The sequence below is a fragment of the Scyliorhinus canicula genome, chromosome 14 (assembly GCF_902713615.1).
Source record: "Scyliorhinus canicula chromosome 14, sScyCan1.1, whole genome shotgun sequence".
Taxonomy (NCBI): domain Eukaryota; kingdom Metazoa; phylum Chordata; class Chondrichthyes; order Carcharhiniformes; family Scyliorhinidae; genus Scyliorhinus; species Scyliorhinus canicula.
Window position 1 is genome coordinate 73,774,980 of NC_052159.1, and position 144,179 is coordinate 73,919,158.

The 144,179-nt window shown below is 46.8% G+C and overlaps 2 protein-coding genes across 5 annotated transcripts; both read left to right on the top strand.

Moving 5' to 3' along the window:
- Positions 1–7,861: 7,861 nt before the first annotated feature.
- Positions 7,862–85,504, top strand: LOC119977859 (DNA-binding protein RFX8-like). 3 transcript variants are annotated; one of them, XM_038819120.1, is made up of 15 exons: positions 7,862–7,953; positions 9,363–9,486; positions 23,957–24,018; positions 26,335–26,421; positions 34,400–34,460; positions 42,782–42,868; positions 42,968–43,045; positions 49,628–49,738; positions 58,120–58,270; positions 59,395–59,453; positions 63,172–63,328; positions 70,834–70,928; positions 72,095–72,212; positions 74,253–74,533; positions 84,894–85,504. In XM_038819120.1, exons 1-15 carry the CDS (start codon positions 7,904–7,906, stop codon positions 85,050–85,052), a joined length of 1,680 nt encoding a protein of 559 aa, XP_038675048.1. In that variant the 5' UTR covers positions 7,862–7,903; the 3' UTR covers positions 85,053–85,504. The 3 variants fall into 3 exon arrangements, with proteins under 3 accessions (XP_038675048.1, XP_038675050.1, XP_038675049.1); XM_038819122.1 differs by lacking the exon at positions 9,363–9,486 and having other exon boundaries at positions 7,899–7,953; XM_038819121.1 differs by lacking the exons at positions 7,862–7,953; positions 9,363–9,486 and adding an exon at positions 16,634–16,654.
- Positions 85,505–98,791: 13,287 nt separating this feature from the next.
- Positions 98,792–143,743, top strand: creg2 (cellular repressor of E1A-stimulated genes 2). Of its 2 annotated transcripts, none has more exons than XM_038818683.1 (4): positions 98,792–99,470; positions 130,748–130,917; positions 136,290–136,403; positions 142,860–143,743. In XM_038818683.1, exons 1-4 carry the CDS (start codon positions 99,018–99,020, stop codon positions 143,011–143,013), a joined length of 891 nt encoding a protein of 296 aa, XP_038674611.1. In that variant the 5' UTR covers positions 98,792–99,017; the 3' UTR covers positions 143,014–143,743. The 2 variants fall into 2 exon arrangements, with proteins under 2 accessions (XP_038674611.1, XP_038674612.1); XM_038818684.1 differs by having other exon boundaries at positions 98,795–99,470; positions 142,863–143,743.
- The last annotated feature ends 436 nt before the right edge of the window (positions 143,744–144,179 follow it).

Sequence of the window (144,179 nt, forward strand, 5' to 3'; positions counted from 1 at the left end):
GCTGACCTGCCTGTCATCTTCAGTGTGACGAGTGATGCCGTTTCTGTTGCTCACCCTGATGTTGGAGAACTGTATTCTCATTTCAGGTGTCGCCTTCAATCGGCTTCTGTTTTTGTTTTGTGGCTGTGTTTTGGGAGAAAACACTTTCAAAAAAATATGTTGAGGCAAAAGGAAGGAGTTCACAAACTTCTCTCACTGCCACATTAGGATGCTCGCACATTAAGCTGCTCCAAAAGTTCATCAAGATAGTACAGTGAAGTGTTGCTTCAGTGTGGAGTCAGACGTCATGTCAATCAAGCTCTCGCAATCGTGATCTGATAAGTCAGCTGGCCTGGCTCTCAGCGCAAATAGGTTGTGAACCCACATATTGTGCTCATCTGACAGAGGTAAGTATTCCAACAAAGACGAGTGCAAACCTAGCAGGTGCTATGAAATGTCACTGAAAATGTTCTTGTCAGGGATGGAATTAACTGCAGCGAGAAAGTAATTCAACGTGGGCAAGCAGTCGAAGATCTTGGGCAGGATTCTCCGTTGGCTGTCGCCAGAATTGGGTAACGTGAGAATAGGTTACAATGTTGAAATCGTGGCAGGCACCATTTGACGCCAAATCGCAAATCTCCGTTGCCTCGACAGCGGTGTCAATGCGTTCCAGAACGCAAGTACAGTAAACAGCATTTACATATCATTAGCAGGCCTGGCCTGGTATTCTTTGGAGCCTCCACGATTCTCCACCTCTGATGGGCCATGTTCCCAACGGCACGGTTCGCTTGTGCTTTAATAAATAATGAGTCTGGCGTCGTGGCTGATGAGTGATAGAGAGGAGTTAAGACACAGAGAAGCGTGACTGTGGGCTGCCGGTCTTGGCACTGGGCGGGCTGGCTGGGGTTAGGGGGGGCCCGAATGGCTGCGGTGACCCTCCACAGGACTGGGGAGATATCCAGGCATGGACCGCCATTGTCACGGTCTTCAAGGAAGCCAACTTGCTGCACGCACCACTGACCACCCAAAGCTGTGACAAAGCTTTGACAAAGAGTCATCGGACTCAAAACGTTAGCTCTTTTATCTCCCCACAGATGCTGCCAGACTTGCTGAGGTTTTCCAGCATTTTCCCTTTCGTTTCAGATTCCAGCATCCGCAGTAATTTGCTTTTATTTATATTCCACTCCCCTTGCAATAAATGACAACACTCCATTTTCCTTCCTAATCACTTGTAACTTTTAATGATTCCTTTACAAGAGAATCCAGATCCCTCTCTACCTCCAGAGTTCTACAATCTATGTCCATTTATTTATTTATATAGTTAGAGTACCCAATTATTTTTTTTGCCAATTAAGGGGCAATTTAGTGCGGCCAATCCACCTACCCTGTACATATTTGGGTTGTTGGGGTGAGACCCATGCAAACACGGGGAGAATGTGAAAACTCCACATGGGCAGTGACCCTGGGCTGGGATCGAACCCGGGTCCTCAGTGCAGTGAGGCAATCGTGCTAACCACTCCGCCTCCGTGTTGCCCTCTCTGTCCATTTTAAATAATACTTTGCTTTTCTATTCTTCCTACCTAAATGAACAAGTGCACATTTCCCGTCATAATACTCCATCTGGCCACTCACTTAACCTATCTATCCCTTTGCAGACTCCTTAGTTGGAATTTTTCCAAAATTAGGCTAAGTGACAATTCTCGACATGATAATTGGTGTAAATCTCGCCAGTCGGGTAGATAATTGATGGGAATGTGATGAATTGCGTAGTGGATGAGGCTAGTAGGGTATTTGATATGTGAATTGAGGAGGAACTCTCTCTCCTTAGCAACTTGTATGAGATTATGAAATTTGCTCCTGCTCTGAATCCACATTCTTGGACTAACACTCCTGATTCTGCTGCTACTTGTTCCAACTAGCTGCTGAACATCTACCTGCGATCGCTCCTGCAGCCTGCAGATATAGATGTCTCTCCTGTTTTCCATTTCTTTCACCAAGCCTTCTCATGCAGTGTCTGAAAACCTAATTGCGTGTTTTCTCCTAATGTTCAGCTTTGCTCAAAGTAATACAGTATAAGATTGTTTTCAAATTACTTTAGTCCACTTTTTTCAATTACAATGCCCCTCCTTTTGAAGTGGTGCAGACTAGCTTTAAGTAGTGCAGGGCACTTGCAATATTGAACCTCCTGCTGATCTATGCACCTAATGAACAACACAGATAGCATGACTTCAAAACATTCATTTAAAGAAGCAGTCGAATGAATACTGCAAACTGCAATCAGGAGCGCCTGTGGATTAATCACATACTGTGACCCCCAGGTTTGTTTTTTTGGGTAACTTTTTCCCCTGATTTATTTTTGTTGTCTAGAGTTGCAACACTATTAGCTGAAGACATCCTGAGCATGGACAGTGTGCACAATTTTCCAAACACACCAGTTGCACTTTAGATAAACAAATGTTAGAATGCTTCTCTTAGTCTCTGATGAAACCCACTTGGTTGTTCAAAGGTCAGTGAAGAATAACTGGAGGACAAATTTCAAAGATTAATCAAGTAAAACTTATCCTGAATGTTTTTAACAGGTTTGCTGTGTGATGGGGGGGAGAGAGACATAAATATTTAATCACCTGCTGCAGCTTTTGTGTTATACAAATTTTAGAGGTGTAGTAACTTGAGAAAGAAACACAGCAGCCTTGATTTTACTCCAATTGCCAGATTAGCGACAAAGTGAGACTTCCCAAATGACTGCAGCTAGCCTTCAGAATTTTCCTACAGGATCCTAATTATGCTTGCAGGTAAGGTTAGGAGCTTAATGCGGTTGAAGGTGGAGTTCTGCAGAAAATTGGAAGCAAGGAGAAACTTGGGGGAAACCTGGCATGTCTCATGGATTTCCACCGCTATGCCATTAATATGGTTTGTAAAAGTGTACTGACCATAAAATCAACTGCTATTTTTCATATCTGAATGAGATATTGTGTTTTTCTCGGCATAAGAAACTGCTTGGTGGAAGAGGCTAGCCTGGCACTTTCAGATACACAACTGTTGTCACATTCCGATCTAGACCTTCGACAACCTCCTTGTCAACTTTATCATTACATATCACCTACTCGGTCGGAAGTAGCAGTTTCGAAGATATTTGCTGAACAAATAGCAGGAATATCTGGAAGTAAAAAAAGGAGAGAATGCTGTTTCATCATAGAGATTGGAGAAATGATCATCTGTATCACGATATACAAACACTTCTAAAATTTCTGATTCTCTTTTTTTAATCGGACCAATCCTTTAAAAGTCTTGCATCATTTGTTAGAACAACAGAAACAACACGTCTTTCTCCAGAGTTAGTTTGTTGCATAATGCGGACAATAAAGAAAAGGCTGGAATTTTACATCAATCTTGATGTGGCGCTGAGAAGTGGGACGGCTGGCTAAATGGGACTGGAAAACATTGGGATATGTGTCTAACATCTTTCCATCGATATGCTATTTTGCTATTTGAAGAACCCCAAGAGTGCAACATGGTGTGTGTAGAAAACCTGAATATTATTGCACTTGTGTGACAGCCATCCAAAATGTTTGTAATGTTCTTTCAGATATTTTACCTATAAATAAATTTTTGCAACAAAAAACAGAATAAATTTGCCAGCAGTGAGAGGAGTGGCAGATCGGCTGCTAGCCTGCAGACCAATTAAGTCACTTAAATTACTAATTCAGGGCCATTTCATGCCTCCACAGACATTTTGCCTGCTTTTGGGAGTGGGGGGGGGGGGGGGGGCATTATGCGGAGAGACACAGAGTGTGTTGAGCTTCTTGAGTATTTTTGGAGCTGCACTCATCCAGGCAAGTAGAGAGTATTCCATTACACTCCTGACCTGTGTCTTGTAGATGGTGGACAGGCTTTGGTGAGTCAGGAGGTACGTTCCCGCCATAGGATTCCTAGCCTATGACCTGTTCTGGTAGCCACAGTATTAATATGGCTAGTCCAGTTCAGTTTCTGATCAATGGAAACCCGCAGGGTGTTGTTTGTGGGGGAATTCAGCAATGGTAATTGTCATTGCCTGCCACTTGTGAGCAACTTACTGCTTGTCAGCCGAGGTCTGGATATTGTTCAGGTCTTGCTGCATTTGGACATAGACTGCTTCATTATCTGAGGAGTCGCAAATGGTGCTGAACATTGTGCAGCCATCCGCAAACATCCCCATTTCTGACCTTATGATGGAAGTGAGGTCATTGATGAAGCAGCCGAAGATGATTGGGCTGAGGACACTCACTGAGGAACTCCTGCAGAGATGTCCTGGAGCTGAGATGATTGTCCTCCAAGCACCACAACCATCTTCCTTTGTACCAGATATGACTCCAACCAGTGGAGAGTTTTCCCCTGATTCCCATTAACTCCAGTTTTGCTAGGGCTCCTTGATGCCATACTCACTCAAATGCTGCCTTGATATTAAGGGCAGTCACTCTCACCTCACGTCTGGCGTTCCGTTCTTTTGCCACGTTTGAACCAAGGCTGTAATGAGGTCAGGAGCTGAGTGACCCTGGCAGAACTCAAACTGAGCGTCAGGGAGCAGGTTATTGATGAGTAAGTGTTGCTTGATAGCACTGTTGATTACACTTTCCATCATTTCACTGATCAGTAGACTGATTGGTTGGGTTGAATTTGTTCTGTTGCTTGTGTACAGGACACACTGAGGCTATTTTCCACATTGCCGAGTAGATGCCAGCATTGTAGCTGTACTGGAACAGCTTGGCTAGGGGTGCACAAGTTCTGGAGCGCAAGTCTTCAGTAGTATTGCTGGGATATTGTCAGGGCCCATAGTCTTTACAGTATCCAGTGCCTTCAGCCATTTCTTTATTTTTTAATTTATTTTTTATTTTTAAAGTTTTTTATTTAACACAAATTTGTAACAGTTACAGAGAGAAAAATGGCCCTGTGCAAAGAGCCTTAACATAGTGAAACCGAACAGTGGGAAAGAATAAACATGTTAATAAGGCACTTCCCCCTGCCCAGCTCTGTTTGCCCATACCACACGTATACAACTAATCTAACGTGGCCCTAACCCTCTTCCCCCCCCCCCCCCCCCCCCCCCGGGCCTCACCTGCCCCCCCAAGGCCTGACCTGCCAGGTCAGCCCTGCGCTTGGCCTTAGCCCGCCCCACCCCAGCTCCGGCTCTCCCTGGTGCCCCCTGACCTACGCTAGCCACACTGACCCCTGCCCTTGGCACCTACCTGTCTCCCGTCCCAGTGCTCAGGCCCTCCCCCCACACGCCAGGGACCCATTAACTTAATTGTATCCCACCGTGCCCTTTCAAGTCCCATAACCAGTCCCTAGCCCATCCCCCTATCAGAGGCCCCGATCTCCCGCCAAACGGTACCAAGCGCAGGCCCCCCCCCCCCCCCCACCCCCCCGTTGCAATCCCCCCCAAAACACCCTAAACAGTGCGCTCTCCAGCCCCCACTCTCTGTCCAGGCTGAAAACAATCTTGGATAAAACATTACAGTACAGGATAGTTTAACAAACCGCCACCACACAAAAGCTCTGAGAGCCCAAAGTCCTTTAGTTCCAGTCCAGCTTCTTCTTTTCATAAAAGTCCTAATCAGAGCAATTTTGGGTTAACAGACCGCCGCCCATGTACAGCACTGAAAGAACCAAGTGCCCATTAGTTCAAGTCCAGCTTCTTATCTTTAATAAAGGTCCAAACCTGTTCTGGTGTCTCAAAATAGTAGTGGAGTTCCTCAAACGTAACCCAGAGCTTTGCAGGATACAGCATTCCAAACCTCACCTTTTTGTAGAGGGCTGCCTTTACCTTGATGAATCCTGCACGCCTCTTGGCCAGCTCCGTTCCCAAGTCCTGGTAAATGCGCACCTCGCAGTTCTCCCATCTGCTGCTCCTCTCCGCCTTGGCCCATCGCAGCACACGTTCCCTGTCAGCAAGCCGGTGAAAGCGGACCACCAAGGCCCTCGGTCGGTTGCCCATCCTGGGCTTCCTTGCGGGGGCTCTATGTGCCCCATCCAACTCCAGGGGTTGAGGGAAGGCCTCCGGTCCCATCAGCGCCTCAAGCATACCCGTCACGTATGCGCCCACATCCGACCCCTCGCAGCCCTCGGTGAGGCCAATGATCCTTAAATTCTGCCTCCTGGCTCTGTTCCCCAGCTCTTCAATCTGCTCCTGCATCCTCCTCTGACGGGCGTTCAGCTCCTCCACCTCGTGCTCCAGCTCCGTTACCGTGCCCGCCTGGCTGGAGAGCTTCACCTCGACCTCCCTGAGTGCCTTCCCTTGGACCGCCTGTGTCTTGACCATTCGGTCCATCACTGTTCTCATCGGGTCCAGCGTGTCCCTCCTCAGCTCGGCGAAGCAGTTCTTGAAGAACTCCATCTGCTCCTCCCTTGGCCAGTGAGCCTCTGCTCCCCGGTCCCCGCCGTCCGCCATGCTTGGCCGCCCGGTCTGGGGTCCCCGCTGCTCCCGCTTCGATCCTGCCGCTCCACTCGACCACTTCTAGTCCAGCTGCCCATACCCCGGAAAGGAAGCCTCTTCCCTATCGTCTCCTCCACCGATTCAGGCTGCCAGGTCCCAAAAAAGTCCGTTAACAAAGGTCCGTTTGCCCATCGCGGGCGGGAGCAATCCGACCTGCGACCTGCCTCCTCGAGGGCGCCACCGGAAGTCATCCAGCCATTTCTTTATATTGCGTGGAGTGAATTGCATTGGCTGAAGACTGACATCTGTGATGTTGGGGACCTCTGGAGGAGACTGAGATGGATCATCCATTCGGCACTTCTGGCTCAAGATTGTTGCAAATGCTTCAGTCTAGTCTTTTGCATGGCTGTGCTGGACTCCTCTACCATTGAGAATGGGAAGAGTTGTGGAGCACCCTCCTCCATTGAGTTATTAATTGTCTGCCACCATTCACAGATTGATATGGCAGGAAGGCAGAGCTTAGATCTGCTGAGTTCATTGTGGAATCATTTAGCTCTGCCTATTGTTGGTGATGCTGTTTGGCACAAGTAGTCTTGTGTTGTCGCTTCACCAGGTTGACACCTCATTTTTAGGTATACCTGGCGTTGTTCCTGGCAAGCCCTCCTGTACTCTTCATCGAACCATCCCTTTATGTGTGCTCCATGGCATGGCCACCCCTGAGGTAATGTTGCTGCCTATGCCAGATGTTCTCATCCCCAATCCCCAGTGTGGGATACTGGAGCATGGCGTCCACATGCAGAGCAGTGAATGACAGACCCCACATTTACTGATACTCCTGTTAATCTGCACTTGTGTCAAACCCTAAATTTGCAGGCAGACGCCAGGTCGACGGCAAATGCTGACAGTTGACCATCAGAAACCCTGCAAACCTTGGGTCAATTGGCCTTTTTCTTATAATACGTGGCCTATTAACGTGGAGTTTAGAAACCAACGGGGGGCGCAGTGAGTATGCCTCATTTGGCCATTAAAAACATGATTGTATTGTCCGAATAAACTACAGCTCTGGAAAAACGTCTCTTCCAACAAATTAGCTAAAATGTTGAAAGGAGTGGGCTGATAAAAACAGAAGAGAAACCAGAAACCTTGGGAGGTGTTCGAACATTTCTCGAACCTGTCGAATGAAACAACACTTTGGCCACACACCTGAATAATTGAACTAAGAGTTTCATCACTTTTCATGTGGCACATTATAATCGTGTATTTCAAGACAAATGTCACGCTTTTCTTCGATCATAGAGATCAGGAAGATTACTTTTTGGATGCAGCAGTATTAAAGGGAAGACGCCCCAAATGTAACAGTTAGAGTAGTTTATACCTGAAATGGTTTCTAGTTCCATTCCGTCCGCTTTGTTATTAATTGTTTTTGAAGTGCAGCGCGTTCCATTCAAGTATTCCAATCACAAGCATTAGCTCGGAGGGACAAAGGACCTTTGACAGCTCCTGTGGAGGAGCAGCATGGAGCAATGGAGCCAGGCCAAGGGCTGCAACCCTGAGCTTGTCAAGTGGTGAGATGTCAAATAACTGGAACAGGACACACATATTCGGAAATGACTAAATTACGCCACATTAACTCAGCAGTTTTGTCTGTTTCAGGGATTCCGGTTCTAAATATACAAAATGAACAAAGAAATACGTTTTGACCTGTCGAGATTTATTACAAATTATAGCAAGCCATGTAATTTATTTGTGTCTTCCTTCAACAGTGTAAATAATTTAAAAACGGCTTAACTATTTCGGTATGAATGAGCAGTTGTAGAGGAAGCTGGTGTCAATACCAGAATCTCCCCACCGATTCAAATTCCACCGCTTATAAAGTCAAAAATATTAAAGAACGCCGAACAAATAAGTTAACAAACTACAGGCACACTGTGGCAGAATATCTTGCTCAAGAGAGAGAGTGAGAAAAGCTGTTACAACCCAACGAAAACAGTGGCATTCCAACAATGCAAACCTGTCACATATTGATGCATTTAAAATTAAACCGAAACGTTACATGTTTTATTCGGCGTACTCTGTCTCATTTTAGTTTGGGGCCGACAATTTATCGCTCAAAAGCCTGCTTTGAAAGGTAACTGCACAGAAAGACGATTTCTGTCCAAATTTAAGGTGTTGAGAACTATTGTTTCACAACCTGCAGAGTACAGCAGCTGCTGTCATCCCTTGATACATCTTTTACCGAGCTGATTCCCTTTCCCAATTTACCAGGAGACACATTTCGAAGAAGCTCTATCGGCTTCCGAGTGGGTATTGGTAGACTAAAACAGTAAATAAAACTTTCATGGTAATTATTTGCTTGGGGCCACTAAGTAATGTCGTCTACTTAATGAATATTTCGGAGGAGGCGATGGCAACTTTTATCAATGCAGAATTCAGAAAAAATAGTTAAGACAGGAAGGTGCCAGGCTCTGACTACTATTTAATTATTCCAATATCACCTTAAAATAGGCGGAAGCACCGCTTGTTAAAGCGCCTATCTAAGACGAACAGAGATATAATCCAGACCCTTTTCAGTTCGTCCCCATTTAAAATAAGGTGCAAATTCTATTAAACCCATTGATTCTTTATGATGATTTTAGATTTTTGACTTCTGCCCCCCTCTTCTCCCCCACCTCCCCCTCTTCCACCCCTCCCCCCTCCCCGTCCCTTAACCCATTCCTCTCCCCCTCCCCTCCCCCTCCTCCCCCCTCTCCTCCCTCCCCCATCTCCTTCCCTCCACCCCCCTCTCCACCTCCTCCCTCTCCCCTACCCTCTCATCCCCCCTCTTTCAGTCAAGATGTTATCACTGTGCAAAGGGTCATACAACATTGTGGTGCTGTTATTAACTCGTCTAAACCCTATTTAATTATTTCATTTTTACTGCAATTAAAATACCAGAATATCAAACTTTATATATGTTGTATCCCTTCTTTTTCAGGCTACTTGAACATTTTTATGTTTGTGAAGGCTGGAGCATTCCCCGTGGTCTCATTTACCAGTTTTACCTAGAATATTGTAACCATAATAGATTAAATCCGATAAATGCAGCTACCTTTGGAAAGGTACGATACACACTGTTTGCTCAGGGATGATAACTAATAATTGTATAATAATCTATCTGTAGTGCAAGAAAGCTGGCCTTCAGTATCCTGAAAGTAGATGTTGAGAAACTAGACTATTCTTTTTTTTTTTAAATAATTTTTATTGAAAGAGTTTTTCCATACAAACATTTACCCCTACTAATTTTTAAATTATTTACAACACAATCCCTCTAGGCAAAAGTCCCTCCCTCGCCCGCCCTCTCGCGCGCACCAGTCCTCCCCCCCCCCCCCCCCCCCAGGCAACCTTAACAAACAAGGCAGCCTACAGTTTCAGACATGAGCAGCGAGCAGACTTGCCCGCGTTACAGTCGTGCATGTCCCCCCACGACCCTTACTGCCCCCCCCTCCCCTCCCCTCCCCCCCTCCCCCCCTCCCCCCCCCTCCCCCCTCCCCCCCCTCCCCTCCCCTCCCTCCCCCCCCTCCCCCCCCCCGGGTTGCTGCTGCCACAACCCCGAACGTCTATCTCTGATCTAAAAAGTCAAGGAAAGGTTGCCACCGCCTGGAGAATCCCTGTACCGACCCTCTCAGGGCAAATTTGATCCTTTCTAGCTGAATATAGCTAGCCATATCGTTAATCCAAGTTTCAACGCTTGGAGGCCTCGCGTCCTTCCATTGAATTAATATCCTTCGTCGAGCCACTAGGGACGCAAAGGCCAGTATTCCGGCCTCCCTAGCCTCCTGTACCCCCGGTTCTACCCCGACCCCAAAGATCGCAAGCCCCCATCCTGGTTTGACCCTGGACCCCACCACCTTCGACACCGTCCTTGCCACCCCCTTCCAGAACCCTTCCAGCACCGGACATGCCCAGAACATATGCACATGGTTCGCTGGACTTCCCAGACATCTGACACACCTGTCCTCACCCCCAAAGAACCGGCTCATCCTTGTCCCCGTTATGTGAGCTCTATGCAGCACCTTAAATTGAATGAGGCTCAGCCTCGCACACGAGGAGGAAGAATTGATCTTCTCCAGTGCATCCGCCCACGTCCCGTCTTCTATCTGCTCTCCCAGCTCCCCTTCCCACTTGGCTTTCAGCTCCTCCCCTGATGCTTTTTCCGCCTCCTGCATTATCTTGTAGATGTCTGATATCTTCCCCCCTCCGACCCAGACCCCCGAGAGCACCCTATCACTCGCCCCCTTACTGGGGAGCAGGGGAAACCCCTCCACCTGCCGCCTAGCAAATGCCTTCACTTGTAAATATCTGAACATGTTTCCCGGGGGGAGCTCAAACTTCTCCTCCAGCCCTCCCAGGCTCGCAAACTTCCCCTCTATAAACAGGTCCTTCAGCTGCCGTATGCCCACCCTGTACCAGCTCTGAAATCCCCCGTCGATGTTCCCCGGGATGAATCTATGGTTCCCTCTTATTGGCGCCGCCAACAGACCTCCCATTTCCCCCTATGTCGCCTCCACTGCCCCCATATCTTGAGGTGGGCCGCCACCACCGGGCTCGTGGTGTACCTCGTGGGGGGGAGCGGCCATGGTGCCGTTACTAGGGCCCCCAGGCTTGTGTTGCCACAGGACGCCCTCTCCATTCGTTTCCAAGCTGCCCCCTCCCCTTCCATCATCCACTTGCGCACCATTGACACATTTGCCGCCCAGTAGTACCCCGAAAGATTGGGTAGTGCCAGCCCTCCACTGTCCCTACTCCGCTCCAAAAAGACCCTCCTCACCCTTGGGGTGCCATGCGCCCACACGTAGCTCATGATGCTACTCGTCACCTTTTTGAAGAAGGCCCTAGGGAGGAAGATGGGCAAGCACTGAAATAAAAACAAGAACCTTGGGAGGACCGTCATTTTGATTGACTGCACCCTCCCCGCCAGCGACAACGGTACAATGTCCCACCTCTTAAATTCCTCCTCCATCTGTTCCACCAGCCTGGAAAAGTTCAACTTGTGGAGGGTCCCCCCAGTTCCTTGCCACCTGCACCCCTAAGTACCTAAAGCTCTTTCCTGCTCGCTTGAAGGGGAGTCTCCCAATACCCTCTCCCTGTTCCCCCGGGTGTATCACAAAAACCCTCGCTTTTGCCCAAATTTAGTTTGTACCCCGAAAAGTCCCCAAACTCTGCTAATAGTTCCATTATCTCCGGCATTCCCCCTTCTGGGTCTGCCACGTACAGCAGTAGATCATCCGCATACAGCGATACTCGATGTTCCTCCCCTCCCCTAGTCAGTCCTCTCCACCCCCCTGAGCCCCTCAGTGCCATCGCCAACGGTTCAATCGCCAGTGCGAAAAGTAGGGGGGATAGGGGACATCCCTGCCTGGTCCCTCGGTGGAGCCCGAAATACTCCGACCTCCTCCCGTTTGTCACTACACTCGCCGTCGGGGCCGAGTAGAGCAACTTCACCCACTTAATAAACCCTTCCCCAAACCCAAACCGTTCCAACGTCTCCCACAGGTACTCCCACTCCACCCTATCGAATGCCTTCTCCGCGTCCAGCGCTACCACTATCTCAGCCTCCCCCTCCACTGCCGGCATCATAATTACATTCAGCAATCTCCGCACGTTCGTGTTGAGCTGCCGCCCCTTCACGAACCCCGTCTGGTCCTCATGGATTACCCCTGGCACACAATCCTCTTCTAGCTGCCAGGATCTTTGCCAGCAACTTGGCATCCACGTTCAGAAGCGAGATAGGCCTGTAGGACCCGCACTGCACGGGGTCTTTATCCCGCTTCAATATCAGGGAGATCAGAGCCTGCGACATTGTCGGGGGCAGAACCCCCCCCCTCTCGCGCCTCATTAAAGGCTCGTACCAGTACCGGTCCCACCAAGTCCACATTTTTCTTATAGAATTCCACCGGGAACCCATCTGGCCCCGGCGCCTTCCCCGCTTGCATCTGACCTATTCCCTTGACTAGCTCCTCTAGCCCTATTGGCGCCCCCAGCCCTTCTACCAGCCCCTCCTGGACCCTTGGGAACCTCAATTTGTTTAGGAAGTCCTCCATTCCCCCCCTCCTCGTCGGCGGCTCAGGGGCCTCACGGTAGCATGGTGGTTAGCATCAATGCTTCACAGCTCCAGGGTCCCAGGTTCGATTCCCGGCTGGGTCACTGTCTGTGTAGAGTCTGCACGTCCTCCCCGTGTGTGCGTGGGTTTCCTCCGGGTGCTCCGGTTTCCTCCCACAGTCCAAAGATGTGCGGGTTAGGTGGATTGGCCATGCTAAATTGCCCGTAGTGTAAGGTTAATGGGGGGATTGCTAAATTGCCCGGAGTGTCCTAAAAAAAGTAAGGTTAAGCGGGAGTTGTTGGGTTACGGGTATAGGATGGATACGTGAGTTTGAGTGGGGTGATCATTGCTCGGCACAACATTGAGGGCCGAAGGGCCTGTTCTGTGCTGTACTGTTCTAAATTCTACTGTTCTAAATTCTAAACTCCTTGTAAAAATCCCTGAAGACCCCGTTCACTTCTTGCCCCTTCTGCACTACCTTCCCGCCCCTCTCCTTCACTCCCCCAATCTCCCTAGCCGCATCTCGTTTGCGAAGCTGGTGTGCCAGCATCCTGCTCGCCTTTTCCCCATACTCATAGACCGCGCCCTGTGCCCTTCTCCACTGCGTCTCTGCCTTCCTGGTGGTCAGCAGGTCGAACTTGACCTGCAGGCTGCGCCGTTCTCCCAGCAGCCCCTCCTCTGGTGCCTCCGCATATCTCCTATCCACTTCCAATAGCTCCCCCACCAGCCTCTCCCTCTCCTGCCTCTCCTTTCTTTCTCTGTGCGCCCTTATGGAGATCAGCTCTCCCCTGATCACTGCCTTCAGGGCCTCCCAGGCCATCCCCACCTGCACCTCACCCGTGTCATTCAAGTCCAGATAGCTCTCAATGCTCTTCCGGACCCTTTTACACACCTCGTCGTCCGCTAACAGCCCCACATCCAGCTGCCACAGCGGGGGCTGGTCCCGCGCCTCCCCCATTTCCACATCCACCCAATGTGGTGCATGATCAGAGATCGCAATGGCCGAGTACTCAGCTTCCCGTACCCTCGGGATCAGCCCCCTGCTCAACACGAAGAAATCGATTCTGGAGTACACTCTATGGACGTGGGAGAAAAAGGAATACTCCCTCGCCCTCGGCCTACCAAACCTCCATGGGTCTACTCCTCCCATCTGCTCCATGTACCCCCTCAGCACTTCTGCCGCTGCCGGCCTCCTATTGGTCCTTGAGCTCGATCTGTCTAGCCCGGGGTCCAGCACTGTGTTAAAGTCCCCCCCCATGATCAAGCCCCCTGCCTCCAGTCCCGGAATGAGGCCCAATAGGCGCCTCATAAAACCCGCGTCATCCCAGTTCGGGGCATATACGTTGACCATCACCACTTTCTCCCCCTGCAGCTTACCCTTCACCATCACATACCTACCCTCCTTATCCGCCACCACCTCCTCCGCCACGAACGACACCCTCTTTCCCATCAGAATCGCCACCCCCCGGTTCTTTGCGTCCAATCCAGAGTGGAACACCTGTCCCACCCACCCCCTTCTCAGGCGAACCTGGTCCACTACCTTCAAATGGGTCTCCTGTAACATTGCTACATCAGCCTTCAGTCCCTTCAGGTGTGAGAATACCCTTGATCTCTTGACCGGCCCATTCAACCCCCTCACGTTCCAAGTGATCAGCCGGGTCGCGGGACGACCCGCCCCCCTCCCCTGCCGATTAGCCATGTCCTGTTCCCTGCTCGCCCCGGGTCGACCCTCCCCTTCTGACCCGCTCCCCATGGCGATGTCCCCCTCCCCCCCGCCTCTCCAGTCCTCCACTTCCCTTTCTGGTCTTTTCAGCAGCAACCCCGTGTCCCCCCCCAACCCCCCTCCCCCCCCCCCCCCCCCCCCCCCCCCCCCCAGGCTAGGACCCCTCCTAGCCGCGATGTACCCTCCATCGTACTCCCGTAAGTCAGCTGGTTCACGCTGACCCGGCTGCTCCTGCCACACTCCGACTCCCCCCAGCTCGGGGGGGGGGGGCCTCCCCCCCCTTGCCACTCCTCCCTGGCCCCGCTCCAGCGCGGGAAAGGTCGCCATTGCTAGCCACGCCCCGCACTCCTCCCCTCCCCCCTCCTCTGCCCCGCGCGCGGGAAAACAGAGGAAAGCGAGAAACTAGACTATTCTTAAACTCTAGGTATGAACTTTTCAAGGAGTTAATGTCTACTACCAACAAAGGTCTCAAAATGGGGTGTTCTTAATTGGCTAACCAGAAAAATTAATCAATTTATATTACCACTGTTGCTTCACAGCACCAGGGTCCCAGGTTTGATTCCCAGCTTGGGTCACTGTCTGTGCGGAGCCTGCACATTCTCCCCGTGTCTGTGGGATGTTCCTCCGGGTGCTCAGGTTTCCCCCCACAAGCCCCGAAAGACATGCTGTTAGGTGAATTGTACATTCTGAATTCTTCCTCTGTGTACCCGAACAGGCACCAGAGTGTGGCGATTAGGGGATTTTCACAGTAACTTCATTACAGTGTTAATGTATGCCTACTTGTGACAATAAAGATTATTATTATATTATTATAGAAATAAACCTAATTTACAAGCCCTCAATTAGGTTACCTTCAAATAAAAACTTGGGACAAAAGCCAGACCGTAAGTCAATTATGAAATAATATTTATTGATTATGAACCACAACTTAAAGTTGAGTATATGGGCACTTAATAGATATATATAAAGTAAATAGGTATCTAATAATCAAGTATCAAATTAGTAATGGACAGAGTTACTTCACAAAGTTAGTAGCAAATGTTATACAGACAATTCAGTGTCCACTATACATTAGAGCTAATGGATGCTGAGAATCAGCTATAGCAATGAGCAGAACTTGAGATTATGAATTTTGTTACAACCAGCCCCCGATGAGGTACCCCAAATATTGTTGATCTGGGAAAGACCACCTAATTTGTCATCATCCGGCTGGGATCCCCACCAAACTATTACATTTTTCAGATCAGTAGGGTGTAAAATGTTTATGCTGCTGCAAAATTTAGTTCACCCAGCAAAATCAGGAGACAAGTCCTGCATTCAATTAATGAAAATCTTAGAGGGGCTTTTCTCGCCTAGAATGTTATTGATTTCCAAAAAGTTTTGGTTTCACCTCCATAGTCAGGAAGAAAGTGAAAGCATTTTACAGTTGTAGCAACTTTAAGAAGATTGTCAAAATATTATGAATTTGGCACAGCACTTGATGATACTCTTTGTGATATACTGGTTTGTGGACTCTGCAGTGAAGCTATTCAGAGGAAGCTGCTTACTGTAAATGATTTAACTCTAAATTGAGTGGCCACACACAAGGTGGCTCCTGCTTGAAGGCATTGTTTTTGGCTCCTTCAACCTGAACTTTGAAGAAGTTTGGTGGAAAGGTTGTGCGGACAGTGGAGGGGACCAGACCCCCCCCTGATGGACGTGTCTGCGGGTTACCAAACTTGAAAGAAGACAATGAGAGGCCTGGCTAAGGAGTTGGAGAAGACGTATGGCGAAGAATCAGGCGGTGGGGGACGGGTCATCGTCAATTGGAAAGATCCCAATGCAGCAGTTGATGAGTTTCATTAAGGACGAATTTCAGCAGCAGTGTAAATAACTACAGAGTGACTGGTCAAAGGCAATTGAGGGGGCAGTAGCACCTCTTCGTGGGATTTTGGAATGGGTGGAGAAAAGCCTGGAGGTACAAGAGAAACGGTGCAGGAGGTGGAGAAGACGGTGTCTGACCAGAGTGACCAGATTGTGACACTGGAAGTGGAGATGGCGATCCTGGGAGACATGTGTAAGAAGCTGCGAGCAAAGGTGGAGGATCAGGAAAACAGGTCCCAGGCGGCAAAATCTGTGGATCGTGGGCTTACCGGAAGGAGTGGAGGGCACGAGTGCAACAGGTTATGTCACGAGGATGCTGGCCAGGGTGGTGGATGAGAAGTTGCTGGACAAGGCCACCGCGGGCTTTAAGCAGATTACCATTTTCATTGTATGAGCAACACCCTTAAAAAAACCTCTCATCATGTTTAACATTAACCCAGAGCTTGGTCACCACCATACCTTTTGCCTGTTGCTCGTTGTGCTAAGTGTGCTTTACACTTAATTTGCTCTGTTTAATTACCTTGCTCTAGAGTCGCCAGGCATCTTTATGATACCACCACGAGGCTCAAGTTCAAGTGCTGATCAATAACTCAATACACCGGTTAGTAAGGTTCAAATCAAAACACATTTATTATATACACAGTCAATCGCTACTCATGCATAAAATACTACTCACTAGACTATTTCTAACACTAAAAGGCCAATACCTAGCTTTGGAAACTGGCTCACCAGGTCAGGGGAACAAATGGCCTTTCGTTCGCTTCCGAGTCTGCAGGCTTCCAGCTGGTATGGACTAAGGGTTAGGAGCGCCTATCTTGTAGCGTGCGTTGACTGGACACTTACGTGGTTGGTGCAGCTGCTATGCAAGTCTCTCCGAGTTGAGAGTCACGGTCGAGTTCGTTGAGAGCTGCCAAGAAGATTGAACTGAGCTTGGGGACTCTATTTTATAGTCCCCAGTGGCAGACCCCATACCTGGTTCCAATTGATTGGACCATGTTCCAATCAATTGATTTGATTTCCCGAATACTGGGGCTGTTCCCTGATCGCTGGGTGGTTCCTATATGTCCGTTGGCCTTCCTTTGTCTTGGCTCCCGCTGGCGCTGAGGAGTCTGGCTTGGCCTCGATTATCTTAAATGTTTCCAATTGTACCCGGGGATCGCTCATCAATATGTAGATGGTTGTTAGTTTCAGTGCTGTCTGGGTTTCTGCAAGTTCTAATATACAGGAGATTTTGCACCTGCTTGTTTTCCTGCGTTTGGCCATTTCTCCCTGCTTTCTTAGTGGATCTCCATTTTAAAGTCGGGAAGTGGCCAACCCAGGTGGCTACATGTCTTTGCGGCAACAAAGAAATATAATACTACAATACTACAGCACATAGACTACTGGTTTCAAGAAAACACTTCACCACCACCTTCCCAAGGGCAAGAATGAGCAATAAATACTGGCCTAGCCGGCAATGCCCACATCCCATGAATGAATAACAAAAGAGATGAGTTTAATGTATTAGACATTGGAACTCACAGATAAATAGCACTTAAAAATTTACTGAACAACGAGATGGAAAAAAACACACACACAAAGAAACACAATAAAGAAATATAATGGGCGAGATATACTGGTCACGTTACACCCATAAAGGACTGGTACTGCCAACCTGGCACACCAGGTTGATGAGCAGTTCCACCTGGGTGTCAGCCTGGCACTGCCAAGGTGCCCATGTGACACTGCCAGCTGACAGGGGAACTGCCAGGGTGCCAGGCTGATACTGCCAAAATGCCAAGCTAGCATTTTGTGCACGGTGGGAATTGGGCTAAGGTGCCCTGAGTTGGTGTGGGATATTGCAGTGAGGCCAGAGGATCCCCTTAGAGTGAATTGGGGCTTGGTGGGGGGGTTCAGGGATCGCATAGTGAGCTCGAGAGATCAGGACGCCATTTCTAAGTGGTATCCTGATCTCTCCATGCACTGAAGAGTTCCGGTGAGTGGATCTCCTCAGTGCAGGGAACAGGGCTAAATGTGGCCTCGGTTGTGCATTTCCCAGTGAGGCCCCCGATCTACCCGGATGCACATTAGATAGAGGGATGTTTCTCAGTGCTCCGAGCTCCAGGAAATACCTGGCTAATCGCGCATGTTACAGGACTGTGTCCCCATTCGGGTAGATCACACCTAATATTAAAAATAAACTTAGAAAGGAGGCACAAGCATCTAATTAAACCTGTTAATTACTGTTTGTTTCTCAATATCATCAGTTATAGAAATTGACCAAATTATTTAATTGCTATTTATTTGACAGCATATAGGGAATAATGAAATCAAATTCACACATAGTGCATTAATGTTCTTTGAATCGCTAGAATTAATTTAGGGTGAGATCTAGCGGCCGCGTAGCATTCGACCGAAAGCGCAAAGCGGCCAGTAGATGCCGGGTGAAGCCTCGCGCGGGCTTCCCGGCAACTAGTACACCTCGCAAAATCCACCTAGATCTTGTGAGGTGTCAAGTTCAGGATCCTGTTCACAATGGGCGTGACCAAGCCATGCTCACTTAAGTAGGTCTTAAACCTACCAAGGCCTACTCACCCGGGATCTACTGGCCTCCAGGTATCTAACGCCCTTCCCAGGGAGTCCCCAGCCGGGCGCCATTCGGTACTGGCCCACACAAACATGGACCAGGCAGAGCAGCACCGGGGGGTCTCCCAAGCAACTGAAAGCTCCAGAGTGGTCAGAGATAGGACAAGGTGCTGCTGGAATGTTGGCACCTGGCACTGCCAAAATACCATTGGCAAGTTGGCAGGAGCACTTCCAGGGTGCCAGGATGGCAGTGCAAGGGTACCCAGGTGCCAGCGTAGTACTGCCAAGAGTCAGGATCCGAGGGCAGCTGAGACCATGAAACGGGGGTATGAAGGATGGGGGGGGGGTGGGTGCAGGGCAGGTAAGAAAGGGCCTCTGGAAGGTTGGGGAGTGACGGCTGGGGGTTCTGGAAGGGGAGGGCCTGTAAGGGGTGTAGGGGGAGCCTGAGGAGGGGGTTCCCAGGGACCACATTGCACGGTGCCCTCACTTTGGGGGGGGGGTGTGTGTAATGCCCATATGTGTGGGGGGATGACATTGCCACTGAGTGGGGGATGTGGGGGGACCCACAAGCTCACTGGGAGATTGGGGCATCCTTTCAAAATGGTGGCCCGATCTCTAAGGAGCTGGTCTGGCCAGCAGGTTCAGTTCCCCAGTGATGAAAATAATTCTTAAGTGTGGGCTTAACTCCCCAGCGCCCAAAAAGTGACTAAGTGTTGTAGTGATATATCTGTGAATAGTATTGTACGCAGCTATCAATGCGACCTCCAACTAGCTGGCGGCGTCAGACCTTGGTCACGTGACGTGGGAGACTCATCACCGGTAGTAAGGCATACACCAGGACAGTCACACATCGGCTAATTCCAGAGCAACCTGGTCTATGTAGTATTCTGTATATTAACCTTCCAATTCTTCATCAATAAATTATTATAACAAAGTCACTAGCAGTTCTGTGAGCATAATTGCAATGGCAAGACAACAGAACACAACATGGGACCAGGTGTTGTGAATATTTAAAGGCAACAGTAATAAAGACAAAGTAAAACCTTCCGAAGAATGAAAAAAGCTAAGACCCAACACAATAAATGATGGTGAGGCTCGAGATGGGAGGTTTAAAGGCACCCCACAAGCTTCGGGTAAAGTAGATGAAAATTGGGGCGTTTTTCAAGCAGCATTTTAAGCTCTATGTTTCAGCCCTTGGCCTGCAGGCACAGACTGATGAGAGGTGCATTGCATTGCTGTTCACAGTGGCTGGTCCACAAGCAATCAAAATCTACAATACCTTCGCTTTTGAGAATGAAGAGGAAAGTAAGAGACATGATCAAGTGATAGAATACTTCGATCAGCATTGCTCTCCGAACAAAAATGAGATATTTGAAAGATATATTTTTCGTATGCGTACCCAGAAACCAGGCGAATCTTTTGATAGTTTTGTCACTGATTTGAGTCTGAAGGCCCAGCCCTGTAATTTCAGTAATCTAAAATCTTCGATGTTCCATGACCAAATAGTATTTGACAAGCTGTGGGGAGAAGACCTCAAATTGGAAAGTGGAACTAAGATTTGCCATGCGAGTAAGTTGGCTGCACAGCAAATCAATACACCCAGCTTGAAACATTTTGGTGCCAACACGGAAGAAGATGCCAGCTCCATCAGCATTGTGACGCAGTTCAATAAGAAACGCGGTCTCAGTGTGGGTGGCCATTTTAAGCGACCGGGTCGGCAATCTTATGCCAGAAATGTGGCAACAAACATGACCCACGGCAATGTTCAGCATATAGAAAAGATTGCAAAAAATCACTTTGCAAACCAATGTTTTTCGTGTCCTTCAGTGAACAAAATCAGAGCAATTAACGCAGTGGAGGAGATGCCCCGAGAAGAGCAGTTCTTCATTGATCTCATTTTAGACGAAGACCAGAGTAGTCTGACCGAAAAAAGTGAAGAAATCCTTCTGAATAGTCGTGAATGGCTTTATTGTCCAGACAGCGAGTGGCGAGACAGTTACTGCAACTCTCAACAAGATATGAGAAGCAAACAAAGGTCCAGGCGAAAGACGACAAATCCAATGAGGCACTGGAAGAGTCAATGGGAATTCCAGATTTCTGGTTAACAGTCAATTATGAAACAGGAGCATGTTGAACTTATATTAAAGCATCTTCAAAAAGTGACCATCAAATGTTCGGAGCATACACAGCCAATGAGCTTCACTCTGGAGTTTAAATTTGAGCCAAATGAGTATCTTATAAATGAAGTAATTACGAAAGCATACCAGCCGGACCTGCGGCCTGACGAGCGTGAATTCTCAGTCTGTGACGAACCAGAAATCATGGTATGCACAGGGTGCCAGAAAGGAAAAAATGTCACATTGAAAGCCATTAAAATGAGGCCGAAGCATAACAGCCGGAGTACTCGCAAAACGGTTACAAAAACTGTACCAAATGACTCAATCTTTAATTTCTTCATTCCTCCAGAAGCTCCGCAGCATGGAATGTTAAATAAATTTTCTGCAGCTAGACTCACTGCTGACTTTGAAATTGGTCACCTCCTGCATGAACACATAATTCCAGGTACAATGTCATATTTTACAGAAGTGTTTGCTGATGATACTGACTCCGAGGACTAGGGGCTTTTCACAGTAACTTCATTGAAGCCTACTCGTGACAATTAGCGATTTTCATTTTCAGGATGAGTACCTTGATGATATTTACAAAGACTGTGAAGACAATGAAGAAAGCAAAGGTTTGGAGGATGAGCCGGAGCAGGACAAATATGGAACACTATTAAGGTTGTTTCGTGGGAGAGATGGAAAACTCAGTGCGAGAGCTTGTGCAGCGCAATGCCGGTGGTTTGGTGAGAATGACAAGGTGATTACAAAGGACGCCCAGCCTACACCGGACACCGAGAAGTGAGAACACTCTGAGATGGCGCACGTGGAGATGGAAAGTAAGATTGCAGTAGCAGATATCTCCGAGAGAAACAATGTAGATCTAAACAAACTAAAAACAGAAGACATAGTACCCATTCTGGAGAAACTAGCTCCAGAAGCACATGGGAATCATTACAGCCCTATGAAAAGGTTCTGGTAGTAGTGCAACATGGTGGTGCAGTGGTTAGCTCTGCTGCCTCATGATGCCGAGGTCCCAGGTTCGATCCCAGCTCTGGGTCACTGTCCATGTGGAGTTTGCACATTCTCCCCGTGTTTGCATGGGTTTCGCCCCCACAACTCAAAGATGTGCAGGGTAGGTGGATTGGCCATGCTAAATTGTCCCTTAATTGGAAAAAAATGTATTGGGTATTCTAAATTTATAAAAATAAAGAAAAGGTTCCAGTAGTGGACGCCCCAATACTCAAGACCACTCCACCGAAGGATGTGTTAGAGGAGCAAATGACAGCATCAGTATGCAGTTCCACTGTTAGATGATACATATATACCGACACAAGATGAGGATGAGTCACTACCTGGTCTCCCTGGAAAAGGTGATTTGAGTAATCTCGAGTGACGAGGAGCCATCACTTGGGGCTCAAGCCTAAGATGTAGGGACAGCAGCCAACGCTGGTGATGCCAATTTGACCCAGATACCAGAGTGTGAGGCTCTGAAGCTGGTCATTGAAAGTGCTGACTTAACCACCACCGCACAGTCCCTCGGAAGCAAGCCAACACAAGATACCTCTGCAGATGACCCACAAACTACTGCTTCCATGGTGCAGGCCAGCGGCAAGATGGGTGCTACCTGAGCCAAAAAAAAGGACAGAAGTGGTCACAAAATCGCTCTCATGAAAGACGAGAGGAGTGGTCATAGAATCAGTCATAAAATTGCACTCAAAACAAAAAAGAGGAAGAGAAGGGGAGTGGGGGATACCGTGAGTCCCACCGAGGACACCAAGCAAGAAGACATCAGCAATGTGGCCGACAGGTTGGAGACCACACAACAATGCAACAGCAAAGAACATCACGAGAGCCCACAACAACACAGCAGCAAAAAATATCGTGTAAAGAATCGGAAGACGCTGAATATGCTGGAATGGCCGACAAGGCTACTGGGCTTCAAGGTGCATCGCCTCAATAGGCTAAGGCACAAAAGACTGGCACAGAAACCAATCTTCCAGAAAGTTGACAAGACCTCAGACGATCAGCAGGGTGATCCATCAGAGATGCACAATGAGCTGTGCACAAAGGACACATTTAGCAAACATATCATGTAAATTAAAGCTCAGGTAAACTTGTACATACACATGCCACATGTGTTAAAAGATAATACAAATAATGTTTCTGTATATGACCAAGAATGTTTCTGTGTATAAATGTTAACATCTCCAAAGGAAGGGGGATGTGGTGATATGTCTGTGAATAGTATAGTAAAGCGATGTGAATAATACAGCAATGCGACCTCCAACCAACTGGTGGTGTCAGACCTTAGTCACATGATGTGGGAGACTCATCAGTTGGTAGTAAGGCATACACCAGGGCATTAGCACATCGGGTAGTTCCAGAGCAACCTAGTCTGTATAGTATTCTGTCCGTTAATCTTCCACGTGTTCATTAATAAATCATTCTAGTTAAGTCACCAGCAGTTCTGTGAGCATCATTGCAACGGCAAGACAACAGAACACAACAAATGTGATTAGATAGCAGCAAAACCCGCCACAAATGACACTTAGAAATGTTTCTGTTAGATTGCGTCCTTAATTATTAGATGTGATCACCATTCCAATTCATATTCACAAAGACAATATCAGATAATATTATTACAGTCGCGCAGTGATGCAAACTTTTATTTCCACTGGTATAGCTACATAAACATTCATAGCTTATTAAAAAAACTAAATGGGATATTGTACTTTTTATGGGTCTTAAAATTCATGGTTACATTTCATAAGCTACTTACTCTTTTTTGTTTAAACAGTTTAAAAATTTTTTTAGAGTACCCAATTAATTTTTTCTAATTCAGGGGCTATTTAGTGTGGTTAATCCACCTACCCTGCACATCTTTGGGTTGTGGGGGTGAAACCCACGCAAACACGGGGAGAATGTGCAAACTCCACATGGACAGTGACCCAGAGCTGGGATCAAACCTCGGACCACGGCGCCGTGAGGCAGTAATGCTAACCACTGTGCCACTGTGCTGCTCTGTTTCAGCTGTTTTAATGTGGCTGTTGGATGTTATAACTGACTTTTGAACGGCAGTATTAATTACTTTATGTTTTCAATGCATATTCCATTCGAGAAAGTCGTTTTATTTAAATCTAATGTGAACTGTTTATTTTCTACTGATTAGATTAAACATCAAAAAATTAGGAGGAGTGGTTTTGTTATAATTGTTAATTTTCTACTTTCTTTTAAAGCTTGTTCGTTCAGTGTTTAGTGATCTGAGAACGAGGCGACTGGGTACGAGAGGGTGTGGAAGGTAATATCTTCACTTTCTTGATCATCATCTGGAATTAATACTGTAAATTTTCACTTTTACCCTATCTTGAAATCAGTGGGATGAAGTTGTCTGGGTTCCGCAACATACAGCTGATCTTCTACAACTCATGACTGCCCAGGTAGAGGAGGTGAAAAAGTCCCACAGGCATATTGGGGATGTATGTATTCAGAGTATGTAATTTTATACTTTAGCAGTGCAACATCCTAAATGTGCTACTGATGAAGGAGTAAAGTAGATCTCAGCTTGGACAAACACGACAACTGTGTTCTTTAGATTAATGCACAATGGAGGAATGGTCAAAAATTGTACAGGAAGGGCAGCACGGTGGCCTAGTGGTTAGCACAACCGCCTCACGGCGCTGAGGTCCCAGGTTCGATCCCGGCTCTGGGTCACTGTCCATGTGGAGTTTGCACATTCTCCCCGTGTCTACGTGGGTTTCGCCCCCACAACCCAAAAATGTGCAGAGTAGGTTGATTGGCCACGTTAAATTGCCCCTTAATTGGAAAAAATAATTGGCTAATCTAAATTTATAAAAAAATAAATAAATTGTACAGGAAAGACAAACTCATCTTTATTCATTTTTTTCTCAAACCTGCTATTTGAAAATTCATGTTAAAATTCAGTAGCTTGGGGGCTTAATTCAATCGCCCCACAAACTAGGAATCAGAGTACACAACTAGCCTGCACCCATTGACTGCAATGCAGGCAGCACACCAACTTTGTGCAGCCCGCTGTTTAAATGATTTCAGTGTTCAGCTAATGCTAATTGCACTGTTGACCAGGCGTTGATTGGCTGGATGACTGAGCAAGGATCCAATATCATGGCTCTCAGCAAATAAAGTCAGCCTTCACCTCTTAAAGGGGAAGTGCATTGTGGCTGGGACAGGTGTCATTAACACAGGAAGTGAAACATTGGCTGTCAGGACCAAGCCCAAGGACATGGGTGCGGTGCTGCTACACATTCAGTGTCACCATAGAAGTGGTCAATGTCACTTGCGAATACATCTTCAAATGCCATATCATACCAACTGCACCATGAGGCTCAGCCACTGCTCAACTCATCATTGTCCCATCACTCACCTATCAACAATTTCTCTCAATCAGGGATTATACTCACGTGCTCGACTGTACCATCAGGCACTTAACCACAGTTGCCATACACATTTCTGTAGCTTGTAGCTTACACACACTGCCAGCTACTCATCCATGACAGCCATTTTGGCCAAACAGATTGCACAACAATTACTGACAGATTCCTCCATATTGCAGGTCAAGATAGTGCAAAATTGGATGCAGCAAGAACAAACAAGGGTTAGGTGTGCTTGCATATCCTGAACTCTTTGGGAGAGATGCTATTGGTCCATTACTGGGGCACTCGTTGCTAACTCCGTGGCTAGAAGAGGGGCTAAAACCAATTATGATGGTATCCTCAACCGTGATCCTCCTCACATCCCACCTCCACCTCCTCATTCCACACTCTGTTCTGAATTACAAGCTACCAATGGTGTAAGCATGCACCTCTTACTTTCCCTTCCCTCACACCATTTCACCCTTGTGTTGTTTTCAGATACCCAAGAACAGCAATCTGGTCACAAGGTGGAGCAACAGTCAAGAATACACACTGTCACTTTATTTTGTGCATGCAGTCATCAGCTCAGATGCTAACTTTTGTTTTTGAAACTTTTTTTATTGACTTTTCTCATATTTATAAACAGTTACTGTGTATATGCGTTACATTTTCTTGCCCGCACTAATTTACTTTATTTTACAGGTTTGTTTTGCCCTTCATTTAACTAACTCTATGTACATTTTGTTGCCCTCTGGATTGGTCTATGATTCACAGCTCCAGGCACCCAGGTTCGATTCCCGGCTTGGGTCACTGTCTGTGCGGAGTCTGCACGTTCTCCCCGTGTGTGCATGCGTTTCCTCCAGGTGCTCCAGTTTCCACCCAAAGTCCAAAGATGTGAAGGTTAGGTGGATTGGCCATGCCAAATTGCCCTTAGTGTCCAAAATGGTTAGGTGGGGTTACGGGGATGGGATGAAGGTGTGGGCTTAAGTGGGACGCTCTTTCCAAGGGCTGGTGCAGATTTGATGGGCTGAGTGGCCTCCTTTTGCATTGTAAATGTTATGATTCTATAACTTTAAACTATTTAGTTGGAATTTTGAGTAAACATTGTCCTATATCCTATATACCTTATATTAAACACAACAATATATTTTAAAAGCAGTATAGCATGTTATTTCAAATTGTTTGACAAAAATTGTGTTGTTTTAAGAAAATTGTTGTTTTTATAGATATCACTATGAAGGTATACGTGTGAGACCACATTCTCACCTATATGGTCGATACTCATCTCTGATGACCAATAAACAATTTGAAAGGTAAAATAATGCTCATTTATTAAGTGGAAAACTAGATATGTGTTTGCATGAATTTAGATATTAAGAAAATAATTTGTGTATTTAATGAGGGCTTCAAATTGGTAAGTTACGTTTCTTTCATCTCTGATAAACCCATGTTCTATATCAAAAATTACTTTATCTATTGAGTGGGTTGAAATCTCAGCTAAGTGAAAAGAGAGAACAACTTATGAAATGACAGAAGTACAACTTCTAAGATGGCCAAACAATTGCGTAACTGTACCTCATAAATTACAGAATCAGGTTGTCCAGTAGTCCACTAAAGACAACCAACTTAGATTACTGTGAATGTCCCATCTCCATAACATCTAGACATCATCTGTATATTCAACCTGGTGTGAAACAAAACATAGATTCAATCACTTTGGACGATGAACCCTGGCAGAGAAGGGAACTCTTCCAGCCATAATCTAATAATTTCTAAACAGTGGACCTGGAATCAATTTGCTCTGACCATGCTTACATAACTGGTCAGCTTGTGAGGGGAGATCCTGTGATGAGCCAACACTCTTCGTGTTGCAAGAAATGCTTTTCACTAAGCCAGTCAGAAGAAGAACAGAGACAGTCTGAGTATGAGACCAAAACGACACTGAGTGGACAGCCTGTTGCTCCAACCATCCTGCAAGCTTGTGCCCAACTGCTGTTTGGCCAGCCAGATGCCATGGGCAGTGCCTTAAAGAATCTGCTGCTAACTCCAGAAGAAAAGATAAAAAGTGTCTGTTATCATCTTTAAATTGTCTCGACACAGAATCTGTAAAGACCCATTGGGCCCAACCTGAAACCACCCAAGTGATCAACTGTAATGAACTCCAATTGGCTTTATTGGTTGGCCAATTGGAGTATGAGCTCCCTCAATGATAGCTCATTGAGGGGGCCCATATAAGCACCTGTGTAGGCTTTGTGAGCCAGTCTTAAGTTGACTGGACTGCTAGCAGCACTGTTTGTAGCTGCTTCTGTAATATTGTTATTGTAAATAAATATTGGTGTGGTGACGGAACTCCTGCCTCCCGTGGATTACTACAATGGCGACGAGGTAAACTAAGAATTTTGCGGAGACCAGCTCCCGCACTCGGAGGGTAAGCCTTGCCATTTTAAAAATGCCGTTTTTTGGGAGGTTAGAGGCATTCGACCTGGCTATTGAGGACTGGTCCCAGTATGTGGAGAGAATGTGTTACTTCTTCCGGGCAAATGATATACTGACGGACGAAAGGAGACGGCTTATCCTGCTGTCGGCGTGTGGACCCTCAGCTTTCGCCATTGTACATAGTCTAACTTATCCCGATGCGCCGGCACGAAAACGTTCCAAGAAGTAACGGAATTGGTGAAAGAGCACTACGACCCAAAACCACCCTTCATTTTGCGTAGGTACAGATTCTACACAGCGAAGCGGGAAGACAGGGAGTCAGTCACGAATTTCTTGACCCGCCTGAGAAGGCTGGTGGAAAAATGTGAGTTCGGCCCGACGCTAAATGAAATGCTTCGGGACCGGTTAGTGTGTGGTATAAACGACCTCACAATACAGAAACGCCTGTTGGCGGAAATGGAGCTAGACTGCAGGCAGGCATTACAGCTCGCACTGTTCCTAGAAAAGGCAGCAAGTGGGGCACAGGAACTACAGGGCATGCCAACGGAGGTAGACACCTGTGAGAGGGACTACCACAACGGGTCCTGCTACCAGATAGCCGCTCTCAGGAAAAGACTGAGGAATAGAGGGAAAAAGGAAAACCCCAGAACTGCCCCCAACTCTTCCAGGACTAACTGGAGACAGAGGGAAGTACCGGCTGAGGCTCCCCCAACAGAGAAAGACCGTTTCTGGCACCAGACAGAGTGGGGTAACAGCGACAGAAACCCTAGAAGGAGGTGGCAAAAGAGGAATAGCAGGTGGGGACGCAGGGAAGTACACAACCTAGACGCCCCATCCTCCTTCGAAGGGGAACAATTATAAAATATTGCAAAAAAAGAAAGCAACCCATTAAGATTACCCCACGGGTGAACGGGCGGCCGACAATAATGGAAATAGACACGGGTGCGGCCGTATCAGTAATGGGAGTGGCAGCATTTAGAAAAATCAAAGATGGACTCCAGCCACTAACCCTAACAAAAACATCGAGGAAACTTAAAACCTACACGGGGAACCCCTGGAATTTCTAGGCACGACTCATATACCCGTGGAATATGAGAAACAATTGCTCAGATTACCGTTGACGATAGTAGAGGGCTCTGGACCGAGCTTAATTGGACAAAACTGGCTGAAAGACCTAAAATTAGATTGGATGAAAATTTTCCAGAGTGGAAGCGGGCAGTTGAGTGGAGTACTCTAAAAATACCCGGAAGTCTTCCAGGAAGGTTTGGGGGAAATCATAGGCGCCAAAGCAACTTTGCACGTGGACCCAGAAGCCCTTCCAAAATTTTGTGAGGCCAGGCCGGTACCTTTTGCATTAAGGAAGAAAGTAGATGATGAAATAGAAAGGTTACGGCGCGACAGCATTATCAGACCAGTACAGTTCTCGGAATGGGCAGCGCCGGTGGTACCAATTTTGAAGCTAGACGGCTCGATACGTCTCTGTGGAGATTTCAACAGACGGTAAACAAATACGCACTGCTGGACAAATACCCAATCCCGAAAACAGACGACCTATATGCCAAATTGGCAGGTGGGCTTTTGTTCACGAAACTGGACATGAGCCACGCCTACCTGCAGTTAAAACTGGACAAGGACTCCCAGAGGTTCGCTACAATCAACACCCTGAAGGGACTTTTTCGTTATGCTAGGCTACCTTTCGGAGTGTCATCAACCTGCGCTATATTCCAGCGTACGATGGAAAATATTCTGCAGGGACTACCGTAGGTGGCGATTTATTTGGACGATGTCTTAATCACGGGTGGGACAAACAGGGAACACTTAAGGAACCTGGAGGAAGTGCTCAGGCATTTCGCAAAGGCAGGCGTACGGCTAAAAAGGGAAAAATGTGTTTTTCTGGCCTCACAAGTGACCAGGGCCGGCTCAAGGCACCGGCAACTCGGGCAGTCGCCCGGGGCGCCATGTGCTCGGGGGCGCCAGAGACTCTGGTCCCGCGCATGCGCAGTTGGGCCGGTGCCAACCAGCGCATGCGCGGTGGCCGCCCGCCCCCAGGGCGGCCCCCCGGCTCGGTCCGCCCCCCCGCTCAGTCCCCCCCCCCCGCCCCCCCTCGCGTCCGCCCTCCCCGCCCCGCCCTCGGGTCCGCCCCCCCTTCGGGTCCGCCCCCCGCGTCCGCCCCCCCGCGTGTCCATCCCCCCCTCGGGTCCGCCCCCCCCTCGGGTCCGGCCCCCCGCCCCTCCTCGGCCTCACCCCCCCGCCCCTCCTCGGCCTCGCCCCCCCCGCCCCTCCTCGGCCTCGCCCCCCGCCCCTCCTCGGCCTCGCCCCCCCGCCCCTCCTCGGCCTCGCCCCCCGCCCCTCCTCGGCCTCGCCCCGCCCCCCCCTCGGCCCCCCCCCCCTCGGCCCCGCCGCCCCCCCCTCGGCCCCGCCCCCCCCCTCGGCCCCCCCCCGCCGGACCCGCGTTCCCCCCCCCCGGACCCGCCCCCCGGACCCGCCCCCTCCGGACCCGCCCCCCCCCCCCGGACCCGCCCCCCCCGGACCCGCCCCCCCCCAAGGGCGCCGAAGTTCAGCTTGCCCGGGGCGCCAGCAACCCTAGAGCCGGCGCTGCAAGTGACGTACCTGGGATATAAAGTAGACGAGTCAGGCTTACATCCATTAGAAGACAGAGTAAGGGCAATAAAAGAAGCCCCAGCTCCCACCACGGTCCAGGAGTTACGATCATTTCTAGGGTTGGTAACCTATTATGGAAAATTTATTGAAAATAGGGCATCCATCCTAGAACCCCTCCACCAGCTACTAAAAAAGGGGCAAGAATGGAAATGGTCCACCCGCCAGTACCAAGCATTTAGGGACATTAAGGAACAGCTGTCATCCGAAAATGTCCTAGAGCATTATGACCCAAGGAAGGAGTTGATGGTCACTTGTGATGCATCCCCCTACGGGGTAGGAGCCGTCTTAGCCCATAGAGGAAGGAATGGGGAAGAACGGCCAATAGCCTATGCTTCGAGGACCTTGGCGATGGCTGAGAGGAAGTATGCCCAAATCGAGAAGGAAGGACTGGCGGTGATATTCGCAGTAAAAAAAATTTCACCAGTATCTGTACGGGCAGAAATTCACCATTGTGACGGACCATAAGCCGTTATTAGGGTTATTAAAAGAAGACAAGTCAATACCCCCGATTGCATCAGCTAGAATCCAACGCTGGGCGTTGCTACTGGCGGCATATAGATACGTTCCGGAGCACAGACCGGGAATGCAAGTGGCAAATGCAGATGCTTTGAGCAGACTTCACCTCCCGGACACTCCGCCGCAAATACCAAAAGTAGAGGAGACAGTAATGACTCTAAATTTTTTGGACACCCTACCAGTAGACGCACAGCATATTCGGTTGTGGACTCAAAAAGACCCAGTTTTAGCCAAGATGAAGCATTTACTGCTAACAGGGGAACTGGAAAGACAAGTGGTGCCCCAGATGCACCCATACTGGAGCAGAAGGGACCAAATAACCGTAGAAGATGGTATCCTATTATGGGGAGCCCGGATAATAGTCCCAGCTCAGGGCCGTCAGGCAATCTTAACCGAGTTACATCACGGACACCCAGGGGTGTCTAAAATGAAGATGCTAGCTCAAAGCTATGTTTGGTGGCCAGGTTTGGACACAGACATAGCAGCCTTGGTACGTCGGTGCCAGGAGTGCCAACAAGGGCAAAGAGTGCCACCAGCGGCGCCATTGCACCCGTGGGAATGGCCAGGCAGACCGTGGACTCGCCTGCATATTGACCACGCCGGCCCTTTCATGGGATCAATGTTTTTGGTGATAGTGGACGCCCACTCCAAATGGTTGGATGTCCACCGAAACACTGAAAAGCTCAGGGCCTCGTTTGCAACACATGGACTTCCGGAGGTATTGGTGTCGGATAACGGATTCACAAGTGGGGAATTTGGAAAATTCCTGAAGGAAAACGGAGTCCGTCACATCAAAACGGCCCCTTACCATCCAGCGACCAACGTCCTGGCAGAGAGAGCGGTCTCGACACTTAAAGCGGGACTCAAGATGCAGCCGGCAGCGTCACTGGACACAAAGCTCTCCCGCTGGCTGTTTGATTACAGGACCACACCGCATTCTACAACGGGCATACCGCCAGCTGAACTGTTAATGGGAAGGCGGCTGCGAACGAGGCTGAGTCTCCTTTTCCCAAATTTAACGGGGAAAGTGGAGAAACAACAGGAGGCCCAACACAGGGGGCATGATAATAGTCGGCAGCAGCGACATTTCCAGGTGGGGGCACCAGTTTGGGTCAAGAATTATGGGAATGGATGGGTCAAAGGCACGGTAGAGTCCCAAACAGGGCCCATATCCTATGAGAGTTTGATAGGAGGTCAGGTGCTGAAGAAACACCTAGACCAAATAAGTGCAGTGGAACCACACCTGGAGGCAGGCGAAGCAGGACCGCCTCAAGCTGGGATAGCCCAGACGGAAAGGATACCCACACCCCAGCCTCGAGCAATTTCTCCAGACCCCGTCATCCAGTCGTCAGAGTCGGAGATGGACACGTTCGACAAGGCCGCCGTGACACCTCTCCCCAAGGAGGAGGAAGAACAGCTTCCAAGGAGGTCGTCAAGGAAAAGATGGGCATCTATAAGGTACACCCCGCCCACTTCGGAGAACGACCCGGCGGACGACACAGAGGTGACAGACCCAGACATGAGGAGCAGGAGGAGCAGCTGGCAGGAATTCCTCGGACCTTGGGGGGGAGGGGTGTAATGAACTCCAATTGGCTTTATTGGTTGGCTAATTGGAGTATGAGCTCCCTCAATGATAGCTCATTGAGGGGGCCCATATAAGCACCTGTGTAGGCTTTGTGAGCCAATCTTAAGTTGACTGGACTGCTAGCAGCACTGTTTGTAGCTGCTCCTGTAATATTGTTATTGTAAATAAATATTGGTGTGGTGACGGAACTCCTGCCTCCCGTGGATTACTACATCAACCTATAATATTCAATGACAACTGCCTTTGTTGGACTCAACCAATTCAACTTACCCTTCCACTTTGTAGCTTAATTGTGCACATGTGTGTGCATACTTGAATGCATGTGTGAGTGAGAGTTGGAGCATTTTTTATTACTTTATTTACATTGGGTGTAAGTATAATAAATACTATTTCCTTTTATTTAAAAAGCTACAAGAAAACCTCTCCAGGTGTATCATTTACACTAATAGCACTTAAACATTTAAACACTCATTGAATTGGCAATTAAATACTTAAAATAAAACCTATTACTGTCAACCAAGCAGTGGAAAAAGAGGGGAACTATTTTATCACCGGACTATAATAACTTTTAGATCTCTCCATAGGCTTCTTAATGCGGCTCTGTAACCAGCTGTAGGAAGTGCATTTTTGTTCAGCAAAGCTGCCAGGTTCGCCCTGCTTTGTGGAAACCTTCAATTCTATACACTCCATTTTTCCTCCTCTTAGTAAAGTTGATATGTAAAGCTTATAACCCTCCGGTTTTGGAATCCAGGACCCTGATATATAAAAGTGAAATAAAATGTAAAATAAAGGATAGGGAACAAAGGTCCATTGTCCCATCCCAGCACTGCATAACTATGCAGCCATAAAATTCCCTTGGAGAAGCATTAAAATAAGAAAATAAACATGATGCCAATTTCGAAAAACACTCTGGGAAATTCCTCTCAAACCTCTAAAGGCAAACAAAAAAGTTCATGGAGTGTGGCTGAGGGGCACAACCCCGGAGACATCAGGGGAACTATATGACAAAATAAATGGTGAATACATCCCCAATCATCCAAAGTTCGTCTGTTTTATGATTATGCCTTTTGTCAATCTGTCAACAGAAGCAAAATCACCAAAAAATTGATTTACAGATTTTCCTTTGAATTACATGGACAGAGTTCCTGGAAGGCAGCAACCTATCCTAGCTCTTTGCTGGAGCAGGCCAAAACCTGCATAAATTGTTCATAAATTGTTCTCTTCCTGTAGCTTGTTTCTTCACTCAATCTTCATTTCAAAGGTGGGTTTGGTACGATTAAGACAGTTTGGAATTTCAGCCACAAAAAGTCCAATGTCAAAATAACACAATCGCCTCACCAGATTTTATCAGGTTCCTTGGGCGAACCCACATCTACGGCCTAAAAAGGCTGAATTGGCAACAACAAAATACATGCTATACTATTGCATACCCTGAAAATCCAGTGGTGGATTTGTGTCCAAGTGTGCTTGAAAACTGATTTGGTTAAACCTCAGATAACATAGGAGTGAATCACGGTCAATGGCCTAGATCTGCAGAATGATAACACTACTGGCCCATGGCACATGTAGTTTGGTGTTAGGGGCCTGTTATACTGGTTTCATATAGTCTCTTTTATTGTTTGCTCTTCAACTTCAAGCTGAATTGAATACTTCATATTCAGACTTGAATCTGTAATCTGTACAAGCTGACATTGGAAGCATACCAAACATATTCCTATCACCATTAAAAGTATCTTATAACCGCAACAATATTAGTATACATTGTTTCAAAATGAACATTCACTTTAATCTTTGAAATTACAATAGCTAAAGAACCTATGCAATGAGACTGCAAACATTCATAACTTAACCAAATCTAATCATATTTGCTAATAATAATTACATTACTTACATTTAACATTATCACTGGAAAACGTTTATGTTAACTATATGAGATGATTATTTACCTTTATGCACAAACTAGCTGCCATGCTTGCTTATATGTCAGTAATTATAATTCAAAAATACTTTATTGGCCGTGCAGTATTTTGGAAAATCCTGCAAGCCTTTCTTGAATTCACAATATTGAGATGCTTTTCTTTCCTGGATAATAGCTTAGATTTTTCCAGCTTGGAAGGAGAAAGTTTCTTCACTGTCAATAACAAGTGCAGAAAGGTTTGTAAGTAAGATTAATTTTAAGTATTCACCTATCTATAAATATATAAGCTAGAGGTTCTGCTCAAACAGTGTACATTTTAGACCATTAAATCATGTTTTAACAATAATGGAGCGATGACCTAAAGTTGGCCTCTCAAAGTATAATAGTTGCAAATGAATTAAGTTGTGCAAGTCTTAGCACAACTTTCTATAAATAGACCATTTTGACTGTCTATAACATTTATTAAAAACAATATGAATATTGCAGAAATGGATAACGTAGAAATGGTCTGACCTGGCAATGAGTTGAACTATTTCAGATTGATGCTTTCAGAGGGGCAGGAACCAGTGGTGAGTTGCAGGAAGCAGCTTTTCGTGGAGCACAGAAGATAAGTGAACAAGTCTAATTTGAATTGACAAGCTGCAACCTGTTGACTGGTGGACCAACTTAAGATCTCTTCCAGTTGCTGTTCCAGGATCTGCCCTCAACTAAACCTTGTTTTTTTCTCACCAGCATCAACAGTTCACATAGTCATCCTAGGTTATGTCAAGCAGCCTATGCAGTATGGGAATATCTATGAAGTCCACAAACGTAATTTGTGACTGCCTCACCAAATTGCAGAGCATCATAGATTGCCTATTCCACCATTCAATTGTGTCATCACTCTACTGTATTTTAATTCAATTTATCTGCCTTCCATGCTCCTTAGTGCCTTTGCGTAACAAATATCTCAGTTTAAAAGTTTTCAATTGACCTCAACAGTTCTGACAAACAACCACTCACTGGTCCCAGAAAACATAAAGACTATTTAAAAAACTTATCAATTGGCTATTCTGGCACACAAACCAGTTTCAGGCTGTTTTGGTCTAACGGGGATGCCATTACTGCTACCCTGGTAGAACTTTAGTTGAAATAGCAGATGGCAACGTTGGAGCCTGGCCTGTGTATTTAAAGAGCACTGCTCTGACTTGGGCTACCTGAATTAGAAATTGGTCACAACAGGGCAGGAAAAGTGTGCACAAGTTACCCACTAATTTTAATTATGTTCTGTCAAGCAGGAGAGTTAAAATAAAGCCCATGATTGTCCCAGTGAAATCAAAGGGAAGGTTCTAGCCCACAATTAGAGTTCTAAGATTGGGAAAGAGTTTGCACTGGAGTGCTGAGCTTGTTGCATTTGAGTGCTACAGTGAGAGTTTGGTGACTGAGGGAGTATAAGGGTTCATTTTTATTTAAAGTCTCGCATTTATTTTATTTAGTGAATTAACTTAAAAGTTAATGTTTGGTCTATAAGAAGGTGAATTTTGAATCAGTTTTAAACAAGGTTCTACTTGTAGGTACTTGCAGCTGGAGCTTGTTAATTAGTTAATTGGATTAGGCCAGTTTTCAGAGGCTAGAGTCACAGTATAAATCTGAGCTAATTATAGTGCAGATTTAGTTTGAACTGGAGTGCTGAGCTTGTTGCCTTTGAGTGCTACAGTGAGAGTTTGATGACTGAGGGAGTTAGGTGAGGAGGGAGTAAGGTGCTCCTTACATTTCATTTCCTATATTTATCAAAGAGCGTGAAGGGAGCCAGGAGTTTAGAGTACTGCTGACTGGAAGCAGAGTCGGAGGGCGGAGGTCCAGTTTGTCTACGGGGCAGCTATATTCTGTAAAGTAAGAGGGGATGGAGGCTAGGGCAGTTGCATGCTCCTCCTGTAGGATGTGGGTGGTGAGGGATACCACTGGTGTCCCCGCTGACTATACCTGCGGGAAGTGCACCCAACTCCAGCTCCTCAGAGACCGTGTTAGGGAACTGGAGCTGGAGCTGGATTAACTTCAGATCATCCGGGAGGCAGAGGGGGTTATCGAGAAGAGTTACAGGGAGGTAGCCACACCCAAGGTACTGGACAAGAGTAGCTGGGTTACAGTCAGGGGAAATAAAACTGACAGTGCAGGGATCCCTCGTGGCCGTTCCCCTTCAAAACAAGTATACCGTTTTGGATGCTGTTGGGGGGGATGACCTACCGGGGGAAGGCCCTAGCAGCCAGGTCTCTGGCACTGAGTCTGGCTCTGGGGCTCAGAAGGGAAGGGGGGAGCATAGAAAAGCAATAGTAATAGGAGATTCAATAGTTAGGGGAATAGATAGGAGATTCTGTGGTCGCGAGCAAGACTCCCGAAAGGTATGTTGCCTCCCGGGTGCCAAGGCCAGGGATGTCTCGGATCGTGTCTTCAGGATCCTGAAGGGGGAGGGTGAGCAGCCAGAAGTCGTGGTGCACATTGGTACCAACGACGTAGGTAAGACAAGGGGTGTGGAGGTAATAAACAAGTTTAGGGAGTTAGACTGGACGTTAAAGGCCAGGACAGACAGAGTTGTCATCTCTGGTTTGTTGCCTGTGCCACGTGATAGCGAGGCTAGGAATAGGGAGAGAGTGCAGTTGAACATGTGGCTGCAGGAATGGTGTAGGAGGGAGGGCTTCAGGTATTTGGAAAATTATAGCGCATTCTGGGGAAGGTGGGACCTGTACAAGCAGGACGGGTTGCATCTGAACCGGAGGGGCACCGATATCCTGGTGGGGAGGTTTTCTAGTAGTCTTTGGGAGGGTTTAAACTAATTTGGCAGTGGAATGGGAACCGGATTTGTAGTCCAGCAACTAAGGAAGCCGATATTCAGGACGCCAAAGCACGTAGTGATGCAATGGGGAAGGTAACACTGACAAAGGAGAGTACTTGCAGGCAAGGAAATGGGTTGAAGTGTGTATACTTCAATGCAAGAAGCATCAGGAATAAGGTGGGTGAACGTAAGGCATTGATCGGTACTTGGGACTACGATGTGGTGGCCATCACGGAAACGTGGATTGAAGAGGGGCAGAAATGGTTGTTGGAGGTCCTTGGCTATAGATGTTTCAACAAGATTAGGGAGGATGGTAAAAGAGGTGGGGGGGGGGGGGTGGCATTGTTAATTAGAGATAGTATAACAGCTGTAGAAAGGCAGTTCGAGGGGGATCTGCCTACTGAGGTAATATGGGTTGAAGTCAGAAATAGGAAAGGAGCAGTCACCTTGTTGGGAGTTTTCTATAGGCCCCCCAATAGCAGCAGAAATGTGGAGGAACGGATTGGGAAACAGATTTTGGAAAGGTGCAGAAGTCACAGGGTAGTAGTCATGGGTGACTTCAACTTCCCAAACATTGAGTGGAAACTCTTTAGATCAAATAGTTTGGATGGGGTAGTGTTTGTGCAGTGTGTCCAGGAAGCTTTTATAACACAGTATGTAGATTGTCCGACCAGAGTGGAGGCCATATTGGATTTGGTACTTGGTAATGAACCAGGGCAGGTGATAGATTTGTTAGTGGGGGAGCATTTTGGAGGTAGTGACCACAATTCTGTGACTTTCACTTTAGTAATGGAGAGGGATAGGTGTGTGCAACAGGGCAAGGTTTACAATTGGGGGAAGGGTAAATACAATGCTGTCAGACAAGAACTGAAGTGCATAAGTTGGGAACATAGGCTGTCAGGGAAGGACACAAGTGAAATGTGGAACTTGTTCAAGGAACAGGTACTGCGTGTTTTTGATATGTATTTCCCTGTCAGGCAGGGAAGAGATGGTCGAGTGAGGGAACCATGGTTGACAAGAGAGGTTGAATGTCTTGTTAAGAGGAAGAAGGAGACTTATGCAAGGCTGAGGAAACAAGGTTCAGACAGGGCGCTGGAGGGATACAAGATAGCCAGGAGGGAACTGAAGAAAGGGATTAGGAGAGCTAAGAGAGGGCATGAAAAATCTTTGATGGGTAGGATCAAGGAAAACCCCAAGGCCTTTTACACATATGTGAGAAATATGAGAATGACTAGAGCGAGGGTAGGTCCGATCAAGGACAGTAGCGGGAGTCTGAAGAGCTAGGAGAGGTCTTGAACAAGTATTTTTCTTCAGTATTTACAAACGAGAGGGGCCATATTGTTGGAGAGGACAGTGTGAAACAGACTGGAAAGCTCGAGGAGACACTTAGAACATAGAACATAGAACAGTACAGCACAGAACAGGCCCTTCGGCCCTCGATGTTGTGCCGAGCAATGATCACCCTACTCAAACCCACGTATCCACGTATCTAAATTGGCAATTTAGCATGGCCAATCCACCTAACCCGCACATCTTTGGACTGTGGGAGGAAACCGGAGCACCTGGAGGAAACCCACGCACACACGGGGAGGACGTGCAGACTCCGCACAGACAGTGACCCAGCCGGGAACCGAACCGGGGACCCTGGAGCTGTGAAGCATTTATACTAACCACCATGCTACCATACTTGTTAGGAAGGAAGATGTGTTCGGCATTTTGAAAAACTTGAGGATAGACAAGACTCCCGGGCCTGACGGGATATATCCAAGGATTCTATGGGAGGCAAGAAATGAAATTGCAGAGCTGTTGGCAATGATCTTTTCATCATCGCTGTCAACAGGGGTGGTACCAGAGGATTGGAGAGTGGCGAATGTCGTGCCCCTGTTCAAAAAAGGGAATCGGGATAACCCTGGGAATTACAGGCCAGTTAGTCTTACTTCGGTGGTAGGCAAAGTAATGGAAAGGGTACTGAGGGATAGGATTTCTGAGCATCTGGAAAGACACTGCTTGATTAGGGATAGTCAGCACGGATTTGTGAGGGGTAGGTCTTGCCTTACAAGTCTTATTGACTTCTTTGAGGAGGTGACCAAGCATGTGGATGAAGGTAAAGCAGTGGATGTGGTGTACATGGATTTTAGTAAGGCATTTGATAAGGTTCCCTATGGTAGGCTTATGCAGAAAGTAAGGAGACATGGGATAGTGGGAAATTTGGCCAGTTGGATAACGAACTGGCTAACCGATAGAAGACAGAGAGTGGTGGTGGATGGCAAATATTCAGCCTGGAGCCCAGTTACCAGTGGCATACCATAGGGATCAGTTCTGGGTCCTCTGCTGTTTTTGATTTTCATTAACGACTTGGATGAGGGAGTTGAAGGGTGGGTCAGTAAATTTGCAGATGATACGAAGATTGGTGGAGTTGTGGATCGTGAGGAGGGCTGTTGTCGGCTTCAAAGAGACATAGATAGAATGCAGAGCTGGGCTGAGAAGTGGCAGATGGAGTTTAACCCTGACAAGTGTGAGTTTGTCCATTTTGGAAGGACAAATATGAATGCGGAATACTGGGTTAACGGTAGGATTCTTGGCAATGTGGAGGAGCAGAGAGATCTTGGGGTCTATGTTCATAGATCTTTGAAAGTTGCCACTCAAGTGGATAGAGCTGTGAAGAAGGCCTATGGTGTGCTAGCGTTCATTAGCAGAGGGATTGAATTTAAGAGTCGTGAGGTGATGATGCAGCTGTACAAAACCTTGGTCAGGCCACATTTGGAGTACTGTGTGCAGTTCTGGTCACCTCATTTTAGGAAGGATGTGGAAGCTTTGGAAAAGGTGCAAAGGAGATTTACCAGGATGTTGCCTGGAATGGAGAGTAGGTCTTACGAGGAAAGGTTGAGGGTGATAGGCCTTTTCTCATTAGAATGGAGGAGGATGAGGGGCGACTTGATAGAGGTTTATAAGATGATCAGGGGAATAGATAGAGTAGACAGTCAAAGACTTTTTCCCCGGGTGGAACACACCATTACAAGGGGACATAAATTTAAGGTAAATGGTGGAAGATATAGGGGGGATGTCAGAGGTAGGTTCTTTACCCAGAGAGTAGTGGGGGCATGGAATGCACTGCCTGTGGAAGTAGTTGAGTTGGAAACGTTAGGGACCTTCAAGCGGCTATTGGATAGGTACATGGATTAGGGTAGAATAATGGAGTATAGATTAATTTCTTCTTAAGGGCAGCACGGTAGCATTGTGGATAGCACAATTGCTTCACAGCCCCAGGTTCGATTCCGGCTTGGGTCACTGTCTGTGTGGAGTCTGCACATCCTCCCCGTGTGTGCGTGGGTTTCCTCCGGGTGCTCCGGTTTCCTCCCACAGTCCAAAGATGTGCAGGTTGGGTGGATTGGCCATGATAAATTGCCCTTAGTGTCCAAAATTCTATGATTAACCTAGGATAAAAGTTCGGCACAACATCGTGGGCCGAAGGGCCTGTTCTGTGCTGTATTTCTCTAAAAAAAACCTCTAAATTTTTACTCAGACAAAATAATCGTCACTGGTTGGCTTGAAGCTATCTGCAATCAGTGGCTGCTCAAGATGATACCTATTTGGTAAATTACCATAATTAAATCGCTATTTAAATTAAAATTAAAAATATTTCCAGCTGATTGGACCTCCTGTTGTGTTTTAGTGGTGTCCCCTTCCCAACAGAATACCCCAAAATATTTATCCAACGGACATTATTTTAACCCTCTTCTGGATCAAACAAAATAGAACCATGTCTCCAATATACCTATAATTATCCATAGCTGCACATGGCTAATTCCAACATTTTGGGAGGATTTCTCTTATGCGATCCATCCTGGAATTGGGTGTGATTGTGGAAAAGATTGAAAATGTGGCCAGTGAGACTTATCACTACCTCACTACCACATGCAAATGAGAACAGGGCCCTGGTCTCCTGAGAATTTTCCCTGTACCCATCCCACTAACCATGTGAATGATGGCTATAGGCACCAGGAATAACCTTAAGGTGACCCTATAGAGGGAAGGGCTCTGGAAGCAATCATACCTTGAATACATGCTGAGGTCTTTAGTGAACAAACTGCTCAGATGCTCAGGCCATTGGGACTTTCCACCTTCACACTCTACCTCTTGGCGGTGAGACTTGTGTAATGCTTAATAAATGCCTCATAATCCTTGAAATAAATTGGATTTGGTATAGATTAGAGATGGCGGGCAGATCCCATCCAACCAGGTTTCCACCTCAAAATGAAGAACATCTGCAATTATTTCTAAGACTTTGTAGGTGGTTTTATCTCTTTTCTTAAATTCAAGAGCGAGAATTAAGATTGACACAAACCCACAATAAATCCAACTTTACTATGCATTTTAAACAAGCACTTTCATTTACAACATACAGTTAGCCATCAATTTGAGATGACTGCAGATTGTGTAGGGAGAACTTTGACTGAGATTGAGATCTTCCTGCTTGATTTCCTGGGAATTTTCCTGTTGGTAATGTCTTCTGTCTTCTTCCCTTGAGTGCTCCCTTCGCTATGTATTTCCTGTCTTCTTTCCTAAATGCTCCTGTGTAGGACTTTTCAGGGGTTTACATAGAATACAGTTTTTGAAATAATTCTGGCACCATCCTCTTCTGCATGCAGATTAGTTAGTTGGGTGAATGGTTAGCTGTTGATGGGTTAGCATACTCCTAAATTGTCTTCCGTTGAATAGCCATATACGATTTCTTCCTGTCCCACTGTGATTATCTGTATGGCTTTCAATCATTTACAAAATTAACTGTTTCTGTTTCAATGTAAATTATCCTATTCAATTCAATTCAGCGGGGCAGCAGGGTAGCATGGTGGTTAGCATAAATGCTTCACAGCTCCAGGGTCCCAGGTTCGATTCCCGGCTGGGTCACTGTCTGTGTGGAGTCTGCACGTCCTCCCCCTGTGTGCGTGGGTTTCCTTCGGGTGCTCCGGTTTCCTCCCACAGTCCAAAGATGTGCGGGTTAGGTGGATTGGCCATGCTAAATTGCCCGTAGTGTCCTAATAAAAGTAAGGTTAAGGGGGGGGTTGTTGGGTTACGGGTATAGGGTGGATACGTGGGTTTGAGTAGGGTGATCATGGCTCGGCACAACATTGAGGGCCGAAGGGCCTGTTCTGTGCTGTACTGTTCTATGTTCTATGTTCTATGTAATTCAGCCCTATCACTGCAATTAACAAGTATCGATGTAATTAGCAAATACCACACCCATCCAGTTCCCACATAACAAACACTGCTCTGAACTTGCAGCCAGTCTCTTAACCCTTTCCTGACAATTGTAAAAACTCATTGTTTACGCGACCATGAAATATAATCCAGCACTTTGCATTGGTTCAGTCAAAACTTTTGGTGTGGTCACCAGTTGTGATAAATCAGTTATCTCTGCTATGCATTACATTTGTATAATTGTGTTCCCTCACTGTTGCTGGGCCAAAGTCCTGTAACTCCCTCCCGAACAGCACTGTGGGTGTTCCCCCACCTTTGGACTGCAGCAGTTCAGGGAGACAGCTGACCACAACCTCCTTCAGGGCAATTAGGGATGGGCAATAAATGCTGGCCCAGTCAGCAACACAACATCCACATCCCTTGAACAAATTTTAAAAATACTTATATATATGAAGGAAGTTCTTTAGCAGTTTTAATTGATTCTAACAATATTTCTCAACATATATGAACTACTAAATGTCACTAATATCATTATTATTAATAATAAAGGCAGAAAGTTCTTGTGGCTCTACCTGTGAATTAACACGGTTTACCACATGGGAGCAAGAATTAGAAAAGAAATATTCTACTCAAATGGCAAGTATACATGTTTTTTATACTTATCCACCCAATAAATATCGTTTCCCTTGTATTTGTGTCAACAAATATGTCTTGACAATATTTCTGTTATTTTAGTTTTCTGTAGTTGCAGATTCATATTATAACCACTGCCAGGAAATCCTGCAGCATATTAGAAGCAATCAACTTGACAAGGTATGTCATTCTTGCAAAATATCTCCATCCAGCCACAGCATGGAAACATTTTTTAGTTAACAGACAGAGCTATGGAGCCTGGTTCTCAAATGCAACCCGCAATGTCATGGGCTCAGGGAAAGCTTACATTTACAATGCAATTTTTGTTTCTACCATGAAAATTCATGTGCAACTTCTACCCAAACCTTAGTGCGATACTGTGAACAATATAGAAATAGTATAAAGATCAAGGCAGAAATTACATTCATATGACAACATTGCTGACAGAATATTGGCAGAAACAGAGATAGTAGAGATAATGGATGGGGTGAAAATCGATTGACAGATGTTACTTGAAAGGCTGGCTCTGCTTGGCTCCTAGTTGGTTGGCAGCATCCCAGGTTGCTAAGGGAAGTGGGGGGTGAAGATAGCAGAAGGGCTTGCCATTATTTTCCAATCTTCCTTATATAGGGCAAGGTACCAGTAGATTGGAAAATGGAAAATGTGATACTCTTGTTCAAGAAAGGATGTAAAGACATTCCGATTAATTATGGATGGCACGGTGCCACAGTGGTTAGCACCGCTGCCTCACAAGGGTTCAATTCCGGCCTCGGGTGATTGTCTCTGTGGAGTTTGCATTTTCTCTCCGTGTCTGTGTGGGTTTCCTCCGGGTGCTCCGGTTTCTTCCCACAGTCCAAAGATGAGTGCGCCTGTTCAGACTCGATGTGCTGAATGGCCTCCTTCTGCACTGTAAATTCTATGAAATCTATGGACTAGACAATTTAATACCAGTAGTGGGTAAGGTTTTAGAAACAATAATCAAGAGAAAAGCGAACAAGCACTTTGCAAGGTTTGAGCTAATTAACCAGAACCAGCACGGATTTGTAAAAGGCAGATTATGTTTAACTTAATTGAATTTTTTGATCAATCAACAAAAAAAGGTTGATGAGGGAAATGCAATGGATGTCGTCGATATGGACTTTCAAAAAATGTTTGAAAAAGTACCAAATTTAAAAGGCTGATTAACAAAATTGAGGTCCATGGAATGTCAGTTTGGATAAAATATTGGTTTATGGACAAAAAATAAGGAGCCATGATAAATAGTTCATTTTTCGGAGTGGTGGATGGTGGACAGCTGTATTCCCCAAGGGCCAGTGCTAGGTTCCAACCTTTACTCAAACAGTGAGAATGGAACCAAATTATTAGAATAAGCTTTAGATAGTACAGCAGAATAGGCAGACATGGCAGGTTGAATTTAATACAGGGAAAATAAGAACATAAGAACTAGGAGCAGGTGTAGGCCATCTAGCCCCTCGTGCCTGTTCCATCATTCAACGACAGCATGGCTGATCGTTTGTGGACTCAGCTCCACTTTCCCGTCCAAACAGCATAACCCTTTATTCCTTTATTCTTCAAAAAACTATCTATCTTTATCTTGAAAACATTTGATGAAGGAGCCTCTACTGCTTCACTGGGCAAGAAATTCCATAGATTCACAACCCTTTGGGTGAAGAAGTTCCTCCTAAACTCAGTCCTAAATGTACTCTCCTTATTTTGAGGCTATGCCCCCTAGTTCTGCTTTCACCCGCCAGTGGAAACAACCAACCCGCATCTATCCTATCTATTCTCTTCATATTTTTATGTTTCTATAAGATCCCACTGTATCCTTCTAAATTCCAATGAATACAGTCCCAGACTACTCAACCTCTCCTCATAATCCAACCCCCTCAACTCTGGAGTGAGCAAAGCATCTGGCATTTTGGGATCATAGGGGTATTGGGCGGAATTTTCCCGAAGAAATGGCAAAACATCAGACATCCCACTGCCAGGTTCACGTTTTTCAAAAGGACTACTAATCGGCGCCAGCGTGATCACTTCCTGGAAGGCCTGTAAGAAACCTGCCGTGTTTCTCCCCAGGGAGGTTTCCCGATGAGGTTTTCCCACACATGGCCATTTCTCCTCATGGCCGTGTTTTGCACCATCATTGTAAGGGACGGGACTTAAACACCCCAGCAAGCCCGACTTGGCAGATATCAGGGGGCACACCGAACTCAAAGTAAAATTAAAGACCCCCCCCCCCCCCCCCCATGACATCGGGACCCCCCTCTCCTTATTGATGACATGTTTTCCCCACCCTCGAATATAGATTGCCGGCCAGGTCGGCAATGCCAGGGCACTGCCCTGCCATGGCCTGACCATTTGAGGCTACAATCACCCAGATTCCCCCTCCCATCTTGGTCATCACATCTGGTCCCCGATTGTGGTGACCTGCAGTCATTCCCACCGGTGCCACGTCTCCCTGGCAGGTGGCAACATTGCACATTCCTTGAAGATTCAGTATTAAGCCGATATTGAATATTTAAGCCCTTTTAAATGAATGATAATTGGATTCACACCCTCGTTGTTTTTCGCTCGGCACAAATTCCGTTTCAAACCTTTCCTGGAATTTTCAACCGTGGCAGGATTTGTGCCGGAAATGCGGCTGGAAAATCATCCCCATTGAGTACAAAAGCAGGCAAGTTGTACATTTATATAGACCTGGTTAGACTACAATGAGGGTATTGTGTCTAATTCTGTTCACCAAACTCGAGAAAGGATGTAAGGGTCCACGAGAAGGTGCAGATAAGATATACCTGAACGATTCCAGCTACCAGGTTAGGTTGGAAAAGCTGGAATTGTTCTCCTTGGAGGAAAAGAGATTGGGGAGAAATTTGATAGAGGTGTCGCAATATTATGACAGATTTCGATAAAATAGAGAGAAAAGTTGTTCCCATTAGTCGATGTTACTAGGACTAGGGGAAACAAATTTAAAGTTTAATTCAAGAAATACAAACAGGATGTGAAGAAAGCAATTTTCCGCCGAGTGGTAATGATCTGGAACTCGTTTCCTACAATGGCTTAGGAAGTGGAGTAATCTCAAAAGGAAATTAGACGGGCACATGAGTGAAGTAAATTTTCAGGGCAATAGGGATAGAGTGGGAAATTGGGACTGTCAGAATAGCTCCACAGAGATCCAACATGGAATTGATGAGCCCAGCAAGCTTGCGTCCTTCCCAGCAAGTGCTCATGCTGGCGCCGATTAGTACTCCTTTTGAAAAACATGAACCTGGCGGTGGGATGTTTGTGTGCAGCCGAGGAGGTAAATAACTGTGTGTGCTCACAGGTTCCCGCACCAGCCTTCCTGAAAAGGCACCAAAATGTGGCGACTAGGGGCTTTTCACAGCAACTTCATTTGAAGCTGACTTGTGACAATAAGCGATTTTCATTTTTTTTCCATTTCAAGAGCCTGGGGTGTGGGGCTTGACACATCAGTGCTAGGCGAATGGTGGGGGACCCACGGCTAGGGGTGGGGGAACCCTCTGCAGGGGTGGGTCACCACGGGAGGGTGGAGGGGAGCCTCTGGGGGAGCAAACCCACGTGGGACCACCATGCCGACCCCTGGATCGTGTGTACCCGTTCCGAGATAACACTTGTCCCTGCCCATCTGCCCCAATGAACACCCTAACCCGCACCAAATACCGAGGCCTCTGGCCATCTGGCCGTGCAGCTGAATGCTATTGTCAATTGGGAATTGGCAATTGTGGTTAAGTGAGCCCTTCACACAACCCAAGTGGATTCCCATGAGTGGGCGGGCCATGTAGCATGTGGGAGTCATGGGGATGCCTGGAGAGATGGGCCAAGTGTTCAGAGGTCATTGCGGAAGAAAGTGACAGAGGCATCATAATGGTTGGGCACAAGCGTGTTTATTGTGTATTACAATTCTCCACCCTCCCGATGGTGCTGTCCCCTTCCCCCACAGTGAGCCTAAATATGCTTGGTCCTCTTGACTGTACCGCTACATCTAGATGCATCCCCAGGATGTGTCCCCTCCTGCCACTCGGTGCCCATAGGGCTCTGGGGTTCTTTGGAATGGAGGGGCAGCTGGTTTGAGCCCCGGCTGCCCCTGCATCACCTGGCTCTGCGAGCCCTAGCAGCTCACCATGGTGCGCACCATCATGTTGCAGCCCTCGGTGATGCTCCTCAGCAACTGGAATATGCTTTGCAGTGTCCCGGCATTGCCCATCTGCGACTGGGACAAGCTCACAGCGCCTCGGCCATTCCCTTCTGAGAGCGGGAGATGTGCCACAGAACCTCATCAAGATTGGTCTGGTATTGTGTCACATCCCCCAGTGAGTCGGACATTCTGCCGAGACCCTCAGTCATGGACTTCACCAACTGTGCGACACCTTAAACACCTTCACCAATGGTGTCGATGTCATGCACCAGGCTCTCCACTGTGGTCGCCACCCTAGCAGTGTTGGCCCCGGTGCCACGCATTGCTGGTAACATCTCCACTGCCCGTAGTCTCTAGGACTCCTCCAAGCGGCTATGGATCTGCTGGAGGGACGCTGACATCACCCTCTTAATGTCCCAGCCGCACCCTAACATCTCCATCAGCTCCAGGACCTCTTCCACAGGCTCAGCATCAGGCTGGGACCCAGCTGGGTCCCGGGATCCAGCAGACCTCTAACTGCTGTCTTGCCTGGGAGTTCTTGCCTACACCTGATGTTAATCAGCAGCAGTGTGGTGCTCACCAGATTGTGCCCCAGAAGACTGACCACAAACATTGCTCACCAAGGTGTGTATCTGCGCTGGTGGAGGGTGGGAATGACAGCTGTGATGTGATTATTACGGTGGCATCCTCGGAGCTCTCATTCGAGGTGGTCTCATGGGAGGCTGGAGAGGAGGGCACCCAGGATTGGCTGGCGACGTTGGCTAGAGGACATTCTGCCTAGACCCTCAGCCAGGATAATGGTCAGTGGGAGGGATGGGTCAGTCAGTAAGGCAATAACAACATTTGACAGGTCCTCCAGGTAGGGCTCAGTGGTTCCTCACATCTGTGGCATCCGCCAGCCTCCATGATGGTGAGCGTCCTGTCCTCGACCACACCAGTCACCTCCAGGGCACGCTCCTCGAAGGTTCTGAGGATTCTTTAGTCTGGCAAACCTCCGCCAGTCTGGGCTCTCTCCCGGTGATTGAGGGAGAGCTTTTCCTGAGGAGACATAGAGAGGGCATCGTTAGCCACACGCATGGTCCACAGTGGTGGAAGGGGGTGTGTGAAGAAGGGTTGAGGAGAGGGTGTTGAAGGGAGAGGGTGGTGGAAGCAGGGTTGGGGATTGCATGGAGAGTTGGGAGGTGGACGCTGACGTGGGGGCGGAAAGGTCTCAAGGTGGGGGAAGGCATTGGTGTCTGGTGTAGGTTGTTGACCTTTTTCCTGCACTAGAGGTCAGTCCTCCTGGTCACACTCCCGGCGCTCACAGCCACCTCCACTTCAGTCCAGGCAGCATTGGCTGTCCTATGGCTGACCCTCCGTGACCCTCGGGTGAATAGACACTCTTCCTGGCATCTAGCAGCCTCCCCAGATCTGCATCCTGGTGGCGGTACCCTCGGCACCATTGTAGCAAGCTGGCTGGGGTTGGTTGAGCTAATTCTGCTGAACTGTTGCTTTACTTTTTTAGCAGGGGGCTGGTCTCAACTAATCAGCTGGTGAGCCTTAATTTGTGGCGAGAAGCCTGTGGGGCCTCGTTAAGTGGACCAATTAACGTTGAATAGTGTTGCCAGCCTCCCAGGCCGAGCACCGGGAAGCTCGCGGCAGTTCCCACTTGCCACCACACTTAGAAATGTTTCCAGAGAATCGCGCCCATTATCTTCAGTGCAGTACTGGGGGAGTGCTACAGTATATAAGGTGTCATCTTTTGGATCAATTGTTAAACTAAGATCCCATCTATTTTGTCAAATGGATTCTGACTGCACCCCCTCCCCCGTGACTCGTACTACGAAAGGCAGAAGCTGCAATGCTGTAGAACACCATCATTTTGAATTTTCCTCCACCTCATGCACCATTGTGATTTTGCCATATGTCACCCATTCCTTCATTATAATTGGGTTAATGGCTTGGAATATCCTGTCTAAAACTATCGTGGGAACATCATCACAACAACTACAATTGTTCGATAAGGAGCCCCACCACCACCTTTCAGATTAAGTAGGAATGGGCAATAAGTGAAGCCTTGCCATTGCCACCCTAAGAACAAATAAGAGGAAAACATGATTTACATAAGCGCTTCAATAAATATTGCAGAAAGATGTTGGAGATAATCATTCTTCTGACTAATATACTTTATGGTGGTGCAAAACAGCACATGTAAAAAGGCCAATTCACAATTAATTCCTCCTTGCTTTCAAAACAACCTTGAATCTTTCTCTTTGACCTTATCACCAGTACCCATCCTCGTCACAGCAGTCTTCCCCTTTCTCTTACTCAGTGTCCAGCATTATGTTTTTCTTCTGGTTCAAAAGCATTCAGATGTCTTCTTACATATAAATACAAATTGCTATTATTTGTGAATCATAATCAAGCTCGATCAATATTCCAAGCATTATTTATTTTACAAAAAGAGGTGGCAACTTAACACTATTGAGCACGTTAAGCAGTATTCCCAGGCAAATCAAAACCAATGTTCAAAAAATGTTTGCATTATTTTTCTAAACAATAATCCAAAATGCGTTTCAAATCAGAATGCTCTCATTATAATACATATCTAAAATTATTTATTATCGTAGGTCAAAAATCTCCTTACGTTGTTCTGGGAGTCATTCACATATGATGCGATCAATACATCGTTCCCAGATATATGCCAGCTTTTCTGCTCTTATGATGCACAGCTGTACAAGGTAATTAAAAATGCTTACTGGCAGAAAGATAACACTGAGAGCTGCCTGCAGGCAATATATTAAATTCCATAGATCACAATATAAGTCAACTACTAAAGCGTTGAAAAACCCTGACTAAAATTGAGGGTGTCAGCTTTTGTGCAATGTATAAAATGTGAACCTTCGATGTTGGTGTAGGAGGTTGCCATTTTGAAATGTGATAAAAAAGCATCTCTGGTGATTCAAATTAAATCAACGTGACACATTTTATTAAATGAATTGATTTTACCAACATACCTTGTTGCTCTTTAATGTGATGAGGCTCTATTTATGATATGATGTTATGTCCCAACAGCGTCGTCAATACTGTGGGTGTTTCCATTTCTCTTACTGAACCACAATGTTTTCTCGTATATCGGTCAAATGACCACACAACCAGTTAGTCAGTTCAAGTTCAAAGATGGTATTTACACACAAGGGTTACTTCGACATGCAAGCACAATATACTACAAGTTAAACTACACCTATCAGCTACAATAACCTATACTTAACTTCAGGGCGACCGGCACTGTGCAGATTGATAAGGCCTTTATCTTGATGTCACGTGGCTGGTTTGAAGAAGTGGCTCTGTCTTTGCTGGGCTCATCCATCAGCCCTTTCTACTTCGTTCCCATTGATGTAGACAGGGGCATGTACTCCACTACGCTTCCTGAAGTCAATGAAAATCTCCGTCGTTTTGTTGACATTCAGGGAGAGATTAGTGTCGTTGCACCAGTTCACCAGATTCTCTATCTCATTCCTGTACTCTTTCTCATCATTGTTTGAAATCCGACCCACTACGGTGGTGTCATCAGCAAATTTGAAAATCGAGTTGGAGGGGAATTTGGCCACACAGTCATAGGTGTATAAGGAGTATAGTAGGGGGCTGAGGACACAGCCTTGTGGGGCATCGGTGTTGAGGATGATTGTGGAGGAGGTGTTGTTACCTATCTTTACTGATTGTGGTCTGTGGGTTAGAAAGTTCAGGATCCAGTCGCAGAGGGAGCAGCCGAAGCCAAGACCACGGTTCTTGGAGATGAGTTTTGTAGGAATGATGGTGTTGAAAGCTCAGCTGTCGTCGATAAATAGGAGTCTGACATAGGTGTCTTTGTTATCTAGGTGTTCCAGGGTAGAGTGCAGGGCCATGGAGATAGCATCTGCTGTGGACCTGTTGCAGCGGTAGGCAAACTGTAGTGGGTCAAGGCAATCTGGGAGGCTGGGGTTGATTTGTGCCATGACTAAATTTTTGAAGCACTTCATGATGATGGATGTCAGAGCCATTGGATGATAGTCATTAAGGCACGCTGCTTAACCTTTTTTTGGTAATGGGATGATGGTCGTCTTCTTGAAGCAGATAGGGACCTTAGATTGTTGAAAAGAGAGGTTTAAGATGTCTGTGAATACTCCCGGTAGCTGATCCGCGCAAGACCTGAGTGCTCATCCGGGTACCCCATCCAGGCCAGTGGCTTTCCGTGGGTTGGTGTCTGCAGTAGTCATCTCAAATACAAATTCATCCGCGGCTTCTGGGGTGGAGGGCTCCCTCTCGCTGACCTCTTGCTCAAAGCAGCATAGACTGTGTTGAGCTCATCAGGGCGGGGTGCGTTGGAGCCAACAATTTTACATGCCTTCATCTTGTAGCCCGTTAAGTCTTGCCATAGACAGCGGGGATCCATGTGGCTAGCCTGGGACTCGAGCTTGCTCTGGTACTGTCTTTTGGCATCTTTGATGGATTTCTTTAGATCATGATGTGGAGATCATATCTGGCTTTCTTGTAGAGGTCAGGGTCGCCTGACTTGAATGCCTCAGACCTAGACTTCAGCAAGCAGTGGATATCCCTGTTCATCCAGGGTTTCCGGTTGGGAAACATGCGGATTTGCTTCTTTGGCACACAGTTTTCTACGCACTTACTGATGAAGTCAGTTACTGTTGTAGCGTACTCGTTCAGGCTGGTCACAGAGTTTTAAAATACTGACCATTCCACTGACTCTAAGCAGTCCCGTAGGAGATCATCCGATTCTTCAGACCAACAATGCACAACTTTCTTTGATGGATTCTCCCGCTTCAGTTTTTGTTTATAAGCCAGGAGCGGAGCACAGCCTTGTGGTCAGATTTGCCAAAGTGTGGGCGGGCAATAGAGCGGTATGCATGTTTGATATTTGTGTCGCAGTGGCCCAGGATGTTTGGGCCTCTGGTGGAACAGGTGATGTGTTGGTGGTAACTTGGTAGTATGCTCTTGAGCTTGGCCTGATTGAATACCAACGAGCATTAGAATGCAAACGAGCGGAGGTTTCGATCAGATCCAGCTATTTGGGTTGCCAATTCAGACAAGCTCTGTATCTGTCTGAGTGCTGGGTTGGCCACAATTCCCATGGTCCTTCGCAGGTAGCCATCTCAGATGGCTACAACCTGTAACCACAATCAAAACATTTAAAAACTGTCAAATTTTGGTAGCCAATGCAAAATTCATGCTGAGTCACTTTGGTTATGGCATCCTCGGAAGGATCCCACTGGATCAGATTTGGCTTTTCCAGTTTCAGAACCATCCCTTCATAACAAATCCCCATCCTATTTATCCATTAGATATTCTGCATTTTTTGAACAATCTGTTTACAATTTCTGCATTAAAGCATCCCAGGATTTGATGACAAAACCACACGAAACATCAAATGGGGGAGCGCACATATTTTCACGCATTATGAAGGGTTCTTTCTCCTCCGACGATCCAATTATTCCATTCAGCAATAACATGTGGCCTCACGGTAGCATGGTGGTTAGCATCAATGCTTCACAGCTCCAGGGTCCCAGGTTCGATTCCCGGCTGGGTCACTGTCTGTGTGGAGTCTGCACGTCCTCCCCGTGTGTGCGTGGGTTTCCTCCGGGTGCTCCGGTTTCCTCCCACAGTCCAAAGATGTGCGGGTTAGGTGGATTGGCCATGCTAAATTGCCCGTAGTGTAAGGTTAATGGGGGGATTGTTGGGTTACGGGTATACCGGTTACGTGGGTTAAGTAGGGTAATCATTGCTCGGCACAACATCGAGGGCCGAAGGGCCTGTTCTATGCTGTACTGTTCTATGTTCTATGTTCTATGTTCTAATTTACTGGCCACACTGCCCCAAAAAGCAGCATGCCATGGCATAATGTGGCCAGTAAATGCCGGGAGACCACGGGCAGGATTCTCTGATCCTGAGGCTAAGTGTTGACACCTTCATAAATGCCTCAGGAGCAGCAATTCTGACCCCTACAGGGGGCCAGCATGGCACTGGAGCAACCCACACCACTCCAGCTGCAGATGCCGGGCATCTGCGCATGCGCAGTGGGACAGGCGCCAATGTGCACATGTGCCATGGCTCCCTTCTCCGCGCCGGCCCCGACGTAACATGGCATAGGGTTACAGGGGCCGGTGCGGAACAAAAGAGACCCCCAGCCCGTGAAGGCAGCCCACCGATCGGTAGGCCCCGATCGCGGGGCAGGCCACAGCGGAGGCCCCCCATCCTCCCCATGGTTGGACCCCCCCCCAACCAGGCCACCCCCAATGCATCCATGCTGAGGTCCCACCGGGTAAGAGCAGGTGTAAACGGCGCCAGCAGGACTCGGCTTTTTTTGTGTGGCCACTCGGCCCACACCGGGGCGAGAATCGCCAGGGGGGGGGAGGGGGGTCAAGCTGGGAAAGCTCCCGTCTTAAATAGATCCCCCATCCTTCCAATTCCTTCCCTCTGCCAACTCCGAAACCCGCCATCTAGCCTACCCGGAACAAACCTGTGGTTATTATAAATCGGGGTCCAAATCGATGCTCTCTCCACTCTCTTATATCTCCTCCATTATCCCCAAATCCTCAGAGCCACCACTACCACCGGGCTTGTGGAGTATCGGGCCGACGAGAACGGCAGAGGTGCCGTTACCAATGCTCCCAGACGGTGTCTTTACATGCCGACCCCTCCCCCACTACCCACTTCCTAATCATGGCTATATTAGCCACCCAGTATTAATTGCATAAGTTTGGCAGCGCCAACCCACCCTCACCTCCAGCAACACTTTCTTCGCAGGCGGGGTTTTACTCGCCCAGACAAAGCCCAAAATAATCTTATTCACCTGCTTGAAAAAGGCCTTGGGGATGAAGATGGGAAGGCACTGAAAGACAAACTGAAATCTGCAGAGGACCGTCATTTTGACGGTCTGCACCCTCCCCACCAGTGACAGCGAGAGCATGTCCCAACTCTTAAAGTCCCCTTCCATTCCATTCCAAAGACCAACCGGGATAGGTTTAACCTGTGTAGCACCTCCCATTTCCAGGCCACCTGGATTCCCTGATATTGAAATCTCTTCCCTCCCATTCTAAGTGGCACGTCTCCCAGTCTCTTGTCCTGCCCTCTTGCCTGGATCGCGAACATCTCGCTTTTCCCCATGTTCAATTTATACCCTGAAAAATCGCCAAATTCCCTCAAGATTTGCATTACTTTCCCATCCCCTCCAACAAGTCCACAATGTACATCTGCGTAGAGCGAGACCCGGAGCTCCACCCCCCCCTCCCGAACCAGCCCTTTCCATTTCCTAGAGGCTCTTAACGCCATGACCAATGGCTCTATGGCCAGAGCAAACAGTAATGGGGAGAGGGGGCACCCTTGCCTCGTCCCTCGGTGTAGATTAAAATACCCCAACCTCAGCCGGTTCGTATGCATACTCGCTACTGGTGCCTGATAGAGCAACCGCACCCAGTCAATAAAGCCCTCACCAAACCCAAACCTTCCCAGCGCCTCCCACAGGTAGTTCCACTCCACCCGATCAAAAGCCTTCTCCGCATCCATCGCTACCACTACCTCCACCTCCTCTCTTTCTGAGGGCATAATAATAACATTTAGAAGCCTTTGGATATTGGCCTTAAGTTGCCTGCCCTTAACAAATCGCGTCTGGTCTTCCCCTATCACCCTCGGGGCACAGTCCTCTATCCTTGTGGCCAGTATCTTAGCCAGCAGTTTGGCATCTACATTCAGTAGAGAAATCAGGCTGTATGACCTGCATTGCTCCGGATCCTTCTCCCATTTCAGGATCAATGAAATCAAGGCCTGCGACATTGTTGGGGGGAGGACTCCCTTCTCGCTTGCTTCGTTAAATGTCCTCACCAGCAGTGGGCTTAATATCTCAGAAAGCGTCTTCTAGAATTCCACCGGGTAGCCGCCAGGCCCCGGGGCCTTGCCCGACTGCATGTCCTCCAGCCCCTTGATTATGTCCTCAATCTCAATTGGGGCTCCCAGCCCCTCGACCAGGTCCTCCTCCACCATTGGGAACCTCATCCCCTCCACCCCAGCCGGGGGTTCCGACTCATATAATTTACTGTAAAAGTCCTTAAACACCTCGTTCACCCCCGCTGGGTCCAGGACAGTATTCCCGTCTCTACTCTTTACTTTACCTATCTCCCTGGCCACCTCGCTTTTCCTGAGCTGATATGCCAACATTCTGCTTGCCTTTTCCCCATACTCATAGATCACCCCCCTTGCCTTCGTCAACTGTTCTACTGCTTTCCATGTGGTCAACAGCCCAAACTCCACCTGTAACCTCCGCCGCTTCCTCAGTAGCCCCGCGTCCGGGGCCTCCGAGTATCTCCTGTCCACCTGGAGTATCTCCTCCACTAACCTATCCCTCTCAGCCCATTCCACCCTTTCTCTGTGGGTCCGTATCAAGATTAATTCCCCTCTGACCACTGCCTTCAAAGCTTCCCAGACCGTCGCTGCAGAGACCTCCCGGTATCCTTTGTTTCCAGGTAGTTCTGGATGGACTTGTTCACCCACCACAAACCGCCTCGTCCGCTAGCAACCCCGCATCCAGTCTCCATAGTGGGCATTGCCCCCTTTCCTCACTAACCCATAGATCTACCCAGTGCGGGGCATGATCCGACACTGCAATTGCCAAGTACTCAGTATCTACCACCTTCGGTATTGTTCCCTGCTCAGAACAAAAAAGTCGATGCGAGAGTATACTTTGTGGACATGTGAAAAAAAGGAAAACCTTCGTCCTTGGCCGTGCAAACCTCCATGGGTCTACTACCCCCATCTGTTCCATAAACCCCTTCAATTCCTTTGCCGCAGCCGGCCTCCTCCCTGTCCTGGATTTTGACCAGTCCAATTCTGGATCAATGACTGTGTTGAAGTCCCCTCCCATGATCAGGTTATGTGACTCTAAGTCTGGGATCTTACATAACACTCACCTCATAAATTCCACGGCGTCCCAATTCAGAGCATATATATTCACAAGTACCACTCGCACCCACTCCAACTTCCCACTCACCATTGTGTAGCTACCCCCCTTGTCTCCCTACCTCAAATGCCACTCGCTTGCTGATCAAGATCGCTACTCCCCTGGTCTTTGAGTCCAGTCCTGAATGGAACACTTGGCTAACCCACCCCTTCCTCAATCTTGTCTGGTCTGTAATCTTTAGGTGTGCCTCTTGTAGCATTGGCACGCCCGCCTTTAGTTCCCTCAAAAGCGTGAACATGCAAGCCATCACCCTTTTTCGGCCAGCCACAAGCTCGCGCCGTCCGCTTCCTCGAGTCCCCATTTGGGCTGTTGACGTTCCCGACCTCCCATTTGTTCCCTAGTAACAGTTCCTTCCCTGTCAGCAAAGCAGCTCCCCCTCTCCCAATCCACCAAGTCAAGCTCCAGCTTAACACCTGTCCACCCCCCACTGCGCTTCCAAGAGTCAGCTGAGCCATGCTGACTCGATAACTCCCGCCCCTGGCACCAAGCAATCTGTCTCCCTATTGTACTCTCCTCTCTCCTCCCCCCCCCCCCCCCCCCCCCCACATGAATAAATATTTTAAAAGCATCACATTCCCCGGTAAACAAACAATAGAAAAAACAGTGAAGGAACAGTCACTTTAGAAAAATAGTCACCCAAAAAGCAGAACTAAATTCAAAGCCCATCTCCTCCCCCCAACAAGGTCCTTGCAAAACAGATCAACCTTTAACCACCCACACAGCCCATTATTTCACATGGAGCTACTTAAATTTAAACAATCCAGCACCACAAATCGCTGCCACAGTACTTGTCCAAGGCTTAAGTATCTTTTAATTCACCTCCAGCTTCATTTCTTTAATAAAGGTCCATACTTCGTCTGGCGTTTCAAAATAAAAGTCCCGTTCCTCATGTGTGACCCACAGACGGGCTGGGTCCAGCATCCCGAACTTCACCCCCTTCTTAAAGAGAGTCGTTTTTGCCTGATTGAACCCAGCTCATCTCTTGGCCAAATCCGCTCCCAGGTCCTGATAGATGCACAACTCACAGTTCTCCCACTTGCTGCTCCGTTCTTTCTTAGCCCACCACAAACGTGTTCCTTGTCCATGAAATGGTGAAAACATAGCACCATGGCCTTCGGCGGCTCGTTCGTTCGGGCTTCCTCGCGAAGGCTCGGTGTTCTCTGTCCAATTCCAGGGGCCGAGGGAACGCCCCAGCCCCCATCAACTTCTCCAACATATCCGTCATGTAGGCCCTCGCATCCGATCCTTCACTGCCTTCAGGGAGGCCAACAAATCTGAGATTCTGCCTCCTGGACCTATTCTCCAGGTCCTCCAGCTTCTCCTGCATTCTCTTCTGGCGGTCATTCATCATCTCCACCTTGCTTTCCAGCACGCTTATATACTCCTCGCGCTCGAGCAACTTTTGTTCAACCTCCTGGATTGCTCTCCCGTGGGTTTCCTGATTCTGAACCACTTGATCAATCGAAGCCTTAAATCGGGTCCGGGGTGTCCTTCTTCAGCTTGGCAAAGCAATCCTCAAAAAAGTTCACCAGCTGCTCCGACGACCACTGTGCTGTCTCCCCTCGGCCCTTGCTCTCCGCCATGCTGTCCCGTGTTACCAGCTCTGCTTACGTCTCCCTTATAGGGCTTTGTCTTCTCACACGGCCACTTCTGGTCCAACTCCATACACTGTAGGAGGATTTCTCCTCATTGTCTCACTCTTCATTGATTTATCCTATAAAATCCAGAAAAAAAGGAGAAAGGTCCAAAAGTCTGTTACAGGCAGGAGCTATCAAATGTGCGACCTAACCCTCCATGGCCGCCACCGGAAGTCCCCTGTTGTTTATTTTTAATTAATAGTTGAACTCACTTCAAATTTGTGTTAATTTTATTTATAAATGCCATTTAAATGAATATCCTAACAGCAAAATGCAACACGATATTGTTTACTGTGCTATTTAAAGGCTTTATTGCTGTGGCCTTCTGTAGTTATTTCCTTTAATCTTTTTCTCCTTCATGATAATGCTTGGTTTATGTAAAAGAGTGTAAACATTATCTCGGATGAAATGTAAGTTTGAAAGTTTTTCACTGACATGATGGAAAGTCTAGTTTAAACATTATTTACTGTGTTAACAGATTATAGAAGAAATTCTTCTTCGCGATTTTCGAGGCGACTTTTCTGTACAACATCTTCAGAGTGCCAGATACTTTGCCAAAAGGTTTAAAAGTTGGCTAACTGATGCACTGGAGGGCACACCATTGCTGCTACAATCCCTGAAAATGAGAGGTATCTTTGTGTATTAAATAAAGCTTCAAACGTTTCAGATTTATTACCCTACCTGAAGGAGATAGCGTCATAGCTGATGCTAATACTATCCTTATTCTCAAATCTTATCACCTCTGGACATCCATCTATCACATCTCTGTAGTTGCTGCTCCATTGCCTCTGCTTTCTATGGTATATCCCCATCAAATCCCTCACTGTCTCCACCTGCTGTTCCTACTGCTGGAACACAAGCTTTCACACAACGCCATGTCAGACGCCATGGGCTGGATTCTCCATTTGGGAGACTAAGTCCCCACGCCGGCGTGAAAACGGTCGTGTTTTACGCCAAGAATACTGGGGCAAAACAACCACCGATTCCTTGCTCCTGGGGAGCTAGCAGGAAGGCAGCATAGAGCTCCCAGCTCTAACTGCCGATACAGCCCGGAACGTTGCTGGGTCCGTGGCCACGCATGCAAAAATGCCCCCCCCCATCCCCTTTCGGCCACTCGTGTGCCCCGGACCGCCCCCTCACAGTGCCCCCAGCCCCGATTGAAGCCTCCCCCTGCCTGCGGATTGACCTTCCCCCGACTGTGGTGGTGCTGGACTGAGTCCGCAGCCGCCATGCTGAGCTCATGATGGGTGAGACCACACGTGTCCCACGCCATCGGGAACTCCGGCGTTCGGGGACGGAGCATCGTGGGACGGGCCTCAAGCAATGGCCTGAGGCCATGGATAAGGCATGTGGCATACTCCTAGAGTATGGCAATTTTAAGGGGGTGGAACATCACGAAAGCGGTGCTGTCCCTGATTTGGGCGTCATCAGGGATTCTCCGTCCTATCGCCGAACATGATTTCGGCATCGGGGATTGGAGATTCCAGCCCCATAAGATTGAATGCACCAGGTGAGCATAGGTACAAAAAAAACTAGCCTGGAGTGATACAGTCTCATTTTCTGTGACAATTGGGAAGATAATATGGAAAAACTGCCACATCCTAGCACGCTGTGACACAGCATGTTGTGTGAAGAATTGAGGTCATTAACTTATATTTGTTGTGCCTGTGCTTCCACACTTTCTTTATAAATTAAGTCTTTTTTTACATTTTGTATGCAAACATTTATCTGACATGACTTTTAAATTTCTCAGCAGCAAATATGTTTGTCAATCGACTACGAAGAAGGACTTGTATTTGCAATCTAGCAAAGGTAATAAACACTTAATACAGAGAGCACTATTGGTAGAGAAGCAATAAATATAAAACGCCCATAATTTAAAATGGCAGATATAAAATCAAGTTCACATCAGGGCATTAAATTAATATTAATTCATCCTTCATGGATTTGTAACATTTTCCTCAGAGTAAGGGAAATAATGCAACCCTACTCCTACAATGCGGGGCTGTTTAGCACAGGGCTAAATTGCTGGTTTTGAAAGCAGACCAAGCAGGCCAGCAGCACGGTTCGATTCCCGTACCAGCCTCCCCGAACAGGCGCCGGAATGTGGCGACTAGGGGCTTTTCACAGTAACTTCATTTGAAGCCTACTCGTGACAATAAGCGATTTTCATTTCATTTCATTTCAAAAACCAAAGAACAAAGAACAATACAGCACGGGAACAGGCCCTTCGGCCTCCAAGCCTGAAACCAACCATGTCCAAAACCCTCAGAACGTCCTTGTGCCGTCTCACTCTGTACCCATTCTATCCATGAAATTCAGTATGAAAAGAAAACCAAATGCTGGAAAAGCACAACAGGTCTTTCAGCGTCTGAAAGAACAAAGATAGGTGGTATGGAGGGTGCTAGCTATGAAGAAAGGTTGAGTAGATTAGGATTGTTTTCGTTGGAAAGACGGAGGTTGAGGGGGGAACCTGATTGAGGTCTACAAAATTATGAGAGGTATGGACAGGGTGGATAGCAACAAGCTTTTCCCAAGAGTGGGGGCGTCAGTTACAAGGGGTCATGATTTCAAGGTGAGAGGGGGAAAGTTTAAGGGAGATGTGCGTGGAATGTTTTTTACGCAGAGGGTGGTGGGTGCCTGGAATGCTTTACCAGCGGAGGTGGTAGAGGCGGGCACGATAGCATCATTTAAGATGCATCTAGACAGGTATATGAACGAGCGGGGAACAGAGGGAAGTAGACCTTGGAAAATAGGAGACAGGTTTAGATAAAGGATCTGGATCGGCGCAGGCTGGGAGGGCCGAAGGGCCTGTTCCTGTGCTGTAATTGTCTTTGTTCTTTGTTACATGTTGAATACAGGCTCTTCCTTGATTAGACCTTTGATTTCAAAATAAATTCCCCTGCCAGCTCTGATATTCAGGTTATGTATTTCCTAGAGAATCATGGAAAGGGCAGAAATAGGGAAATTGGTGAGAAGTTGGGGCAGTAGCATCTATTTATTGTCCTTTGAACTCCAAAATAGTGTCCATGGCACCTAGGCTAAATCGAGTTGGACGCCACATTGATACAGGCATTAGCACCTACACACATGAAGAGGGCACCTAGTAGAGCACCATGCTGTGCTATCTCAGTGTTATTATAATTATGCAGCTCTTCCTTGAAGCTTTCCCTTGCTTGATTGATGGTCTGCGACTCCAAAGCTGGAAACGGTAACTATTTTTATTAAGAGCTTCCATCTCACTGAGGAGACCTCAGGCCAATTCACATCCAACACCTTCACCTTGTCATGCAAGAGAGAGTGCAGTGAACGCCATGTTATGGGTGGCACAGTAGCACATTGGTTAACACTGTTGCTTCACAGTACCAGGGTCCCAGGTTTGATTCTCAATTTGGGTCATTGTCTGTGCGGAGTCTGCACGTTCTCCCTGTGTCTGCATGGTTTTCCTCTGGGTGCTCCGGTTTCCTCCCACAAGTCCCGAAAGACGCGCTGTTAGGTAATTTGGACATTCTGAATTCTCCCTCCGTTTAGCCAAACAGGCGCCGGAATGTGACGACTTGGGGCTTTTCACAGTAAATTCAGTGCATTCAGTGCAGTGTTAATATAAGCCTACTTGTGACAATAAAGAATTTTAATAAAATAATCTATTTGTCTGAGGTAGGTGACATGGTTGAATAGCTGGCAGTGTGTGAAACTGGTGGTAGATGAGTGATGGAGGTGTAGTGATTTGAACAGTTGCTGAGGCTGTTGGTGCATTTGGTAGCAAATGGCATTTGAAGATGCATTCACTAACCTTGACGACTTATGCAAGGTCTTTGAAGCACTGCCTCTGGGCTTTTGTGGCTTGATTCCTGGCATTGACCAACACAGATATCTGTTCCCACTGCCTTTGGACCATCTGTCTGGAGGACCACCTTCCCTCCTGTGGTCAAATTCTCGTCAACTACAAATACCAGCATCTGCTCCAGCCAAAATGCAACTCCCCTTTAAGTAGTGAAGGCTAGTTTTAAATGGTGATAGTCACTCACATATCAGCCCCTGCTGATGCTTGCAGCCAATGAACAGCAATGTTAGTGCTCGCTGGGCACAGAGGTCATTCGAAATTGGCATGCTGCCTGCATTGCAATCAATCGACATGGATTAATCGTGCACCCTGATTTCTGCACCTACTGTCTGAGGCTATCCAACTTCAGCCCAATATATTTAATTTGAAGACATTTTTCAGTATGGAGTTTTTATTTTTACTTTCTATCAGTATTTGTCTCCAGATGTTACTGATGGTTGAGTGACTGTGAGGCTCCAGACATCCTTTGAAGAACATGGGGAGACGAGTAATTACATATCTTACCTTACTGAAGTTTGATTCTGAATTATATAGAACATAGAACAGTACAGCACAGAACAGGCCCTTCGGCCCTCAATGTTGTGCCGAGCCATGATCACCCTACTCAAACCCACGTATCCACCCTATACCCGTAACCCAACAACCCCCCCCCTTAACCTTATATTTATTAGGACACTACGGGCAATTTAGCATGGCCAATCCACCTAACCCGCACATCTTTGGACTGTGGGAGGAAACCGGAGCACCCGGAGGAAACCCACGCACACAGGGGGAGGACGTGCAGACTCCACACAGACAGTGACCCAGCCGGGAATCGAACCTGGGACCCTGGAGCTGTGAAGCATTTATGCTAACCACCATGCTACCCTGCTGTTGACAACTGACTGAAATGTTCCACTATTGTTAATCTGATTAATTTTACACGCAGTCATGATGAGACAGAGGCCAGGATTTTTCTTCTTTGGTTGCTGTTTCATCAGGACTGTACTTTCTACCTGTCCAGTTCAGCTGAGACCTATCTTATGTTGACCAGAGTACATTATACATGCATGCCATTCTCCAAGCAGGTTCCCACCATCAAGTGGGACGCCACTAGACTCACCGCGGAAACTCCAGGGATGCTGCTGCAATATTTAAAGATATTGGGGGACTTAAAAGTGTTGCAGCACCCCGAAGATCAAAACAAGGCCTCACATCGTGATCTTTAGCAAGACGTCTGAGTCTTCTGGAGGGAGTGAAAATCTCACCAAGGATTGCTCTGATCATTTGAGTATTTACCGCTGCTTTGTAGGATCGACTGCCATCACCACATCATGGCTCTTGGAAGTGGTGCTAAGAGAGGTGCAAAGAGGGTAACTCTGCCAGAAACATAGGCACTGACCTATGTTTCAGAACACAAAAGTTACATGTTGTGATTGGGAATGGAATGAGCATTGGCAATTGTGAAAGTCAGAGCGAAATCCTAGTAGGCCAGTGAATAGTAGGTATTAGTGCCATCCCACCTGATCATGAAGAAGTGCTCCCAGAAGCCTAGTTGGCAGATCTTGCTTAGATTGTTTACTTACCTTCACTTAACCTTTTGAAAGAACCAATATTAGTGACCAGGGAACAGCAGTATACAAAATCTATTGTAAATTTCTTTGGGTTCCATTTTAAAACTATTCATATATCTATTCTTTATTCTAGAGCATGCACATAGTTTTGAACAATCATAGAATGGTCAGCACTTTAAGAAGTGACCTGCGTGCTATTATTAGCCAGGGGTTGTTGAATATTCCTAGCAAATCTACAAGAATGCTCAACTGTTCACTGGAAGAAATAGGCTGCAGTTTTGAATGGAAATGTAAGTATATTATTCTTGTTTGACTCCTCAAAAAAGGCTCCCACGTACAGTTTATATAGCTTTACATATGACAGAAAAGCAATTGTAGAAGGTGCAAGTGATAACTCACCCAAACCATAATAGTTATATAATATGCAATATATTTATTTTGAATTGTTGTGCTTTATGCCAAACAATGATTTTTAATCCACTAGCTGCAAACATGAATTAGAACATAGAACATAGAACAGTACAGGCCCTTCGGCACTCGATGTTGTGCCGAGCAATGATCACCCCACTTAAACCCACATACCCCTAACCCAACAATCCCCACATTAACTTTTAGACTACGGGCAATTTAGCATGGCCAATCCACCTAACCCGCACATCTTTGGACTGTGGGAGGAAACCGGAGCACCCGGAGGAAACCCACGCACACACGGGGAGGACGTGCAGACTCCACACAGACAGTGACCCAGCCGGGAATCGAACCTGGGACCCTGGAGCTGTGAAGCATTGATGCTAACCACCATGCTACCGTGAGGCCCTTGAATTTTTTTTAAAAAACAGACCTTTTAAAAACACATAAAAGTAGTGACTTGAACTCAGCCAGATTGGCCGCCTATTTTGCATTACTATACATTCCACATTCCAGCCCCCATTGAGATAGAGATGGTACGTTTGCAGAAACTTACCAAAGGTAATTATTTCCTGTGGAGTGGGGAAGACTCACATCTCCTGCCTCATTGCATTCATAACAACCACCTGAGGTATTCAAGTGTTGGAGATGGATCATTAAAGGCTAATTTCTTGGTCAATGGGACCCTTGTTTACAATAGCTTTTGTTAGGAGCACAAAGGTAATTTTAAGGGATTTATATTTATATTGGTATTGCTTCTATAGTGCTTTGAGAGGGCTACAGCGTGAAGAGTAAATAAAACAGCAGTGGTTGCTTAGCCTTGTCAGATCGAGAAGTTTTATTTTAGCTACAGAAAGAAGCAAGCAGCTCTCACAGCTCTGCTGGAAGCTGTTGGTTTTAGAAGATGAAAGAGAGAATATCTTTCTCGGCCTTGCTAGAAGAAAAGACATATCATGGAGTAATGGTTAAGAAAATATATACTGGAAATCTGAAGTCCAGTTAGTTAAGGAAACTAGAGACGGAGAGATGTTTTCAATAAGTCTAAAGTTAATGGAACAGATGAAACTGGGAACGAGAAAAGATTACTGTTCAATAAAGTTACAGAGAGTTGAAAAGGCATTGCACCGTGAGAAACCAGAATTATATCTGCAGTAATGTTAAGGTTTGTGAGAAATCACTACAGTTTGGGAGACATTATTTGAAATAATTGTGAAAATGAGTGGCTGTTCCTCGGAGTTTGTGTAAAAGCCTTTAAGACAAAGGAAACCTAAAGTGGGAGGAGCAAACCCTGAAAGTGAAACCTTGATGGAATAAGTGGAAAGAATCATAGAATTTACAGTGCAGAAGGAGGCCATTCAGCCCATCGAGTCTGCACCGGCTCTTGGAAAGAGCACCCCACTTAAGCCCACATCTCCACCCTATCCCCCTTTGTAACCCCATCTCACCTTTTGAACACTCAGGGTAATTTATCATGGCCAATCGACCTAACCTGCACATCTTTGGACAGTGGGAGGAAACCGGAGCACCGGGAGGAAACCTACGCAGACACGGGGAGAACGTGCAGACTCCGCACAGACAGTGACCCAAGCCGGGAATCGAACCTGGGACCCTGGAGCTGTGAAGAACTGTGCTAACCACTGTGCTCCCCTTAAAAAAAACATAGTTTAAAAGAAAGTATGACTTTGAAAGTGGAAAGTGAAATCACTAATGTGGTAGCTGGAGTTCAGTGAAACAAGAGGCTGGATTCTCTGCTCCCCTTCGGCAAAATAGAGTTCGGCAGCGGGGTGGAGAATCCGTTTTGGCACCGAAATCGGGAGCAGCGCTGGTTTTTCAGTTTTACATCCCCTGTAAATCGTCGTACTCATGGAAATCGGTGCACCGAGTATTCATTGCCTCAGGCCATGCAGCCGTTGCGGGGCACTACTCTGGCAGTCCAGGTCCGTGGTCTGAGTTCGGCATGGAGCACGGAGCGGCCTCAGAACCGGAAGAGCTGGGGGCTGTATCGGCAGCTAGAGCTGCAACGACAGCTGTCTGCTGGGCCCCAGCAAAACGGGGAATCGGTGACCTTTTGACACCAGTTTTCCTGCCGTAAAGGACCACAGTTTTCACGACGGCATCAGCACTTAGTCTCAAAATCAGAGAATCCAGCCCACGGTGGCTCACAGTATAAGAATCATCTGGGGGATTTTGAGGAGAAATCCATAAGCACTCAATTGGGTTCAGAGAGCAATGTGCCTTACCATAGTCATTTGGGGCAGGATTCTCCGGCCACATCCACCCGGAGGCCGGAGAATCCCGCCCGAGGTCAATGGAGTTCTCCATTGTCTGCCTCTCGCCCGTGCTATTCTTGCGAAGGGCGGGGCGGAAGAATCCAGCCTCTGGTGTGCTTACGAGGGGCTTTGTGTGTTAATGAGACCTCTGACCCTTAAAATAGATGTTGTACCTTAAGATAGATGTACTATATAATCTGTATCAACCCTAAAACCTGTGTGTAATTACTAAGATAAAGGAGTATTGTATGGCAATCCAATTTTTACATGTTTAATAAAAGTTTCTTCTTGTTGTTGAAACTAATTAGCAGTCCAATGACTCTGTTCCTCAACGTTATATAAACAAAAGTGAATGCGGGTGGATTCTCCATTGGTCGATATCCATGATGCGGCGGAGAATCGCAAAATTGGGATCGGCACTGGGTGGCGGCGGGCAGCGATCTGAACACGATGCTCCAATCCCTCCACTGGCACGGAATCAAGGCCCACGATCGAACACCAGCAGGACAATGTAAATGGGTCTTAATGAGCCGATTGCATCCATTTAGCGGGCCCGGCACCCTATGCTGCGGCCTTCCATAATTCTCCGGTCCCCAGAGTCCATCTGAGGGCCACCCAAGGACCTTCTTAATAGTGAAACCATCCCAGGGACCCCTTGAATAGAGAGTACCATTCTCACCCAACTCCCTCCCTGGGAGCCCATGCATAGGGAGACCCACCCCCGGGACGCCATGAATAGGGAGCATACGGACAACCAAACTGACGGTCCATGCTCGGGCTGGCTTTTATGCTCAGTTTTACGAGCCCTAGCTGAGTGGGCCTCCACCCACTACTGGGGAAGCTCGCCTCCATGAGGCACATGGGGAGACCAATAATGGTTCCCCTGTGGGCTTCACTGGGGTTATGACAATTATTATATCGGTTTAAGTGTAAAACACCAGAAAATGTTCACGACTCTTTTATGATCACAGTGTGTAAATATTACTGAATTAGTACTTGTATCTTAAAAAAAACCTGCTTACAGTCAAACAAGGTGAGGGCAAAGAGGGAGTGCCATTTGATCTCCTCCTTGCCTGGCTGCACAGGGTGAATATATTGCAATAAATATTTGCAAGGTACATGGTGGCGTAATGTTACTGGACCAGTAATTCAGAGTCGTAGGAGACATGGGGCTCTGGGGACATGGGTTCAAATTTCACCGCAGCAGCTGGTGGAAATTAAATTCAAATAATAAATCTGGAATTGAAAACTAATCTCAATTATGGTGACCATGAAATTGTCATTATTTGTAAAAATCCATCAGGTTGACTAATGTCCCTTTGGGGAAAGAAATCAGTCAACCTTACCTGGGCCGGCTTCCAGACCCACAGTAATGTAGTTGTCTCTTGACTGCCTTCTGCAATGGTCTCGGGCGACTCAGTTCAAGGGAAATTAGAGACGGGCCTTTCCAATAATTCCCTCATCCCATGAAAAGAAAGAAAGAAATTCTATAAATAGGGGAATTAAGTCCATGTTGAAAATGCTTGAGAAAATCTTTATTTTCAAATTAAGGAGTTAAATTATTTTAGGTGCTATTTTGCACTGAAAATAAATGGGCGCAATACTCTGAAAAGGTTTCTAAGTGCAATAGCGAGCAGGAACTGCTGTGAGCTTCCTGCTGCTCAACCTGCTGAGGCCGGCAATGCTACTCAATGTTAACTGGTCCATTTTTTACTTAAAATTTGGGGTACCCAATAATTTTTTTAATTAAGGGGCAATTTAGCAATCAACTTACCCTGCATATCTCATGAGTTGTGGGGTTGAGACCCGCGCAGACACAGGGAGAATGTACAAACTCCACACAGACAGTGACCTGAGGCAATTGGTCCACGTAATCGGGCTTCTTGGCAGCCGATTTGCTGGGACCTCCCTTGCCACCCCCCCCCCCCCCCCCCCCCCCCAACAAGGTCGAGCAGCACTTAAACAGCACTTGCTCATCCAACCCCTCTCAGCTCACAGTCATGGTGCTGAGAAGACCTGCCCCATGATTCAGGGATCCAGACTTGCGGAGGCTCCTTGATGCCGTGGAGGACATGAGGGATGAACTGTTCCCCCGAGGGTCGCGGAGGGTGAGCCACAGGCCAGCCAGTGCTCCTAGGACAAGGTTGCGGTGGCCGTGAGCTCGTGGAGTCTGACCGGGAGCCTGGCCTCCAGTGTTGGAAGGTCAATGACCTACACCAGGCAGCACGGGTGAGTAGACACCAATACCGCACCCCCCCCCCCCCTTCTCTCTCTCCCACCCTCGCCCCGAGACCTTTCTGGCCCAGGCGCGCATCTGCTCCCCAACCTTTCATGCGGTCACCAACCCTCTCTTCACCTACCTTTCTGCCTTCAACTCCCCCCAACTTCTTTCACACCCCCCCTCCCACCACTGTGAATCACGCATGCGGCTAACGATGTCCTGTCTGTGTCTCCGTAAGAAAAGCTCTCCCACAATCGCCTGGAGAGGGCTCAGACTGACAGGAGGGCGGCGGACATATGAATCCTCACCACCTTCGAGGAATGGGCCCTGGAAGTTTTGGGGTGGCCGAGGACAGAGGGTCACCAACGGGGGGCTGGCGGAACCGCAGAGGTGAGGACCGGAGGACCTGTCAAACGTGAGTAATTATTGCATTACTGACTGACCCATCCCTCCCACTGACCCTATGTCCATTCTGCCACAGGTCCTCCAGCCGACAGCGATGCCCCATCCCAGGTGCCCACTCTCCTGCCTCCCAGGAGAACACCTCGGAGGAGAGCTCCGAGCATGCCACGATTGACGCGTCACAGCTGTCATCCCCACTCTCCACCAGCGCAGATACACACAGCCCAGTGCGAAACATTAATGGACAGGCTTCTGGGACACAATCTGGTGAGCACCACACTGCTGCTGATGTACATCAGGTGGAGGCAGCTCCCAACTGGGTCCCAAGCTGATGCTGAGCCTCTGGAACAAGCTCTATGGGCACTGTGCAAGTGGAGAGGGTGCTCTGTGCCAACCCAGACCCGTCCCATGTGGGGGGTTGCAGGGGGGATGGTGGTCATCAGCTTCTCCAAGTTCCACCCCTCTGATGAGGCTGCACCTCGGAGTCAGCACACGGGACAGGGCAGCACAACTGGGGAAGTGTCGCTGACAAGGGCTCCAGAGCCCCCTAGAGGATATCCGCCAGCGGCATCAAAGTCCATGGGACGTGGCAAGCAGCTGGTTTGCTCCACCCCAGATGTGCATCCTGGGGACACACCTAGATGTAGCGATAGATCAAGGCAGGCTAAACACGTCGAGGATCACTGGGTGGGGGATGGGGGGGAGGGGTTGGAGGGGAGAGTGAGGTGGAACCATCGGGAGAGTGGAGCATTGTTGGATGCCTGTGACACATTAAAAACCCTTGACCACCATTAGTATTACGCCTCTGTCACTTTCTTCCGCAATGCAGCCCAATCTTCGAACCCTTGGTCCATCTCTCCAGACATCGCCCCCAGGCATCACCCCCTCCCCATAGCACTCACCCACTCTCTGACTGTGGACATGTCCCATTTAGGCAGTCAGAAAAGCTTGTGAGAGCCTTTGCTCAGGCAGGTTCAGAAGTCAGAAATGCTAGTGGACAGATTAAATACTCAGAAATCACTGATGTAGGGTAAAGTGCCGTGTTCTGTATTTTGCATCATTACATGCAGTAACTTTTGCCAAATGAAATAAGTAAATTTGATCAGAACGCTCAATGCTATGTGTGCTCAACTTAGTGTGAAATACAATTCATTCAAATCTCCCCATACTTAATCGTAATTTGGTCAGCTGTAGGAGAGTTTGAAAAAGAGAAAAGAAAGCATGCATTTATATAACACTTTCCACACTGGACATCTCAAAGTGCTTTACAGCCAATGAAGTACTTTTGAAGTGTGGTCACTGATTGTAATGTAGGAAATGAGGTGCTCAAACAGCATTTTAAACATTTTGGCATCAGAGAGAGTGCAGTAAAGATTTACGAAAATGGTCTGGGAATGGGAGATTCAGAAATCGAGGATAGAAAGGCAAAGCTGGGACTGTTCTCCTCAGGAAAGCCTGAGAGGAGATTCAATAGAGGTTTTCAAAATCATAAAGAGTATGATTGGACAGAGTAAACAGTATACACTGATATAACGTGACTGGTAAAAATACCAGAGGTGACATGAGGAGAAAACAGCAAGTATTTAGAATCTGAAATAGACTACCTGACAGGGTAGTGGAGGCAGATATAGTTGTGGATTTCAAAAAGGAATTGGATAATTATCTCAAGAGAGAGGATTTGAAGGGCCATGGAGAAGGCCATGCTGAGTTACTCTTGCAGAGAGCCTGTATACACACATTGGGCTGGATGGTTTCCTTCTGTGTTGTAACCATTGATGATTTTATTATTTAAGAAGATGACACATTGTAAGGAAAGTAAAATGTAAAAATCGGTATATGTGCCAACTTCCTTGTTTACTTCTAACTTCAGAAGAATATGACTTCAATTTCTTACACCCTTTTTTCTTACCTGCATTTTTTTTCTTTCATACAATATTTTATATTATAATTTGTAAATATTGGCTATCTGCTTTGTATCTTGACTGAACAATTTAAATAACTGATCAAAGTTAAGTCTAGCATTTGGAGTTTCTAGTAAGTTTTGAATCATAATTCACAAACCAACTATGACACCGATACAATTCTTCAGATACAAGTTGGATCCCATTAATTATAGCTACCATAAATTAGGGAAAGTTAATTAGGTAAATACATTTTAAACAAGATGGGTTCAATAACATTGATATTTTATGATTGCAGCTCGGAATATTAGTGGTATCTGATTGAAGTAGATATTTTCCTCAAACAAATTTTCAAAGAAAAATAGTAGCAATATTTACAATGTGATTTAACATAACCTCCATAAAGTATGAAATATATTTTGTGGAAGTAACATTCCATTGTTGAAGAGCATTTATGACATTATCCATATTTAGATCTTCTCCACCTAATTTGTGCTTACTGACTTTGCGATATGTATCAGGAGATAGAGACTGTAGCACCTCAGAGGACAAAATGCAAGTGTAAACCCCTAATATGATTCATTTTATTACAGGTTTTGATAGTTTGTTAGCTTTGCTGGATACTGCTGCAGATATTAGAGCTTACTTTCAGTGCGTATCAACCCTTGTGCATCTCTTCGTGTTTCAAGTAAGATATTTGCCGGAAATAATAATAATGACATCACTTATGTTATGATGTATATTGGAGGTTCAAATTTATTGTGTCCCTTATGTCTGAGCATTTAGTCATCCCCAGATTGTCTAGACAAATATAACGGGTTGGATTCTCCGTAGCCCGACGCCGAAATAGTGTTTGGCGATTGGGCGGAGAATGGATTTTCGTGCTGAAATCAGGACTGGCACCAGTTTGACGCCGGTCTGCCATGCTCAGCCCCCTTCAAACTAGCGTCATCATGACTGCGTGCCATTTAAAAAAAAAAAAAAAAATTTTATTAAGGTATTTGAAATTTGTTATCACAGTAACAAAAACAATGACATCAACATGGTGAAATAAACATCCCCCCCCCCCCCCCCCCAGCACAACCTTTATACGCCTCAACCATACAACAAGAATACACCCCCCCCTCCCGGAATGCTGCATCTGCTGATCTTTTTAATTTTCCCCGGGAAAGTCGATGAACAGCTGCCACCTCCTGGTGAACTCTACCACTGACCCCCTTAAGGCAAATTTTATTTTCTCAAGACTGAGAAACCCAGCCATGTAACTAACCCCGGTCTCTACACTCAGGGGCTTTGAGTCCCTCCACATTAATATGATCCATCTCCAGGCTATCAGGGAGGCAAAGAACTGGACGTCGGCCTCATTCGCCCCCTGAACTCCCAGATCTTCCAACGCTCCAAAGATCGCTACCTCCGGACTCGGCACCACCCGTGTTTTTAGCACCGTGGACATTGCCTTAGCAAAACCCTGCCAAAACCCTCTAAGCTTCGGGCATGCTCAAAACATGTGGATATGATTTGCTGGGCTTCCCGCGCACCTATCCTCTACCCCGTGGCGACTAGGGGCTTTTCACAGTAACTTCATTGCAGTGTTAATGTAAGCCTACTTGTGACAATAAAAATTATTATTATTATACAAAACACCCACCTTGCCATCAATATTAGGAAAAAGTATCCAGCAGCTGGTGAATGCTGTGTGGTATTTATTACATGCATTAGGTACGGTACATCTACAATTAGATTTTCTCTTCAAGTCATCAACAACTGATGCATATCATCATCAAATTTTATTTCAAGGTAAAGTGTATCACTTCACAGTAATATACAATATGGTGAAAACATTTGCTATTTCAGCCCAGCAACTTCAGGGGAGAAGAGTTCACACAACTAGCTGCGAATTTCCAGTTGAGATGGAACTACTTCCTGTCTGCGATAAGTCGTGCTTTAACCCTGTCAAACGCGGAATCATTTGGTGAGACTTGCCTGTGAAACTAATAACTTCAATATATCCATGTTTTTCTAAGTACTGAGTATAGATAATTAGCTTTTTTAAAAAGAGGAAATTTCTTGATTATTTTTACCATCCCATTCACAAGGGGCTGGGAGGTGGGCGAGCTGGTGGAAGAAGACAGCGAGCACCCAGTGGGCAGCTGATTGAGCCATCTATGTTGGGAGGGCTTGTCACTGAGTGGGGAGATCATCAGGTAACACTGACAACCTCCCAGCAGGTTCCAGGGTGGGGTCCCAACCTGATGAGCGCTCCATGGCCCATGGAGAAGCATCCCGGCAGCAATTGCTACCGTCATATGAACCATATGCGCCACTTTAGACTGGTTGAAGCTTAACCTCGCACATGACACATCCACCTTCACACTCCCCAAACGCGTAAGCAAACATGACCTTTTAACCGGCCCATTCAATCCCTTCAGGTTCTATGTGACCAGCCTGGTCTTGGGGGGGGGGGGGGGGGGGGGGGGGGGGGGCACCCCGCCCCCTTCCCCTGTTGATCAGCCATATCCCTTTTTGAGCCAGCCCGCTTCGCATATCGCTTCAGGCTCATCCCTGGATGTCCACAGCCATCGATCCCTTCCCAACTACTCCACACCAACCACACCCATGTCAGCAACTGTCCCCCCTTTCCCCCACCCCCACCTTCTAACAAAATAATAACCCTTTCCCACCCCATGCCTTCACCTGGCAACCCCCCACTTCACTCTTGTTAACGAGCGTGCTGAGCTAGCCTGGTGGCCCCCACTCAAGGCCTCCAACCACCTCTCCTCCCTCCAGTTCCCCTCCCCGTGTACTCCCCCCTCCTGCATCACTCCCACCTCCGCCACCGAGACCAACTGCTCCTCGTGCACCCCCACCGCCTCCTCTACTTTCTCGATCACCTGGCTCTTAGACTCCATCATCTGTTCAACCCACTTGATCCCAGATCTCAGCGGTTCCACCACCTTGGCCAGGTCTTCCAGGGTCTCTTTCCTCTGTTGCAGGAACTTATGGTTCAGAAACTCTACCAACTGCTCCATCAACTACTGGGCGGGCAGCCCCCCCCCCCCCCCCCCCCCCCCCCCCCCCCCCCCCACCTTGTCCTCTGCCATCTTTACCTGTGGCGCACCACAAAGACTCTCTTGTTCCAGCTGCATTTTCTTTCTTTCACCACCTTTTGTCCGCTGATCCATCCACCAGCTACACCAGAGAAGTATTACCTCTCCCGGGCACTCCTATACCTTTTGCCCCCAAATACTGTGCCTTTCCGGCAGGAAAAGACTGAAAAATCTGCCTTGAGTGGGAGCCATCAAATGTGCGACCCCTCACTCCATGGCCCCCACCGGAAGTCCAAAAGACCTAAAATTTTAACAGTTTCTCCACAGATGCAGCCGTAACCGGCTTATATTTCCAGCGTTTTCTGTTTTTATTTCAGATTTCCAGCACATGCAGTATTTTGATTTCTGGTTAGCATCTTTTAACTTCTAAAGAACAAGTTTATTGTGGAAGGAACAGCTTTTCATCAAAATTAAACTTTTTAAAAATGGTGTAAAATTCAGACCGGTCATGATCTCTCACTATTACATATGCTATTGGACAAGGTCCTTGAAATTAACAAAAGATGTATCCTATTAACCATTGATTCTAACATCATAGTGCTAGTTAAGGCACAACAAAGAACACTACTAATTCACATACATACATTTATGAATTGTTGCCAGTGATATGGTATTCTTAAAGGAAAGAGTAAACATTACATTTAAACAATCTTCTGATTGCACACTAACAAATGAAATGTTTAAAATGAAATGCAAGGTTATAAAAGCTCTTTTGGGAACAAATTCTGCTGCTGCTTGAAATTTTAATATTTTCTGGATTTTTGTTGTAAAGAGCTTGATCTACCTTAATTTAAACAAAAAGGATTAATTATATACCATGATTTATAATGAGTTTTTAGGCTGAATGAGAACAATTTCACAAGATTCTGATGCTTTATAATACTCCCATATCTGTTATATAATAGGATCGTGGCACTTGGTAAATCTTCTCATTTCTGAGTACTTAACTCATGTACTTCAGTCCTACATGGAAGAAGAAATGGAAAAGTCATTACCAGAAAGCATGGATCAACTTTCACATGATGCAATTCAGGAACCAGACTTAGACTCTGTTCTCAAAAAATATTCAGTACCATCAGAGTCTCTTAATGTAAAATCAGAACAAACAGGTGACAAAGACCTTAACCTGCAAAACATCACCATCAAACCTTTGGGCTTTAAGGTTGATACGTTGACTGGCAACAAAGTAAGTTTGTCCTGGAGTCTGATTAATAATAGCCAAATTCATAGATTCATAGAATTTACAGTGCTCGGAGGCCACTCGGCCGATCGAGTCTGCACCGGCCCTTGGAAAGAGCACCCTATTTAAGCCCAAGCCACCACCCTATTCCAATATCCCAGTAACTCCACCTAACCTTTTGGACACTAAGGGGCAATTTAGTATGGCCAATTCACCTAACCTGAACATCTTTGGACTGTGGGAGGAAACCGGAACACCTGGAGGAAACCCACCCTGACGCAGGGAGAAAGTACAAACTCCACACAGTCACCCAATCCGAAATTGAACCCAGATCCCTGGAGCTATGAGACAACAGTACTAACCACTTTGCCACCATGCTATCCTATCTACTGTGTCTACCCTAATTCTACTATGAAAATAACTGAAGCCAAAAGCACTCAGCAATAGAAAATAGAACATAGAGAAATAAAGCACAGAACAGGCCCTTCGGCCCATGATGTTGTGCCGAACTTTTGTCCTAGGTTAATCATAGATCATAGAATTTTGGACACTAAGGGCAATTTATCATGGCCGATCCACCTAACCTGCACATCTTTGGACTGTGGGAGGAAACCGGAGCACCCGGAGGAAACCCACGCACACACGGGGAGGATGCGCAGACTCCACACAGACAGTGACCCAAGCCGGAATTGAACCTGGGACCCTGGCGCTGTGAAGCAATTGTGCTATCTACAATGCTACCATGCTACCCTTAAGAACAAATTAATCTACACTCCATTATTCTACCATAATCCATGTACCTATCCAATAGCCGCTTGAAGGTCCCTAACGTTTCCGACTCAACTACTTCCACAGGCAGTGCATTCCATGCCCCCACTACTCTCTGGGTAAAGAACATACCTCTGACATCCCCCCTATATCTTCCATCATTTACCTTAAATTTATGTCCCCTTGTAATGGTTTGTTCCACCCGGGGAAAAAGTCTCTGACTGTCTACTCTATCTATTCCCCTGATCATCTTATAAACCTCTATCAAGTCGCCCCTCATCCTTCTCCGTTCTAATGAGAAAAGGCCTAGCACCCTCAACCTTTCCTCGTAAGACCTACTCTCCATTCCAGGCAACATCCTAGTAAATCTCCTTTGCACCTTTTCCAGAGCTTCCACATCCTTCCTAAAATGAGGTGACCAGAACTGCACACAGTACTCCAAATGTGGCCTTACCAAGGTTTTGTACAGCTGCATCATCACCGCACGGCTCTTAAATTCAATGCCTCTGCTAATGAACGCTAGCACACCATAGACCTTCTTCACAGCTCTATCCACTTGAGTGGCAATTTTCAAAGATCTATGAACATAGACCCCAAGATCTCTTTGCTCCTCTACATTGCCAAGAACCCTACCGTTAACCCTGTATTCCGCATTCATATTTGTCCTTCCAAAATGGACAACCTCACACTTGTCAGGGTTAAACTCCATCTGCCACTTCTCAGCCCAGCTCTGCATCCTATCTATGTCTCTTTGCAGCCGACAACAGCCATCCTCACTATCCACAACTCCACCAATCTTCGTATCATCTGCAAATTTACTGACCCACCCTTCAACTCCCTCATCCAAGTTATTAAAGAAAATCACAAACAGCAGAGGACCCAGAACTGAGCCCTGCAGTAACTGGTAACTGGGCTCCAGGCTGAATATTTGCCATTCACCACCACTCTCTGCCTTCTATCAGTTAGCCAGTTTGTTATCCAACTGGCCAAATTTCCCACTATCCCATGCCTCCTTACTTTCTGTATAAGCCTACCATGGGGAACCTTATCAAATGTCTTACTAAAATCCATGTACACTACATCCACTGCTTTATCTTAATCCACATGCTTTGTCACCTCCTCAAAGAAGTCAATAAGACTTGTAAGGCAAGACCTACCCCTCACAAATCCGTGCTGACTATCCCTAATCAAGCAGTCTTTCCAGATGCTCAGAAATCCTACCCCTCAGTACCCTTTCCATTACTTTGCCTACCACCGAAGTAAGACTAACTGGCCTGTAATTCCCAGGGTTATCCCTATTCCCTTTTTTGAGCAGGGGCACGACATTCACCACTCTCCAATCCCCTGGTGCCACCCCTATTGACAGTGAGGACAAAAAGATCATTGCCAACGGCTCTGCAATTTCATTTCTTGCTTCCCATAGAATCCTTGGATATATCCCGTCAGGCCCGGGGATTGTCTATCCTCAAGTTTTTCAAAACGCCCAACACATCTTCCTTCCTAACAAGTATCTTCTCGAGCTTACCAGTCTGTTTCACACTGTCCTCTCCAACAATATGGCCCCTCTCGTTTGTAAATACTGAAGAAAAGTACTCGTTCAAGACCTCTCCTATCTCTTCAGACTCAATACACAATCTCCCGCTACTGTCCTTGATCAGACCTACCCTCGCTCTAGTCATTCTCATATTTCTCACATATGTGTAAAAGACCTTGGGGTTTTCCTTGATCCTACCCGCCAAAGATTTTTCATGCCCTCTCTTAGCTCTCCTAATCCCTTTCTTCAGTTCCCTCCCTGCTATCTTGTATCCCTCCAGTGCCCTGTCAGAACCTTGTTTCCTCAGCCTTACATAAGTCTCCTTCTTCCTCTTAGCAAGACATTCAACCTCTCTTGTCAACCATGGTTCCCTCACTCGACCATCTCTTCCCTGCCTGACAGGGACATACATATCAAAGACACGCAGTACCTGTTCCTTGAACAAGTTCCACATTTCACTTGTGTCCTTCCCTGGCAGCCTATGTTCCCAACTTATGCACTTCAATTCTTGTCTGACAGCATTGTATTTACCCTTCCCCCAATTGTAAACCTTGCCCTGTTGCACACACCTATCCCTCTCCATTACTAAAGTGAAAGTCACAGAATTGTGGTCACTACCACCAAATCCAATATGGCCTCCCCTCTGGTCGGACAATCTACATACTGTGTTAGAAAAGCTTCTTGGACACACTGCACAAACACCACCCCATCCAAACTATTTGATCTAAAGAGTTTCCACTCAATGTTTGGGAAGTTGAAGTCACCCATGACTACTACCCTGTGACTTCTGCACCTTTCCAAAATCTGTTTCCCAATCTGTTCCTCCACATCTCTGCTGCTATTGGGGGGCCTATAGAAAACTCCCAACAAGGTGACTGCTCCTTTCCTATTTCTGACTTCAACCCATATTACCTCAGTAGGCAGATCCTCCTCGAACTGCCTTTCTGCAGCTGTTATACTATCTCTAATTAACAATGTCCCCCCCCCCCCCCCCCCCCCCATCTCTTTTACCATCCTCCCTAATCTTGTTGAAACATCTATAGCCAGGGACCTCCAACAACCATTTCTGCCCCTCTTCTATCCACGTTTCCGTGATGGTCACCACATCGTAGTCCCAAGTACCGATCCATGCCTTACGTTCACCCACCTTATTCCTGATGCTTCTTGCATTGAAGTATACACACTTCAACCCATCTCCTTGCCTGCAAGCACTCTCCTTTGTCAGTGTTACCTTCCCCACTGCATCACTACATGCTTTGGCGTCCTGAATATCGGCTTCCTTTGTTGCTGGACTACAAATCCGGTTTCCATTCCCCTGCCAAATTAGTTTAAACCCTCCCGAAGTCTACTAGAAAACCTCCCTCCCAGGATATTGGTGCCCCTCTGGTTCAGATGCAACCCGTCCTGCTTGTACAGGTCCCACCTTCCCCAGAATGCACTCCAATTATCCAAATACCTGAAGCCCTCCCTCCTACACCATTCCTGCAGCCACGTGTTCAACTGCACTCTCTCCCTATTCCTAGCCTCGCTATCACGTGGCACCGGCAACAAACCAGAGATGACAACTCTGTCTGTCCTGGCCTTTAACTTCCAGCCTAACTCCCTAAACTTGTTTATTACCTCCACACCCCTTTTCCTACCTACGTCATTGGTACCAATGTGCACCACGACCTCTGGCTGCTCACCCTCCCCCTTCAGGATCCTGAAGGCACGATCCGAGGCATCCCTGGCCCTGGCACCTGGGAGGCAACATACCTTCCAGGAGTCTCGCTCGCGACCACAGAATCTCCTATCTATTCCCCTAACCATTGAATCTCCTATTATTATTGCTTTTCTATTCTCCCCCCTTCCCTTCTGAGCCCCAGAGCCAGACTCAGTGCCAGAGACCTGGCCACTAGGGCCTACCCCGGTAGGTCATCTGCCCCAACAGCATCCAAAACGGTATACTTTTTTTGAAGAGGAATGGCCACGAGGGATCCCTGCACTGTCTGCCTATTAGTTTTCTTTCCCCTGACTGTAAACCAGCTACTCTTGTCCAGTACCTTGGGTGTGGCTACCTCCCTGTAACTCTTCTCGATAACCCCCTCTGCCTCCCGGATGATCCGAAGTTCATCCAGCTCCAGCTCCAGTTCCCTAACACAGTCTCTGAGGAGCTGGAGTTGGGTGCACTTCCCGCAGGTATAATCAGCGGGGACACCGGTGGTATCCCTCACCACCCACATCCTACAGGAGGAGCATGCAACTGCCCTAGCCTCCATCCCCTCTTACTTTACAGAATATAGCTGCCCTGTAGACAAACTGGACCTCTGCCCTCCGGCTCTGCTTCCAGTCAGCTGCACTCTCTGTAAACTTCTGGCTCCTTTCTCACTCTTTGCGGAAATGAAATGAAAGGAGCACCTTACTCCCTCCTCACCTAACTCCTTCAATCACCAAACTCTCACTGTAGCACTCAAATGCACCAAGTTCAGCACTCCTTCAGCACTCAAATGCACCAAGTTCAGCACTCCAGTGCAAACAAAGTTTGCACTGTAGCTGGATCCTTTTTATACTGTGAAACTAGCTTCTGAAAACTGGCCTAATCCAATTAACTAATTAACAATGAAAGGGAAAATGCTGGAAAATCGTTTCAGGTTCCAGCATCTCCAGTAATTTGCTTTTAACTAATTAACAAGCTCCAGCTGCAAGTACCTACAAGTAGAACCTTGTTTAAAGCTGATTCAAAATTCACCTTCTACTAAACCAAACAGCAACTTTTAAGTTAATTATCTAAATAAAATAAATACTAGACTTTAGATAAAAATGAACCCTTATACTCCCTCAGTCACCAAACTCTCACTGTAGCACTCAAATGCACCAAGTTCAGTACTCCAGTGCAAAAAAAATAAAAATAAAATATTTACGTATAAATTGGACAGCAGCTTCCAACAAGCACACATGCACAGCTAAACATGACAATCCGGAAGTTGCACTAAGCTTGCAAAAACACCATTTTGCTATCTGCCTCCCCAGTAAATAACATGGTGTTCCTGTAATAATGGGGCCAAACATGTCACAAAATGTTAGGCTTTCCCATTCCAATTAAAGTACCCTTACAACAATTTGTACTTATATAACATCTATAATGTAAAACATTCCACGGCACTTCAGAGGAGCTTTATAAAGCAAAATTTGATACTAAGCCAAATAATGTGGTGTTAAAACAAAAGGGTAGGATTTTAAAGGAGAAAAGAGAGGTAGAGAGATGCAGAGGTTTTAGGCTGGAATTCCAGGGCTTAGAACCCAGGCAGCTGAAGATGGAGAATAATTGAAATCAGTTCAAAAGGCCAGCATTCGAGGAGGATAAATATCTCAAAGGTTTATGGGATTGGAGATTAGATATAGGGAGGGCCGAGGCCATGGAGGAATTGAAAACAATGATGAGAAAACCTGCTACAATCCACGTGGTGGGAGTGATATTGAATCAACCCTGTGTCTGTACTCACTGAGTGTCTCCACTGGAAAGAGGAAGAGCATGTGTGTGGTGTCCTTTATATATGGGTTGGTGTAATGCCCCCCTGTGGCAGTGTCATCTCTGTGTGTATCGTGAATGCCCATTGGTCGTGTCCTATCTTACTGACCTATTGGTTGAGTGTCTGTGTGTCATGTCTCTCGTGCTCCCTCTAGTGTCTACGTGTACTTACATTAACCCTGTGTGTATCTACAGTGATGCATGTAGAATGTGGAAAGCTGGCCAAGAGTACATTCACATAGTCAAATACAAAGGTAACAAAGTCATGGATAAGAGTTTCAGCAACAAATGAACTGATGAAATCAGGGGCATGGATGAGCGATGTCATGGGGTGGAAATACGTGGTCTTGGTGATGACACTGATACGTGTTCAGAAGCTCACTTCAAGGTCAAATGTGACATCAAATGTGTAGAGAGTCTGGTTTAGCCAGTTGCCAAGGACAGAGATAAAATCAGTAGCGAGGGAGTTTGTAGCAGGGACTGTAGATGATAGCTTAATTCTTCCCAATATTTCTGCTCATCAAGCATTCTTATGATTTCCTTCCCTAAAGGGCATTAGTAAACCAGATGGGTTTTACGACATTTGATGTCATAGTCACCATACTGAGACAAGCTTCCAATTCCAGATTAAAAATCAGATTTAAATTCCACCAATGGCCATGTACCCCCAAAGTTAGGCCTCAGCATTAGCCCAGGCCTCTGAATTACTAGCTCAGCGACTAGACCACTGCACTACCAACTCCTCATTTGATAACTGATGCTGTGTTCCAGGGAGCAGAATGTAGATGGGAAATAGAGGGGGGGCCAAGGATAGATCCTTGAGGGACATGAAAGGTAACATTGCTGGAGAGGGAACAGAAACCAGTACAGGCTGTACTATGAATATGATTAAATAGATAAGAATTGAACCACTGAGAACAGTCCTACCCACCTGGACAACAGTGGAGTGGTGTTGGAAGGGGATGGTGTAATCAATTGTGCCAATGGCTGAAATAGGTTACAAAGGATGAGGAGGGACAGTTTATTTCATCGCAGTCACGCAAGATGTCTTTTGTGGCTTTGATAAGAGCTGGTCTGTACTTTGGCGATCCAATAGTGGGGCAGAGACCTGATTGAAGAGATTCAAGAATAGAATTCCAGGCAACTTGGGCACAGATTTGAGAGGCAACAACATGCTTCAAGGACTTGGAAGAGGAAAGGGAAGTTGGAAATGGAAAGTTGTTTGCAAGGATGGTGGAGCTTTTTAAATAGAGGGGTGATGGCCCAGCTTTTCTTTAATACCTGATATTTTAAGTTGTCAAATCAATCAGCACTGTGATCAATTACCATATCAGAATTGAATACAAGTTTCGTGTTGGCAGAATATATTATACAGGCTGCAAGAGAATGGAGTCGAAAACCATAGTTCGACCTATTATTAACAATTGTATTCATTTCAGTACAATATCTCATGCAAAATTTAGTCTTTTTGAATTGAAAGGACTTTATTTTGTCACTCTTGCCTCCCACCCCACGTTCTCAACCCCCACCGTCACAGTATATGGATAAAGATTTAGCGGTGACAGCAAGTTAATTGAAATAATCTTGTGTGCAAAGCAATAATGATGTCCTGAGACTGTTCAACAAAAATGAATTTTCATTTAGACTCTGCTGGTGGATATGGCTCAAACCATCCAACATGTCTTTTCATTCACAAACAAGGCTGTTGTCACCCACATAGGTATTGTGGTGGTGGTGGGGAAATGAGAGGGGCCAAGGATGACAAAATGTGAGTCAAGCTGCAAATCTAGTTCAATTCAAAGGGACTAAATTTTGTCTGAACATTATGTGGTATTTATTGCGGATAACAATATTGGCATTCTGACTTTGATTGAAACCTACTCAACTTGTGATACTTTGTTCCTCACTATAATTTCCACTGCCTGTCCCATCTAAACTGCCCTAGTGGAGGTGTAGTCCTTATCTCAAAGTTAAAATGGTCTTTCCCTCTACACTGTGGCATCTTCTCCTCCTTCGTACAGCTCACCTTGTTCTATTCATCTTGCCTCTTTTAAAAAAAAATGTTTTTATTAATGAATTTATATATATACACATCAAACACAACCAAAACCAAAAAAAAACAACCAGGAAATCACATAAATAAATAACCAACACCCTCACGCCCCATCCTCCCTGCTGTTACATTCCACCCACTCTGCCTCTTTTTTTAACCCCACCCACTCTGCCTCTTTTTTTAACCCCAAAGTATTCCCCCTTCTCCCCCTGCTGACTTCTTAACTATCCTTGAAGAAGTCGATAAACAGCTTCCATCTCCGGGCAAATCGCTCCACAGACCCTTTCAAGGCGAACTTGATTTTTTTTCCCCAGCCTAATGAATTCCACGTGGTCTCTCACCCACACTCCCAGTTTTGGCGGCCCCGAGTCCCCACCCCCACACACACATCGCCCATACCCTTCCTCCACCCCCTCAAAACACCTGCTCATTCTGGCCACCATCATATGCACCCTGTGGACTACTTTAAATTGAATGAGGCTAAGCCTAGCGCACAAAGAGGATGCATGACCCTCGTCAGCACCTCCTCCCATAACCCAGCCTCCAACACCCTCTCCAGCTCTTCCCCTACTTCCGCTTAACTTCTCCTATTGGGGCGCCCTCTCAGTCCATTAATTCTTTGTAAATTTCTGACACCCTGCCCTCACCAACCCCTGTTTTTGACACCACCTTGCCTTCGCAGCCCTGCGGGCAGCAGGTTAGGAAAGGATGGCACCTGTTTCATCACATATAGTTTCGCGCCTGGAAGTACCGGAACCCATTCCCACTGGGCAACTCGTACTCCTCTACCAGTCCCTCTAAGCCCGGGAAGCTGCCACATAAATAGGTTCCCAAACCACTGTCCCCACACCCTCAGGGCCATCACCACTACCAGACCTGTGGAGTACCTGGCTGGCGGGAATGGCAGAGGCACCGTCAATAATGCCCCTAAACTAGTGTCCTTACAAGAGGCTGCCTCCATCCTCTCCCACATCCCACACTGACTCTTCCCCCCACTACCCACCTTCTGACCATGGCTATATTTTCTTCCCAGTGGTAGTTCATCAAATGTGGCGAGGCCAGCACCCCCCCCCCCCCCCCCCACCCCACGCCCCCGCTGCAGCAGCACCTTCTTCACCGTGGGGCTTTCCCTGCCCACACAAACACCAAGATCAATGCATTCATTTTCTTAAAGAAGGCCTTTGGAATAAAAATCGGAAGGTTCTGGAACACAGATAGAAATTTTGGGAGTACCTTCTTCTTCACGGACTGCACCCGCCCTGCCAACGACAATGGGAGCACGTCCCACCTCTTAAAACTCCCCTTCATCTGCTCCCCCAACAGTGCCAGATTCAATTTATGCAGCTGCTCCCGTCCCCGCGCCCCCAGGATGCTCAGATACCTGAAACTCACCCCCACTACCTTAAATGGCAGCTCACCCAACCTCCTCTCCTGCCCCTTTGTCTGGATCGGAAAAACCTCACTCTCCCCCATGTTCAACTTATAACCAGAGAATCAGCCGAATTCCACCAAAATGTATTCTTAATTAATCAAGCTTAATTATTCAATTATCCAATTCCAAAATAACCCAATAAAATTATTTTGGACAAGACATTACAATAAGGCAAGATAGTTCCAGATATAAATTATTTTTTTTTTAAAGGATAAGTATATTTAACAACATAATCAACTTATACAACTTAGGATAATCAGGCTGCTAAGAAGTAAAGTGGCCCTCAAGTTCCTTCGTGGATAGCAAATCTTTCAAATGCTACCTCGTGCATGTCCTAAGTCGCTCAAAGACAGAGCAAAGATGTTGCATGGGGCTCTTACTTTTAACCCCGAAATAATTATTACCTCATCTCGGCCCATGTCTGCGTAATTCTATAATTGGTTTAAGTAAATTCTTTTAAGTACATTTTGACTATCTGTCTACATTATTCATTCAAAGGACCAATCTATGTTTTGCAATGAATTTTCTTGTAAGACTTTGCACAATTGTCTATTGTCCAATCTCAAGTCTTGAGATGGTCAAGGCTAGAGTGTGCTGAGTTTAGCAAATATCTGATTTGATGCTCATTCAAAAAGCAGATTCTTACAGCAGTATTTTTAAAAAATGAATTTACGGGATGCGGACACCGCTGGTTTTATCATTTATTGTCTATCCCTAGTACCCTTCAGAAGATGGTGGTGAGTTGCCTTTTTGAACCGCTGCAGTCCCTGAGGTGTAGGTACACCAAAAGTGCTGTTAGGAAGGGAGTTTCAGGATTTTGACCTAGCAACAGTGAAGAAATGGCAATATATTTCCAAGTCAGGGTAGCACCTGGCCCCCAGTGATGCAAATTTAAAATCCTCATCCTTGCATTTGAAGCCCTCCATTGCCTTAACTCTCCCTATCTCAATAACCCCTTCTATGTTATCATTGTGTTACAGATAGTTATTGGCAATGACAAAAACACCACTTTCAATCTTCAGAATGTTTAAAAAGCTAATTTGCTTTAAACCTTGTGATTATTTCTTTCAGTTAATTCAGGTGTTGGTTGAAGATGAGCCAAGTAAAAGTACTCTTAAACTGAATCTGTCATTGGGGAAGAAAGCAGTTGTCACTTTAAAGAATGGTCAGACATTTGAAATCCACACTTCCAGGATGCAGCAACATGTTGCTGGTGATGTTCAAACATAAGTGACATATTGACTCTATGTACAGTGAAAATTTTCAAAGTACCAAAACATCGCTGTTGAAAGACAAGTATGCCTGGGAATGGAGTGATTCCATTATTACTTACACTGATGTGTAAAGTTATCCATTTTTAGAGATAAGATTTATTTTTAAATGCACAATTTTTAATGTATAATTTACAAAGGTTTGGTAAGTCGATAAGAAATGGAGCCAAGGATTGGGGAATCAGGATGGGAAGTTGAACATATTGTGATATGATTCAGTGTTTAAAACTTTTATGATTCTGAATAGAAAATCAATTGTTCATCAAAAATGCCTCCATCCATCAATACTCTGCCCTTTAAATGTAAGAATGGAGCTGGAGTTTTTGATTTGTTTCTTTTCTTGGGAGCTGATGTAACCAACATGTGCAACCAAAATTCATTTATATAACGTGTTTGTTAAAGGTAACATTAAACAATCAGAACCTGAATAAGATTTCCTTTATTTTCAATTATTTTGATAATGACTTATCAACGCTATAGTATAGACCCTATTTGGTGAAGTACTGAGGCAAACAGGCTAAAAAGCCTCAAATATGTTAAATTAGCTGATTCTATCCAGGGTAGTGGTGGGAACAAGTATTAATCACAGAATATACAGTGCAGAAGGAGGACATTTGGTCCATCGAGTTTGCACCAGCCCTTGGAAAGAGAACCCTACTTAAGACAATGCCTCCACTCTATCCCCATAATCCCACCTAATATTTTGGACACTTAAGGGGCAATTTAACATGGCCAATCCACCTAACGTGCACTTTTTTGGTCTGTGGGAGGAAACTGGAGCACCCGGAGGAAACCCATGCAGACACTGGGAGAATGTGCAAACACCACACAGTCACCTAAGGCTGGGATTGAACCCGGGTCCCTGGAGCTGTGAGGCAGCAGTGCTAACCACTGTGCCGCCCCCATATTAACCTGTATTAGTTCCTGAACCGTGGGTTAGCGAGAAAATCAGTTGCCATTCCAACTCCAGTAAAATTACCACATCTACTGTACACGTTAGGTAAAAACATATACACATACTTGAAATGAGGATTTGATACTTGTGTGAGATACTAGAAGACTACCGACACCCTGTAGAACAATTCCCAGCAAGAGTTAACCCTTCAGTAGAAGAGAGGAAAAAGAAAACAATTTTTTTTTCAAAATGTTTTCCAGCTGGAACAAATCGACCACTTACTATATGTATTTTCACGCCAATCACCGCATTACTTTACGTTCACACTCTTCCCTCTGCTAGTTACCATAAATGCTTGCTCATTGTCACTCTTCCATTCCGATTACATTGTCACAACTGGGATTTTCTTTCAACTGAGAATGCTGAACTTGAACCAGGTAGCATACCAACCTTATCCAGTGATGAGCCAATATAAAACCTTAACACCTCAATTAGAGTAAGTAATGGGTGAACTATTGGAATAATACTAAGGCTTTAGAGAAGTTACAAGGCAGGTTTACCAAAACGCTGCCTGATATGAGGAATTTTAAAAATTAGGGCATTTTCTTGCTGCAATACTAATTTAGAGGCCAAAGTGATGCTGTTTAAAGAACAAAAATATTGTACAGGGTAAATGGAGGCAGACTCTCTCCAGCAGTAGAGATGTACAGAATGAGGGGCCAGAGATAAAGTTGTAAATATGAGAGATTTAGAACAGAGAGCAAGATAAACTTTGTCAAAGAGAGCTGACAATTAAAGGTTGAGACAGAAACTATACTAATATTTAAAGAGTATATTTGATAAGTGGATGAAGAAAAAAGGATGGAGGAATATAGGCAGTGGCGGACTGGGTCTAAAAATATTGGTTGCCAGAAGACAAAGGGGGCCCACCCACAACTACAATGCTATCATTTAATTTTCGTAACGAATAAATAAAATTTTCAAAAAATACATATGGAAAAAAGGGTACAATTAAAATTTTTGTGGAAAAAATGTGTATTTCTTAGTAATTACAGTGTACATGTACTGTACATATTACTGGCAGTAGATACCAGATGTAAATACAGAATATTATAATTGAATTTTTTTTAAATTTTAAGTAATTGGTTGATATTTTTAAATAGTTTACTGCACAATTTACACATTAACAGATAGTTCAAAAGCACAATAGAACATTGCATGCAGTCCACTATATTAAGAGCAATTGTTTGTGTTCGCTAGATGATTGTGCGAATCTGCCAATAATTGCTTCTGCATCCAATTCATCTAACAATTCCTTTTCAATGGATAGCAACATGTATGATTCCAAATTTTCCTCAGACAGCGAATTTCTTAACCTTGTCTTTATGATCTTTAGCTTTGAAAATGTCCTCTCACATTGGACTTGAGTAACTGATAGTGCGCAGATAACTTTATAAAGTTCATAAAGGTTATCATATGCCTTGTCATGAAGTCTGTTAGATGCCAGAATTTTTAGTACACACGATGGGCAAGTGCTGCAAATTTTACAATTGTTGCAACTGGAATCCATATTCTCACCATCATTAAGCAATAGCTTTAATACATCAAAGTTTGAAGCAAAAGAAAACAATTCCAATATTACTTGATCTTTGCTGATTTGTGGAAACAGCTTAATAATACTTTCCAATGCTTCATCTTCAAGGCCCTTCTCTGCAATAGTTTTAAACTTTGCTGGGTCCAAGCAGGACAAATCTTTATACAACTGTTTGTGTTGTACAAAGCGTGATTCTAGTGACTGGACAATGCGATCCATTATTAGGTTAAACACATTTACTCGAAAATCAGCTAGAGAATCTGAGGAATTTCTTTCATCATCAATAAGCTCATCTGCCATTCTTTTCTTCTCCCTCTGCCTCTTAACTGGCAATGCTGTTTCCAACGCATCAATTTCCAATGTTTGATTTTCATCCATATTCATCTGTGAAATCCTGTCATTACATTTATTTACAAATTCCAAAGCCTTGCTGTGAACGTTATCAAATGTACCAAATTCCATGCAGTAAACATATCTAAACCACTTGTCTGTAGATAACTTGATAATGGGGTTGTGGTTTCAAATATATACAAGTAAGTAAATGCTGTCAATGTGGTTTCAAACTTTAGAAGACTTTGAAGTAAAACATTTGCTTCATGTTTTGTTTTTGCATCAAACTTTTCTGAATCTTGTATCATTGATAAGCATGTCAATAGATTTACGAAAGTACTGGCAGCGGCATCATCAAAACGTCCAAATATAGTTGTTGCTGCATTGGATTTTCCTGACCATCTGGTCTCACCAATTAGCTTTAATCGTTTCATTTTTCTTGTCCTAGATGTTTTCCAACAACTTCTATCCATACAGCCATTCTCTTGTATGATGCTTTCACAAAAGTTGCTATATTCTGGAGCAAATTGAAAAAAGAAACTGCAGGCACACAACATTTTGTTGTTTCAGTTATCACCAAATTCAAGACATGGGCATAGCACCATATATGAACATGTTGATCAGCCACATCAGCAATTTTACTTTGTAAACCATTATACTGGCCATGGTAGCTTGCAGCGCCATCTGTGCTATCAGATAAACATTTTTGGGAGTTAATTTTAAGATGCTGTAATGTTTCAATCAATAGATCAAAAAGTCCCTGTCCTGTACCATTATTACTTGGCACAACTGAAAGTAGTCGCTCACAGATAATACTTTTAAGCACATACCGAATAATAATGCTAAACTGATTGATGGATGAATTATCTTGTGTTGAATCAACCTGAATAGAATAATATTTTGCTTGAGAAACTTCATGACTAATTCTTTCTTGTATCATATTCTTCATAATTTTGATTAACCTGTTTATAGTTGTTTTACTCAGGTATGTAACAAGTCCACCACGGCCTTTACTTTGAGCCTTTCCTTGTTGCTCTAATCGTTTGATTCTTTGTTTAGACTTGTTTTGCACTGCAGAAACGTGAGCTGCCATAATGGGGTGATATTTTGCCATCAACTGCACTGTAGCTAAAAAATTGCCATGATTCAGAACCTCAATATCTCGAGTGTAGGCCGATTCATTTCTGTGACCTCGAAAAGGAAGTGCTTGCTTGCCTAACATCTTTATGATGTCTATAATCCTCATGACAATACCTCTCTGCTTCAATACTTCTTCTTTCCTTTTAATCAGTGATGCTGCAAAAAATGTATCTAAGGTGCCATCATTAACCACACTGATATATTGCTGAGGATTTCTGACATGTGTTGTTGTCGATTCATATAAAGTCAAGCTCTGGCTAATATTCCTGTAGTCACAAAAGCCACGTACAAAGTGTGATGGATTACAAGTGTTGGGAAACTCAAAGGCTAAGCAGTATGAACAATATAAGCATCTATTTTCTTTGTTATATGTTAGCCATTTTCTTGGGACTGAGTCATTCATAATTTTCCTCTCATACAAACGAGCATCAAATGGCAGATCATCAAGTGGCTGAAGTGGATGTTCAGCAAAAAACTGTTTTAGCTTTGCTCGTGATGGATATTGGAAGATTCCAGTAATTGATCTTTCATTTCCTTGCGTAGGTTCATTTACAGGATGTGCTTCAGAAACCAAGTCATTTATGCTTGAAGGAATATCTGATTCCCTGTCACTAGTTGAAGCTATGTGTTCAGATGTTGCAACTACAGGCAGTACAGATACCGGAACAAGGAAGCCAGAAGAAATATTGGGCCTGGGTTGATTAGTAATGGATGCACTTGTATTTGTTTCTACATTCAAAGTAGCTCTTCTCTGTTCTTGTAACTCGCATGTCATTGCATTATCACCATGAGCATTGTTTCTTGCTTCTTGATTATTTGTTGCAGAACTGGATATTGATGTGGATTGTGCTTGTGGTATTATAAACTCTGTAATAGGCCTGCATCGCTTGGCTGATTCCTTCCTTTCTGCTTCTTTTTGTTCTTTGCGTTTTAGTGACCCAGATTTATGCTTTTTCTTTTCCATGCTGGTAGGGGTAATATTCCTAAAATAAAAATTTAATTAAAAATAGCCCACATTGGTAAAAATGAATATTGATGATTGCAAGAATAACTTGAAGGAACGCCAGATAAACCCCTACATGATAAAAAATATAAAATAACTTACTTACACTTCAATAGGCTATGTTCATTAGTCAATACTACTCTGGCCTATGCAGCTTCAGAAGAGGAGACAATCCACTGTCCAGTGTTCACACCAGCAAGCAACTGAGACAACTGTCGAAACTTAGAAGTTTGGTCCGACTATAGTAAGACATTAAGAATGGTCCCACGACCAAAGTTAACATGTCCAGTTTGATACCAGTGTAGTGTTACAAGTCGCAACCCTTTGAGTTTACCGATCATGGCTTATCACTTCAATATCTTTAACCTCATGATTCACGGCCAAAGGTACCGCTTCTCCTTTTCGGTGACCTCACGGCCCTATGTACTGCTTGATATCTTTTCAAGTTGCCGACCATCTCAAATCACGAACTGTAACTTTATCTTTAAACTCACACACTCTTGCTGAAATCATGGATTTCCAACTATGTCCGACCCGGGTAAACCATCCCCCCCCCCCACCCTCCCCAACTCCTTTTCACATCTGTTTAACACTGCTTCGTTCCTTCCTACACTGAGTGATTATTTGATTGTTTCATTATTGCATTTTTATTTGGTATTGCTCTTTTTAAAAACAATTATATTTTATTAAGTTAGAATACAAATCTCAGGAAAGGAGTTGGAGATTTATTTATCTAATTAATTATAATTTTTAAGGGCCCTTCAGAGATTCACGGGCTCTCCGGGCCCCGGACCGATGTACCGGCTGAACCAAGACTACTGCTTGATATCCTTTGAAGTTGCCGACCATCTCAAATCACGAATTGTAACTTTATCTTTAAATTCACACACTCTTGCTGAAAACATGGAATTTCCTTAATTATGCCCGACCCGGGCCCCCCTATTCCACATCCTTCCACTACCTCCCCTGCTTCGTTCCTTTTCATGCACTGCTTATTTGTGTCCTGTTCTCTTTTTTTTCTTATTCCTTTTTATTACTAAAACAGTTGTCTGTGTTTGTTTCTTTATTGCATTTTTATTTGATATAGGGGGCCCACTTCATCAGGGGCCCACTTGCCATCGGGCAAGCTGACAACCTGGCCAGTCTGCCACTGCTGATAAACACCCTGTCCTGCAGGCTATACCGCCTGCTGCGAGTGGCTATGGGTTTGCAGTCTGGAGTGAGGTTAGCAACGAGTGGAGGTAGGGGTCCGCCGAAGCTGAATGTGAGGCTTTTGAGGTTGCACTGGAAGTCGAGTCCCAGTAAGAGTGGGGCGTAGAGTTTGGGGAGTACGTATAGCTAGAAGTTCGAGCAGCTAGCGCCCTGAATCGTTAGGGTTGCGGGGGTGCGCCCTTGGAGGTGAACAGAGTGTGAGCCCGAAGCGAGGGAGATAGTTTGCCGTGCAGCGAAGATGGGGAGCAAACAGTGTCTTACCAGATCCGGGTGTACGAAGCTCTTGGTGCTCCCGGAGTCAAAGAGGCACGGTGTACTGTACCCGTTGATTTTAACGGTCATCATAGAGTTGCGGAGGTGTTTCGGACGCGATTGGTCCAACGTGACCGCGCTGAGTTGCGGGTTGTCGGCGGCTCGATCAGCTGTGCTGGAGTGGCCCCGTGATAACTGTCCGCTGAGGTCGTATTCGTCGAGGTGAGGTTCAGAGACTGGAGAGGATGGAGCCCATGATGGCGGCCCCCATGAGTCGCACATGGCCGGCCGCGTGGAGTATTGCCAAGATGGCGACCCCCATGAGTCGCACGTGTTGGATGGGGGAGGAGTTGGCATACGGGCTGCAGCATTACGGGGCCTGCAAGCCTGTGAGTTTGGGAAGCGAGTGCTCTGGTTTGGAGTAGGAGTTTTTTTCGCTAGGCATACTCGGGCATAGTGTCCTTTGCGACCGCAGCTGCTGCAGGTTGCGTTGCGGGCCGGGCAGTGCTGCCGTGTGTGTTCGGGCTGCCCACAAAAATGGCACGCTGGAGCTGCGTTGTGGGTGGGTGGCCACGCGGTGCGGGCTGGGGCAGTCGCTGGTTGGAGGCCCATGATTGGGTCGCTTGGTCCGCGGGGAACGAGGTGAGGCTGCGGAACGAGACCTCCATGGTTGTAGCTAACTCTACAGTGTCCTCCAAGTTCTGGGGCCCTTTCTCAAGCAACCGCTGGCGCACATAGTTGGACCTGAGCCCTGCCACGTGTACATCCCGGACAGCGAGCTCCATATTTTGGGCGGCTGTTACAGCCTGATAATTGCAGTCCCGAGCTAAGGCTTTTAAATCGTGCAGGAATTCTTCCATCGACTCCGCGGGGCGCTGGCGGCGGGTCGTAAAAATGTGGCTCGCGTAGACTTCGTTGATGGGCCTCACGTACATTCGATCGAGCATTGCCAGGGCCTTTGTACACGAGGTAGTACAGTTACGTTGAGTGGAGATACGGTGGCTCACCCTTGCGTGCAGTAGGCTGAGTTTCTGCTCCTCTGTAGTTTCTGAAGTGCTTGATTCAGCCAGGTAGGCCTTGAAACATCTGAGCCAGTGTAGAAAGATTTATTTCGCCTCTGCAGCCTGTGGGTCGAGTTCTAGTTGGTCAGGTTTGAGGGCTGATTCCATAGAAGTTTTCTTCAAGTTTCCTCAGACTATTAAAGTCACAAGACACGTGATTGGAAATGAACAGTGGTTTTAATAGTCTTACAACTGAGCCTGCCTGCAACGAGATGAACTGAGAGCAGGTTTACGACTGCAGAGCTTTATAGTTCCGGTTAGTGGGAGGAGCCATGGGAGGAGCCATGGGCGGAGCCAAGGGTGGAGCCCTGTACAAACTCCTCATCTCCCACTATGGGCAGAGCCACGCAACGGCTCGTATACAGAGCCCACAAGGACACAATACACGTAAGGCAATACAGTGTGAATTAACGAGTTATATAATTCACCACACAGTGGAAGCAGCATATGGGGTTGGAGAAGGCATCGGTGTGGGCACTTATATCTGATAACCACTGATTTGCTCCGTGGGTGGGGGGGGGGGGGGGGGGGGGGGGGATGGGTGGGGGGTTCCAGAGGTGACACCAGGTGGGGATTGAGAGATTTGGAGATCTTTTTATTGATGAGGGCTTCCCGGGCTTGGAGGAGTTGGAGGAGTTTGAGTTGCCAGGTGGGAATGGGTGCGGAGATAGGTTTCGACCTTCCTGGACCTGCCGCTACAGTGTAAGATGGTGTCGAGAACAGGTGTAGGCGAGGGGAAGGCTTCAGAGATCTACAAGGAACTGATGGAGTAGGAGGGAGCCCCGATAAGAGAGGTGAAGAGAAAGTGGGAAGAAGAGTTGGGTGGGGCATTGGAGGCCGGATTATGGGAGAAGGCACTGAGGCAGGTCAATGCATCCTCGTTGTGTGCCAGGTTCAGCCTGATACAATTCAAGGTGGGAAGGTGGTCCACAGGGCGCACATGACGGTGGCCCAGATGAGCAGGTTCTTTGAGGAGGTGGAGGATAGGTGTGGACACTGTGCGGGGGGGGGCTGTGAACCATGTCCATATATTTTGGGCATGTCCAAGGCTGAGGGGTTTCTGGCAGGGGTTGCTGACATCATGTCAGAGGTATTAAAAGTGAGGGTGGTACCGAGTCCAGAGGTGGCGATCTTTGGCGTGTCGGAAGATCCGGGAGCCCAGGGGGTGAGAGAGGCTGATGTCCTGCCCTTTTCCTCCCTGGTGGCCTGGAGACAGATCCTATTGGATGGAGGGACTCGGGGCGCCCAAAGTCAGGGTTATGGGTTAGCGACATGGCGGTGTTTTTCAGACTCGAGAAAATCAAGTTCACCTTGAGGGGATCGCTGCAGGGGTTTGCCCGGAGGTGGCAGCCATTCATCGACTTCTTCAAGAAAAATTAGGCTGTCAGCATGGGCGGGGCTGGGGTGGGGGAGGTGGAGTGGGGGCAGGAAGGCATGGGGGGGGGGGGGGCGGCAAGTAAGGGCAGGAGAACCAGTTGAGGGGGGCTGGGGAAGATGGTACTGTCTGTGCAAGCAATGTTGGCTGTGGTGGGGGGGGGGGGGGGGGGGGGGGGATATTGTTGAAACCTGATGTTTAAAATTGTTAAAATTCTAAATAAAATATTTTCTATAAAAACAGGACTAAGTGTGGCCTCAGCCATATGTTCCCCACTAAAGCCCGCTATTTACCTGAATGGCCGTTGGATAGTGTGTTGTTTCCTGACCCTCTGAGCACTGGGAAACGCTGCCACCTAATTGCATGCATTACGGGACCCTTTTCCCATTCGGGTAGATTGTGTGCATAAAATAAAATTGTAGTTGAATATCACTGTGACGCTGACTACAGCAAGACAGCTTTCCCAGACTGCTTCACTGTGACGCTGACTGCGGCAGGACACCTTTCCCAGACTGCTTCACTGTGACGCTGACTGCGGCAGGACACCTTTCCCAGACTGCTTCACTGTGACGCTGACTGCGGCAAGACACCTTTCCCAGACTGCTTCACTGTGACGCTGACTGCGGCAAGACACCTTTCCCTGACTGCTTCACTGTGATGCTGACTACAGCAAGACGCCTTTCCCAGACTGCTTCACTGTGACGCTGGCTGCAGCAAGACACCTTTCCCAGACTGCTTCACTGTGACGTTAGCTGCGGCAAGACACCTTTCCCAGACTGCTTCACTGTGACGCTGACTGCGGCAGGACAGCTTTCCCAGACTGCTTCACTGTGACGCTGACGGCGGCAGGACACCTTTCCCAGACTGCTTCACTGTGACGCTGACTGCGGCAAGACACCTTTCCCAGACTGCTTCACTGTGACGCTGGCTGCGGCAGGACACCTTTCCCAGACTGCTTCACTGTGATGCTGACTGCGGCAGGACACCTTTCCCAGACTGCTTCACTGTGACGCTGGCTGCAGCAAGACACCTTTCCCAGACTGCTTCACTGTGACGCTGGCTGCGGCAGGACACCTTTCCCAGACTGCTTCACTGTGACGCTGGCTGCGGCAGGACACCTTTCCCAGACTGCTTCACTGTGACGCTGGCTGCGGCAAGACACCTTTCCAGACTGCTTCACTGTGACGCTGACTGCGGCAGGACACCTTTCCCAGACTGCTTCACTGTGACGCTGACTACAGCAAGACAGCTTTCCCAGACTGCTTCACTGTGACGCTAGCTGCGGCAAGACACCTTTCCCAGACTGCTTCACTGTGACACTGACTGCGGCAAGACACCTTTCCCAGACTGCTTCACTGTGACGCTGGCCTGCGGCAAGACACCTTTCCCAGACTGCTTCACTGTGACGCTGGCTGCGGCAGGACACCTTTCCCAGACTGCTTCACTGTGACGCTGGCTGCGGCAGGACACCTTTCCCAGACTGCTTCACTGTGACGCTGGCTGCGGCAAGACACCTTTCCCAGACTGCTTCACTGTGACGCTGACTGCGGCAGGACACCTTTCCCAGACTGCTTCACTGTGACGCTGACTACAGCAAGACAGCTTTCCCAGACTGCTTCACTGTGACGCTAGCTGCGGCAAGACACCTTTCCCAGACTGCTTCACTGTGACACTGACTGCGGCAGGACACCTTTCCCAGACTGCTTCACTGTGACGCTGGCTGCGGCAAGACACCTTTCCCAGACTGCTTCACTGTGACGCTGGCTGCGGCAGGACACCTTTCCCAGACTGCTTCACTGTGACGCTGGCTGCGGCAGGACACCTTTCCCAGACTGCTTCACTGTGACGCTGGCTGCGGCAAGACACCTTTCCCAGACTGCTTCACTGTGACGCTGGCTGCGGCAAGACACCTTTCCCAGACTGCTTCACTGTGACGCTGGCTGCGGCAAGACACCTTTCCCAGACTGCTTCACTGTGATGCTGGCTGTGGCAAGACACCTTTCCCAGACTGCTTCACTGTGACGCTGACTGCGGCAAGACACCTTTCCCAGACTGCTTCACTGTGATGCTAGCTGTGGCAAGTCACCTTTCCCAGACTGCTTCACTGTGACGCTGACTGCGGCAAGACACCTTTCCCAGACTGCTTCACTGTGACGCTGACTGCGGCAAGACACCTTTCCCAGACTGCTTCACTGTGACGCTGACTGCGGCAGGATGATTTTCCCAGAAGGTGGCCTGTCCAGAGAAAATTGAAATAGTTGACTCTGGAGGTGACAAAGGCATGGATGAATGTTTCGTTGGCAAATGGGCATTGTTGAAACCAAGGCAGGCAATGTTATAGAGGTTGAAGTAGGTACCTTTGTGAAAGAGAAAAGAGTACAGAAGCTCAGCTTGGAGTCAAAATAAATGTTTTGTGAACAGCTTCAACCTAAGAGAATAGTTAATGAAGGGAACAAAGTTTGTAGTCGGGCCAAACACAATAGTGCAATCTTCCCTATGTTTTGCTGGAGGAAACGGTAGCCTATCCAAGACCACAGGTGAAATCTTCTGGACTTATCATAGAATTTACAGTGCAGAAGGAGGCCATTTGACCCATCGAGTCTTCACCGGCCTTTGGAAAGATCACCCTACCCAAGCCCACACCATCACTCTATCCCTGTAACCCAGTAATCTCACCCAACCCTTTTGGGCACTAAGGGCAGTTTAGCATAGCCAATCAACCTAACCTGCACATCTTTGGACTTGTGGGAGGAAACTGGAGCACCCGGAGGAAACCCACGCACACACAGGGAGAACGTGGAGGCTCCACACAGACAGTGACCAAAGCCAGGAATCGAACCTGGGACCCTGGAGCTGTTAAGCAACGGTGCTAACCACTGTGCTACCGTGCTGCCCACTTATTCCCTGCCGGAGCAGCAGGACCATTTTCACGTTGGGAACCCATTTTACATATGGGCAGGTTAGCTGTAGCTGTTTAACTCAGCCACAACATTCGAAGTCCACCTTTGGGTTGCCCGACCAATTGGCAAGGCCGGGTGGGCTGATGCATCCATGCTGTCAAAGGAAGGATTTCTAATTAATACCACTACAGCATGGATTATCAGGGGTCTCAGCGATTGAATTTTTGAGAAGTCAGAAACCACACAATGGACAGGAGACCTGTGAAGGCAGCTCCCCAGATGTCTAACTTTTACCAGGTGATCATCCTATGGGATCTGAGATGACTGTAGAAGTCAGCAGCAGGATTGTGTTCCTTGCAACCTGGAGACAGTGCACCAATAGGTTCTGGAACCCCAGGAAGGTATGTGAGTAGCAGAAGATTTTTAGCTGCCAAAATCTACATTCTGATTTGTGCAGTATTCTCCAGCATAGAACTCCTCAGGACAAGACACCTTTAATAGATTTTATAGTTGATTCCTCTCTCGCCAGGCACCTCCTCAGCTTTCCATTTGAACAGTCAATACTCACACTCACCCATATTCTATTGCCTCTTGCACACATGCCTTATAGTCACCTTCGACAAATGGTGGCTTCTTCTCCCCAAAAAAGATAGTAGGACACACACATTTTTGCTCTCTCTTTTCAGAAGACAGCACACAACCTAGCAACTATAAGAATAGCAGGTGGGGGTGAGGTCGTGCCTACAATGTCCAGCACCTTGTCAACCACTTCCAGTGTTTGCCAGTCTGCTCCATTACGAAGGAAGTCATGATTGAGGAAGCTGCCCGACATGTCAGTGGCGACCTGAGTTACTGGTGTTCAGATGATCCTCTGTCTGTAGACCTGTGTTGGGGGTCTCACCTCCTTCCAGCAGAATTGTGGCGTCCATCACCTCTTCTCTTTGGAGGGGCAAGTAGCTGAGAAGGCAGCTGATGCTACTGTTGATATTGTTCCAGCTACTGGTGCAGTTGGAAGTTATGTAGCTTTTGTTTTTACCCCTCATTGGAGGTGCAAGGAGAATCTGTATAATCTGCTCCCAGGCTTAGTCAATGCTTGCAGTAGGGCAGTACAGCTGAAGGTGTGTGAAGTTTTGGACAGATGAAGCGCCTTCCAACAAACCGACAATCACATGTCAAGCAGTGACACCACTCTTTGAGAGATGAAGTGCATTGAAATGCAGTTTCCCAAATGTCATGGCTCTTTAATGTAACTAATCAAAACCCTCCCAGCTTGTCAGTTTAACTGATGAAGCTTCGCACCCATTTCAGTGATGCTGGCAAGTTGCTGACAGATTGAGAAACCGGTCCTCTGGCTGTGCACTCCTGGAATGAGGGTTGTCCCAGTTCTTAACTGATTTCTAAAATTTCATTTATAACTTAACTGTCAAATCTAAGGAGAATTCCTGCTCAGTTTCAATCCCATCCCACAGAAAACCAAAGAGAGCGGGATAATGTCAGGATCTCAACCCAAAGTCAATTTTGGGGAGATTTAAATCATAGTTATTGTATTAGTGTAGAGATTAGCAGTGGATGAGAGGATATTGTGTGTTTATTACCAACTGTTTATTATATAGGAGTAAGTGTTGAATGCAATTAAGTAGTGTAAATAAATCTTTAGCTTTGTTTAAAATAAAAGGTATTTGTGGTCCTTGTGAACACACCAATCATCCTCGGATCAGAACCACAAAGAACACCACACCTATGTTCAATCAGTGCAAGTTTCCAAACACACTGATTAATATACATTTAAAATCATCCCAGGCGTTCTCTTTCTCTCTGGTGACACTGAAAAGTAACCTGAACTCTAGATTTTTTGCAAACATTTTAATTGGGGGGGGGGGGGGGGCAAACCTGGAGCAAAAGGTGTGCCGGGTACATTACCATGACAACAAATTTCATTCATCTTACGGGTCGATTGGAACACGAGACGCTGCTAATTAATTAAAAAGATGCCAAGAGTGGGAGAAGCTTAGCCATTGCCAGCAGATGGTGCTGCCTTGACATACTGTGTGGGGTAGCAGTATTATTTTGAGGTGTTTTGTTGAGAGACTGTTTACATGCAGGCTCACTGGCCGGGTGAGGTGGAGTGAGGGAGGTCTCCTTGCTGGCGGGGGCTCGTCGCCATGGCCTTGCTCTCTCTCTTCTCCCTCACCCTGCTGGCATGGCTGGCGCACCGCAGCCGCGGCTATGTGATCGTCAACTCCGTGTCCTGGGCAGTCACCAACCAGGAGGAGACCGTGTCCGCCGAGGAGGAGGAGGACGACGAGGGGGTGGACGTGCTGCCCAACCGCCTGTTCGCGAGCAGCAGTAGCATCTGGAAGGCAGGCCCCTACCCCGCCGCTGCTGTCTACCAGGAGCAGGACGCGAACGGTAGGGCCGTGGCCGAGCTGCCGAGTCCCAAAGAGGTCCTCAGCTTCCCCTCCAGAATGTTCTCCTACCGGAGGGAAGGGCTGGGCGCGAAGGGTCCCGAGCAGGTGCCCCCCGAGCCGTCCCAGCAGGAGAAGGCGCTGACGGCCCGCCGCCTGCTCCACTCCAGCAACTGGGGCTTCCTGGCCACTCTCTCCAGTCTGGACAAGGTACTGACTGACTGACCGCACCAACACCCCGGCCTGTAACATCTTTACTATTCAGACCGTTTTATCGCAGCATCAATAAAGAGTCAAATAATAAGACCGTGCTGCTGGGTACAGCAGTGATGGGGCTGTGTCAGGAATGAGTGTAATAACTTTGAAGGAATGCCCCCTTTCTGTGCCCTCAATGCTGCACCACAAACAGATGCAGGGCTGCGCTCCCAACGCTGGAAGACACCACTTCTTGCAGGAAATATTTTTTAAATGGTCACTTTTACCAAGTGTTTTGAAGTGTAAGCATTCAGTGATGTGATCTAAAATAGGCTGCCATCATCCAACCAGAAACAAAAATGTAGGTACTGACTTTTCTGGCACATTCTCCAAGTACAGTTATATTGTGGGCACAACATTTGGGAAGAAAGAGTAGAGATCCTTAACATTACTGAGCGTGGGTGGGGTTCAGCCCAGCCAATTTACCATTTTTACACCATGGAAAAGGCCTTACACTCTTGGGAGAGTGCTTACTCAAAAACGGACAGAAGTGACCATTGCAAGGACTGCACCCTGGGGGGGGGGGGGGGGGGGGGGAGAGCATATCAATGGTAACTGTGACCAGGGGGTCACTGTGATCAGATAGGCAGACTATGGTAAGGGAGGGAGGTCACTGAAGGTGGGCATTGCTACACAGGTGATCATTGCTGCCAGGAGACTTTCCATGGACCATGAAGTGCCCAAAAAGGAGGGCTATTCACCTTGGACTGGAGCCCTCTGGGAGGTTAGTTGGTCTTGCCATGTGGTGGCGGGTCCTCTCAACACTGGCAAAATGCCAATGGAGGGAGGACGTGTCTCCTAATTGACCACTTAAGTGGCTTAATTGAGCTCCCAGCCATTTTGCTAGCCTTCCAGTCCCCCTGTCACCAGTGGGCCCAGAAAATACTGGTCAACATTTCATACCGATGACTTTTCATCAGATGTGCCACATGCTGCCAGACCTGCTGAGTACTTCCAGCATATTCTGCTTTTATCTTATTTGTGTGTGAATTGGGATAATAATTAGCATTAAAACCATATATGAAATATGTGCAATCTGCTGAGGTACACAAAATTAACAGTGCAGCTTTTAAATAACCTGTTCTGGCTGACTAGTGCAAGAGCATGTGGCAGCGCAGCAGAGAAGTAAACAACAATGTTTAGTTCACTTATTTGATGTCCAACTAGCTCAACTGCGTACCCCTTGAATCTTTTTGTATCAGCTTTCAGCAATATCTTTCACAGAACCAGTTGGCACTGAAGGGACCAGGGCATGGCGCACTGGCAGAAAAGAGAATGGCACAATTTCAAAGTCTGACCTGCGAACACTCACTCGTGAAATTGAGATCGGAGGCACTGGGTGACTATGGCTGAAAATCTGCCCACTCGTGCCACCTAGACACAGATTTCTTTGTCACTGACAGCTCTCACTCCCTGAGCTGCAAAACAGTGCGGCAAAAAGTTCAGTCACTTGTCCAGGTCAGGCGATGGAATACTGCCATTCTCCCTTTTCTTTAATGGGCACCTGGATGCTAGTAAACTCTTCACCTTCTAACAGTTGTCCAACTTTCTCCCAGTGGCTAGCACTGCTGCTTTTCCCCATGTCTGCGTGGCTTTCCTCCGGGTGCTTCGGTTTCCTCCCACAAGTCCCGAAAAACGTGCTGTTAAGTAATTTGGACATTCTGAATTCTACCTCCGTGTACCCGAACAGGCGCCGGAATGTGGCGACTGGGGACTTTTCACAGTAACTTCATTGCAGTGTTAATGTAAGCCTACTTGTGACACTAAAGATTATTATTATTACAATGCACTCTGATTATGATGGGGGGCTGGAGTCATTAACTTGCAGAATCATAGAAATTTACATCATGCAAGAAGGCCATTCAGCCCATGTCTGCACCAGCTGGCAATGAGCCATCATCTTGACTTCAATTCTCTGCTCTTGGTCCATAATCTTGTAGGTTACAGCACTTTAAATGTATATTCAAGTACTTTTTCAATGTAATGTGGGCTTCTGCCTCTACCACCCTTTAAGGCAGTGAGCTCCAGATCCCCACAAGCCTCTGGATGAAAATGTTTCCCTCAAATCTAAACCTACCGCCTCTTACCCTAAATCTAAGCCTCCTGGTTATAGCCCCCTCAAGCAGGGCGATTAGGGTATTCTGATCCACTATATGGACACCTCATGATGTTATACACATTAATTATGTCTCCCCACAACCTTGTCAATTCCAAAGAAAACAACCTTCATCTATCCAATAGATCCTCATAACTATGTTTCATTCCAGGCAGCATCCTCATAGATATCTGTACCCTCTCTAGCTCAAGCACCTCTTTGCAAAAATGTGTTGATCAGAACTGCACACAGCACACAAGATGTGACTAGTCTTTTCTACAGTTCCAGTGCAACTTCCCAGCTCTTCTGTGCTTCAGCCAATAAAGACAAGTATCCCATATACCTTCTTGACTACTTTGTCTCCCTGTCCATCCACATTCAAGGATCTGTTTACACAAACTCCAAGGTCCATCTTTTCATTTCCACTCTCAGTATGCTACCACATACCTTGTTAGCCTTCCCCAAATGCATTACAAGACACTTCTGATTTAACTCACTTTTCATTATTACACCCACCTGGCTAGTGTATTGATATCTTCCTGCAGTTTACAACTTTCTTATTCATTATCAGCCATGTGCTTATTTTTTGTACAATCTACAAACTTCATAAACATAAGCCCTATATTCAGATTCAAATCATTGACATATACCACAAATAGCGAGGGACCTGGGACCAAGCCATGCCGGAAACAGCAGTCACAAAGAAAACCCATTAACCAATTACATTTTGCTTCCTTCCTCTGAAGTCATTATGGATCCAATTTACTATATTTCCTTGGATTCAATAGGCTTTTGAGTGGGTGACCAGTCCATCTTATGGGACCTTATCAAAATCCTTGCTAAAATTCATACTTAAAATATACTGCCCTCATTGACCCTCCCCTTTTTACCTCAAAAAGTTCTATCGCGTTAGTCAGACATGGGGCGGGATTCTCTGTCGGCTGACGCTGGAATTGGGTAATACAATTCCAGCGTCCAGCATCAGCCAACAGAGATTGGGCGGAGAACTGGTTTTGACACCAAAAATTTGGCAGGCGCCAAATTGAAATTCGCCAGTGCCTCGACAACGGCGTAATATGCGTTCTACTCTGCACGTGTAGTAAACACCCGTGGCATATCATTAGTGGGCCTGACCCATATTCTCTGGTGCCTCCATGATTCTCCGCCTCCACCAGAGTGAATTCCCGAGGGTAAGGTTCAGTTGTGTTTTAAAAAATTGTGAAATTGGCTAATGAGGGAGAGGGCGGAGGTAGGACAGGGGGAATTGCGACCGTGGGCTGCCAGGCTGGACACTGGCAGGCTGACGGTGGGTGGGTAGGGGGGGGGGCGTGGGGCCGGGGTGAACCCGCACAGGACTGGGACGGTGTCCAGGCATGGACCATCATTCCCTCGGCCTGCAAGGCAGCCATCTTGCTGCGCACCCCACTGACCACCCACCTTGACCTCTGGTTCTGCAGTGTGACATGAGCCTTATGGGTGCCCCCACCCCCGTACCCCACCCTTCACCCCACCACGCTGGTACACCAGCCCCCATCCACCACCCCGGTAGCCGAGTCCCCACCCCCACACTCTGCCATACCACCCCCGCAACCGGTCTCCACTTGCCGGCGAGGCATCACGCGGCCCACCAAAAGGCAACGCCCACAGCAGTCTCTTCGGGGACGATGCTGGACGGGGGTAGGGAGTATACCACTGGCAAGGGCAGCACCAGCCAATGGTACCCCTGCCAGCAGGGCGCCAGGGCCAGAGGCCCCCACGGTGCCAGGCACCGATGGGGCCTGGGGTGTGGTGAGGAGGGGGATATGCGGTGACAGAGATACAAGACCGACCGGGGTCACCGTGTAGCCCGTTGTACTTGGTTTGGCACGGGGGTGCGCACCATGCTCACATGTTCGTCTTTCACCCTCTGCAGACAATAGATACTGGAATACTACCAGCAATGGTGGCCTTCCGTCTAGTCACCACAGCTCTGGGGATGCATTGCGGCTGTATGAGCTGGAGCTACTCGAGGACGAGGAAGCTCGAGCAGCCGCAGAACAGAAGGGAGCCGGTGAGGATGTAGAGCCGGCCATCCAACAGGCTGGGGAGGGGGAGGAAATGCAAAGGAGGGGCTGCATGAGGCCTTGCATATACCGCCAGCGCCTGTCATTTGAGGACCTGCCGGACTGAACATGCCGTCGAAGACTCTGGCTGAGCAGAGGGACAGTGTGGCATATCTGCCAGATCATGGCGCATCTGGACCCCGGGGAATGGGGGAGGACACCCGCTCCTGGAGGCCGTCAAGGTAACGGTCTCCCTAAGTTTCTACGCAACGGGGGTCCTTCCAGGCGCCGAGTGGGGACCTGTCTGGGATGTCACAGAACTCGGTGCACAGGTGTATCTACACTCTCACGGAGTCCTTACATACCCAGTCGGCAGAATACATCCATTTCAATGCAGACCAAGCCCAACAGGATGCCCGGGCAGCAGGGTTCTCCGACATGTCCCAGGTCCAGGGGGTGATCAACGGGATGCATGTCACCCTACGAGCACCTGTAGATGACAGGCCACTCTACACAAACCGAAAGGGGTTTAATTCGATGAAAGGGCTGCTGGTATGTAACCCACAGATGCGCATCATGTATGTCCGTGCCCAATACTAGGGCAGTGTGCACGACGCCTTCATCCTGGCACACTTAATGATTCCTGACATGTTCGAGACTCCTCCCCGGCTGGAAGGTCGGCTCCTGGGCGATGGGGGTTATCCACTGCCGTCGTAACTGATGACATCTTTCCAAAGGCCACCCACCAATACAGTGGCCCGCTGCAACGACGCCCATGAAATGACCAGGGCCATGATCGAACGGTGCTTTGCCATCATAAAGAGGCGATTCAGGTACCTGGACCGCTCTGGAGGGGCCTTCCAGTTAGATGCTGAGAGGATCACCCGCATTGTGACGGCCTGCTGGATCCTCCTTAACATCGCGAAGCAGAGGGGTGACATGTTGGAGGAGGAGAATGAACGGCAGTCCTCATCCAAGGAGAAGGATGTCGGGAATGGCAAGGATGGACAGGGCATCATGTCCGGGCAGGCACGGAAGGCCACACGACGTGTGCGCCAGGGCCAATGTGCGCAAGATGCTCTGATAGCCTCCAGGTTCACCGATATGGAGGGGGGGGCGGGGGGGGGGGGGGGGCTGGACAGAGGCACGGACCCTGGAGTGGTGAGCTCTGGCTGAACTGTGATCCCTGAACCAAGCCCACCCCCAACATTAGCTAATGCCCCCCCTCCCCGTGCCCCCTCTACATCCGGCCCAAACCAGCCCACCCCTCATGCTCATCTGATAAAGCATCGAGGCAGGTTGCAACAGTGTGAACAGGTGTTTAATGTGACAACATATATAGAGATATGTTCCCTAACCCCTATCACTAAACTGTGCCCTGCATCTGTGCCAACCTAACTAGTGTCTAACTTTCCGGACTTATGGGCCCCAATGCTACATTTAGTGGGTCCCCAGATGGTACAGCAGAAGTAGAGGCGGCCTGCTGTGATTCCCACCCTGTGACCTGCCCGCTGCCCACCAGATCCGTCAGTACAGGAGGGGGAGGGGTAAGGCTGAGGTGCTGCAGTATTCTGGCACCTCCCCTGCGGGTGTCACCTGCACGGGATTCAGCACCTCCTCCTCCCTCAGGGGCGCAGTGGCCCCCGGGGTACTACAAGGAACGGGGGTGCGAGAGGAGCTATCCCCTGAGGCTCCCCCGCCACCTGGCACTGCCAGTCCTGGAGGCCCGCTGCAGTCTCGGCCACGGCTTGCATGCTTGTGGCCATGAAGCATAGGGAATGGACCACCTGTGTCTGGGACTGTGCAACATCACCTATTGACTGTGCCATCACCTTCTGGGCCTGTGCCACATCAGCCAATGACTGCACCATCTCCCTCTGGGACTGGGCCAACTCTCTCTGAGTCTGTGCCACATTGACCAGCGGCTGGGCAATGCTGCTGACACTCTCAGCCATTGTCCGCTGTGAATGGGTCACACTCAGGAGCGCCATTGCAATGTCCTGGTGGCTCTGGCACATGACTACCTGTGAGAGGGCAGCACTGGGCCTCGGCCAGCGCCTGCACAAAATGCACCAGGTCTTAGACATGCTGATCCATAGCCACAACTCTCACCACCAAGGCCTCCACCGTGGACACCACCCATGCTGTGTTGGCCAGGATGGCACGCATGGCCGGCACCACCTCCTGCTCCTGCGCACTGTTGGACTCCTCGACCTGCACCTGCAGGTGCTGGATGCTCGCCGCCAACCCCTGATATAGTCCCTGGCTCTGCGACTGCATCTCCACGATTGATGGGACTGCTTGTTCCAGAAACCTGTCTGGACGGCAGCTAGTCCCTGGGGTCAGCCCGCCCTCTGGGGTCAGTCCACCCCCTTGGGAGTTCCTACCTCCACCTGATGTACCTGAACATGTGTGTGGTGAACACCAGTGAGTGTCCCAGGAGCCTCTTCACTATAGTGCCCAAATGAGGTGAGTGTCTCTGGGATGGTGGAGGGTGTTGGAGACAGCTGTGACGGGAAATCGGTGTCAACATCGGACTCGAGCTCTGGGGTCTCCTGGGTTTCGGGCATATGGGTCACCTCCACGTAAGTGTCGTCATCGTTGCTCGGCTCCCAGGATTCGGACTATGGCTATGGAGGCAGGACACCAGAGGGGACCGCCCAATTAGGAACAGGTCCCGCAAGACACATGATTAGATGGCGGGTCGGGGGATAGTGGGGCTGGTGTGAGGGTGGTGTGGGGTTGAAGGTGGTGGGGGTGAGGATGGTGTGGGAGTAAGGATGGTGTGGGGGTGAGGATGGGTTAGGGGAGGGTTGACACACGTGGCACGGGGAACTGCAACTCAGCGGGGTCTCACTTCCTTTCCCGATGCCGATCTCAACCCCGGTGGCTGCCTTTTCCTCGGGCCCGCCGACCATGTCCAGGGCCTGCTGCTCTGCCGCAGTGAGGAGACACAGGCCCGGCGGTCGCCCTCTAGTCTTCTCCAGCTCCTGGCGTTTATGAATGGCCTCCTCCTGGGTGTGTGGGGGGTGGAGGGGATGGGGGGGGGGGGGGGGGGGGACACAAAAAAATGCACAGTGTTAGACAGTCCGACACATGCACCCCAGTTGGTGAGTAGCTATGGCATAAGTAATCAGGGCACCTGGCCATGGCAGCTGGTATGGGTGGCGATATGTGGTGCAGGATGTGGCCCTCCTACTGCCCTCCTGGTTGGGGGGGGGGGGGGGGGTTACGGTTGTGCGGGACAGGGGGTTAGTGCCAGGGGCACAGTGCTACCTACTCACCCTGATTGCCCTGTGGAGAGTTTGCAGTTTTTTTTACAGCATGGCAGGACTTTCCGGATGGTGTTGCTAGTGGCACTGACCACCTCTGCCATCTACGCCCAGGCACGGCGAATGGCGGCGGCTGCCAGCCTCCTTCCCAGGCCGGGGTACAAGGTCGTCCGCCACTCATCCAAGGCATCCAATAGGGTCTCAATCTCAGCATCGGTGAATTGTAGAGCCATGCGCTTTGCCATCTTGTTGGCTGGGATGGTGTGTGTGGGGAGTGAAGTGTGTATATGCGGTTGAGGCTTATCAGCCTCCTAAGTGTCAATCGTGAATCTGGCACCATTCTCATTGGAATCGATTGAAGGGTGGGAGGTTTAATGGGGGGATTTGAGGAAAAACTTTTTTACCCAAAGAGTGGTGATGGAATACACTGCCTGGGAGAGTGGCAGAGGTGGGATGCCTCACATCCTTTAAAATGTACCTGGATGAATACTTGGCACGCCATAACATTCAAAGCTGGGGGCCAAGTGCTGACACGGTGGATTAGGTGGGCAGGTCAGGGCCTTTCATGTGTTGGTGCAGACTTGATGGGCCGAAGGGCCACTTCTGCACTGTAGTATTCTGTGTTCACATGGTGCCGGAACAGTCACTGAATCGGTCCAGGTGCGGTGCCAGTTTTGCTGTCATGGAAGTCCACAAATCCTGCCCCGACATCAACACTTAGTCGAAGGAACGGAGAATTCCACCGGTGATCTTGCCTTATAGTCCATGCTCACTGCCTTGGACTAATCCATGTCTTTCTAAATTAAGTAAGAAGTCTTACAACACCAGGTTAAAGTCCATCAGGTTTGTTTCAAACACGAGCTTTCGGAGCGCAGCTCCTTCCTCAGGTGAATGGCGAGGTATGTTCCAGAAACATTTATATAGACAAAGTCAGAGATGCTGGACAATGCTTGGAATGCGAGCATTTGCAGGGAATCAAATCATTACAGATCCAGGGAGAGGGATAATCTGTAATGATTTGATTAGCTGCAAACACTCGCATTCCAAGCATTGTCCAGCATCTCTGACTTTGTCTATATAAATGTTTCTGGAACATATCTCTCCATTCACCTGAGGAAGGAGCTGCGCTCCGAAAGCTCGTGTTTGAAACAAACCTGTTGGACTTTAACCTGGTGTTGTAAGACTTCTTACTGTGCTCACCCCAGTCCAACGCCGGCATCTCCACATCATTTCTAAATTAAGGTTTACCTGTCCCACAAAAAATATCATTTAATTTTCCTACCACAGAAGTTTAGACTCACTTGTAATTACTCAGTTAATCCCTGACTACCTTTTTAAATAATGGTACACTGCCAGCAGTACTCCAGTAACCAGAGAATTGGAAAATGATGGTCAGAGCTTCTGTTATTTCTTCTCTTGCTTCCCAACATAACAGTTGACTATCCATTTCCCCCAACAGTAAAGGGCGGCACGGTGGACAGCACTGCCGCCTCACAGCGCCAGGGACCCGGGTTTGATTCTGACCTCGGATGACAGTCTGTGTGGAGTTTGCACGTTCTCCCTGTGTCTGCGTGGGTTTCCTCCGGGTGTTCCGGTTTCCTCCCACAATCCAAAGATATGTGCGAGAGGTGGGTTAGCGATGCTAAATGTTCCGCTTAGTGTCCAAAGGCTGGGTGGGGTTATAGTGCTAGGGCGGGGGATTGGGCCTAGGTAGGGTGCTCTTTTGAAGGGTCAGTACAGACGCGATGGGCTGAATGGCTACTTTCTGCACTGTAGGGATGCCCTGATTCTAAATGTTTGTATGAAATTTCTTTCTCTACTGTAAAATACTGATAGCACCACATTGCTTACATCAACTATCACATGAAACTTGACAGACATTTCTTAGCTGTGAGCCTTCAACTTAACCAGGTTTGTTGCAGGAGGATTTGACACAAGGAGGCAGCATCCTCAAACTAAATTACTTCATGCCCTATGAGAAGTTTATGAAACTCATGGAGGGCACTCTGCTTTTGGTGTGGGAGGTGGTGAGGTTGAGGGAATACTGCTCATGTCAGCTTAATGACTGAGCATCTAATGTATTAGCCTGACATCCCTGTGACGCAGTGCAGAACCACAAGCTTCCACTTCTCTATTGCCTGAACCCCAAGGTGGCGATTCAAATTTTAGCCTTTGTCCTCCTTTCCCACTGATCTACCACAGAGCTGGGAAAGGGCGGGTGGGTCACAATGAAGGAGGATGATGATTATGAGTAGGAAAAATAAAAAGAATGTGCCATCTCCAGATGAGCTATGTTGATGAAGAGAGTGTTGAAGGAGATGGATTCAGATTTGAGGCCACCAATGAGTTCCTACAGAGAGCTTCTGCTGTATGATCCTGTCTAGAGTACGATACTGTCTGGTCACTATTTCCATACTAGCTTGTCATGTAACATGGTGCTTGCTTTGTTGATTGCATTGTTTGAACACATTGAATATTTGAGTCTGTCAGAATTTCTAGGTTTCTTTCACCTTCACGCAGAGCACTCAAAACCATTCAAAGAGTACAAATATTGTTTATCATTTTGTTCCTAAAAGTAGCACTTTACATTTGTCTACATTATATTTCATTTGTCATTGTTCTGTCCAATTAACCCATTTTAATCCACTCATATTTTTAAAATTTCTGCACTGCTTTTTCTATTTTCACTGATCCTCCTAAGTTTGATATCGTGCAAATTTGATCATGTTGCACTGTGTTTCTAAATCCAGATCACTTGTAGAAATCATAAACAGTGGGTGAAATTCTCCGTTGGGGAGACTATATTATCCCGCCGGAGCTGATCAGCAAGTGATTCCCAATCCTTTATTTGCATGGCGAGGATTGCGAGGGACTCCTCAGGAAATCCCACTATTGGGCTGCCATTTTGAGCGGGCGGCCCAATAGTGAGGCCATCCCCCATCACAATTCAGCCTCTCAATCATCCCCACCCCCGCTGCACTATTTAGCCCCCCACCCATGGATTTTCTGCCCCTCCCTAAGCCAGGTGCAGGAGTGACCTGCTCTCCCCCCCCCCCCCCCCCCACCCCGCCAAGACTCCCTGAATAAAGAAATCCACTCCCCCAAAGACCCATAAATAAAGGCACCCCGAGAATCTCTAGATAAAGGGCCCCCCAGAGGCTCCCTAAATAAAGCCTCTCACCAGAGACCCCCCAAAATAAAAAGTCCTCCAGAGACCCTATAAGTAAAGGGATCCCCCCAGAGACCGCCTAGAAGAGAGACTCCAGAAGAGAGACCCCCACCAGGAAGCCCCGAGAAGAGAGAGCACTATCGGGAAGACCTCTGACTCCTGTCTGGAAGCTCGGAAGCAATCCAGACAGAGGCAGTTAAAAAAATTACTGCTTTGACATTCAGCTGGGCAATGCGCCTGCTGGTTCGTACACAGGTCTTACCTTTTGATTCCCTTGTCAGCCAAAAATCTATCTAAGTTATAAAAGTATTCAATGACCCTGTCTTCACAGTTCTCTGGGGAAGAGAATTCCACAGGCTAAAGAGAAAAATAAACCTTAATCTTAAATGGGAGACCGCTTATATTTAAACTGTCTCCCCTTGTTCTAGTCTCTCCCACAAGGAGACATCCACCCTGTCAACTCCCCTTAGGATCTTGTATGTTTCAAGAAGATTATGTCTCATTCTTCTAAACTCCAATGGATACAGGTACAACCTATCCAATCTTTCCTCATAAAACCAACTCTTCATCCCAGATATCAGACAAAGGGTGGCACAGTGGTTAGCACTACTCCCTCACAGAGCCAGAGAGCCGGGTTCAATTCCAGTCTTGGGAGACTGTGTGGAGTTTGCACGTTCTCCCCGTGTCTGCGTGTGTTTCCTCCGGGTACTCTGGTTTCCTCCCAAAATCCAAAGATGCAGGTTAGTTGGATTGGCCAATTAGCCATGCTAAATTGCTCCTCATTGTCCAAAATCTTAGGGGGGGGGGGGTTTACTGGGTTATGAGGATAGGGTGGGAGCACGGGTCTAGGTAGGATGTTCTTTTGGAGGGTCAGTGCAGATTCAGTGGATTGAAGGGCCTCCTTCTGCACTGTATTAATTATATGAACCTTCTCTGCCCTGGTCCTAATGCAATTATATCATTTGTTAAATAGGAGACCAAAACTTTACATAGTACACTAGATGAGGGGCGGAATTCTCCGCAACGGCCGACGCCGTCGTGAAACCCGGAGTGTTTCACGACGGCGTCGGAGGCCGCTCCTCGCCCCCTATTCTCCCCCCCCCCGGGGGCTAGGAGCGGCGTTTCGTGCAACTCGGCCGCCGGGCCTTGATGCTGGCGTCAAGGCGGCGCACCGAGAATGATGCGGCCGGCGGCGCCTAATGACATCAGCTGCGCATGCGCAGGTTGGCCGGCGCCAATCCGTGCATGCGCGGTTGCCGTCTTCCCCTCCGCTGCCCCACAAGACATGGCGGCTTGATCTTGCGGGGTGGCGGAGGGGAAAGAGTGCTTCTCTTAGAGACGCTGGCCCGACGATCGGTGGGCACCGATCGCGGGCCAGTCCCCTCCCGAGCACAGCCGTGGTGCTCGATCCCCTCTCCGCCCCCCACAGGCCCCAAACTTACCTTCTGCGCTATGTTCACGCCGGCAGCGACCAGGTGTGGTTGCCGCCGACGTGAACAGGTCGGGAACGGCAGGCTGCTCGGCCCATCCGGGCCAGAGAATCGCGGGTCGCCGTTTTTCACGGCGACCCGCGATTCTCCGAGCGGTGCAACACGCCAATTTGGGGGGGGGGGGTGGGAGAATCGCGGGAGGTGCCAGAGCGGCCCTCCCGCGATTCTCCCACCTGGCGTGGGCAGCGGAGAATCGTGCCCGAGATCTCGGCAACACCCTGTACGACTGTAACAAAACTTTCCTACTTTTATATTCCATTCTCACAGTCACAGAATAATACAGTGCAGAAGTGGTCCTTTGGCCCATTGAGTCTGCACCGACGCATGAAAAACACCTGACCTGCCACCTTGCAATAAAGAATAATATGCCATTTGCCTTTATAACCATTTGGTGTTTCTGCACACTAGCTTTTTGTGACTCATGCACCAGGACACCCAGGTCCTTGTGTTCTGCAATCTCTCTCCGTTTAAATAATGTTCAGTTTTTCTATTCTTCCTGCCAAAGTGAACAAATTCTCATTTCCCCACATTATACTTCCATCTGCCAAATTTTTGTCAACTCACTGAACCTATCTACATCCCTTTGCAGAAATATTGCCATGTGCAATTATGTTTGTATTCTTGCTTCTGTGTTTGTTCAACTCCGGCTGCTATTTATTTTATAACCTTGAGCGGCTTACTGCTGTGGTACATGATTCAAGTATCAGAGGGACGCATTGCTGAGACAGCATCTACTTGCAACAATCTGGACTCTGTGCAGAGAGCAACAACCCTTTATAGAACATTTCTCCAAGTGTTGCTTTGTGAAGCATCATTATTATTCATGCAAATTACTACCTTCCAATCTCGGTCCCACATACTAATATCCATGTAAAAACAAGGTATAAACAGTAGCTTGACTACAATTCAAACCTTACAATTCCATATTTTTCAATGATTGGTAACACAATCCTATGGAATAAAAAATAATATCTCCTTGCATTACACAATTTATTTTTCTCAAACCTGATGGATACTTTTTTTATCTGATGCAGGTCATTTATTAAATACATTTTATAGCATTATGATGACTGCAAGTTTGAACATTTGGCCAACCATGATACTAATCAGCTCCAGGTGCAGGAAAGAACACTGTAATTAAACACCCACACAGATAATAGTGGCACTTGGTTGTTAAACACCAAATTATATTCTACTGCGGAGAAGCATCATGCAGCACTAGTTATCACAAAAACATAAAATGAAATGGCTTAAAAGGTCATTATTAAGCATAACTGCGTGGTGACTAAATTAAAATTGCTGAATGTTATCCAAGAAAGGTTCAATCTATGTAAGAAAATAAAATGGTTGTTGGAGAATGTAACTAAAAATGCTTTTCCATTCAAACATTTTTTGTCTACTTTCGTCGGCTGTCACTGTCTGTACACAATCCAGTTTTTTTCCTCCTGACTGTCGTCATAATTCACGCACTTTGGTTCTTAATTCTGAAGGCAATCCTCGTATTGCTATTGTGGATCCCAATTTCAGTGGAACTCGTCCATTTACCTTGCAAAATGTTTCTGGGTTGTTTATATTTATCTGCACACTTCCAGTTTATTTCAGTGGCTGGTTTTATGACCCACATTGTCTTTGGAAGGTGGCAGAGTGTCACACACGAGACTTTGACTTTGCTTTAGAAACTGCATTGAACAATAACTGAACAAAAAATATATAATCACAGAATCCTTACAATGCAGAAGGAGGCCATTCGGCCCATCGGGTCGGGACCCACCCTCCAAAAGAGCACCCTATATAGGACCAGTCCCCTGCCCTATCCCGTAACCTCACGCATTGATCTGTAACAGTACATAAAAAGAACTTGGGAAGATGGCACAGGGTGAATGACAAGCTCACATAACCAGTGGCAACGAGAGGCCACAATCATTATAACCTCAGCCCTAATCACAGATAGAAATGGCAGCATGGCTGAGAGGCAGAAAATTGTGCAGCATCTGGCCACCATCCCCGATGGAAGTAACCTGGCAAGGGAAGTGATGGGGATAGGTTTAGGAAGGGGAAGAGAAGCCCAGGAGTGGGGAGACCCGAGGACTCCTGACCCACAAGGAAATGTTTAAAACAAAATGGGCCTCATTATACAGCCCATGTCCCAACCCATGGCAGCTTTCTTGGTATAGTTGCGTCCTGATGTTTAAATACTTAGGAAGCCCTCTTTGAGGGCTTCCTGTGCCTTCTGAAATCCAGGAGCAAAATGGCAGCAGGTGGCCATAATGTAAATCCCCCACACATTCCATTTTTGTCAAGTTTGGCAGGGTAAAATCGACCCTCGTGTTTCCTCGTAACTGGCAATGTTATTACATAGCAACCCTTTTTTATTACCATCTGTAGAAGCTATCTGATTGGACAGAGACTTCAATCTGAGGCACGCAGGTTGTTTTTATATTTGTTTTCCAGTTGCTGTTGAAGATGGCATGAATGCATTTATTATCCATGTGTAGTTGTCTTGAGGTGTTCGTGCTGGGCCCTATTGAACTGCTGCAGTCCATGAGGTGATGACGTTAGATGAGGAATTCCAGGATATCGACCCAAGGATGAAGAACGGCAAATTATAATGGCAAACTCAGCCTTGTTGACCCCAAAAAGTCCTCCTTACTAACATCTAGGAGCTTGTGCCACAGACGGTCTCACAGACGAGTCAAACAACAGCTTGACATAGTCATACTCACGTAATCATCAACATCCATATGTATATCCTGTCCCACCGGCATGACATATCCACCAAAGGTGGCGGCTGCACTGTGGTATACAGTCAGGAGAAAGTTGATCTGGAGTCCTCAACATTGACTGTAAACATAGTCAAGGAATCCTCCTGCCGATTATAACTTCCCACTCTCCCCTCAGCTGTTGTATTAGTACTCCTCCTTGTTGGACATCACTTGGAGCAGGCAGAATATACTCTGGGTTGGGACCTTAATGTCCATCACCAAGAGTAGCTCAGCAGCACCACTACTGACCAAGTTGGCCAAGTCCTAAAACACGTGGTTGCTAGACTGGGTCTGTGGCAGGTGGTGAGGAAACCAACAAGAGGGTAAAACCTGCTTGATCCTGTCCTCTCCAATCTACCTGTTGCAGATGCATTTGTACATGACAGTATTGGTAGAATTGATTGCTGCACAGTTCTAGTGGAGATGAAGTCCCGTCTTCACAGTGTGTTGTATGACACTACCATTGTATAAATGGGATAGATTTCAAACAGATCTGGCAACTCAAGAATGGCCATCCCATGAGGCACTGTGGGCTATCTGCAGCAATAGAATTGTATTCAACCACAAACTGAAACCTTATGGTCCAGCAAATGCCCACTCTACCATTACCAACAAGCTAGAGAATCAATCCTCGTTCAATAAAGAATGCAGAAGGGCCTTCCAGGAGTAGAACTAAGCATACCTAAAAATGAGGTTTCAACTTGTTGAAGCTACAATATAGGACTGTTTTCAGGTGGAAGCAGAATGCAATACACAGAGCTAAGAGATTCCGCAACTAACAGATCAAATCTAAGATCTGCAGTCCTGCCATGTCAAATCCTGAATGGTGGTGGGCAATTAAACAAATTACTGGAGGAGGAGACTCCACAAACATCCCCATCCTTGATGATGGGGGAGCTCAGCACATCAGTGCAAAAGATAAGGCTGAAGCATTTGTAACCATCTTCAACCTAAAGTGCTGAGTGGATGATCCATCTTAGCCTCTTCCTGAAATCCCTTGTCACAGATGCCAGTCTTCAACCAATTTGATTCACTCTATGTGCTATTAAGAAATTAAAGAATAGAAGTAGACCACTCAGCCCGTCGAACCTCCTCCACTATTCAATATGTTCATGGCTGATCGGGCACTTCAATGCCACATTGGGCGGAATTCTCCGCAAAGCCCAACGCCATTGTGAAACCTGGAGAGGTTCACAACGGCGTCGGAGGCTGCTCCTCGCCCCCTATTCTCACCCCCCCGGGGGGCTAGGAGGGCCGTGCCATAAATCTCGGCCGCAGGGCTTTGTCGCTGGCGTCATGGCCCGGCGCGCTGAGAATGACGCGGCCGGCGCTTAATGACGTCAGCCGCGCATGCGCGGTTGGCGTCTTCCCCTCCGCTGCCCCGCAAGACGTGGCGGCTTGATCTTCTGAGGCGGCGGAGGGGAAAGAGTGTGTCCCTTTGAGATGCCGGCCCGACGATCGGTGGGCACCGATCGCGGGCCAGTCCCCTCCCAAGCACGGTCGTGGTGCTCACTCCCCTCTCCGCCCCCCACAAGCCACAAACCAGCTTTTGGCGCCATGTTCACGCCGGCAGCGACCAGGTGTGGTTGCCGCCGGCGTGAACCAGTAGGGAATGGCAGGCCGCTCAGCCCATCCTGGTCGGAGAATCGGCGGTCGCCGTGAAAAACGGCGGTCCACGATTCTCCAAGCGGTGCGACACGCCATTTTGGGGGGGGGTGGGAGAATCGTGGGGGTGCCAGAGCGGCCCTCCCGCGATTCTCCCACCTGGCGTGGGAGCGGAGAATCGCGCCCATTATCTCCAAACCCTTTATATTATTGTTAATCTGAAATCTATCAATGTCTACCTAAAACATACTCAGTAACTGAGCTTTCATGGCCCTCTGGGGTAGAGAACTGAAATGGCTGAAGACACTGGATGCTGCAAAGGCTATGGGCCCTGACAACGTTACAGCAATAGTACTGAAGGCTTGTTCTCCAAAACTAGCCAAGTCCCTAGCCAAACTGTTCCAGTTTAACCACAATACTGGCATCCACCTGGCAAAAATTCTCAGCTATGTCCTGTCCACAAAAAGCAGGACACTCCAAGCCAGTCAATTATCGCCAATCAGTCTATTCTTAATCATTAGCAAAGTGATGGAAGGGATCATCAACTTTGCTATCAAGTGGCACGTATTCAACAATAACCTGTACACTGTTCCCAGTTTGAGTAATGCCAGGGTCACTCACTTCCTGACTTCATTACAGCCTTGATTTAAACATGGTCAAAAGAATGAACTAGAGATAAAGTGAGAATTACTACTCTTCACATCAAGGCAACATTAAACTGTGTGGCAGCAAGGTGCCCCAGCAAAATGGAAATCGGGGAAAAGTCTCCAATGGTTGCATTCATCCCGAGCAGAAAGGAAGATTGATGTGGTTGTTGGAAGGGAATCATCTCAGCTCCAGGACATCGCTGCAGGAGTTACTCAGGGCAGTGTCCTTGGCCCAACCACCCTCAGCTTGTTCATCAATGAGCTACCCTCCATCATAAAGCCAGAAGTGGGGGTGTTTGCTGATGAATGCACAATGTTCAGCGACATCTGTGTCTCCTCAGTTACTGAGGCAGTCTGTGTCCATATGCAGCAATATCTGGGCTTCAGACGTGGGCTGATAATTACCAAGTAACATCCACATCATACAAGTGCCAGGCAATGACAATCTCTAAAAAAGAGAATCTAACCATCTCCCTTTGACATTCCATGCTATTACCATTGCTCAATTATTAACTGTCAACATCCTGGAGATTACTATTGACCAGAAACTGAACTGGACTAGCCATATAAAATACTGTGGTTACAAGAGCAGGGCAGAGGATGGGAACTCTGCAGCAAGTAACTCACCATCTGACTCTCCAAAGCCTATCCGCCCATCTATAAGGCACAAGTCAGGAGACTGATGGAATACTCTTGCCTGGATGAATGCAGCTCCAACAACACTCAAGAAGCTTAACACCATCGGGAGAAAGCAGCCCGCTTGATGGTACCCCATCCACAAACATTCACTCCCTCTACCACCAACATACAGTGGCAGCAGTGTGTACCATGTACAAGATGCACTGTAGGAAATCACCAAGACACCTGAGACAGCACCTTCCAAACCCATGATCTGTACTGCCTAGAAGAACAAGGGCAGCAGGTGCATGGGAACGCCACAGCCTGCAAGGTCTTGTCCAAGCTACACATTATCCTGACTTGGAACTATATTGCTGTTCCTTCACTGTTGCTTGGTCAAAATCTTATCAGCCCTTTCCAACAGTACTTTGGATATACCTACACCACGTGGATTACAGCAGTTCAAGAATGTGGATCATCACCACTTTCCCAAGAGAATCCGGAATGGCAATAAATGCATGCCGAGCCAACAGTGCCCACATTCTGTGAATTAATGAATTTATAAAAATTCCTTCCATTATGGCAAGGACTGTCACACTTCAAGACCACCCAATCATTGTGTTGGTGTGGCAGATCTAGTTACGCTTCTGGCCCAGGTGAAGCCCCCCTCCCCCATCCACCAATCAGGCGTTGATGATGGCAAACCAGGTGATGGTGTGTGTTGCAGTTGAAGGTGCTGTGGATATTACCCTCCTTTGTTAGCCATTATTGGCTGCATTGCTATTGGAGGAGTGGTTAGATAGATACCAGTAATGTAGTTTCCCAGCTTAGTTAAGGGGCTAACTAGTTATGCGCAATTTTTCATTGTTGTCAGGGCCTGTGGCTTTTTCTGCATTTGGTACACTCAAGACATTTCGTAAGGTCATGTGGAGTGAACTGAATTGGCTGGACACCAGAATCTATGATGGTTGTGATCAATATTGCAGCTAAGCTGCATGAGTGCTTGGCCGTTCAGCAGACCCCACTTCCACATAAATGTTGCATGACCTACTTAGCAAAGGGAAATTGGCAGTGATTTCAGGAGAAAGCTGAGCACGATAGGCCACTGGACATATTTTGGATGAAGACACTAGCAAACATTTCAGCCATGTCTCTTGCATTCACATATTATGCTGCACCACGGTTGAAGATGGCACTGTATGTAGAGTCGCCTGCAAATGTATTTGCTTAGTTGTTCACAACCATTCCCGATTGGATTTTATGAGGCTACAAAGCCTTGTGGTAATAGGTTGGTTATTGGATTCTTAGTTCTGCCTTAAGCCAAACATGAATCCAATAGATACAAAAGTTGAATACTTACTGACAGGAGGCAAGTTTTGAATCGTTGATATCCTGACGATGTTATTCTCGTTAACTCAGTGGAGGAGCTACAAGATGGCTTGATCAAGTTACCCAGAAATACAATCTTCTGATCAATGTTGACAAGACAAACAAAACGGGGATGGCTGGAAAGAAGGCTCGATTCGGATTAATGGATGGATCACCCAGCATTGACCTCGGCACTACTTCCACTTCCTTGGGTCACTCATCTCTCAAGATATAGAGTCCACCAAAGAACATATTGATTTATTCATTCCTGGATTGGGTGTCACCCTCAAGGACATTATGAACTCACTTAAAAGAGTATGGAGGAGCCAGATAATCCCCATTATAACAAACAACTCATTTTCGAAAGCCCTCGTGAGGCTGTAAAAGCTGGTCCACCTGGAAGAGTGACAACGCTCAAATAAGTGTATTCGCAATGAAAGGATTCAGTTGAACATTACATCGGTCATAGGCAGCCAAACGGACAAACAAGTGGGTTCTTGAGAAAACTGGCGTAAAGAGGAATTGAGGTAATAATATCAAGGAAGCTCATATTTTGGACATGTTATGTGAACAGGAGGAGAATGTTTGGAGAAAGAAGTAATGCAAGACAAAACACCTGGAAAACGTACACAAGAAAGACCCAAAGTGGCAAAGATAATAATAATCTTTATTCGTGTCACAAGTAGGCTTACATTAACACTGCAATGAAGTTACTGTGAAAATCCCCAAGTCGCCACACTCCGGCGCCTGTCCGGATACTCTGAGGGAGAACTCAGAATGTCCAATTCACCTCACAAGCATGTCTTTCGAAACTTGTGGGAGGAAACTGGAGCACCCGGAGGAAACCCACGCAGACACGGGGAGAACGTGCAGATTCCGCACAGACAGTGACCCGAGCCGGGAATCAAACCCGGGGCCCTGGCGCTGTGAAGCAACAGTGCTATCCACCATGCTCCCATGCCGCCTAATGGTTTAGCACAGTGGGCTACACAGCTGGCTTGTAATGCAGAACAATGTCAGCAGCGCGGGTTCAATTCCCGTACTGGCCTCCCCGAACAGGCGCCGGAATGTGGCGACTAGGGGCTTATCAAAATAACTTTATTGAAGCCTACTTGTGACAATAATTATTATTATACTCTTAGCAGAATGGCATAGTGTCACTTTGCTACAGAAAATATGCAACAAAGAAAAAGACACATACCTTCCCTCCTCGGGCAACACAATAATGGTTCGACACAGTAGCACAGTAATTAGCACTATAGCTTCACAGCTCCAGGGTCCCAGTTTCCCCTCTTGGGTCACTGTCTGTGAGGAGTCTGCACGTTCTCCCCGCGTTTGCGTGGGTTTCCTCCGGGTGCTCAGGTTTCCTCCCACAGTCCAAAGATGTGCTGGTTAGTTGGGGTTACTTGGATAGAGTGGAGGTGTGGCTTACGTAGGTTGCTCTTTCCGAGGGCCGGTGCAGACCCGTTGGGCCGAATGGCCTCCTTAAGCACTGTAAATTCTATGATCTATGATCTTAGACACTATCGGCATGATTGCCCACTCTGGGAACATCACATCTGAGGTGGATCCTGTCTTCTGTATAATAGGAGCCTGGCATAACAAGGGTTAATGTGTGACTGGGTACAGTACTGCGCACACTGTGATGTAAAGGAACACAAGAACCAAGTTTAGAGGGAAGTCTAGGACTGGACAGAGATATCTGTAGAGGCAGGACTGGAGACTGCTCCTAGCTTAAACCTTATACAGTATTTATGTACAAAGTTACTAGTAGTTAATAAACACTTACTGTTAAACTATACAAGACTCGGAACTGCTTCATGAGACCTACCAAACTACACACGGCATCTTACAACATGGTGGCATCAACAGAACCTCACAGAGACTGGAGAAGCAATTTAACACCTGGAAGATTCAAAAAGCAGAATTCTGAATTGGTGAAAAGCACCAGAAGAAAAAGCGCAGAACGAGATCACCAAATAAAAGCTCCAAAGCAAGAGGCGCAAAAGAACTCTACACCGCAGTAGTAAAGTCCATTGAATCTCGTGGAAATCCAGCTTCAATACCTGGAGAGTACAAAGTCAGAAGACCTAACGGGATTAGCTACATTCTTGGCCACACTGAGTTTTTAAAAAAGCTTTTAAGTCAGCATCAGTCAGAATTGCCATTTTAAAGTGCACTCCAAGTCGGAGCCTGAACAGATGACAGCTGGTTTTGCGCCAATCAAAATAAATAAATAATTGATAATCAGCAGTTAATAACAAAAGCCAGGTTTGGACAGTTTCACGACCTAATACTGTGGGGAAGACTCAAAATCAGTCCAGGGAATCACTGCTGCAAAAGTAAAACACAGAAATTGCAAATGCTATTACTGTGGGAGCTGGCCAAAACCAACAGCACGTGAAACCTCATTGAGAAGCAAATGGCAGTGGTAACACTTAAAGCTACAGGTACATTCAAAATTTAATAACTATGGATTTAAAGTCTCCCTGACCAGACCACTTTAGACTCATCAAAGACCCAAACCAGTCACAACACTGGGGACTTTGGAGAAAGAGATTTCTAGAGTAATGCTTCCTTCCATCTGGATAAACAGACAGAAGTTGAACAGGTTAACGGTGCTTTATTCGGTGAGGCCAATAACCAGCCATATAATAGCTAGACAAGCAATCAATGAAGCCATGCAAAATTCAACAGTGCTTTAAAATCATTTGGCATGTATTTTAATCTGAGCTGTGACATGATCCTTGAAAGAGGAAAGTTTACTAAATGTGTCCAATTGTCAGGAGAACCTGTAGGCATCTTCATTAATGTGCTGAACAGAATGGCTGGAGGCTGTGATTAGAGCTAATCAGGGATAAAATTGTCAGAGTGGAGGATAATGCATTCTCAGACATGCTTCCAGCGAAAGAAGATTTGACCATTGAAATTGCCATTCATATTGTCAGGCAATCCAAAATACATTCATGGCACAGATTCACCTTAAAGGGCTGAAAGTAATAAAAATTGCTTATTGTCACAAGTAGGCTTCAATGAAGTTACATTGAAAGGCCCCTAGTCACCATATTCCAGCACCTGGTCAGGGATGCCGGTACAGGAATTGAACCCGCGCTACTGGCATTATTCTGCATTACAAGCCAGCTGTTTAGCCCACTGTGCTGAAAGCACAGAGCAACCCTCATTGACCAGGTAGTAAAACAGCAGAGGAGCAGAAACACTACAGGCCAAGGGAAACAATACCCTAACTGATATAGAATCATAGGATTTACAGTGCAGAAGGAGGCCATTCGGCCGATCGAGTCTACATCGGCCCTTAGGAAGAGAACCCCACTCAAGCCCCATAACCCTACCCAACCTATTTTGGACACTAAGGGCAATTTATCATGGCCAATCTACCTAACCTGCACATCTTTGGACTGTGGGAGGAAACCGGAGCACTCGGAGGAAACCCACGCACACACGAGGAGAATGTGCAGACTCCGCACAGACAGTGACCCAAGCCAGGAATCAAACCTGGGACCCAGGAGCTGTGAAGCAATTGTGCTAATCACTGTGCTACGGTGCTGCCCATAATGATCCCAGCTGTTGTTGCGACAGGACAAGTCAGATCGTAATTTGAAACCTGGTTTGATAGATCCCAACTTAATTTTTTTTAGAAACCATGGATGTAAGTTACTGAAGAAATAAACAGGAGTCAGTTGATGAACTTTTAACACGAAGAATAAACCATCTATTGAACAAGAAAATGAATGGGTGTATTCTCCATTCCCACCCGCCCTGGGACTGAAAATTACCACCTGAGGTCAAAGGACCCTTTGCTTTTCTGTCAAATTATCCATCCCGCCTTTGGCACTTCCCAGGGTGGGCTGGTCCGGAAGGTTTCGGTCAACTATGTTACACCAGACGAAAATGTTGGCAAGATCTCAATGCAAACAGAAGAAAATCATTCAAATATTCATTATTCCTTCACCCAAGCTATATCTTCACAGACACATACAAATCTAGAAAGATAAAATATACTCTGATATTCAATGCACTGTGGTCAGACTCACCACATTCCGAAGTGAATGGCAGATCTGATCAAAGCAGATTATATGGATTTCTCAATGTCATATGTGCAAACTGGTCTCACTGAAGGGTCTTTCTCATGAGGGTTTTCAAATTCTACATTTAAAGAACTTGCCTTGGAATTTTGCCAAATGTCATTCCTACTCTGATGCCTTCAATAAGAATCCACATCCAGGGTTTCAGTCGCACCTTCTGCAATTCCTTTCCTCTGGAGCTCCGTGTACACTCAGGCTTCACCTTTCAAGTACACTTTCAGACCTTCAGCCATGCCAAGCAGAACACCACTGCTCCAAAAAGGTACCTTAGCCCTGACAGCCCATGGGCACAGTCACCAACCTTTGTCTGCCCTTTTGGATCTTCAGAGCCTCTCTTGATCCCACTTTGCCTCAAGTCTGTTGCCTGCAGTTCTTTCTCTTAACTTGGAGATTTTTTTCTTGCTTTTTGTTTATCTTGATTCAATGGGATTTATATCTGATCTCTGTTTCTGTCTCTGCCTGAAATCCTCTTAGTTTGAGACTTTCTCCCTGCCCCCCTCCCCGTGACCTATTCCTGAGACACCTTCTCTCAAATGGCATGCCACTTCAGATCATCTGACTTCCAGTTTCACTACTTTGCTTCTGCGCATGTGCACAGGATCAGTTCCCAGCCCAAAGAACGTGAAAAGACTATATGAGCATGTCTATCCATTTCCTAGCAGGCACATATGAAGAAGACTCAAAGATCATGAAAAAACCTAAACTGCACGAGTGGCTATTTCCCGGTTGGCAGACGTGTAGATGACCCGAGGGAACTGTAGTTCCTGAATTCCAAACTTTCCTGATTTTATTTAACTTTTTGGAAGGTGTTTCCTAATGCTAACCAGCCAGAAGAGGGTGATTGACCATGCTTGATCTGTGGAGCCAAGAGTCACCATGGGCATGACCAATGTCTGACATTCTCAGCATGAGTTTCAATTACAACCACATAGGACACTTTGGAAAGCGTGACCTGCTCTCTGCTGCTGCGTCTGGCCAGAAGGCTGCATCGTTCCATTTAAAGGCCGGTCATGGCCGGCATTCTCAATTTAAATGCCAGTCGTGACAGTTGTGAACTTCCCCCACGATCGGAATGCTGCAACTGTTCGCTCGGCAACCCTCCCAATACCCACCTGCGGGTTGCAACCCGCACTTTGAAAAATCCTGATAGAAAGGAATAGATGACCTGAATCTAGAGGGCAGTCTTGGGCTGGACAGAGAAGTGTGTAGAGGCAAGCATTAAGACAGCTGATAATTTAGAGCTTACACTGTGGGCTGGAATCTTCATTATTGGGACGCTATCCCCATGCCAGCATCAAAACGGTACAGTTTCACGCCAGAAAAACTGGCATCAAATGGACACAAATTCCTAGCCCTGCAGGAGGCTAGCAGGGACCCAGAGTAGATCTCGCAGCTTTTGCTGCAGATACGGGCCCCTGCACCTCCGGGGCGGAGCGGCAGCCTCCAGCGGCCACGCCGTGCTCCTTGGCGGACTCGGACTGCGGAGCTGGACTCAAAAAAGAAACCCCCCAATCGGCCGCGCACCCAACCTGCAATGCCCGCACAAGCATTTACCGGTCACCTATAAGGCCACCCCGCCTCCGATCGGCCCGCCCCTGACCAGGGCGGCTGTGGACTGAGTCTATAGCCGCCACACGAGTGTCCCGATCGGCTGGAGCACATTAGTTCAACACCATTGGGACTTCGGCCGGTCGGGGGCTGAGAACGGTGGAGCTGGCCTCTGGCAATGGCCACAGGTAGGTCCCAGGTGTACACTTCTTTTTGGGGCCCGCAGAATGGGGGAACCGACACTGGTCCAGATTCCTTGCGGAAAATGGATTCTCCGCCCCCGCTGCGATATTGGCGTCAGGGTGTGGAAAATCCAGCCCTATATATGTGTGCACAGTTATGAGTGGATAATAAATACTTGCAGTTAAACTAAACAAGACTCATCACCTCTTCATGAGACCTACTGAACTATACACAGCTTGCAACATCCGCAATCCACTTTTCTTAAATGTATTAGCCCAGTATTCAAATAGATCTCTGTTTTTTCTTCAATTTTCTGAATTAAAGAAATTTAATTTTCTTTAACATTCGGCCCATCAAGGTTGCACTGGTTTCTGGAAAGATCACCCTACTTTTAAAAATATATATTTTTATTCTCCTTTTTCACATTTTCATCCATATTTACACCCACCAACAAACAATCAACGGTAACAAATACAATGTCAATTCCCTGGCCAACAATTCGGCTCGCCCACAAACCCCCAAACAACCTTCAACATTTTAAATACAAACATCAAAGAATCTTTATACAACTGTTTGTGTTGTACAAAGCGTGATTCTAGTGACTGGACAATGCGATCCATTATTAGGTTAAACACATTTACTCGAAAATCAGCTAGAGAATCTGAGGAATTTCTTTCATCATCAATAAGCTCATCTGCCATTCTTTTCTTCTTCCTCTGCCTCTTAACTGGCAATGTTGTTTCCAACGCATCAATTTCCAATGTTTGATTTTCATCCATATTCATCTGTGAAATCCTGTCATTACATTTATTTGCAAATTCCAAAGCCTTGCTGTGAACGTTATCAAATGTTCTTGTCTGTTCCTTCAACTTTGTTGTAGCTGAATCTACCAAACTCCATGCAGTAAACATATCTAAACCACTTGTCTGTAGATAACTTGATAACGGGGTTGTAGTTTCAAATATATACAAGTAAGTAAATGCTGTCAATATGGTTTCAAACTTTAGAAGACTTTGAAGTAAAACATTTGCTTCATGTTTTGTTTTTGCATCAAACTTTTCTGAATCTTGTATCATTGATAAGCATGTCAATAGATTTACAAAAGTACTGGCAGCGGCATCATCAAAACGTCCAAATATAGTTGTTGCTGCATTGGATTTTCCTGACCATCTGGTCTCACCAATTAGCTTTAATCCTTTCATTTTTTCTTGTCCTAGATGTTTTCCAACAACTTCTATCCATACAGCCATTCTCTTGTATGATGCTTTCACAAAAGTTGCTATATTCTGGAGCAAATCGAAAAAAGAAACTGCAGGCACACAACATTTTGTTGTTTCAGTTATCACCAAATTCAAGACATGGGCATAGCACCATATATGAACACGTTGATCAGCAACATCAGCAATTTTACTTTGTAAACCATTATACTGGCCATGGTAGCTTGCAGCGCCATCTGTGCTATCAGATAAACATTTTTGGGGTCAATTTTAAGATGCTGTAATGTTTCAATCAATAGATCAAAAAGTCCCTGTCCTGTACCATCATTACTTGGCACAACTGAAAGTAGTCACTCACAGATAATAACTTTAAGCACATACCGAATAATAATGCTAAACTGAACGATGGATGAATTGTCTTGTGTTGAATCAACCTGAATAGAATAATATTTTGCTTGAGAAACTTCATGACTAATTCTTTCTTGTATCATATTCTTCATAATTTTGATTAACATGTTTATAGTTGTTTTACTCAGGTATGTAACAAGTCCACCACGGCCTTTACTTTGAGCCTTTCCTTGTTGCTCTAATCATTTGATTCTTTGTTTAGACTTGTTTTGCACTGCAGAAACGTGAGCTGCCATAATGGAGTGATATTTTGCCATCAACTGCACTGTAGCTAAAAAATTGGCATGATTCAGAACCTCATTATCTAGAGTGTAGGCCGATTCATTTCTGTCACCTCGAAAAGGAAGTGCTTGCTTGCCTAACATCTTTATGATGTCTATAATCCTCATGACAATACTTCTCTGCTTCAATACTTCTTCTTTCCTTTTAATTAGTGATGCTGCAAAAACTATATCTAAGGTGCCATCATTAACCACACTGATATATTGCTGAGCATTTCTGACATGTGTTGTTGTCGATTCATGTAAAGTCAAGCTCTGGCTAACATTCCTGTAGTCACTAAAGCCACGTACAAAGTGTGATGGATTACAAGTGTTGGGAAACTCAAAGGCTAAGCAGTATGAACAATATAAGCATCTATTTTCTTTGTTATATGTTAGCCATTTTCTTGGGACTGAGTAATTCATAATTTTCCTCTCATACAAACGAGCATCAAATGGCAGATCATCAAGTGGCTGAAGTGGATGTTCAGCAAAAAACTGTTTTAGCTTTGCTCGTGATGGATATTGGAAGATTCCAGTAATTGATCTTTCATTTTCTTGCGTAGGTTCATTTACAGGATGTGCTTCAGAAACCAAGTCATTTATGCTTGAAGGAATATCTGATTCCCTGTCACTAGTTGAAGCTATGTGTTCAGATGTTGCAACTACAGGCAGTACAGATACCGGAACAAGGAAGCCAGAAGAAATATTGGGCCTGGGTTGATTAGTAATGGATGCACTTGTATTTGTCTCTACATTCAAAGTAGCTCTTCTCTGTTCTTGTAACTCGCATGTCATTGCATCATCACCATGAGCATTGTTTCTTGCTTCTTGATTATTTGTTGCAGAACTGGATATTGATGTGGATTGTGCTTGTGGTATTATAAACTCTGTAATAGGCCTGCATCGCTTGGCTGATTCCTTCCTTTCTGCTTCTTTTTGTTCTTTGCGTTTTAGTGACCCAGATTTATGCTTTTTCTTTTCCATGCTGGTAGGGGTAATATTCCTGAAATAAAAACTTAATTAAAAATAGCCCACATTGGGAAAAATGAATATTGATGATTGCAAGAATAACTTGACGGAACGCCAGATAAACCCCTACTTGATCAAAAATATAAAATAACTTACTTACACTTCAATAGGCTATGTTCATTAGTCAATACTACTGTGGCCTATGCAGCTTCAGAAGAGGAGACAATCCACTGTCCAGTGTTCACACCAGCAAGCAACTGAGACAACTGTTGAAACTTAGAAGTTTGGTCCGACTATAGTAAGACATTAAGAATGGTCCCACGACCAAAGTTAACATGTCCAGTTTGATACCAGTGTAGTGTTACAAGTCGCAACCCTTTGAGTTTACCGATCATGGCTTATCACTTCAATATCTTTAACCTCATGATTCATGGTCAAAGGTACCGCTTCTCCTTTTCGGTGACCTCACAGCCCTCTGTACTGCTTGATATCCTTTCAAGTTGCCGACCATCTCAAATCACGAACTGTAACTTTATCTTTAAATTCACACACTCTTGCTGAAAATGTGGATTTCCAACTATGTCCGGCCCGGGTGAACCAGCCCCCCCCCCACTCCTTTTCACATCCGTTTAACACTGCTTCGTTCCTTCATACACTGAGTGATTATTTGTTTGTTTCATTATTGCATTTTTATTTGGTATTGCTCTTTTTAAAAACAATTATATTTTATTAAGTTAGAATACAAATCTCAGGAAAGGAGTTGGAGATTTATTTATCTAATTAATTATAATTTTAAAGGGCCCTTCAGAGATTCACGGGCCCCTTCTTGGCTCTCCGGGCCCCAGCCCGATGTACCGGCTGAACCAAGACTACTGCTTGATATCCTTTGAAGTTGCCGACCATCTCAAATCACGAATTGTAACTTTATCTTTAAATTCACACACTCTTGCTGAAAACATGGAATTTCCTTAATTATGCCCGACCCGGGCCCCTCTATTCCACATCCTTCCACTACCTCCCCTGCTTCGTTCCTTTTCATGCACTACTTATTTGTGTCTTGTTCTCTTTTTTTCTTATTCCTTTTTATTACTAAAACAGTTGTCTGGGTTTGTTTCTTTATTGCATTTTTATTTGATATAGGGGGCCCACTTTATCAGGGGCCCACTTGCCATCGGGCAAGCTGACACCCTGGCCAGTCCGCCACTGTATACCTAAACATTTCCCACTGACCCAACCCATATTTCGCCTCTAGCTCCTTCAATCCCGCAAACCGGCCCCCTAGGAATAAATCCTTTCACTGTTTCCTTTCTCCTCCCATCTATGCAAACTCCCATCCCACTCCCCTGGCTCAAATCTGTGATTCCCCCGAATCGGCATTTCCCTTGACCCCGCCCCCAGCTTAAGTGCTGGCCCAACTGCCTCCAGATTTTCAATGTTGCGACTACTACCGGACTCACTGAGTATTTCTCTGGGGCCATTGGAAGTGGCGCTATTGCCAACGCCCTCAGCCACGACCCCCTACATAGACTCTCCTCCATTCTATCCCACTGGGAGTCCCCCCCCTTCTAATCCAGCTCCTCACCTTCTCCATGTTCGCAGCCCAGTAATAATATAGTAAATTCGGAAGACCCAACCCCCCTGACTGCCATCCTCTCTGCAAAAGCACCTTCCTAATCTAGCCACCTTCTCCCCCCCCCCCCCCACTCCTTTTCACATCCGTTTAACACTGCTTCGTTCCTTCATACACTGAGTGATTATTTGTTTGTTTCATTATTGCATTTTTATTTGGTATTGCTCTTTTTAAAAACAATTATATTTTATTAAGTTAGAATACAAATCTCAGGAAAGGAGTTGGAGATTTATTTATCTAATTAATTATAATTTTTAAGGGCCCTTCAGAGATTCACGGGCCCCTTCTTGGCTCTCCGGGCCCCAGCCCGATGTACCGGCTGAACCAAGACTACTGCTTGATATCCTTTGAAGTTGCCGACCATCTCAAATCACGAATTGTAACTTTATCTTTAAATTCACACACTCTTGCTGAAAACATGGAATTTCCTTAATTATGCCTGACCCGGGCCCCTCTATTCCACATCCTTCCACTACCTCCCCTGCTTCGTTCCTTTTCATGCACTGCTTATTTGTGTCTTGTTCTCTTTTTTTCTTATTCCTTTTTATTACTAAAACAGTTGTCTGGGTTTGTTTCTTTATTGCATTTTTATTTGATATAGGGGGCCCACTTCATCAGGGGCCCACTTGCCATCGGGCAAGCTGACACCCTGGCCAGTCCGCCACTGTATACCTAAACATTTCCCACTGACCCAACCCATATTTCGCCTCTAGCTCCTTCAATCCCGCAAACCGGCCCCCTAGGAATAAATCCTTTCACTGTTTCCCTTCTCCTCCCATCTATGAAAACTCCCATCCCACTCCCCTGGCTCAAATCTGTGATTCCCCCGAATCGGCATTTCCCTTGACCCCGCCCCCAGCTTAAGTGCTGGCCCAACTGCCTCCAGATTTTCAATGTTGCGACTACTACCGGACTCACTGAGTATTTCTCTGGGGTGGAGATGCCGGCGTTGGACTGGGGTGAGCACAGTAAGAAGTCTTACAACACCAGGTTAAAGTCCAACAGGTTTGTTTCAAACACGAGCTTTCGGAGCACGGCTCCTTCTCCTTCTCCATTCACCTGAAGAAGGAGCCGTGCTCCGAAAGCTCGTGTTTGAAACAAACCTGTTGGACTTTAACCTGGTGTTGTAAGACTTCTTACTATTTCTCTGGGGCCATTGGAAGTGGCGCTATTGCCAACACCCTCAGCCACGACCCCCTACATAGACTCTCCTCCATTCTATCCCACTGGGAGTCCCCCCCCCCTTCTAATCCAGCTCCTCACCTTCTCCATGTTCGCAGCCCAGTAATAATATAGTAAATTCGGAAGACCCAACCCCCCTGACTGCCATCCTCTCTGCAAAAGCACCTTCCTAATCTAGCCATATTCTCTCCCCCCACCCCCCCCCCCCCCCCCCCCCCCCCCCCCCCCCCCCGTATAAACGAGGTAATCATCTTTTCGGCCTCCTTAAAAAATGCCTTTGGATGGAAGATTGGCAGGCACTGAAAAATAAACTAGAATCGCAGCACACGTTCATTTTAATTGCTTGTACCCGACCTGCCAGCGACAGAGGGAGACCATCCCACCTTGTCAGATCCGCTTTCACCCTCCCCACCAGACTAGTAATGTTATACCTATGGAGCCCTTTCCCCAGTACCGAAGAGCACCCTACTTCAGCCCAGGCCGCCACCCAATCCCTGTAACCCACCTAACTTTTTTGACACTAAGAAGCAATTGAGCATGGCCAATGATGGTGATGAAGAACAGTTATGGGACTCTTCTTGCGTCAGATAAAATGGTACCAGCTTTTATTTAAACTTTAATCTTTTCTCTGAAAATAACAAGGATATACAATTGTTTCCAGATCAAAGGTATGCCATTTGGAAGCATTTTTTCAATCAGTGATGGCCTGCTGGACAACAGTACCGGTATTCCGTTTTTCTGTGTCTCTCCAGTGGACCCTACAGTTTCAGATTTGATGAACAACTCCAGTGCTTCTTTAACGTTATCAGAGGCTGAGACAGATTACTGCAGGTATGTTCTTCTCAATAACTTCATGAAACTATACAGGGTCACAAACTGACCCCAGACTACTTCTCTGTTTCTGTCCTGATCTATTCTCCTCCTCCTGAAATTTATAAAATTGTACTGCGTTGTGTTGGAGCAGAAAATAAATCATCCAAACGTTGAGCATTGATGACAAGATCCCTGCAGTCATGGCCATTTTCTGGAAATAATTGATTGAAAAGTAAACTAAATGCAACAAATATCAGCCTTTTGGGGAGGAAAGAAAATCTCATGTAAGGCTGTCATTGTGAATTAAAACAGAAAACGGTGGAAAGAATTAGCAGGTCTGGCAGTATCTCTGGAGGTGAAAACAGAGTTTTAAAAAAATAAATTTAGAATACTCAATTAATTTTTTCCAATTAAGAGGCAATTTAGCGTGGCCAATCCACCTACCCTGCATGTCTTTTGGGTTGTGGGGGCAAAACCCACGCAAACACGGGGAAAATGTGCAAACTCCACATGGTTGTGAGAAACCGAGTTAAACAGACTCGAAACGTTAACACTGTTTCTCTCTCCACAGATGCTGCCAGACCTGCAGATTCCTTCTAGCGTTTTCTGTTTTTATTTCAGATTTCCAGCATCTGCAGTATTTTGCTGTCATTGTGAAAGATTGATAGTATGTAGGCTTGAACTACAGTCTACTCTTCTCCCTTTCAAATGGATTAACCCTCATCTTAAACTAATAATATATACTTTCCTGCATCTTGAAAGTTATAAATTACTATACATGGGTTTGGAGGGTCATGTTTATTCAGGGAAGAGAAATCACAGACAGCCAACTTTCTTGAAGAGTACTGCCGTGGTGAACAAATGAAATGCAATGGATGTTAGATTAAGTTTTCAAAAAGCCTTGAGGCAAGAAAACCTGGCCACACCGTGCCTGATCTAAATGTGTCTGCAGTCCCAGTCTGCAGTGGTTGACTCTTAACTACCCTCAGTTGTATCAACACCTTCTCAGGGCAAGTAGGGATGGCAAATCAATGACAGTATCACTCACACCTGAAGAAGGAATTAAGAGTAAAAGGCAAACCAAATCACAAGGAATGATTTAAAAAAAAAAAAATTTAGAATGTCCATTTTTTTTTGACAATTAAGGGGCAATTTAGCATGACCTATTCACCTCCACTCCACATCTTTTTGGGTTGTGGGGGTGAGACACACGCAGACACGGGGAGAATGTGCAAACTCCACATAGGCAGTGATCCGGGGCCCAGATTGTACCCAGGTCCTCAGCGCTGTGAGGCAGCAGTGCTAACCATTGTGCTACCGTGCCGCCCCACAAGGAATGATATTGATATGTTTAGAAGACATACATTTCAGAAAATTGGCCAGTGGAAAACAACCTCAGCTCGATTTGGAGAAATAATTAGTATGGAAACAATACCCCATATAGGGAGCATATATTGGATTGAACATTGACTAGTTGAATTGTCAAGAAAAGGTGGTCATTGTAGGAAAAATCCTTGAAACATACGTCCACTGTGTTGCTGGAGTGAAAGTATCAACATAAGCACAGTCTTAACAGAGTGCAATTTAAAATAGATCACACATTTTCTTTACAAAGCACCACTTTGAAGGTAAACATATTTAGACAGCTAGTTGGACTGAATGGTCTGTTTTCATGTTTTTCTTTTTAGCCCCCAGCTGGAGTACTACTTGCTGTTGATCATTTAGGAGTGAGATGAGGAGACGTTTTGTTCACTCACAGAGTTGTGAATCCTTGGAATTCTCTACCCCAGAGTGTTTTGGATGCTCCATTTTGACTATAATGAAGGCTGAGATTGACAGATCTTTGGTGTCTCAGGGATATGGGGAGCGGGCAGGAAAGTGGATGATTATAATTAATGGCAAAGCAGGCTCAACAGGCCTATGGCCTATTCCTCCTAACTCCTGTCTACTGGTCACTCTAATATAAGGATATTATCACCCGAGGGAGCAAGAAATATAATATCAGATTCCAGGAGTTTTATTTATGAGGAAGATTGGAGATTACTGAGTTTATTTTCATTAGGAAAGAGTATTTGAAGTAACAAAAAGTTTTCAAAATTATGAAGCGGATGGTAAAAGTTAATAACAAATAAACTGTTCACACTAAGAAAGGGATGAAAGATTAAGCAACGTAACTTAGAAATTAGCTCATGAGACGGTAGAGAATTTGGTCTGAATTATTTAATATAATTAGCAATAAACAAATGGATTGAGTTACCAAAGGAAGTCAATTAAGACAACCTGTTGGAGGTAAAATTCCTCATGTCAGAATGTTTTTACATGGTAGACAAATGCCTGAAGTTATAGTGATGCAGGCATTGACATGTTTGTTGGAGTTAGAGGTCAAATGTCTTCAATATCAAATAAGTTAATTAACTTGTTGGAGAAAAATTACAATTAAATGTGGTCACAATGGCACATTACAATTGTCAAATGCTTAAAAGTCCTGCAGATCTGTTCGGAGTGATGCTCAACTGTTAGCTGGCTGTTTCTCAGGTGAGAAACAGACAATCAGCAGTTGTCATTTGGGAGAGTGGTGGCACCTTGCACATCTCTTCTGAGGCCCAAGGCAATTTGGAAATGGACAATTAGCATGCTTGCCTGTTTCATCCAGGTGGTAGCTGAAATAAGCAAGTTAGGTCCTGTATAAGTAACAATAGGGACCAAATTTGCAATTATCAGGTAAAATTGGGGCTGGAGTGTGCAATACACATTTGCCCATTTGTATCAGGCAGTGAGAGGCATAACCTGTGGTCTTTAAAAGCTCAGAAATGTTTGTGGGGACTGAGTTTTTGTAGGGCTAGGAGAAAAAGGAGTGTCCTTTCTGATTTCACAAAAAATACTGTGGTCCACTGCTGGCCCGTGCTCCACCTCTAGGATTGGCTGTCATTCCTGGCCCAACCTGCCAGTCAGCTCCAGCCTGAGAGTTTGCTGACAGCATTCGAATATGACCTGAACACAAAAAAGGTTCAGGCTGCTTCATTTTAACTTTGGACATGCAATGTATCTGCTGCAACTGTTGTGTATGTTTGTGTGACAATCTAAAACTAGCCCCCCTTTACTTTTAAACCCAGCTCAGAGCTGGCACTAAGAGGGTGTCTTTATGTGTTCAGCGGCACAGCAATGCTGAATGTTATCTTGTGACTGCTGGTGTCACTCATCAAATCTGAATAGAGAACAGAAAGTTCATGAAAATCTGATTGCCACCAACTTCATTTAATTGAATCTTATTTGGTGAACAAAATTGTTTCAAATACTAATCAGGCAGATATGAGGTTATGCAATTTCTCTTCAATAAACGAAGCACAAGAAATATTCCAAAAACCTGTACATAAAAGCTTTAAACCTTCATCCTTGCCTTTGTTACCTTTAGACTTGACTTTTCCAGTGTATTATTGGCTGACCTCCCATTACTTCCCATCCTTGTTTTCAAATATGCCTGTGGCCTCCATCATTACTGTCTTTTTAACTTCCTCCAGCCCTACAATACTCTGATGTCAGTGCTTCTCTGATTTTGGTTTTTGAACATCCCTGATTTTAATTGCTCCACAATTGGTGATCATGCTTTCAGCTGCCAAGGAATTCTCTCTGTAAATCTCTCCATCACTCTACCTCTCTTTAAGACATTCTTCAAAACCTACCACTTTTCTTAAAGCAAGAGGTAGTGAGGAGATCACAGAAAATAGGATGTAAAGAGCAGAAGGCATAGCTTCTGAAAAATAAACGGATGTGGTTGCATGAGAGAATGGAATCAGGGAAATGGAGTATTCCAGAGTTAAGAGATTGTAGGGCTGGAGGAGGTCACAGAGATCAGGAGGCACAATGCAATGTAGGGATGGAGGAACAATACTTTTAAGTTTATGATGTTAGACGAAACAAAGTTGATCAGTGAGGATGGGCGCGATATGTAAGTTGGATAAGACTTTTAAAAAGAGGATTTGTAGAGGATGGGAGATCTTCAAGGAGAGTATTGGACGAATAGAATCTGTATGTGGCAAAGACGAGTCTGAAGGTTTCAGAGGCATCTGGGCTGAGGTAGGATGGAGGCAAACTATGTACTGGAGATGTACATATGTGGTTTAAGTGATGCAGAGAACAGAAATGCAGGGTTAGAAATTTAACTCAAGAGTTAACCAGAGTAGCAAAGTTAATAAAACTTTGAGGGAATGGCTGAGAGGAGATTTCAATCATCAGTGAAGAAGCTTTAGACAAAGGAGATGGCCTCAATGTTTAGATGGAGGAAGTTAAGACGTACCCAAGACTGGATGTTGATGAATAGTTTGACAGAACAAAGAGGCAGTGAAGAGGTAAAGCTGAATGCAAAGGGAAGTTGAAGATAAACATCAGTTTATGAAAACATAAGTTTTAAGGGTGAAGTTTTTGAAGGGAAGGCTGGTGTCTGAGGAAAGGAAATTATTATAATGCTAGCTAACTTGGAGGCCCAGATGAAAGTTCTACTGGGCAGCAATTTAGTGGGAATGGAGGTCAAGGAATTGGAGGAACACCACAGAGATGAAATATTCTCGGATCAACATGGGTACAGAGAGAAAGAGAGAGAGGTTCCAGGCTGGGGCATTGAGAGGTTGGAGGGCTGGTTGTCTCAATGATCTAAGCTGCAGCTCTGTGGGCAAAAATCTCCATCCTGCCAGCTTAGTTTTCCACCGCAGCACGCCCCGCCAGCAGCGGGATTGTCCGTTCCCGCAGCCAGCCAATGGGATTTCCCATTGTGACCACCCCATGCCATCAGGAAACCCGGGCATGGGTGCGCTGCCGGCGAAGCGGAGGATCCCGCCGACGGAGAATCCCAAGGACTATTATGAGCAGCAGTCTGAGTTTGAGGAGCCTGTCCAAGCTAATCCAGTGAAGAGTAACAGAAACGTTCTGCGGGATGAATAGTGTCAGTAGATATAGGAAACAAACAGAAATCGGCAGAGATCATTGAGCAGGAAGGGAGTAGAATCCAAAGGAGGATGAGAAGCAGCTGAACAGATCAAACCTAGTTTAAACTAGCAAAAACATCAGTTTGTTGTGTTGTTTATGTTGTTGCTGATATTTTTGTGCAAGAAATGATTGGATTATCAGAAGTAGACCGTGGGTGTAGTTTGTGGATTGAGTCTGAAAATGTTACAGGGAGAAAAGCTGGAAAGCCAGTTATTGCCAAATTGGGTGTGCTGCGATGGGAATTTAAATAGTGGATGAATTGATGGTGGAAAAATTCAAGTAGACCAAGGCTTTACTGTTCTATAATACAATCTGAATGATAATCTCATGAAGCAAGAATTCTCTGATGGTTACTTCAAACGCTGTTTAGTTTGTTGTCTATTCACTTTCTGTATTTCATTTATGTATAGACAGAATCTCATTGAGCTTGAAGACTCGAGGTGTGCCAGGCTGACTCTTACCGGTCAAGTGGTGACTGTGCCCAGTGATGAAATTGAATTTGCAAAACAAGCTATGTTTTCAAGGTTTGTCTTTTTAAGCATACAGACTATATTGATCCAGCAGGTAGAATGCCTGAGTGCTGTGACTGTAGACAATTACGGTCATACCATTATTTTTGTTCTGAGTGCTGCAACATATACCCGTTCCAACTATAATGTAAGAATGAAATGTGACGTGCTTTGTAATTGCAGACCCAGTGTGCTGTGCTCGTATATTTTATTTTTGAGTTAAATAATGGGCCTTCCTCAATGGCTTAAAACACAAGAATAAATCAATCTGGATTCTTCTCCCCATTATAATTTTGTACAATTTGTACAAGTGAAGAAATGGGCTTGACTGGGGAAGGTTTTGTTGAATTTTCAACACAGTTTTATTCACAATTCCACACGAAGAATCATCTGGTCTTTGATGCAGGATTTGATTTTTAAATGCTGAAATTTCCTTTGATTGTGAATGTGCATTATCCAAAAGCTTCTACCATTCACAGCGTTACACAGGCATGGCAAGTATCAGTAAATGTTGTAAGTGGCCAAAAAACAATATCCAATACAAGCAGAAGTTCTGTTAAAATTTTCCACGTTACCTTTAATCTGAACATGATGTCCCCCAGGTTTTTAGGACAGGTTACTGTCCATGTGGAGTATTCACATTCTCCCTTTGGCTGCGTGGGATCTCACCCCCATAACCCAAAGATGTGCAGGGTATGTGAATTGGCCATGATAAATTAGAAAAAAAATGAATTGGGTACTTTAAATTTTGAAAAATAGTACAGGGATGGGCCTTGGCTGCGTGTGTGCGAAGGCGGGGTGGTTTGGGTAGTTTAGGAATTTCAGTGGTAACACAGGTCATAAGCAAAATTATATCCATTCCTAAAGCCACTGTAGGATCCTAATTTGCACATATACATCAGGATCCCGTCTGCATCCATGAGAATACCTGATGCCTCAATTGAGTCCAAAAATCAATCGCATTTTCAAATTCTCTTCCCACCATCTGAAAAAAGGCGACCATATTGAGATAAAAGAACTCTCTAATTACCTCAGAGAATTTTATGGAACAGTGGTTCGTGTGTAAAAGCTAAGTGGGTTACAGTTTGGGGGAATAGAAAGTAAGCGATGCACCATCAATTGGACCAGGCAGTGGTCGTACAGAGAAAGGCCGACTGCCAGCCAGCACGAGCTCTTATACCCCGCCTTGTAGGCGGAGCTACCAACCTCTCAGCCAATCAGCGGAGAGTCACATGACCGGCCACAACCAATTGGCAGAGAGGCGCATGACTTGCCGGGGCCAATGGGCAGCGAGGCTGCTGTACCAATGGCAGCCTGGTTCTTCGGTAATATGATCTCTCTAGCCATACTACCACATTCACCCCTTATGGAGAAAGAAGCGGGGGGGGGGAGGAGTGGCGGGAGAGACGGGGAGGGGCGGGGTGCATGGCCCAGAAAACTGATAGTATGACAAGAGACCTTCTCGGGCAGTACCAAGGTAACTATGACTGCCCACTGGCCCGTGACGAATGTGCAAGAAAACCATGCTATACACAGTGTACAAGAGAGAAAAAAACAACAATAACCAAAGTAATAATAATAAAAAAAACAACGGCAAGGAACATGTGCAGAACATGAAAGTCCATAAGGTCCATCAAATTGACTCGATCAGCCGGATGGGTGCTTTCGGTGTCCTGCCGGACCTGCGCACCTGAGCCGGTGACGTTGGATCGGTGGTCGTCCGTGACTCCAGGAGCTGTGGTCGTGGTCCTGTGTCCGTACCCCTGTTCGGAGTTGGTGGTAGCCGGTCCGGGGGAAGGGGTTCCTGTGCGCTGGGTTGGGGGGGGGAGGGTGTTGGTGTTGGGGGGTTTGGCCGCACGCCGGCGGGTGCCAGGTCCCGAAGGGAGACCGTGTCCTGTCGTCCGTCGGGATATTCCACGTACGCGTACTGCGGGTTCGCGTGGAGTAACTGGACTCTGTCAACCAACGGGTCGGACTTGTGCACCCGCACATGCTTCCGGAGCAGGATGGGCCCGGGGGTGGCCAGCCAGGTCGGGAGTAGGGTCCCAGAGGAAGACTTTCTGGGGAAAACAAGAAGCCGTTCATGAGGTGTTTGATTCGTGGCAGTACAAAGGAGGGACTGAATAGAGTGGAGGGCGTCTGGGAGAACCTCTTGCCAGTGGGAGACTGGGAGACACCTGGACCGCAGGGCCAGTAGGACGGTCTTCCAGACCGTACCGTTCTCCCTCTCGACCTGACCGTTACCTCGGGGGTTATAACTGGTCGTCCTGCTAGAGGCGATGCCCCTGCTGAGCATGAATTGACGCAGTTCGTCACTCATAAAGGAGGACCGCCGGTCGCTGTGGATGTACGCGGGGTAACCGAACAGGGAGAAAATGGAGTGGAGGGTTTTGATGACAGTTGAAGTGGTCATGTCAGGGCAGGGGATGGCAAAAGGGAAGCGGGAGTACTCGTCAATCACATTTAAAAAGTATATGTTGCGGTTGTTGGAGGGGAGGGGACCCTTAAAGTCCATGCTGAGACGTTCAAAGGGGCAGGAAGCCTTTACAAGATGCACCTGCTCGGGGCGGTAAAAGTACGGTTTGCACTCTGCGCAAATGTGGCGATCCCTGGTCACGGTCCTGACCTCCTCGATGGAGTAGGGCAGGTTGCGGGTCTTAAAGAAATGAAAGAAGCGGGTTACCTCTGGATGGCAGAGGTCCGCGTGGAGGGTGCGGAGGCGGTCTATCTGCGCGCTGGCGCAGGTACCGCGGGACAGGGCATCAGAAGGCTCGTTGAGCTTCCCAGGACGATACAAGATATCGTAGTTGCAGGTGGACAACTCAATCCGCCACCGCAAGATCTTGTCGTTCTTGATCTTGCCCCTCTGTGCATTATCAAACATAAACCTCCTGCCGGCCAGATAGTGCCTCCAATGTCGCACAGCTTCTACTATGGCCAGTGCCTCCTTTTCCACCGAGGAATGGCGGATTTCGGAAGCGTGGAGGGTCCGGGAGAAAAAAGCCACGGGTCTGCCCGCTTGGTTGAGGGTGGCCGCCAGAGCTACATCAGAGGCGTCGCTCTCGACCTGGAATGGGAGGGGCTCGTCGACAGCGCGCATCGTGGCCTTCGCAATGTCAGTTTTGTTATAGATAGAATTTACAGTGCAGAAGGAGGCCATTCGGCCCATCGAGTCTGCACCGGCTCCTGGAAAGAGCACCCTACCCAAGGTTGACACCTCCACCCTATCCCCATAACCCAGTAACCCCACCCAACACTAAGGGCAATTTTAGACACTAGGGGCGATTTATCATGGCCAATCCACCTAACTTGCACATCTTTGGACTGTGGGAGGAAACCGGAGCACCCGGATGAAACCCACGCACACACGGGGAGGATGTGCAGACTCCGCACAGACAGTGACCCAAGCCGGAATCGAACCTGGGACCATGGAGCTGTGAAGCGATTGTGCTATCCACAATGCTACCGTGCTGCCCCTTTTGATGCGGCTAAAGGCCTGGCGGGCCTCCATCGACAGGGGGAACGTGGTGGATTGGATGAGGGGGCGGGCTTTGTCGGCGTAGTTAGGGACCCACTGGGCGTAATAAGAAAGGAAGCCCAGACAGCGTTTGAGGGCTATGAGGGAATTGGGAAGGGGGAGTTCCATAAGGGGGCGCATGCGTTCGGGGTCGGGGCCTATCACTCCGTTACGCACTACGTAGCCGAGGATGGCTAGATGGTCGGTGCTAAACACGCACTAATCCTTATTATACGTGAGGTTAAGGAGTTTTGCGGTTCAGAGGAATTTACGGAGGTTGGTGTCATGGTCCTGCTGGTCATGGCCGTAGATGGTGACATTGTCGAGATACGGGAAGGTGGCTCGTAAATCGTATTGGTCAACCATTCGGTCCATCTCCCTTTGGAAGACTGAGACCCCATTCGTGACACCAAAGGGAACCCTTAAAAAGTGGTAGAGTCGCCCATCCGCTTTGAACGCAGTGTACTTTCGGTCACTTGTGCGGATGGGGAGCTGGTGATAGGCGGACTTAAGGTCCACCGTGGAAAAGACTTTGTACTGGGTCCGGTCCGGTCCCAGGTCCGGTCCTGGGCACTGTACTGTCTGCTCCTGGTGGCGACGGGTTTGCAATCCGGGGTGAGGTTCGCAAACAACGAAGGGTGGTCGACCTTGAGGGACGCAAGGCTGCAAACAGTAAGGGGGGGGGAATAGGGCCGCTGAATTTAAACGTTAGGCTCTGCGGGTTGCACTGAAAATCCAGTCCAAGGAATGCCGGTGCGCAGAGGCGGGGGAGGACGAGGAATTTATAATTTTAAAAAACCCTCCCCTGGACCGTGAGGTCCGCTACGCAGCACCCGGTGATTTGGACGGAGTGTGAACCAGATGCCAGAGCTATTTTGTGCTTTACGGGGTGAACAGTGAGCGCGCTGCGTCTTACCGTATCAGGGTGGACGAAACTCTCTGTGCTCCCAGAGTCCAGTAGGCAGCTTGTTTCGCGACTGTCTGGAATGGTAGTGACCAACTTAGAGAGGCAGACGGCCGCGAATAGGCCCTTTTTGCCGCAGTTCTTGCAGACTGCGGTGTGGGCCGGGGGTGTTTGGCCTGCCCGCAGACATAGCAGCGGGGGCCCGAGGGCTTGTCTGGGCGTCCTGTAGCGCAGGTCTGGGGGGTCCGAATCGGCGGGGGTGAGGGGGCTGTGCCACGCTGCCCAAGGGGCTGCCGCGCGGCCAGGGGCATACGCGCGCGTGTTGCGATCAGCGACCTCCAAAGAGGATGCAAGGGTCCGTGCCTCAGTGAGGCTGAGAGCGTCCTTCTCTAACAGCCTCTGCCGTATTTGGGGTGACTGCATGCCCGCCACAAAGGCATCCCTAATCAAGAGTTCGGTGTGCTCCACAGCAGTGACCTGCGGGCAGGTGCAGTTTCTCCCTAGGACAATGAGGGCCCGATAGAATTCATCGAGGGACTCACCGGGGAATTGTTGTCTTGTTGCCAGGAGGTGCCGCGCGTAGACTTGGTTTACAGGCCTGATGAAGTGTCCTTTTAGGAGATCCATGGTGATATCATAGTCCAGTTCGTCCTCTATCATCGAGTAAATGGCGGTGCCCACGCACCAGTGGAGGATGTGGAGTTTCTGCTCCTTTGTTGGTTGATTTTCTGTAGTAGAGAGGTAGTTGTTGAAGCACGCCAGCCAATGTTTAAAAGTTGCTGACGCTTTTGCAGCATGCGGGCTGATCCGGAGGCATTCTGGCTTAATCCGTAGTTCCATTTTCAAAGTCTAGCGTATTAAATTGATGCACCATCAATTGGACTCGAGTCGTAGTGATGTTCCAAACAACAGGCTTTAATGCGCTAGATGTGAGCCAGGCAGTGGTTGTACAGAGAAAGACCGACTGCCAGCCAACACGAGCTCTTATACCCCGCCTTGTAGGCGGAGCTACCAACCTCTCAGCCAATCGGCGGGGAGTCACATGACTAGCCTCAACCAATTGGCAGAGAGGCACATGACTTGCCTGGGCCAATGGGCAGCGAGGCTGCTGTACCAATGGCAGCTGGTTCTCCGGTAATATGATCTCTAGCCATACTACCACAGTAAGACAATAAAGAGGGGGGAAAGGAGATTTAAGAGGAACATCATAAGAAGGGTTTTTAAGGCAGAGAAACAGATGAGGAGGAAGAAAGGGAGCTCCAGTGGCAGGAGAACAAGTAATGCATCATCAGTGTTGGCAGGAACAGAGGATGTGAGCAATGACTTGGGGCTCGAGAGGCCCACTGAGCTAGGGAGAAGAAGGAAAGAATCAGTCAGTTGTTAATACAAGGAGCTGGTCGAATTTGTTGAAGATAGTATAGGGCCTCAGTTAGCGTGACAAAATTGGCCACAGCGTTCTTAATGATTTCATTCAAGAAGATACAAACTTGCATTTGAAAATGTTCTCAATGTGCACACGCTCCAGTCCTTCACATACACCTACTTCTCATTCTATATTCCTTCTCCTGTCAAAACGGCCATTTCTTTAAGGAAGTTTGCTTTTCTCTTCCTACAACCTGTCATCTTTCTTTACTCTTTATTTGTTTCTTTTGGATTCTGCTTCCCATGACATGGCAGCCTGATACCCAATAAATCCCTGAGCTATTCCTTTGTTCGCAATGAGCACTGTAAGTAGCTGTTGTATTGATGTTATATTTTGAATCCCAGCTTTTTCTACATTAGGTCTATTTCATATGCTGCAAGCTGTTCCTCTATCAAATCAGAAATGTTATCACAGTTTATATTGTACTGAAATTAATGGTTCATCTCATCATTTACAATTGCATTCTCAAAAGAGAACATAGCTACCAAAACTTCTAGGACAAATGTAAAGTCTTAAAAACAAGTGGAACCAGGAATAAATGTGCAATTGTACTTAGTGTAAATGCAGAAGAGAGAATCCTCTGATCCGAATATGATATTTGCTCATCGATTTAACTGTTTGTGCCAGCAGGCATCCAGTAATGAAGAAGTGGCCTCCAGACCATAATTGGTTCTTTATGAAAATGAATATTCAACATGTGTGGCTCCAGGACTGGTTTGGAGGGGTCACCGTCATTCCGCTGGAAGATTATTACAAAGCAAACCCAGCAAATGTGGAATAGGTGCCAAAAGAATATTATTTAAAAGCAAAAGAAGCATTGTTTACAGTTTTTCTGGGTTCCCGTTTTTTTTACCTTTGGACTGGAAAAGCTTTGTTTCTCGTTGATATATTGGCTGGGCATAGCAGGAACACGTTTTATCATTATTGATCCCACAAGCATTTAATGGCAACCGCTACTTGCCTTGAGAAGGTGATAGTGAGCCGCCATTGCAATTTATGTGGTTAAGGTGTTCCCACCGTGCCCTGAAGCAAGAAGTTCCAGGATTTTGACCCAATGTTGTAAAATATACTGCGTGATGCAATACGGGCAAAATGCCTCTTCTCCTTGCCAATATTTTTTGCCTACACATGCCATGTGCTCTGCAAGAAATGTGAAGTGTTTAGCATTGTTACTAATCTTCAGCACTGTATTCTGTTAATGTGTGAGTGCGCTTTGACTCTAGAGATTATTTTTTAAAAGTTCTGTTAACTTTCTTCAGAATTCTTTTTGTCTGCAAGGTTTTAAATGTTGTGCTAAACCCACTGTGGCATGCAACTTTTAGTAATTACACAGCGTTGTAACTTGAATTATACTAAGTTTGTATAGATGTACTGTACTGCTCATTTCTAAATCACCTTTTGTAATTGCTGAAACATGAAAACGTCCATGGATTGATCACAGCAATTTACGAGTGTTGGTTGTGATCAAATGTAACATTGAGCACGCTGGTAATACATACTGAGCTATGTGAGTGAAGAAATCTGTTGTCTGTCTGTGAAACTTAGAACTTAGAACAGTACAGCACAGAACAGGCCCTTCGGCCCTCAATGTTGTGCCGAGCAATGATCACCCTACTCAAACCCACGTATCCACCCTATACCCGTAACCCAACAACCCCCCCGTTAACCTTACTTTTTAGGACACTACGGGCAATTTAGCATGGCCAATCCACCTAACCCGCACATCTTTGGACTGTGGGAGGAAACCGGAGCACCCGGAGGAAACCCACGCACACACGGGAGGACGTGCAGACTCCGCACAGACAGTGACCCAGCCGGGAATCGAACCTGGGACCCTGGAGCTGTGAAGCATTTATGCTAACCACCATGCTACCATGCTGCCCTAAACGTCAATGGTTTTTATCTCTTCAGCTGTTGCATTGAAGGGTCTGTGTTATGTGTGATTGC

Coding starts and splice junctions, on each gene's coding strand:
- creg2 (XM_038818683.1), top strand. CDS start 99,018: ATGGCCTTGCTCTCTCTCTTCTCCCTCACCCTGCTGGCATGGCTGGCG. Junction 99,471..130,747: donor CTCTCTCCAGTCTGGACAAG/GTACTGACTGAC, acceptor AATTGTTTCCAG/ATCAAAGGTATGCCATTTGG. Junction 130,918..136,289: donor GCTGAGACAGATTACTGCAG/GTATGTTCTTCT, acceptor ATTTATGTATAG/ACAGAATCTCATTGAGCTTG.
- LOC119977859 (XM_038819120.1), top strand. CDS start 7,904: ATGGAGCAATGGAGCCAGGCCAAGGGCTGCAACCCTGAGCTTGTCAAG. Junction 9,487..23,956: donor ATGCAGCTACCTTTGGAAAG/GTACGATACACA, acceptor TTTCTTTTAAAG/CTTGTTCGTTCAGTGTTTAG. Junction 26,422..34,399: donor ACCAATAAACAATTTGAAAG/GTAAAATAATGC, acceptor CCTGGATAATAG/CTTAGATTTTTCCAGCTTGG.